The sequence below is a fragment of the Eulemur rufifrons genome, chromosome 29 (assembly GCF_041146395.1).
Source record: "Eulemur rufifrons isolate Redbay chromosome 29, OSU_ERuf_1, whole genome shotgun sequence".
NCBI lineage: Eukaryota > Metazoa > Chordata > Mammalia > Primates > Lemuridae > Eulemur > Eulemur rufifrons.
Genome location: NC_091011.1, coordinates 23,344,671 through 23,488,849, shown reverse-complemented (window position 1 = coordinate 23,488,849; position 144,179 = coordinate 23,344,671). Strand labels below are relative to the sequence as shown.

The window sequence follows — 144,179 nt, the reverse complement described above, 5'->3', positions numbered from 1 at the left end:
TAACGCCCTTCCTATTTTGTGGTGTTAATTGGTTCTTTAATGGCCATCAAATGTACTTGTCATAAAATTCCAAAGTCTGCTTGAAAACACTGAGCCAAAGGACAACCCTGTTGTTGTTTCCTAGATGGTCTGTGACCTGGTTTTGTCAGTCAATGATTAACTTACTTTGGCTAGCAGAGATAATGCTAAGCTTTGGAAATTTACCCAGCTTCTTAAGTGGAAGGACACTAACATTTGCTAAGGGTATTCTCCATGCCAGGAACTGCATTTGGTGCTTCCATGTACATTATTTCATCAAATCCTCTTAGGAACTCTACGCAGTTGGGACTATTATGCCCATTTAAAATAGGAGAACTCTGAAGCTCAGAGAAGAAAAGTCACTTGATCCAGGTCTCCAGCTGTTAACCATTAAAGTCTGAATTTGAACTCAGTTTGTCTGAGCTCAAAGTCCGTAGTCTTCTAACTTCACTAGTTAGCCTGATTCCCAAAATAAAACCTCAAAACAGGCTGGGTGGGGTTCCTCACACCTGTAATCCTAGCACTCTGGGAGGCCTAGGCAGGAGGATTGCTTGAGGCCAGGAATGAGCTCAAGACCAGCTTGAGCAAGAGCAAGATGCTGTCTCTACAAAAAATAGAAAACTAGCCGGGCATGGGGGTATGTGCCCATAGTTCCAGTTACTTGGGAGGCTGAGGCAGGAGGATTGCTTGAGCCCAGGAGTTTGAGGTTGCAGTGAGCAATGGTGATGCCACTGCATTCTAGTTGGGGCGACAGAGCAAGACTCTGTCCTCAAAACAAAGAAACAAATACTTCAAAACACATATTCCAATCTGGGAATATACTCTTAATGTCAACTGAAGGCCATTTGGAGACTGGCATTTTAATCCTGATACCTACAGAAAAAAAAAAAACCTGAAAAGGCTTCAGAGGCACAGGGACTCACTGTCATAGAGACCACCTAATCCACGACACCAGGGCCTCCTTCCTGTCAGGGGGTTTGTGAAGGAGTCTGAAGAGGTGCCAAGGCCAGGGACCAAGTAAGTCCAAGTCTGTGGCCCTGAATGTGTTCCAGAGCTAAGTGTAAAACATGCTGGATTATCTTTTCTATAGTATCATCTATCCTTGATGCTCTCTCTATCCACAGGAATAATCGATGTTGACTGGATTGAATGGCATAGAAACAGACGAATCATTTGTCCTCCAGGGCTGTGACCAGCAACTGGCCTTGTATTCAGTGATTTTCAGGCCAATGTATATTTCTATATCTGATATCTGTTTTATTTGTCATGAAATTCTGCTATCCAAGTGACAAAGACAGGCTAATGTTTTGAATTTCCAAAGCTTCATTGTTAAGAAATCAGTTCAAGGGAAGGCCAAGGCTTTGGGCAGAATGGCCAAAAGCTCCTAAACCCCCGGTCTGCAAACTTTAGTTGAAAAATTAGGTTCCTGCTCCTGCTGGCTAAAGGTTCCCATTCAGTAGGTCTGGTGGGGGTGTCTCGGAATCAAACCAGGGGACTGAATGCAGGCAAAAGAGCCACGGAATGCACACTGGGAAACAGTCCTAAGAAATCCACATTTCACTCAAGAGGCACATCATCATTCACTTGGTAGATGGAGGCTTTTCCTTTATTAATATTTTTCTTTCCAATTGACAGAGATAAAGAATATCCCTTTTTGACCCTACATGCTGAGAGGGAACTGCACAGGCCTCCAAATAATCACTCCTTTTTCTGGGTATGTTTTAATAATAAAAACGGGCCAAAGAGAAGAATCTTTAGCTGTGGAGAATTCCAGAGGGTTGCGGTGGGGGAGGGGTGAGGAACAAGGCGTCCTAATGATTGGAGGGAGGACACCTTTGCACATACCATTCATAAGGACAAGGAATGTGCCCGGGCACCATCAGCACGAAGGCCATAAATCTGGCTGGAGCAGTCACAGTAATTCAGAAGTCCTTTGAGGATTATAGACAGTTCTGTTTTTATCGAATATACAAGTCAGCATATCTTTCAGATGCTGCCTGAAAATGCCAACCCTCTGGCAGCCTGCCATGCTTCTCCAAGGTAATGTGCTCCGTGTACAGGGTTGTCTTCACGGCTGCTCATGGGCGGGCAGGCAGCCATGCTGGTTGATCAACACCTGGGCTGAACCAGTGGCTAAATATACAGGCATAGCTTGTTTGATGTATTTCACTGTATTGTGCTTCCCAGATAGTGCCTGTTCCTTTTTTTTTTTTTTTAGCAAATTGAAGGTTTGTGGCAACCCTGCTTAGAGCAAGCCTGTTGGTGCCATTTTTTCCAACATATGTGCTCGCTTCATGTCTCTGTGTCACATTTTGGTAATTCTCACAAAATTTCCAACTTTTCATTATTATTATATGTGTTATGATGATCTGTGATCAGTGATCTTTGATGTTACTGTTGTAATTGTTTTGGGGGGTGCCATCAATGGTGCCCATGTAAGATGGAGAATTTAAGTGATAGATGTTGCATGTGTTTTGACCGCTCCCCCAACCTGCTGTTCTCTGATCTCTCTCCCTCACCTTGGGCCCCTGTATTTCCTGAGATGCAAAAGTATTGAAATTAGGCCAAATTATAACCCTACAATGGCCTCTGAGTGTTCAAGTGAAAGAAAATGTCACATGTCTCTCACTTTGAATCAAAAACTAGAAATGATTAAGCTTGATGAGGAAGGCATGTTGAAAGCCAAGACACGCCAAAAGCTAGGTCTTTTGTACCAAACAGTTAGCCAGGTTGTGAATGCAAAGAAAAGTTCTCGAAGGAAATTAAAAGTGCTACTCCAGTGAACACACGAATAAGAAAGCAAATCACCCTTATTGCTGATATGGAGAAAGTTTGAGTAGTCGGGATAGATTAAACTAGCAACAATATTCCCTTAAACCAAAGCCTAATCCAGAGCAAGGCCCTAATTCTCTTCAATTCTATGAGACTGAGAGAGGTGAGCAAGCTGCAGAAGGAAAGTTGGAAGCTAACAGAGATGGCTCCTGAAGTTTAAGGAAAGAAGCCATCTCCATTGCATGAAAGTACAAAGTGAAGCAGCAAGTGTTGATGTAGAAGCTACAGTGAGTTGTCCAGAAGATCTAGCTAAGATCATTGATGAAAGTGGCTACACAAAATAACAAATTTTCAATGTAGATGAAACAGCCTTCTATTGGGAAAAAAATGCCATCCAGGAATTTCATAGCTAGAGAACAAAAATCAATGCCTGGCTTCAAAGCTTCAAAGGAAGGGCTGACTCTCTTGTTAGGGACTCAAGCCACTGGTGACTTTAAGTTGAAGCCAGTGCTCATTTATCGTTCTGAAAACCCTAGGACCCTTAAGAATTACACTAAATCTACCCTGTCTGTGCTCTATACACGGAACAATAAAGCCTGGATAATAACACATCTGTTTACAGCATGGTTAACTTAATATTTTAAGCCTACTATTAAGACCTACTGCTCAGAAAAAAGATTCTCTTCAAAGTATTACCGCTCTTTGACAATGCAACTAGTCACCCAAAAGCTCTAATGAAGACATCCGAGGAGATTAATGGGTTTTTATGCTTGCTAACACAACATCCATTCTGCAGCCCACGGGTCAAAGAGTAATTTCAACTTTAAAGTCTTATTATTTAAGAAATACATTTCAGGCCAGGAACAGCAGCTCACACCTGTAATCCTAGCACTCTGGGAGGCTGAGGCAGGAGGATCGCTTAAGGCTGGAAATTCCAGACCAGCCTGAGCAAGAGTGAAACCCATCTCTACAAAAAAAAAAAAAAAAAAAGAAAGAAAGAAAGAAAGAAAATAAATAAATAAATAAATATTAGCTGGGCATGGTGGTACATGCCTATAGCCTGTAGTCCCAGCTACTCGGAAGGCTGAGGCAGGAGGATCACTTGAGCCCAGGAGTTCAAGGTTGCAGTGAGCTGTGATGCAGCCACTGCACTCTAGTCCGGGTAACCAAGTGAGACCTTGTCACAAAAAAAAAAAAAAGAAAAGAAAAAAAGAAAGAAAAGAAAAATGGAAAGGGACATTTCATAAGGCAATATAGCTGCCACAGATACTGAGTCCTCTGATGGATCTGGGCAAAGTAAATTCAAATCTTCTGGAAAGGAATCACCATTCTAGATGCCATTAAGAACGTTCATGATTCATGGGAGGAGGTCAAAATATCAACATTAACAGGAGTTTGGAAGAAGTTGATTCCAATTCTCTTGGATGACTTTGTGGAGGAAGTCACTGCCGAGGTGGTGGAAATAGCAATAGAATTACAGTTAGAAGTGGAGCCTGAAGATGTGGCCAACTTGCTGCAATCTCATTATACAACTTGAATGGCTGAGGAGTTGCTTCTTACGGACGAGTAAAGAAAGTGGTTTCTTGAGATGGGATCTACTCCTGGCGAAGATGCTGTGAACATTGTTGAAATGACAACAAAGGATTTAGAATATTACATCAACTTAGTTGATAAAGCAGTGGCAAAGTTGGACAGAATCGACTCCAATTCTGAAAGAAGTTCTGCTGTGGGTAAAATGCTATCAAACTGCATTGCATGGCACAGAGAAATCTTTCAGGAAAGGAAGAGTCCATTGATGCAGCAAACCTCATTTTTTTTTATTTCAGCTTATTATGGGGGTACAAAAGTTCAGGTTATATATATTGCCCATGCCCCCCCATCCTCCCAAGCCAGAGCTTTAAGCATGTCCATTCCCCAGACAGTGCGCATCGCAGTCATCATCTTATTTTAAGAAGTTGTCACAGCCACCCAAACTTCAGCAACAACAACATCAGTCAGCAGCCACCAACATCGAGGCAAGACCATCCATCAGCAAAAAAGATCAAGACTCACTGAAGGCTTGGATGATTGTTGGCATTTTTTAGCAATAAAGTGTTTTAAAATTAAGGTATGTATATTTTTAGACATAATGCTATTCCATACTTAATATCCTTCAGAATAGTGTAAACATAATTTTTATATAACTGGGAAACCAAAAAAATTGTGTGACTTGCTTTATTTCTGTATTTGCTTTATTGTGGTGGTCTAGAACCAAACCTGCCATATCTCTGAGGTGTACCTGCACTGAATATCACCCCTTATGATGACAGTGCCTCTTGGGCAAGTTTCTCTTTGAGGTTTTTTCGACCATGAAGGGCCACAAAAAGAGAAGGGTCTAGAGGGTGGCTTGAGAAAAGAGAGCTGGAACCTGAGGAGAGGTGGCAGGAGGGAGAACAGAGAATACAGCTAAAAATACTTAGTATGGTGTCCCCAACTAATTGGAGAAACCAGGCCAAGAATGGCAGAATTTCTGTAGGAGTCAAATCTGAAGGATGGGTAACAGCTCCTGGTATTCCTGAGCTGGAATGTTTTCTGAAGTCACAGACAGTATTAGCAGTGACCGGTTACCATGATTGATTACTGATGTCTGCCATGGGCACGTAGGGAGTGTGTATGACATACTTGTTACACCCACTCTGGGGGACACGGGCTACCTTTTGAACTCTTTGGCCTTTCACTGATCTCTCCTTTCAGAATCACACACCAGCTCTTTCTCTCTCCTCATGAATATACATGGCTACCTCTTTGCTGCTCAGATAAGAGATTTATAGTAGCTTAGGCAGGATCTCTCAGAGGTATCTGGGCTAATGAGCAGGAAATGCCACTTCGAGTATGTCTCTAAAAACTATGAACAGGGAAACCCCTGCTACTTGGCTTTCCCTGTGTAGTCACTTTCACTCTCTGCAACAGGTGTTCAACACATGGGCTTCTCCCATGTCTCGGAACCAACGGTCACCCTCCAATCCCCTGAAGTGCATCATGACTGTGGCAGGATCTATGACATCTGTCACTGGGCTTCCCACGGAAGACAGGGTGGAGTGATATGAATTATGACTGTGTGATCACCAGCTCTTCCCATCATAGCTGAGCTCGCTGGAAATATCTGCCCCTCTTGATAGTGCTGGTGTCCCCACCTGTGTCCTGCTGAGTGGCGGGGGAATGACACAGACAGGCCATTCACTGTGTTCCCTTATGGCTCCACTCCTTGGCCCTTTGCTGTTTTCATGAAAGTCAGGTTTTCCTTAAATCTTAAAGACTCTTGTCTGAGACCCTCTGTTACAGTCTGCTTGGGCTGCTGCAACAAAACACCATAACTGGGTGGCTTCAACAACCAGTATTTATATCTTCCAGTTCCGGAGTCTGAGAAGTCCAAGATCAAGGTGCGGGCTGATTCGGTTCCTGGTGAGGACCAACCTCCTGGCCTGTGCACAGCCACCTTCTTTCTGTGTCCTCACATGGCAGAGACAGAGCAAGCTGCTGTCTCTTTCTCTTCTTGCAAGGGAGGACACCAAGGTCATCATGGGGGCCTCACCCTCATGACCTCATCTAAACCTAATTACCTCCCAGAGATTTATCTCCAAATAGCATGACATTGGGGGGTGGGGTTTTAACATATGAATTTGGGTGGGGGGAGCACAAACATTCAGTCATAATCCTCTCCTTTCCAGAAGGTGTGTCTTCAATGGAAAACACCAATCTGTGATAATGCAACCAAACTTTCTAACACTAAAGAGTTTGATTTGCAGTTTGACCTGAAAGTTCTGTGCTTTGGGTTTTAGGGGGATTGGTGTGCTTGTGGTACTGGGTTGAGGGAATAGAGCCTTAAAAATTATTAAGATTTAGAAAATATAATGGTGTTTTTCAGTTTTAAAAAGAGCAACGGGTGACTTGATTGCTATAGCTAATCATGGAAAAAAATGCCATTGTGGAAATGTGTAGAGAAATAGCAGTGGGATAGGGAGGAGGATCGTTTGGAGCCATTTAAACTGTTTCCTATTAAGTGAACTGACAGTTCTGCTTGTCGAGTTGTTCATATAATGTAGAAGTTCAGGAACCACATCTGCTTTCAATTCCTGATTCTACCACTTAGTAACAGCGTGACCTTGGGCTAGATATTTAATCTCTCTAAACCTCAGTTTTGTCACTTCTAAAATGAAAGTAATGATGGTTCCTACTTCAGGGGATTCAGTGAGAATGTATGCAAAGTAACTTAGGACTGTGTCTGGAACATGCTAAGTGCTCCTTAAATGTTAGCTATTATTATTATTTATTAGCAGCATGGTGGGAAAGGTACAATACCAGGAAGCTGGAGCCCTTTCCTCAATTACTTACTTAAATTAATAATTACAACAACAACAACAGTAGCAAACACTTATGTACTGGCCCTTAACATGCATTGACTTATAACTACCCTGTGAGGTAGTACTGTTATTATCATCATCCCTAACTTAAAATTGAGGAAACTGGCACACAGAAAGATTAAGAAACCTGCCCAAAGTCACACAGCTAATGACCAGCAGGGCCAGGACATGAATCGGGTAGTCTGGCTCCAGAGCCAACATGTTGAACCATCGTGATACGTAGCCTTTTTGGTCTACATGGTTAGGGCCTTGGCTGGAGGCAATGTGTGGACCCAGTAATCTACCGGGATCCCTCCATGTCTGAGACCCTTGGAAATGGCCCCAATTTTAGATCCACTGTTATGCTCCACACCAGACAATAGAAAACACAGTACTGAGTCCTTAGTTTGGGGAACTCTCACACATTTCACTCACTGCAGTGAAATGGTACAAAATTCAAAAGTAAAAGGGCACATGGTATAAAGCCTCTTCTTACCCCAATGTCCAGCCTTCCAATTTCTTCGCCCAGAGATAACTAATGTTAGCTAATGGCTCGACTTTGAGCAAACAGTTAACCTAAATCTCACCTCTTTACTATCCAAGACAAGCCCTGCTGCCATACCCCACCTCCCCTCTCCACTCTGACTTCCTGGCTGGAGAGAATTCCCAGTGAGGGAGAGAAGCCTAACTGGCTAGTGCCAGCCTCGCCTTCCCTTCCCCTCTCTCACCCTCACCCTAACTCAACACCAGTCTTTCTTTCCCAACTCAAACTGTCACCACTTTCCAGTACGCTAAAGGTATCCTCGGGAGAAGGTTAGGGGCATCTCTCTTATTTTCTATAACCCTCTTTGCTACCACGACTATTGTTCTGGGGTTATGACCAATTCGCACACCACGCAAGCTGTGAAGTGTAAGAGCTGGTATGTCTGGACCCCTGAGGAAAACTCACTCTCCATAATATTCCTAAACACAGAAAGAAAGAGATAGAATTTTCTTTCTCTAAGTATTTAAGTACTAAACTCTAGCTCTGTGTGTACAGGAATGGACAGATGTCAAGATGTGCTATTGATCTCATTTGCAAAAACCAAAAATAATAGCAACAACAAACTAAGCACACACACATTGGCTAGCACACTAAACTGTTAACAAGTGGGAGTTACATACCAAATATTTTAACTTTTTATGAGAAGCTTGAATTTCATATATATGTATGTCTATATATAGATATGATTTTCAGATCTTTCTCCCTTTTTATTGTGGTAAAATATATATGACATAAACTTTACCATTTTAATTATTTGAAAGTGTACAATTTAATGACATTAAGTACATTCACAATGGTCTACAACAATCACCACCATCCATTTCCTGAACTTTTTTATCATCCCAAACAGAAACTCTGTATCCATTAAATAACAAGTCCGCGTTCCTCCCTCCCCCCAGCTCCTGATAACTTCTCTTCTACTTTCTATCTCTGAATTTGCCTCTTCTAGATACCTCATATAAGTGGCATCGTACAGTGTTTGGCCTTTGTGGTATGGTTTATTTCACTTAGCATGTTTTCAATGCTCATCTATGTTGTGATAAGTATCAGAATCACATACATCCTTTATGTATGTAAAGGAATTTTCATTCCTTTTAAAGGATGATTAATATCCCATTTATACACACACACACACCCCCCACACTTTTTAAAATCTATTCTTCTGGTATTGGACACTTGGGTTGTTTCTGTCTTTTAGCTATTGTGAATAATGCTGCTATGAACATGGGGATAAAAGTATCCGTTTGAATCCCTGCTTTCAATTCTTTGTGGCGAGCACCTAGAAGTGAAACTTCTAGATCATATGGTGATTCTATGTTTAACTTTTTGAGGAAGCACCATACTGTTTTCCACAGCAGCTGCACCATATCCCACCAGCAAGCACCAGGGTCCTAATTTCTCCACATCCTCATCAACACATATTATAATGGTCCCCCCACCTTTTTAAAATAATAGCTATCCTAATGGGTGTGAGTCTCAGATTTTTTTTAAAGGTGTGATGGTTAATTTTATGTGTCAACTTGACCAAGCTATTTGGGTGGCTAACTATTTGGTCAAACATTATATTCTGGGTGTATGTGAGACAACATCTTAAGTTCTGGGCTTCCTCAGAGATAGTTTCTATTAATTACTTTTTCCCTCTGTATCAGCCATACTTTTTTGTTTCTTTGAATGTCTTGTAATTTTTTGTTGAAAGTTGGACACTTAAAATTATATATTGTGGCAACTATGGAAATTAGATCACCCCCTCCCAAGGGTTTGTCATTGTTGCTGTTTGTTGTTGTTTGTTTAGTGACTTTTCTGAAATATTCTGTAAACTCTGTATTCTTGGTCATGTTTGGCCACTGAAGCCTCTGCTCAGTTAGCTTTCGGCCAGGTAATGATTGGAGAAAGATTTCCTTAAAGACTGGGACTCAACAAACCACCTTTGCAAAGGGGCTCTGTGGGCATGTCGGGGCACGCCTTCAGCACTCAGCCAGGCAGTGGACAATTCCACCTCAGCCTTCACTGCCCACGTGCACACAGCTTCAAGGTTTGGTTGCCAGAGGTGAGAACGTAGGGCCTTCTCAGGTCTTTCCTGAACACATGCACAGCCCTGGGCTCATGCACAGCTCTATGTAGGAACAGGTCCTTCCGGCTTCTAAGGAATATGTCAGAGCTTTTCAAAGTCCCTATGGATGTTTAATTCCTCAGCTTTTCCTTTTAAGCTTTTTGGTTAGCCTGTTATTTGCTACCTGTTATCCACTACTTCAGGCAGCCTTGAAATTAAACAATTGCCTCCAAATGTTTTCAACAGATGCCCCCAGGAAAAGGGTTTTCACACTGGGTAACCTCCAAATCATGTCAAATGAAGACTGGCTTTGCAATTGAAATCTTCCGGGGAACTCCCTCCTGGAGAGGGCAAATCCTGACAGTTCTCCAGGAATGAGGTTTTGAAGGAGCTTTAATCCTATTTTGTTCTCTCCAGTGGCTGCCAGGCTGGCTTTCATTGTGATTGTGGGTTGTTGATTTTCAAGGCTACCACAGAGCTGGGGGAGGTAGGGGAGGAGGGCAAGTCAAGCTCACTGTTCTTACTGAGACTCAACCATTTTTCTGGAATAAACACTTTCTGGATCATTGCAAGCCTTGGGTTAATTTACAGAGTGCTGAAAATTTTGATTCTGATAATTTTTGCCAGTTTTTTCATTGCTTTTATGGAAAAGAGAAGTTTTGGACATCTGTACTCTATCATTTTTTTTTTTTTTTTTTTTTTTTTGCTAACATGACCCTAATGAAGTCTTAATGGAGAGAGAATGTGAGTGGTATTCAAGTGATGATAGGGTCCAGGGTAAGGCCAAGAAAATGGCCAGCTGGAGTGGAGTACCGAGGGAAGGTCACTGCTGATGTTGGGGGTGGGCAATGGCTCTTAAGGCCAGGCTGATGAGAGGGTGTCCACAGGGATGCTGAAATCCTCCAGGATGAGGACACCGCTTGGAGGGAGATGGAGACGGAAGCAGGTGCATAAGTCCTCTCTGACTGAAGGAGTTGAGATTGGTGGGTGGTGGCAGTGTCAGTGTTGGGAAATGAAAGTTATCACTTGTCTGGCCAGTGTGGAGAACAATGATAGAGATGGTCTGAAGACTGAAGATGACCAAGACATTTTAAAAGAGAATTATGACAAGTAGATGGATATCTTGTACCAAGATAAGTTATCAGTATAACTTATATGGTCTACTACTGTGGTCCCCAATTCCCAGGTCACAGACCGGTACTGGTCTGTGGCCTGTTAGGAACTGGGCCACACAGCAGGAGGTGAGTGGTGAGCAAGCGAAGCTTCATCTGTATTTACAGCCACTCAGGGCTCCCACTGATTCTGCGTTATGGTGAATTGTATAATTATTCTGATACATATTACTATGTAATAATAATAGAAATAATAAAGTCCACAATAAATGTAATGCCCTTGAATCATCCTGAAACCATCCCCCAACCACCCTGGTCTGTGGAAAAATTGTCTTCCATGAAACTGGTTCCTGGTGCCAAAAAGGTTGGGGACTGCTGGTCTACTAGTAGAAAAATTTCTCTATTTTTCTTCATCTGTTACTATTTTTCTCTCCTCTCTCCATGCATCAGGAGGTGAAGGCATGAACTGCAACCCTTAATAACTGCATATTCTTGGGGGTCACCCTCTCTCTTTATTCTTGAAGGCAGTCTTCTTTTTCTGAGTTTATGTTACCTGTTTTGTCTCTAGGTTTACATCATTTTAGAGCCCAGAAGTCTCTGTTGCTGGAGTTGACCTACCCTGAGACCATGTTGATGACCTGCAACTGTAGACCAAGGTCAGTGAAGGCCTGGAGAATCCCAGAGAGCCACACATTGCCTTTATTTTTGGAAAGTCACACTTTCTGCAGGCTCCGATGGTACTGATTTAGCCATCTTTGGTATTACACACAGTCATGAGTATTCATTATGTAAAATTCTTTTAATCGATCTTTTCACAATCTATAATAGTCATGACCATCAAATCCTAAGTTATAGCAGCTTATGACACTAATGTGCAAAAAGCGTTATGCTTGTGTCTGGATACAAACCAAGACTTCAAGATTTGGGGCTGGAAAACACACTGTCAATATAAGTGCTTAAAGCCACCATCACTCTGGGTCAGCTCTCCTGACTGCAAAAAGCACTTCGGGTTCAGCTCTCAAGACTGAGAAAGTGAGACCCAGGGGACCAGGGGCAGATTCAGCTGCCTTTTCTCTAATTTTCCAACCACATGTTCACACAAGACTAAGCAGTAAACAGCACAGGGAAAATCGAGCCGGGAAACCTCGCCTCCCCATTCACCCGCTCGCTCCCTCTCCTGCCTCTCGCTGTCAGCCCCTGGGCAGAGCTAATTGCTGTCTAGTCCTCGTTTCCCTGCAGTCTGCAGCACGCAGCGGCCTGCCTTCCATCCCACCCCTTGAAAAAGATCAGCAATGATGGGTGCTCTCCTCTCGAGGATGATGTCAGTCTTCATCATTCTCTGCTTGCTGCTGCTTTTGACACCGTTGAATGAATGAATTGATCTTCCTCCCCAGAACTTTCTCCTTCCATCACCTTCTGGGATACCTCTCTCCTATTTTTCCCCCTACCCCTCTGATTCCACCTCTTTCTTCCCTGGTTCCTCCTCTTCCACCAGCTCCTTGCAATTTACTCAAAATCCATCCTGGGTTTCAATCTCTCCCTCTCTCTCTCTCTCTCTCTCTCTCTCTTTTTTAAGCAACTTCCACCTAGTGTCCTAACAACCTAATCTATATCTACCACCCGTATCTGTGAGCTCCATATCTCTAGTTCTAACTGTCTACTGGACACTGACATTGACATTTCGCAAGTATCTCCAATTCAACATGTCTCAAACTGTACAAACTGTTTCTCTCAAACCTGTTTCTCTTCTTGTTTTCCCTAGTCCCCACGGAATCCAGCCTGGGAATGCCGAGTCATCATTAGCTATTCTCTCTCTCTCTCTCTCTCTCTCTCCATGTTCAATCCATCTCATTTCTGACAAAACCATTCCTACCTGTCTCTCCTCTTCAATCCCACTGCCTTCCTAGCTGGCTCCCTGACTGCAGGAACCCCTTCTTTTTTCCAATCCACATTGCTGCCAGAATTCCCTCCACAATACACAAATCTGATCAGTGTCATGCCTTAGAGGTATCCCAAAGCCAGGGTGACTGTATATCCCTGTTGGCCTAGAACAGTGCCCTTTCCTGCCGGGTGTTCTGTAATTCTATCTGGTTAGCACACCGCTCTCAAAAGTGACCCACCTGGATGATAAATTATGTGGTCCTCCCATCATAGCTAACAGGATTAAACACAAACTCTTTTACCTGGCTTAAAATTTGTCCCCAAGCTAACTTTCTCTCTCCATCTTCTTCCACTATGTCCAACTGCCATTCCCCCAACACACCAAGTTCTTCCCCACCCTACTGTCATTGTCCATGCTGTCTTCTCTTCCTGAACGCCTTTCCCCCACTTCCCACTGGTCAATTCCTCTTTAACCTTCACTGCCCAGCCAAGACAGCATCTCTTCTGTGAAACCACCTCCTGCCTGCTCCGTCCCCATCTGTCAGGTGCCTCCTCCCTCCTCCACTCCCTAGTGATCTTGCAGCAATTTGTTCAAACCTCTGCCTTGTATTCCACTTTGAATCAGGTATAACACCCGGCACACTGCAGGTCTTCAAAATGTTTTCAAAAAGAGGCTTTAAAGAAGCATGAAGCCAGGAGTTTTTTCAGCTGCCTCTGATTAGAATTAAAAGCTTTTATTTTCCATATGGGACTTGCTTGAGAAAATCCAACATGTCAGAGCCAAGTCTATTTCTTCTTCATCTGTAGAGTAATAAGGAGAATAATTGCTGCTGCCAAAACCTACCCATGTGAACGCAATAGGGTAATAAAAACAAGTCCTGCTGTTGAAGTATAACGTGTTGAAATGGAGAGTGAGAAGAGCCTCCTATCCCCTGTCATCTATTCCCAGAGTCTATGGCCTGTGTGGGACGGGGGCAGGAGAAGATTCTGAGATCTGGCAGATGGTTAAATAGGGAATGTACCTATGGGAGGGCAGAAGGATTTATCCCAGTACAAATGAAACTAATTTGAGGAATAACCATTTATTAAGCATGTGCATGGATCAAATATTGGGCTAAGAATATTATAGATAGTTTATTTATCAAACTTGTAAGGATATTGATGGATATTATGATTTTCTATTTTACATTTAAGGAAACTGAGGCTCAGAGAGGTTAAGCAACTTATCAAGGGCACAAAGCTAGTAAGTGGTAGAGTTGGGATACATACTAATAATATTAATAATTCACATATATGTACCAGGGTGTCTATGTGATATGATGCTGGGTCCTCACAACCACCCTATGTATTAAATACTGTTATATCTCCTTTATCAGATGCAGGAAACTTTAAATAACTAGCCCAAAGGCACATAGCTAGTAAGAAACTGTGCCAGGTAATTTATCTAGTAATCACATGCTTGGTCACTACCCTCACTGTCTTCCAGGTCTGTGTGATTTTGCTATCTCACCTCTTTCTATGTTGCCAGAGTGTCCATCAGATACTCTTCCCTCACTTCTCAAAGTGTGGTCTGCAGACCACCGGCGTCTGCATCACCTGGAAGAACATTTGATAGACTCTCGCGCCGACGCCAGGCCTCAGGGGACAGGATCTGCACTTTCACAAGATTCCCAGGACCTGATCTAAATCAGTGGTTCTCAATCTTGTCTGCACATTGGGCTCCCTCTGGGGAGCTTTAAAGAATCTGCCGACTGGGCTCCACTCCCGGGGATTCTGCTTTCATTGTTCGGGTGTGGCTCTGGGTATTGGGCTTTCTAAAAGCTTCCCAGGAGATTCTGATGCTAAGCCAGGCCTGAGAACCACTCCCTTACTAAGCAAATACAGCTGTTACTTGCTCCCTTGCTTCCTTCCCTCATTCTTCTTTTATGTGCCACTAACAGCACTCAGGTGCTCCTCACCATAGCTTGCTGGGGAGATGGACAAACAATTACAATACAGTGTGATAATTAGCATGTGAAGCACTGTCCCAAGGGCCAGGGGAGCCTAGGGGAAGGCTGACGCCAAGTCACATTGCTTGGAGGACACCACTCAGGAGCTCAGTGTTGGGGACAAAGAAGAGCTCTTGGATTTGTTGAGGGGAATGTTGAGCTGATGTGGGTGAAGGGAGAGTTCTGTGCTCATTACCAAAGGGAGAGTCATAGAATTTTAAGCTATAACAGATTATAGAGATCATCTAATGAATCTAATGGCTTGCAAACTTTTTTTGACTATAGCCCACATTAAGAGAAACATTCTAGGTCTCAGCTTAGAATATATATATATATATATATATATATACACATATAAAGTTTCATAAATAATATTTACCTTCACCAAATGTGATGCACTTTAATATTTTCTAGTCTTTCAATAGTGTTCTCTTTCACTAGAAAAAAAACATTCTGGTCATGCTTAGCAGACCTGGTTTTCTGCCCCACCAGTGGGTCACAACCTGCAGTTTGAAAGATCTTGACCTTGTCCCTTCAATTTTTCCTTGAGGAAACAATGACCCAGAATAACTAAATGGTTTGGCCTGGAAGAGTAAAGGGAAATGTGTTCAAATTCAAGTGTAAAGGATTTGGGTTAAAGACAAAGAAAACCTGTATGACATTGGTTATTACCTATTTCAGCAGGACTTGTCTTACCTGAAGTCCTACCCATCTTTCTGGGAAGTTAAGGCATAGCCCTGTAGAGAGGGCAAAATGGTGAATTAATAACTGAGATACTTGGGACATTTCTAGCCCCACTACAATACCCTGGATGTATCAATATTACTGAGTAGGAATTCTCAGTTTAGCTAGGTTTGGGGAGGGGGCGATGCCACCTGGGGAGGAGGAGAGGACCCTGTTAGAACCACTTGGGACCTTTGTCCAGTATGTATGACTCCCAGCCCGTCTGATATGCACCCACCCCCGTCAAGAGCCTAAATTCCAACTGAAAACAAGTCTCCCTGACGCTCCAGTTGATGGGAGTATATCCTATCACTGCAGTGTGTTGAGGCAGGCAGGAGAAACAAAGGTGAGAACTACTGATCTCTTAAGCAATGGTGTCCCACATTTTAGATCTCACTGCTCCCATAAAAATTCAAAAAGAGTTTGGGAATCCATATCCAGGTGCCAATTTTTCTTAGTCCCAAATAAGAGAATATTTTTTAAAAAGAGAAGAAAAAAACCCAATCCTCCCCCTCCAAATCTACTGCCATCTACAACTATCATAAGAGTGGGAAGATATAATCTTAGATTAAAGCCAGTTTTGTACATCAAATATTGTCCTAATTTTTCTTATTTCACTATGAACACTTCATTACAGACTGGTGCTGGTCCGTAGACCAGTACCTAGAATCACTCCTCCAATGGATATGAAATAAACTTCTTCCTGAGGCTGTTCACTCTTCTATGAGGAAATTTGGATTCTTTACGTCTTGCCTGACATGGAAGATAATTATTGTAAGTCATAAAAAAAATCCATTAAGTAGTCTGGAGGATTATTCACAAGCCATTAGCTAGATTACACCAAATATGAAAAACAAGATAGTTCTTATTTAGTTTATCAAGTCATCACCATTTCAAATTTGGCTGTGGCTGGCTCTCGTGCTAGTATTGAGCATTGAAGGTAAGAGGCACTTGTTTACTTCCTTTTCTCTTCATGATGACTGAGTTCACAAAAATGCCAGAGGAGGTAGCCTCGTTTTCCAAAATTCTTGTTTCTCTCAAGTCCATATGTGTCAAGCTAAGTAAATTTTCTGCATGGTGGAGCTATTAATTTTTTTTTTAGTTGTATAGCCTAAGTTTGTTTGTGAACTCCAGAAAAAACTTTCTTGCTATTGAAACTCATGAGCTCTTATCAAATAAATATATACTGACATTTAATTCGGTATAAAAATCCTGCTGTATTAAAATGAAACCCTAATTGTAACTGTCATTCTTCTCATTAACGTTGATCTTGAGTGTATTTTTCACTTTTTTACCCAGTCATTGGTAGAGTGTGTGTTTGTGTGTGTGTGTGGGAGGGAGGGGTGGCAATGAAGAAACACAGCAAGATTTACTATTATTATTAAATGGTAGTATGCCATCTGCTAAAAGATATACTGGAGAAACCAGATAGATGTATGCCTAAACATCGTACTGAAATGTTACAGTTTACCAAAGAAGTTCCAGATCCCTTCTAATGCCTGCCTGGAATGTCAATGAACCACTATTTCAATTTATTACAAATTCTTAAAAGTAACAGATCGTCATTTCCAAGCCTTTGAAGTTGTTGTTTGCACAAGTTATGTCTGGAGCACCTTCCTAAAGGTTATTTATCTTTTCCTTTTTTGCTTGCCTCACAGAAGCAACTGAAAACTGGAAATGTTTTTCTCTCTGTCACATATTTCTGACAGTCAAAAGTGAATCAGAGATGCCTCATGGAGTTTTTTGGTTTTTCTTTTTGCCCCCTCTTTGCTAAATCTGTGTGTTTTTGGTGTAGCACATTTTATTTTCCCATCTGTATAATTTGCTTGAAGCTTTTGATATTTACATGTCATAAAAGGAAATGTTCTAAATGTATGAAAGAAACACATTTCCTTGTAAAATCTGATTAAGTTATTTCCTAATGTTTAGGTCTGTTTGTTTCAATGCAGAGGTTGTAGGGGTGTTTTTGGCATTGGTGTTCTGAAGAATTTAATATTTGTTCATCTGCGCATTTTGTCTATAAGAATGATATGAAAATGTATCTGCATCCAGGCATTTGGTCAGTCCTACAGAATCTTCTCCCGTTCGGCCCTCATCATTTTTTTTTAATTGAGGTAAAATATACGTAACACAAAATTTACCATTTTAACCATTTTTAAATGTACAGTTCAGTATCATTAAGTACATTCACATTGTTGTGCAACCCCCTCGTTATTTTTTTACCTGGATTACTGCAACTGCCTTCAAACTCCAGTCTTGCTTTTAATTTTGCCCCCCTTAAGGAAGGAAATAGAAATCTTATGTTTGCTGACTTATTTTCATCTGTGCATAGAAGAAAAATGGAAAGAAGGAAGGGGCATTCTTTGTCATTTCTTCTGAGTTTTAGATTTCAGAGTTGCTGAAAATCAAAGGCAGAAAATACTCTCAGGGCAAGGAAGGGTGGGTACCCGCTGCACCGGTTCTGTCCCCTGATGTAGGTTATTCCCCACTGGGACATCTCAGCCCAAGCAATTGTTTTGAGAACATATAGAAAATAAAAAACTCATTTGGCATTAAAGGATCTGGCCACTAGAAACACAAAAAGGCTTTTAGAAGTAAAACCTTTTGTTTTAAAATGTGCACAAAGGATCATTTCAAAAAATTGAGGCAAAACTCTTAGACAGCCAGACTTTGTACTGGTGCATGCGAACATAGAGAAGCCAGAACTGCCCCAGCTGCCACCAGGGCAGCTGAATCTGGCTGGTCTGCGCTGAGCCTTGAGACACTGGGTGGGCAGTAGGTGCATCACGAATTAGGAGCCCACAGATGCAAACTGCTTCGTTTAGAACCTTCAGCAGCGCAGTTTTGTATCACTAGATGTCAGTGTGGACTTTCCCAAGCACCACCTTTTTGCCTTTGCTGGAGATGTACTAGACATCAGCCAGGGTCCTTCCTCAAGTCCTGGCAATCGCAGGGCTATTTTCAGAACCGTAATTTCACTAAACATTTTGTCTACTTACATATTTTGACTTTTCAGAGTTTTAAAAAACACAAACACAAACAGAAACTCTGAACCAAAGGTGCTTCTTTTTAAAGCCGTGATCTTCTAATCTCAGGGCTTGCATTGGGAAGGCAGCTGCGAGGACGTTAGAAGGCAGGCAATGGAAGATCCCACATGTGGTCTTTTAACAACAGCTTGATAACCCAGACACCTGTAGACCCGGCTTTGGGAAACCGTGGCATCCTCTCTGCTACCATGGCTCAACATTGGGGCAAGAAGCCAAGAAAAGTATATATGATTAGCCACATAAGGATTTAGTGGATTTAAGGATTTAGTGGCTGTTTACCAGATTTCTTTTTTTTTTTTTTTAAGGTAGTTTGTAATCAGGCAGCTTCTGAAACCTTAAAGAATAGTCACTGTATTAGTTTTCCACATTACCACAAACTTAGTGAATTAAAACACTACAAATTTATCTTACAGTTCTGGAGGTCAGAAGTCTGAAATGGGTCCTACTAGGCTGAAATCAAAGAGTCAGCAGGGCTTTGTTCTTTGGAGGCTCTCAGGGAGGATTCATTTCCTTGCCTTTTTAAGCTTCTAGAGGCCTCCTGCATCCCTTGGCTCCTGGCCCCCTCTGTCTTCAAAACCAACAAGCCTACTGAGTCTTTCTTTGCATCACTCTGAGCCTGCCTCTCCTGCCTCTCTCTTTCAGATAATCCAGATTTTATCTCCCTGTCTCAAGATCCTTAATTTATTTATATCTGCCAAGTCCCTCTTGCCTTTGTAAGGTAACATGTTCACAGGTTCTGGGGATGAGGATGTGAACATCTTTGGGTGGGTGGAGGGGGCATTTTCCTGCCTAAAATAATCATTATTTTTAAAGTAACATATGCATCTTTTAGGTGATGAACTTTATAATAGACTAATTCAGTGCCATAAACAACTGCTGTTTGTACAGTAGACTATGTTGGAAAACAACAAGGCCTCAATTTCCTTCACTCATGGAATGATAACAATGTAGAAAAATAGATTTGCCACACCCTGCATTAATATTTGGTTGGCCTCCAACCTGACCAGGCTGTAACTCCGCTGCCTCACGGTGATCCCTATTTTCAAGATGTTGATCCCAGGAATAACACCGAGTTGGCACAGGGTAAGCACACACGGAGAGGAGGAGAGACAGTCCCTGCACAGGGAAGCATCGAGCGAAATGAAATGCAGTGCTCTGAGACACCAGACTGGGGTGACCCATGTGTACCTCCCTTGCAAATGCAACATAGAGTTGGATGCCTAAAGCCAACAGAACCTCACCCCATGCCTTGCTGCAACCTCAAGGCTGGTTTTGTTCTGCCCACATACAGCTGAATTCCGCTCCCCCTTTCTCAAATGTGCTCCTTCCACCGTATTCCTACTTAGTGCTAGCGCCAGCGACCAGAAAGTGTTCCCTGTCATCCTTGACTCTTCCTTCTCTGTCATGTATGACATCTGGTTGGTCTCCAAGCCCTGTGGCAGCTATTCTCTCTAGAGCTTCAGAATCTGCCCTACCATGGCCCTAATTCAGGTTCCCTTCACTTCTTGCCTGGATGACTGTATCAGCCTCGGAACTAGTTTTCCACTTCACTGTGCTTTTCCTCCCTCCCATCAATCCACTCTCCAAAACACCGCCAGAGTTATCTTTCCAAATTGTAAATATGATCATGCTACTTCCCTATTTAGGAAAGTGGTTCTCTTTTGCCTTCTGGATCGATTCCGCCCTCTTAGACCCATTAGACTCTGCCCCAGCCTACTTTTCTAGCCTATTCTCTCCCCTTCTCGCCTGCTGCTCTTCATTCCAGCTGTAATGAACTCTTGAAGTTTTTCAGATGCTCCCTCAGCCTGGAATGCCCATGGCTGTGCCTAGGCCAGCTGTCTGTCAAGATTCAGCTCAGTGTCACTTCTGGGACTACACTTTGCCCTTCACCCAACTCTCTTTCTTTCATTCAGCTCCAGTATGCTTTTCCCACATTGCACTCTGATCCTCTTTTTATTTATATGTAGCCCCCCCCCCCCCCACCGACTGTAAGCTATAAGGTTTTTGAAGGCAGGGTCCCTCCTGTTTGGTTTAACTTTATAGGATCCCCAGTGCCAAGCACAGGGCCTGGTACATTACAGATGCTCAGCCACTCTTTGTTTAAGGAATGAAAACTTCTCCTGCATGGGTCCTAAGGTATCCTGATGTTTCCATGCACTAGGGATGACCCAGCTCAGGGCTATGCTCCAAAACCTACCCAGTTTAGACTTGTATGCCTAGAGTTCAGCCAGAGCCCAGATAGCTTCTGAGGAACAGAGGGTGGGGTAAGTTGACCAGGAGCTCTTTTTGCTCTATTCTCTTTCTTGCTGCCGGGGAAAAATAGTCCCTGCAACTATGACCTTATCCTCTTCAACTTGGGGGCACAGATCATTCAATGGCAACTCAAAGGGAATTGGCCACCTAAGGTACAAACTGCGCTGGTGGAAAAGTGTAGCAGACAGCCAACTTGACACACACAATGTGGTAATGACAGTCTGCTAAGTCAGTAGTAATTCAGGACATGCATTAATCACTGCTGCCGGTCCTAAGCGACCCATAGCAGTTACTCAAAGTCTCCTGCCTGCAGATTGTCCTGGAGCGCTCCAGAAGCAGGCACCATGAGGAGTTAAAAATAAAGCAGAAAGAGTTTCTATACTTGGGAGGCAATCTAGGCCTAAAATGTGTGGCTTGCCTTTATTGGGGCTTCTGGCTACATTTGAGGGAGGAGATGGTAAGAGAAAATGTCTTACAATATTTTTTAATCATTCATGTATAACCATAGTGATTTAAGCAAGTGACAGGAGGCAGTTTGGAGGGTGCATATGCGTTGGAGGAGGGACCACATGCATTATGTAGCAGAGAGCTATTTTTTCTCTGAGCTAGTAGTCACTTCTGCAGGCTTGGAAAATCCCCTCGGTACTGACCCCATGACATGCCTTTCCACTAAATTTTATGCCTTTCCAACAGTATGGCCCCAGTAAAGATCTTGGAATCCTTCCAAAACACTATATATGGAATCTGAGAGGTTTCTTTATAATGGAGGAAAAGCATCATGGGCTGTGGTTGGTTTGTGTTAAGGGTTTTTAAATAAGGGCTTTTAGAGATTAAAGAAAATAGTTTGCAAGACAAAGTGAATTGAGAATGTAACATAAACATTTAAGCTTTTATTAATACTACATACCATTTTGACAAGCAAGAATTAAGTTATTTATTTTTATTAGCAGGTGCTGACATTGTATCTCAAGCTGTTTTTAGAAAGCAAAATGATTCTGGAATCTATGTTAAACATAGCATAGGGCTCTGGTCTTTGATTAACATGAGATGCTTTTGTGACACATTTAAGTCTATTTAGGACCCCAAAGACTCTTTAGTCAAACTGTTAACTACCCTGTAGAATCAAGAGAAATTTTTTTTTTTTAAAAAAAGCTTTAAATATCAGAGATTTCAAATAGTCTCTGGTTTCTTAATGACAATTTCTTTTCTAATTTCATCTGTCTATCTATCTCTATGTAGATATATATGCACGTCTATCCAAGCCATGGTAGAAATATATAGATTTGTCATCAAGACATGTCGTATTATCCTCAATATTATAGCAGTGATATCTATGCTTATTAGTAAACTACTACTAAACAATTATTACCAATAAATCCTTAAGCATCAATAATGCATTAAGAGGCCAGGCATGGTGGCTCACACCTGTAATCCTAGCACTCTGGGAGGCCGAGGCAGGAGGATCACTTGAGGTCAGGAGTTTGAGACCAGCCTGATCAACAGTGAGACCTCGTCTCTACCAAAAATAGAAAAAATTAGCCAGGTGTGGTGATGTACACCCTGTAGTCTGTAGACCCAGCTATTCAAAAGGCTGAGGCAGGAGGATCGCTTGAGCCCAGGAGTTTGAGGTTGCAGTGAGCTATGATGATGCCACTGTACTGTACCCAGGGCAACAGAGCAAGACTCTGTCTCAAAAAACATATAAATAAATAAATAAATAAAACAAGAAAAGTATTAAAACTACACAAAATGGTAAAATCAATTCCAGTGAGTATTAGTATATATTAAACTGGACAATATCACAACCTGCTAGAGATAACCTGCAAATTTTTACAACCCGCTAGGGATAATAACATTGAGATTAAAATTTGTATATCTATTAAATTTCAAAGTACTCTCAAATAGAGACAATCTTTTGAGACTCATAACCACTCTGTGAGACTGGTATATTAAACTGTATGATCATCTGCATTTTACAGAGGAAACAAGTTTAGCCAGGTTAAGTGGCTTGCCCTAAATCCCACAGCCAGTGTTAGACAGAGCTAGGGCCTAACCCCAGCTTGAGCTAACCCACTTCATGGTGTGTGCCTATAATCCTGTCAAGATTGGCTCCCATCCTTTGCTTTTCATTAAAGAACCAATGAAAGTACAGGAAAGGGAGAATGAAAGTTTGTTAAATACAGTTACATAAACTATTGATGTTCTCTGAAGGATTACCCAACAATGTGATTCCTAAATGCTCTAAATTTTAGAATTTAAGATGTAAGTCTGTAGTCACCACTAAAATCTTGAACAGTGTTTTCTGTAGAATATATTAAGATAAACATAATGTTTAGATGGTCCATTTACTTCTTTAAAAAATAAAATATAAATAGGAAAAAAGGCCTATTTAAAGATAGGTAATTGGCCAGGCAAGGTGGCTCACACCTGTAATCCTAGCACTCAGGGAGGCCAAGGTGGGAGGATTGCTTTTGAGGTCAGGAGTTTGAGACCAGCCTGAGCAAGAGCAAGACGTTATCTCTACTAAAAATAGAAAAATTAGCCAGGTGTTGTGATGAGTGCCTGTAGTGCCAGCTACTCAAGAGGCTGAGTCAGGAGAATTGCTTTAGCCCAAGAGTTTGAGGTTGCAGTGAGCTATGACGATGCCACTACACTCTATTCAGGGTCACAGAGTGAGACTCTGTCAAAGAAAGAGAAAAGAAAGAAAAGAAAGAAAGAAAGAAATGAAACAAAGGTAATTATATACATAGTTTCATTTTGGTAAAGAAACCAGGTAGCGTATGAACATTTTTTTTTTAAAGGCAAAACCAGGGCCATCTTTAAGACACTATAATGAGAGGGAAAGCAGGTTGGCAAAGACTTGAGCAAAATGTGTAGGGCTGGTGCTGGCGGCAGAACCCTGGTGGGAGTGTGTGGGCCCCAACTGTGGGAACCAACAGGTGCCACAGGTCTTCTGCCCTATGTAAATCTGCTGTCCCATGTGTCAAAGGTCTGATCCAGCACAGCTTTAAAAGAGGCGGCAAGACAGGAAAGGGGAGCACAAAGGAGAATGAGGGTAGAAGCTCCCCTCAACTCAAATTCAAACTAGACAACAGCAAACGGGTCGGTCACGCATTTTTTATTGAAAGCTCATAAGTAGCTTACCTGTTCCAGCATGGGTTTCTGGCCAATAGTTTTGTCAACGTGAAGTACTTTAACAGAACATTCAAACTAATCTCAAACCTAAGTCTTCGGTCAAAATATCATCATTTAGCCCTGTGAGGAGGAAGAAAAATGTAGTATATTAAAAAGCTTCAAATATGAGGAATTTTAAGGAGCAGGGGCTCTGGTCTCTTGACGAGTCAGTAGGACATTAAAACAACAGTTCTGATTGTGTACAGGGAAACATCATGCAGGGGTGGGGAACCTGTGGCCTTGGGGTCACATGTGGACTTCTGCATCATTGAGTGTGGCCTTACTGAATCCAAATTTTACAGAACAAATCCTTTTAATAAAGAAAGGGATTTGTTCTGTGAAGTTTGGAATCACTTGAGGGGCTGCATTTGGGGATCTGGAGGGTCACATGTCATTTTGAGGCTGCAGGCTTCTGCAAATGTGGTCTGAGGTCTGCTGGCAGCAACACCACTGGCAGCTTGTTAGCATGCAAATTCTCCGGGCCCAACCCTTAGCTATGGAATGAGAATCACTGAGGGTGGGGCACAGTAGTCTGTTTTAACAAGGTCGCCCTATGCACTAAAGTTTGCAAAGTGCTGATTTAGATCATTATTTGTCAAACAGCAGATTACAACCCATTAGTGGGTTATGAAATCAATTCCATGGGCAGTGACCAGCATTTTACAAAAGTGAAATAGAATAGAAATAACACCCATGTCGCATGGGTATTATCTCACAAAACTTGTTTCAGTTCTACATATGTGTACAACCGTGTGTAGTCATTTGGATGAAGTAACACTTTTAATTTTTGAAGAACTGCTAGGGTGTAATAAAGAAGCTACAAATTTTAAATGAAGTCAGAACTGGTTGGTTGACAATAAAACACAATGATAGCTTCATGCGGATTACTGTTTGGAGAGAGATGAGAGGTGTGAGGAGAGAGGGAAGAGGGGCAAGGAAAGAACATAGAAAGCCACAGTTTTATCCCCAACATCTTCGTGGGGAAGGAAGCAGCAAAATGGCCCACTAGAGAAGGGATGGAAGGGGCACCCACCACAAGGGAGATGCTAAGGAGAATAAGAACATGGGAAGTTCATGAGTTACCTTCAAGAGAGAACCATTTTAGTATGACTGGTGAAGATGTATGCATTCACTCATTTATTCATTCATTCACAGAACACTGATTGTACCATCATAGGTGCCAGGCACTGTATTAGATGGCAGAGGCACGAAGTTGATCGTGGAGCCAGTTGTTTACTGACAAGCAAGAAGTCTAATAATGGTAACAATATGATCAGTGCCATGAAGGAGGTATTATACAGCAATGAGTGGGAACACTAAAGTCAGTCTGTGATGATGGGGAGGAGGGTTGTGACAGGGGGCATCTGCAAGGAGATAAAAAAAGATGACCACATTTTAACATGATATTCCATATGGTGGCAATGAGTACCTTCGTTTTTCCATTTATGTGTGTGTATATATACACACACACATATATACACACTGCATATAAATGTCTTTGTATTTATATTCTTCACTCTTTGTTTAAAAACTTGATTCCCATACTTTTTGAAAGTGATGAAAATCATTACATAAGGGACTCATTGCAAATATGGAAAAAAAACCAAAGTATTTATTTCTGTAGTTTGTATAACCACCACTTCCTATTACTTTCAGGTAGGTGGCTCTTTAGACAATGGGAGGGTCAGAGCGGGCTGTTTCCATGTTCTGCCATCAAGATACTGCACTACACCTAGGAACACACTGAGAATTTTATTAATTACATCTTGGACAAATTATAGGATCTTAAAGGTGCAGGTGCCCTAGGATTTAATATAAACATTCCAGGTGAGGAACCTAAAGTCCAAAAAGGTAAAATAATTTGTTTACTACACACAATTTAGTTTGGTGTTGGGCCTAGATCCCAGCTTTCCCCGCACCACAGTGTTTGCCCTACCACTGAGGTCAGGCTGGATTATCCTGAGTTCCTCCAACGCAGCACTTCCTCCCAGGTTGGAGTGTTTCATGGGGTAAGTCTAATTCAGAAAGTTGGCTTTTGAGCTGCTTTTTTCTTTTTTTAAATCAGAGTAACACCAACAAAGAGGGGAACACCCACTGACACCAAATGGCTCTGGACACCTCCCCACCAGGAAAAGCAAAAAAGGGACACACGCTCTTCTCCAGCGTCTGCTAGCCACGTGCGGGAGGAGGGGCCGCCTTCTGGTTGGCGCCCCGAGGGGCTCCGTCCCTCCAATCGGCGTAGGCCCCGCGGTGGGGGCGGGGGCACGCTCCGGGAAAGGGGCGGGGCCGTCGACCTGTCCATCACTGAGTCCGCGGGTGGCAGCACCTACCACCCTGCCGTACCTTGGCGAGGCGGGGCCCGGGCGGGCAGGCCGCGGCCGGGGAGGCGGGGCCAGGTCCGCGCGAGCCAATCCGCCGGGCGGCGCGAGGGGGCGGGGGCGGGGTCGCCGCGCGCGACCCAAACACACGGGCCCAGGCGCACCCTGGAGCCGTGCTGCTCCCCGGCCTTCCGGTGCTAGGGCTGGGGAACCTCCTCTTCTTGCAGGCACCCCCTCCTCCGTCGCCCAGATCCCCCTGCCCCTCCCTCACAGGGACAGCGAGGCGACGGTTGCCGGGAAGCGCGCGCCGCCCCTCCCTCCCCTTGTCCGTCCTCCCCTCACGCGCCACCCGTTTTTCCTCTTTCTCCGTTAATAACAGCTGGGTGGCTGGGGGCGGGGGGAAGGTGGCCCCAGCGGAGTCTGGGCGGGCGCCTCCCACTCACCCGCGAGCCGCCGTGGGAGCTAGAGGATGGCGGCGGTAGCGGCGGCCGCCCGGGAGGAGGCGGTGCCGAGGCCCCGGGCGCACAGCGCGGCGGCAGAGAGCGGCAGCGGCCCGTCGTCGGGCACCAGAACCGAAACCAGCGGCAGCCGCACAGCCACCTGAGCCGCCCCTTGCCGCCGGAGCCAGCGAGCCGCGCCCGCAGCTGGGCCCTCTTTCCTCTCCGCCTCTCCTCGTCTCTCGCGCCCCCGTCAGGCCGCCGGCCTTTCCCGCCGCCCTCGAGAAGAAGAGCGCGCCGGGCGCCGACCGCCCCTCGGGGCGCCTGGCGGCGGCCCTGGACGTACGGGGGCCTTTCTGGGCCGGCCGCGGCGCCTCGGCCCTGCCCTTTCGCTCCTGCGCTCGCTCCCTCCCTCCCCGCGCTCGGAGCGCTGCGCGCGGGCCCGGCCCGGGGCAGGGCGGACATGGGCGCCAAGCAGAGCGGCCCGGCCGCTGCTAACGGCCGCACCCGCGCGTATTCGGGCTCGGATCTACCTTCCAGCAGCAGCGGAGGGGCCAACGGGACCGCAGGCGGCGGTGGCGGGGCTCGGGCCGCGGCCGCTGGGAGGTTTCCGGCTCAGGTGCCCGGCGCGCACCAGCCCGGCGCCTCCGGCGGCGCCGCGGCGGCCTCGGCGGCCCCGGCTGCCCCGCGCAGCCGCTCCCTCGGCGGGGCCGTGGGGAGCGTGGCGTCGGGTGCCCGCGCCGCGCAGTCCTCCTTCAACATCCCTAACAGCAGCAGCGGCCCGTACGGCTCGCAGGACTCGGTGCACAGCAGTCCCGAGGACGGCGGCGGCAGCAGGGACCGGCCGGCGGGCGGGGGCCCCAGCGGGCCGCGCCTGGTGATCGGCTCCTTACCAGCTCACCTCTCGCCGCACATGTTTGGAGGTACGGCCCCCTCCCCGCGCGCTGGGCGCCGGGCCCTCTCGCCTGCCTCCCGTGGTGGCACGTGGGCCGCGGCCGCCGCTTATTTTTACCCTTTCTCCTTTTCTCCTTCAGCTGGGGCGCCGGGGTTTTGCCGCCCGGCCCGTGCCGGGTCCCACTCCTGGGAGGAAAATCTGCACTAAACCCCTGCGGTGCCGCCACGGCTTAGACGTAGAGTTTTTGTTTTTAAACACTGTGAGCACCCTCAGCTCAGTAGCAGCTCCCCAGTATAGAAAGACCCCCTTTTCTCCAATGAGGTGAATGGAGCAAATGTTTTAAAACAAATCTACGAGAAACAGCCCTTGTGGTTGTGGCTTTTAGTACCAGGAAGTCAGGAGGAGACCCGTTGCTAAATGTAGTTCTCTCTGGGAACTCGAGTGGTGAGAGCGATTGTTAAAGGCCAAAAGTCCAAGGGTCTCAGATGAACATTTGAATATTTTAAAAAGGAGGGCATTATCATCTCCTTTGGACTTAGGTTTAATATAAAGGTGTCATCTGTTAAGTCTGCGTCAGTAGTCCCACTTACTACGTACACTTTAATTGGATGAATGTGTTAATGAAAAGTGTGTTTTTAACTCCAGTAAACTATTTTAGATCATAGTTAATGTGAGACGTTAATTTGAACATAGCGTTTAAAAAAATTGAAAACAGTTTCTTGAGAGAAACTAAAAATTATTACACAGTTCTGCCTACAAGGTGCAGTAATTGGCTAGATTCTTTTGAAGAGCAGTGTTGACCAGAGTTCAGGAAAAGTCACTTGTAAAAAAGGGAAATTTTTGATAACAAAATGGTCTGCTTTTATGTAGAAACAGGAAGGGTGTGCTTGTTCTGAGGAAAGTGAATTCTGCCTCTCCAATTAAGTTTTATGCTGATCTACGTTATTGCAAAACACTTAATAGTAAATGAATCAAGACCACCTTCCCCCCTTTAGGAAAAGAAACAAAAGTGTAGAAGATAAACATTCTCATATCATTGCATTATGTATCTGATATTGGAAAAATTGACAGTTGAGCACAGATGTGCAGTGAAAACATCATCCCTTCATTTGTGTGCCCCCTTTATTTGTATATTGATAAATGTAAGAATTTTGAGTAGGGATTTGGTAAAGCGAAATATTTGGTAGTGTAATTTGTTCTGTTCAGTGTTATCAGCATTCATGCTAGCAAAAATTAAAAATAGGAATGTCATGTTTATGTTTTCCCGTTTTTTAAAATAATGCTTTGCACATTCAGGTGTAACAGTTCTTGACTTTTAATGAGTTACCTTATTTTAAAGTAATCTTTGCTACGTGAGTAAAAATATTCTTGCTTCCTAAAATTGGGCCATCTTTTAAAAATCATTTGTTTTTGAGAAAAAGAACTATTGGTGTCCTTACTATGATTTGATCACAACTAACAACATAAAGGTGCTGTAGTCACCATGTGGAGGAATTAAAAAAAGGCAGTTTCTTGAGAATTGGAGATGAGAGCGAGAACAAAGGGTCAACTGGGTTTTAAAAATACCTTTTTAAAGTGAATATTTAAAAAATATATGTTTTGATAACTGCTAAATGCAAATTTAGCAAAGCTTGCTAAAGAAGGGGGAATAGGAAAAGGCTTGACAAGTTAGTATTTAATATACTGATTACTATTTTTATTCATTTTTTTAAGGGATGACAAAAATTATGTTCGTTTGGGTTTATTTTGTTACAGTGAATACCTTCCATTCAGAGTAAGGGACAGACAGTTGACACCTGTGCTATTAATTCATAGTAAATGAGCAAGTGGAAAAGACCTAATTGCTTATTTATCTTTTTCCTTATCTAAGTTCCTAGATTTGTGCACTCAATATAGTTCTTTTAGTGCTCTTAGAGTTAGGATGACTGAGGCCTAGTAGCAGGACAGTGACACTGTCTGGGGGACTTGTAGCCTTTCTCAACCAGGTTTCTGGAGACAATTGAGCTCTCACATCCTAGGTCATCTATCATGTGCAATGAACTTTTATGTCCAGTGCGGAACAGTTCTAGTTATGTTCTAGTTCTTTCCTGGAACATTTGTGAAAACAATCACTCAGATTAATTTTCTGTGTTCCATGATTCAATGAGGGAACCTTATTGAGAAAGGCTGTAAAGGATCAGAGAAATTACCTGTTTTTATTATGTGATCAGATAAAAGTGCCATGACCCTAAATCCTCATTGTGACATGGAGATGGAATACACTTATAAACCCATCTTTCTAGTGCCTTACTGAGATTTTTACCTATAATTCAGTAGATGGCTTCATTAGGAAAATAATAGAAGCATATTTATCATCATGGTGAGGTTTACAGAGCTAGATGATGAATCTTATTTTAAAAATTAGAATTGACTCTACTTCACATTGACTTAATTTTTTAGTATGTATTTTGGCGTTAATGTATTTATTCAGTTACAAATTGTACAAATGTTTGGGCATATATAAAGTCACTCCATCTGAGAACAGGAAAGGATTATTTAGAATTAATGGAAAATTCTTACTGTAATTTTGTAAAACTGTTTTGTTTATATTACGTCTTCTAATATACTGAGATTCAAAATTACTCTCTTGTGAGCTGTCATGTAATTTATAAAAAGTGAAAACTTAAACAGCACCACTTTTCCACTTTTTTTTTTTTTTTTTTACACTTAGGAATCTAGCGAGTCAAAATGTTAGTAGTTCCCTTATAATGAATTGCCAGATTGATAGAGGAGGTTTCTGCATTGATTTTATGTATTGCTCTGTTTTAGATATATATTTAATTCTGTCTAGAAAACTGGAAGAAAGGTGCCTAATGCAGATATTTTAGTTTTCAGAAATTTCCTAGAACTGAGTTGCTGGACATCAAAATATGATTATAATCTATATAGGAGTTTTTAGGTGAAGTAGATCTTTCCTGTTTTTGTTATTTTCATAATGGTGAGTAATGTTAAAGTGAACGGAAGCCTTATCTTGACTACTGTTAATACTGTCTATCACCTTTCTTTAGGGGCATAGTCTAATATTTTAAAAAACCTTGATGGTGCCTTAGGATTTGCTTGGCTTTATTTTATGTCTATGTTTTTTTTCTATCAAGTTGCTAACATTTATAAAAGCAATTAATATGGATGGCAAAAGAGACTTTACTGATGTAGCAAGGGTAGATGAAGTGAATTGGACTATAAAAATATACCAATGGATGGAGATTATTTCTGGAGAAATCATGAGGACTTTTACAATATATCTATGAGTTTGGAAGTGAAAATGTAGAACGATTTAATTTAAGACAACCAGTGGTACTGGGTTGCTTTTGGCCTCTTAACTGTCATGAACTTGTTTAGGTGTGGTTTGCTCATGAGTATTTCAGTAGTCTGATTGTAATTCAACTGCCTCTTGTTACTTATGAAACGTGTTTCCTTTTAGGAAGGAGTTTAGGTTATCTCTAAAAACTGAATATGTTAAATAAGACCTGTATTTACAGGAATAATTATTTCTTTTAATTTTTAAGACAGATAAGAGTTTTTATGGTATTAGATTATCTCTATTAACCATTATTGAATTATTCTCAATCATTACTTTTACCCAGTAACAAGTGCCAAAATGTTTGAATTTGGGATATTGTAATTAATCCTCTTCCTTTTTCCAAATGTTCTTTTGTTCAGTTGAAGACCTTTATCCTTTATGGGGAGTGGCAGAAGAGAAATGTCTGCTATTTTTCTAAGAAAAATGACCCTTCTAATTACCACCCTTGCCACCCCTGAAAAAATAAGAATTTTTCGTTCATGTTTCTCACTTGTAATCCCATATATCTTTATACACTATAGGAGATGCCTTATGTTGTATGCTTTGCTATACTGAAGTATGCCCTCTTTCATCGAAGTTTCTGCTTTGGGAATTTTTGGAAAGTATTCTTGACAGCAAGGTGCAATGTGGGCTGGAGGCAGGAGTGGTATGAGTTGCACAGGGCATCATCTGATCCTCAGAGCAGCATGACCTGAGTACCTGGTACTTTGATGCTGTGCTGGCTGCCATAATGCCTGAGGGAGTAAGAGCTCTGTTGTCCTACTAACAGAAAGGGTCTCCAGCAAGTCCTCTACTCTTCTCTAATTTGATTGCTTTGCCTGGTGACCAATTCTTATTTTTGATTACCAGTATCATTAATTAGATATCAGTGTTTTAATATTTATTCCTTTTGTGTTTGTAAGGAGAATTGCCTTAATGTTATACTCATTACATATACTAGGTCTATGTAAAATTGGTAAATGGCTTAAAAGAGAAGTATAGGAACTGCTTTATGTAGAAAATTACTTTCTAAGTTTTACCTTATGTAAATATTACTAAGAACTATTGTTTATTTGAAATGTTAGTCTGTGTTTTAATTTTGCATGTACTTGACTGGTTCCAGATTTAAATAAAAAGTTTGAGAAATTAGGGGGAACATAGCCCTTTTTGTCAACAAAGGCTTCAGAAATACCTTAGGTTCTGATTGTGTTCATTTTCTATGCTGCTTATTAACAAATTACTACCAGTTTAGCTGCTTAAAGCAACACACATTATCTCACAGTTTCTGTGAGTCAAGAGACTTGGCACAGCTTAGCTGTTAGCTGGGTCCTCTGCAAGATGGCCATCAAGGTGTTGGTTAGGACTGGATTGTTATCTAGAGACTCAAAGGGGGAAGAATTTGTCCCCAGACTTTCTCAGGTTATTGGCAGAATTCATTTCCTCATGGTGGTTAGGTTTATAGCAGCTTGTTTTTAAAGCCAGCAAAGGAGAGAGAGAGACTATCAAGGTGGGCTGGCACTACATTCTTATGTAATCATGATGTAATCACATATAGTCCAATGCCTTTGCTGCATTTCATTGTTAGAAGCAAGTCATAGGTCCAGCTCACATTCAAGAGAAGGAATTATGTAAAGATTTAAACACAAGGAAGTGGGAATCAAGACTAGTCACCACATTGAATCTGTCTGCTACATAGATTGTGAATTTAAAAAATGATTTCAGAATATTACAGGGGTATAAATATTTTGATTACATGTATTGCTTTTGAACAGTTTGAGTCAATGTTATAAGTGTGCCCATAACCCAGATAGTGTGCATTGTACCTGTTAGGTGTGAATTTACCCAACCTCTCCTCCCTCCTAGATTATAGATTTAGATTGACCAGCTAAACATGTAACTTTTAACTTTTTTTAAAACTCATTTTTCGTTCACTTTATAAAAGTTGTAATAATGCATATGGTAAGTGTAGTATTAATAAACATGAACCGAGCTCCTTTTAGGGGCTGGGCGTTGTAGGTGCCAAGGGTACACACTTGGTGCTTCTTCCTGCTCTTGCTCAACTCTGTTGAATTTGAGAGATGGACATATGATTATTATACAGTGTAACAAGTTTCATAATAGAACTATTAACAAAATGCTTAGTGAAGTGTCTTTATCTAGGATAGTTAATGCTTTACAGAGGAAGGTAACGTTTGAACTATGTTTGGAAGGATTTAGAAGTTTTATGAAAGGAGGGCACTACAAACTAAAGAAAAATCCATAGGGCATACTGAAAAGTCAAATATGTCTGGATTGTAGGAATGATGAGAACATGAAGCTACCAAAATAGAAAATTGGCCCAGTTGAAGGATTTTATAGTGCTATAAGTTTGTCTTATCCAACTAACCTTGAAAACAGGGTGATGATATGATCAGGCCACTGGGCACCATTACAATCATAGTTTACATGGATGGTGACCTTGTCTAGTGGTGCGGTGCTCAGCCTTAAAACTATATGCAACAACCCTGATCAGGATTAAATTCTTTAGGAGGGGAGTAGGATAGCAGGAAGATAAGCTAGGACTCTTTTAGCATATAATTGGTGGAGGATGCCTAAATTGAAATCACCGCGTTGGTGAGAAAGAGGAAAAGTTGGATTTGATTGAGCTTTCCAGAGTAGAACTGATAAAATGGAGAACCTGGGCACATAGTGATGTGTTTAACAATATTAAAGATGAAAGGAACAGGTTTTAGGAAATGATAATGAGTTCTTTTAGGCTTGTTAAATTTTGAGTGGCTATAGAATTTCCATGTAGATAGAAGTATCCTTTAAGCAGTTGGAAATATGAGTCTCTAATTTAGGATATTACAAAAAATTGAGAAATCATCAATTTGTAGATTATAAGTGAATTCAAACAGTATAGAAGGTGTCCTAAGGGATGGATATAAATTGAGGAGGAACAAAGATGAAATCCAGGGGAGGAAGGATTTTAAGAGACAGGCAAAGGAAGAAACCAACAATTAGAATTGAACCGTAAGGAAAGAAGTTGTTTAAAACATTTTTTAATTATAAAAATAATACGTGTTCACTAGGGAAAACTAACATACAGAAAAGCATGTATAAGAAATTGCAAGTCACTTATAATCTTATCAGAAATAACCAGAATAAAATGTTGATGCCTGTTTTCATATATATGTATTTGTTTTAGTTATAAAATTTTGGAATATTCATTTTATGTATATAAAACCTTTCTAATTTCCTAGTATAAGATTTTAAAGCTACAGATTTTCCTCCAAGAAATGCTTTAGCTGAATTCCACAGGTTTGAAGTGTTTTTGTTAAAATTCAGTGAAAAAAAAATCTTTTAATTTCCCTTGTGATTTCTTCTTGATCCAAGGTTACATATTCTTTGATAACATGCTCTTTCCACACTTCATCGGTTTCTAACATCACATTAAAATTTTTTATAACATTTTAAATTTCCTAGTATTCCAAAATTCACTCAAGAAATATTAACTCCCTGGTGCTATTCTAGGGATACAACAGTGACAAGCTCCTGCTTTCAGGGGCCTTTTATTATATTTGGGAGAGACAATAAACAAACAAGTAAAATATATAGGGTGTTAAGTGTAATGGAGAAAAATGGAGTGGAAAGGCCAGTAGAGGTGATGCTGTGGAGACTTATCCAAGGTTTCTGTATTAATAATTAGAGTTTTAAGGATGACCTCACTGACAAGGTGGCATTCAAGGAGCGAGTGAGGGAGCAAACCATAAGGATCTCTAGGGAAAAAGCATATTCAGGCACAGGGAACATTAACTGTAAAGGCTCTGAGGTTATGAGTGTAGCTGTGTGCTCTGGAAACAGCTGTCTAACCAGTGTAGTTGGAGTATGGAGGGCATTAGAAGTTGAGAGCAGAGAGTAGTGTGGGGTGGGGTGAGGGTTGGGGGCAGAATCATAAAATACCTGTAACCATTGACCTGTATGTTTTGGCTTTTGTTTTAAAGAGAGTTGTGGAGACATTGGAACATTTTTGAGCAGAGGATTGACATAACCCGACTTGATTTTTAAAGGATTATTCTGATTTTGAAAGGATTACCATGTGAGAGTAAACTCTAGAGGACAAGGGTCAACAAGAAGGCATAAATCCAGGCAAAAGATAAACTTTTGGACTAGGGTGATAGCACTAGAAGTGGTAAGAGGTGTCCAGATTCTGGATATCTAGTTTTTGAAGACAGAGCCAACTGGATTAGATGTGGAGGTGTGAGAAAAAATAAAGAGTCAAGGATTTATTTGGTGGTTCCTTATGGTTGAGCATTTAGTTTGTTTGCATTTTGCTACTCGTGTACATACTATTACTGTCAACACCCTGGTAAGCAATGTTTTACGTTTCTCCAGTTTTAGAAATTTATCAGACATGGGATGGCTAGAACCAAAGTCATGCATTTGTTCAAGGTATTTGATCTTTATTGTCAAATTGCCTATTTAGAAAGGACAGCTTCTTCTAGCAAGTGTATAACTGTGTAACTTTGTAACTATGTAAATCTTTTCCCTCCCCCCCATAAAAATTCAGGTGAAGTTTTTGGTATTTATAAGTACAGATTGGTAAATAGATTATGAGTAATATCATCTATCAGAGTCATTATTTCATTCAGTGCTTTTTTTTTTTTTAGCAATAAAGAAACAGTGTATCAAAATAAGTATATTCAATCATTTGAATTTTGTAAGTTCTGACCATGTGGTATATCCTAATTTTTGCTTGAATTGTGATTAGTCTGTAATAGCTCATTAATTTTTCCCATTTTATACATGTGAGCTGAGAGGAAAAAAGAACGAAAAAACCATGTAGAGATAATATGTGTTATTACATGTAATTTGGTTTGAACAATAAATCTTATTCTCATTGTTGATTTTTATTGTTCTACACTTACCTCTAGTATTTTCTTTCTGATTTTATAAAGTTAATTTTGGTCTTTCTCTTAGTTCATTTATTTTTTCATTTATTATTTTTTAGTGATAAAAATGTTTAAGGTTATGATTACTTCTTAACCTTTAGTACACGTAGTCTAAAACATAGTTTTAGATATTTAGTATTTCTATTGTCATTGAGTACACTTTTTTTCTTTTTAAGTCAGTTCTATGGTGGAATAATCTTGTTAACTACATTTTAGCATTTTCTTTTACTTTAAAGTTAAAGTATAGCTTTAACATTTTTAGGTAGGTTTATTGTTCTTACTACCCTTTTGTTGTTATTTCTGGTGTTAACTAGAAATACTGCATTGTCGTCAAAGAATCTTAAGATTCTTTCAGTTTTAAATGATAGAAATACAACTCAAAATAACATTAAGTTGAAAAACTTTTGTCTCAAATTATTGAAGAGGATCTCAAGGTTACTTATAGAATTGAAGGAATAGGTGCAGGAACCAAGGCCCCTGGAGCTGAAATATAGCAGTTCTGTGTGTGTGTGTGTTTGCGTGTGTGCACATAAATACATAACAGGCAACCTAATCTCCTTTTACTTCCCACTTAGTTTTATCCTCTTCTATGTTGTCAACTGAAAATAATCAAAAAGGTTAGATTCTAGTTTAAAGAGAGTTTGTTCAAGGTTGAGGACTGCAGCCTGGGACACACTTCCAAGTTGTCTTGGGGAATGCTCCAGAGAGGCTCAAGTTTTTAAAGGAAAAAAGAATGACTCAAGACAGGGTGATTACAAAAATTGTTCCTCAGGAATTCTCATTGGTTTACAGAAATAACATTGGTTAGTGATTGGCTATACACTGCTGAACTATAGGTTGTATGGCATTTTATAGTTACTTGGCGTCAGTTAGTCTAAAGCCCTGCGTAGCAAGTGGCTTCAAGAGGTAATTATTTAGCTCAAAGGGGAGTAAGACGTGACTACTGTTACATTTTAAATGCTTTTCTGGGCCTGATAATTTAAAGGAGCTGGCATTCCTCAGATAAAAGGTTTTTCTTTCTCATTTGAATAGCCCTTCTTTAAGCTCATGGCCTACAGGCTTGCCGTACCTCCCAGCACATGTGATTTTACAGGCCTAAGGGGAGTACTTCCTTCTGCCTCCAGCAGAAAGGGCTCTGATGAGCTCAATTCAAGTCCTGTGCTTATCCATAAATCAATCGTAGAAGCAAAGGAGGTGGGATGCTGTCTATGCTGTCAAAATATATTTGATAACTACATTAGTATGTCTATGTTCAGGCTTTATTTTGTTACAGGGAAGAGTTTGTGTCTTCAAGTCAGGCTTCTTGGATTGAGTCCATCTCTGTGTGAACTTAAGCAAGTTATTAACTTAGCACCTCTGTACCTCAGTTTTCTCATTTCTAAAATCAGTATAAAAATAATACTTGCTTTTATGGTATTGTGAGGGTTAAAGTAATCCACATAAGATCCTTCATACCTTCAACATTTGAACTTACTATGAAAGTGAAAACATCAAAGATTCATGCGCACTTCCCATTCTCGCCCTTTTCAAGAAGACCACGTGCTTAACTCTGGTACCACATTAGTTTCTCTTCCCAACTTCTTAGATTTTGCAAAAAATCCAACATTTTAGTTTATGTTACTGTTATTTTTGTATGTGTCTCCTATCTTCAAAATTCTCCCCTGAACGTTTGAATTAAGCTTTATGGCACATTTATTGTGCCAGACACATGGTTAAAAACTGTGTAAATATTGAATATTCTCCAAAATATATTTCGTAACTACATTATTATGTTTTAAAATAAGGTCATTGATTACCAAAATTATTGTATATAAATCATACTTTAAAACTTACTGCTTTAGAAAGAAGCAATATGCTATGTTTTTATTTGCATAAAGTAAATATATGTAAATTGAATTTTTGGACCAAAGAAAATAGGTATAATGTGGATTATACAAATGGGGACAATCATAAAATTGCCTTAGAAATAAAATTATGCTGTGCACATAGCTCTTTTATAAACATGTGAATGTGCTACAAAATATTCTTTATCAGTCTGAATATGTTTTGTGGGTGGTTGGAGCTGATTGGAAGGATGGTTGGTAAGAAGATAAGGCAGGTCAGTCTTTTTGTTAAGTGTGTGTTGCTTTTCTAAGGCAGAATCTGAAAAACTTAGTATTTTTATAGTTGTGTGATTGACTACATCTCAGGCAACCTCGATGACATTGCATTTAATAAAGTAATTTACTACTGGTGCTTTGACACTCTCTGGTCTGAGAGTGCTGAGGTCTTGATTTGGAATTCTCCAGATTTCCTGTCTGTCATAGCACTTCTTCATAAACAGCACATCTGGTCACCTTGAAATCTCAGTTCCTTAATAATTCCTCTTGTCTACTCTTTCTGTAATATCTTGCCATATACAGAGTTCTTCAAAGGATTGCCATTAGTTTCTTTAAAAAAACCCCACTAAACTAAAATTAAGACAATTTAATATTATAGGCCACTGTAAGTGTCTATAAATATTGAACTAGTACTCTTATTAGTAATTTATATGTTAGGACAGTGATTTCATAAGCACTATCTCCTTTGAGTCTCATGTCATAAGAAGTAGGTAGAGTAGATAATTTCCTGAGCTGTTATTTAGTGCTCTCTTCGGCAGCACATATATTAAAACTGAGCTGTTATTTGGAGGTGGGACTAAGAAGTTAGATGAACTACTTGAATTTGTATTTTAAATGTTACTTATTCTGTATTTTGGTTTTAAAGTGTATGGAACTTAATTATGTTTCCTTTAGTAATTCAAAATCCTGTTCACAGTTGGCTGCTTTTCTTTTCCTGCACAATTTTGTTTTCTTTTTTGTGTTTTAAAAATTTTAGATTTTTTTTGTTTTTCAAAACTGTTTAGTTTTTTAAAAAATTTGTTTAGTTTCATAACCCTCCCTCATTTGTATAAATCTCCTCTCAGTTCATACACATAAGGTATTCTCTGAATTTTATTTGCTTGTTAAAGTCTCCTCTGGGGCCCTCTGACTTCCCCATTCTGAATTGGTTATTGAGTGTGCTCTCTCTCTTCCTCATCCTGGAGATTCCATTTGCCTCCATCTTAAGTTCAGTCTCCTATTTCCTTGATGTCATGTCTTGTCTTTCTTGATATCCTCCATTGTTTTTGGTGGGACACAGTCTCCTATGTCCTACTGAGAAAGAATGTGTGTAAAGTAAAAATTTTTTGAGACTTCAGTGTCTTCTAAATGTTTTATTTTTGCCCTTGCTCTGTTTGATACTTTGACTTGATACAGAATTCTAGGTTGGAAATCATTTTACCTCAGAATTTTAGATGTGTTGCTCTGTTGCCTTCTGGCTTCTAGTGTTGCTGTTGAGCACAGGGATATCATTCCAGTTTTTGATCTTTTGTATGAAAATTTCATTAGTACATTTCTTCCGAGGGTCTGTTTCCATTCATTGTGCAGCATATTTGGTAGGCCCTTTTAATCTGCTACTTTCATTTTGGGTGGTCTTTTCAAATTATTTCTGTGATTATTTCTTTTACCATTTTCTCTTTGGTTATTTAAATGTTAGACACCTAGAGTGATCCTTTGCTTTTTCTTTTTTCCTTTTCTGTTTTTTAATCTCTTTGCTTTTTGTTCTTTTGTTGGGGGATTTTTTTTTTTTTTCAATGTTGTCTTAAAACCCTTTGGTTGATTTTTATTTGTGTAATTTTTATTTTTAAATAAATTTTGTATGTTTTTTAATTTCTAAAGTCTTTCTAAAAATTGAGGTTTTTTTTCATACATTCCATTTTTGTGGGTACAGCATCTTTTTCTAAGAAATATTACTGATAGGTATTTATGTATGCATATGTTTGTGTATATATGTTTGTATATGCTGTTTTCTCCTTCTTGATTACTCAGTTTCTTCCCAGTTGCTTTTTCTCTGTTTGTCTTCAGTCTCTTGTTAGGTATTTTCCTCAAATGTTTCGTGATCTTTGGCTGACTATTCACACTTTAAAGTAGAACACTAAAAAGCTGATTGGAAGCTCTGTGCATGTAGTGTCATCTGTCTGGGCTCCTCTCTTAGGAATATTAAATTATTGTCTTTTCTTTTGGGCTAGTCATATTTTCCAGAAATGACTTTTCTTGCCTAGAAGACATAATTTTTTTATGCTGATGTTCTAGGAGCAGAGTGAGAAGAAGGTTGGGAGTCTTAATGCTCAATATGATACTTTGATTTAATCTCGGTATTCTGTATCAATACAGTACCTCTGCCCTCAGCTATTCCTGTTGTCCCCAAGTCCAGAAACTTTTCCCTTTCCAAATAACAAACTTCCAATTTAGTAATGCCAGGGTTGGAGTTGCTTAGCTGCTGGAAGTCAGGGAGAACAACTGGGGAGATCTAACAGCTTCTTTCTTTTTTTAGGCCTGCCTTCACCCCTGCTTCCAGGGGTATCTTGTGCCTGCCAATTCTTGTGCCTGGTGCAAATCAGATTGCTTCTCTGTTTTCCTAGTTCTGCAATGAAAATTATCACTCATTTCTTTTCTTTCCAATGTCTAAAGATAATGCTTTTTTCTTTTTTAATTATTGATCCATTGATAGGCTTATTCCTTTTAAAAAATTGCGTTGTTATCATTTTAGTAGGGTGTTTGGACTGAGCAAAAACTGATAAATGTGTACAACTAGTCATCTTTAGAAGTCCTCTTTTTTAAATTGCAAAAGAAATTGGAATCCATTCCTATAAAATTCAGATGATGCAGATAAAAGTCAGTTTCAGTCCTCTTCTGGTGTGAACATATTCAGCTACTCATCTTTAACTGGAAGTTCCCTTTTTTAAAATTACAGTAGAAATAAGAATCTACTATAAAATTCCAATAATTTAGATGAAATGAAAGTTACTCTGGTGATCCCATTCTCTTCCCTGATGTAACTATTATCATTTTTTTGTATGTATACTTTCTAACTTTTTAATTCATTTACATACTTACAATTACATAGAAAAAAAGTACTTTGACTTTGTACGTGATTTTTCAGTGGAGGCTGTTATTGGTAAGAAGGTGGTTATACTGCATTTTTCTAAAACCTTCTTTTTCTCTTTAGTACATATTTAGGGGATTTTTCTGTGAGAGAACATATAAATGCAACTCTTCTTTCTAAATGCTGTATATTTACTGTTCCATGATACATATGTACCACAGTTTACTTAGCCATTCTTCTATTAGTAAACATTTAGAATGTTTCCACTTTTCTACTTTCCCATTGTTATAGTAAACATCTTTTATGAATATGTCTTTGTACATATGTACAGATTTTTCTAGTGTATTCTGACACTAACAAGTATACAGCAATATAATTCTGGCATTAACCACCTGGAATTAGTATCAGATTGCACAGGTTTAAGGGCACCATCCTAGGAAGGCTGTCTTCATTTCAGATACGAGCCACACTGCAGAGGTCCCCAGGCCACCTGCATTTCTGCCCACCTGATCACAAATTTGGGGGAATCCCAGGACTTTTCAGGTTTTGTAATTCAATAGACTGACTCACAGAAGTCAGGAAAACACTATATTTATGATTACTATTGTTTAGTTTTATTATAAAGGATATAGATCATGACCAGCCAATTGAAGAGACACAGTATGAGGTCCAGGAGGATCCTGAATGCAGAGCTTTCCTGCCCTCTCCCTGTGTAATCAGTCTGTGGCGCCCTCTTGGCACATCTGTGTGTACACATACCAGGAAGCTCCTCCAAGCCTAGGTGTTCAGACTTTTTACTTGGATTTCATTATGTAGGTATGATTGATGGAAAATTGGCCAATTAATTTAACTCAATTTCCAGACGACCTCTCCCGAGAGATTGGGTTGGCTCAAAGCTCCAACCCCCTCTAATCACATGGTTGGTCTTTTTTGGTGACTAATTCCCGTTCTGACTTGTCTCCTTAAAGTTAGGTGTGATCCAAAGGATTCATGAATAATGATGATACCCCTGTCACTTGTGAAATTCCAAGGGGTTTAGGAAGCTCTGTGCCAGGAATGAGACAAATTTTTTTTTTTTTTTTTGAGACAGAGTCTCACTCTGTTGCCCGGGCTAGAGTGCCGTGGCGTGAGCCCAGCTCACAGCAACCTCAAACTCCTGGGCTTAAGCAATCCTCCTGCCCCAGCCTCCCAAGTAGCTGGGACTACAGGCATGCGCCACCATGCCTGGCTAATTTTTTCTATATATTTTTAGTTGTCCAGATCATTTCTTTCTATTTTTTAGTAGATACAGGGTCTTGCTCTTGCTCAGGCTGATCTCGAACTCCTGACCTCTAGTAATCCTCCCGCCTCAACCTCCCAGAGTGCTAGGATTACAGGAGTGAGCCACCTTGCCTGGCCGAAACAAATTCTTTATTATACAACAGATACCTAGAAGTAAAATTTTCTGGGTGAATGGTACACTTTAATTTTTAATAGATATTGAAAACTCCCTTTCCAAAGACATACTAATTTATACTGTACCAACAATACAATTTCCTTGAACTTTGCTGTTACTAAATGTTATTTTTTATTAGATATTATTCTATTCTTTTTTCATTTATTTGCATGAAAAATTTTTATTTACATTTCCTGATTGCTAGTGAAAGTGAGCATTGTCCCATGTGTTTATTATTAGCCACGTATATATCTTTTTTGAATTCTCTATTGATTAGATTTGCCTATTTTATGTTTATCCATTTTGTATTGATTTGCAGTTCATTATATTTTTTACATACTAGTCTTTGGTGTTTATATGTTTTAAATATTTCCTCCTATGCCATTGACTTATAAAATTAAATTTTTATGTATTAGGTTTATTTTGTCAATTCTAATGATAGAGGGCTATAAATTAAAATATTTATAAGTCTATTGCTTCCTATAAATGGAAAAGAAAAGGCCTTCATTGTCAAGATATTTTGTGATTTTTAGCTAGCTCAGATATATTATATTGAATTTCATAGGGATTTAAATTATATAGGCCCCATCTATCTCCTCATTTTTTTTAAAACATTTGAACTCCTTAAGAGTAACAAAGAGTAGGAAGAAGAGAATATTGTGACAGTATAATGGGATAAGTCTAAAGGTAATAACTATTAATAACTTCAAAAAAATTCTGTAGATGGTATTTATCCAGATCATTCCTATTCTGTTTTATTAAAAGTGATTCAGAATTGACCATAATCCAAATGACATAATTCTATAAATATTAAATTCCCTATTATAATAATTTGTTATATATACTATCTGTGTACTTTTTACTTTAAGAAGTTTTTATAAATTGCTATTGGTGTATTCTGTACTTTGTTCTGTATGGAATATAGAAGTATGTAGTAAAAGACTTAGTTTTTTTTGGAGACAGAGTCTCACTTTGTTTCCCGGGCTAGAGTGAGTGCCATGGCGTCAACCTAGCTCACAGCAACCTCCAACTCCTGGGCTTAAGCGATCCTCCTGCCTCAGCCTCCTGAGTAGCTGGGACTACAGGCATGCGCCACCATGCCCAGCTAATTTTTTCTATATATATTTTTAATTGGCCAGATAATTTCTTTCTATTTTTTAGTAGAGACGGGGTCTCGCTCTTGCTCAGGATGGTTTCGAACTCCTGACCTCGAGTGATCCACCCGCCTCGGCCTCCCAGAGTGCTAGGATTACAGGCGTGAGCCACCGTGCCCGGCCAAAGACTTAGTTCTTACCATTTAAAATTTTATCAATTTCTAAGAGATTTTTCTATGCTGGGTTTTTTTTGGCATAAAACTTTCAGAAATATGTATTAAAATTAACTTCAGTAAATATTAATGAAGCTTTGTTACTAGAACTCTTAGTTGTGTTAATATATATTTGAATACATTTTAATATGCCAGCATGAATGTTATCTTGCTTATATTTATCTAATGTATATCACTAGCTCACATCTGTAGATACTTTATAGTTTATAAAAGCATATTGACATACCCTAATTATATCTTCAGTTAACACTTTGCAAGAGGCAAAGAACATGATTTCCCCATTTTACAAATGAGAAAACTGAGGCTCCGAGATATTAAGATATTTGGCATTTAAGTATTAATAATACAACTCATAGTGACTCTCAGTCAATCTAGTGCTTTCTTCATTTCACATGAGTATTAGTTTCTTATTGATGCTGTAACAAATTACCTCAAATGTAGTGGTGGTAATTTATTATCTTATAGTGCTCAAGGTCAGAAGTCCAGAATGAGTCTCACTGGGCTAAAATCAAGGTGTTGGTAGGCTGCTTCTGGAAACTCTAGGAGAGAGCCTGTTTTCTTGCCTTTTCCAGCTTCTGGAGGCTACCCACATTTCTTGGCTTATGGCCCCTTCCTCCATTTTCAAAGTCAGCAACTGCTGTCTGTCTGGTTTTGACTCTTCTGTCAGACTTTTCCACATTTTAAGAACACTTGTGATTACATTGGACCTACCCAGATAATCAGCAATCTTCCCTATTTTAAGAGTAGCTGATTTAGCAAATTTTATTCCATATGCCACCTTAATTCCCCTTTGCCACGTAACCTAACATGGTTCCAGGGATTAGGATATATGAGGTCTGTCCAGAAACTATCTGACCATGTAATATGAAAAATGCAGACATTTATTGAAGAAGATGCAAGACATAAGAAACATTGTACGTAGGACAATAATGCCTCAGTCTGTTTCAAAGTAGGTACCTTGGGACCTCACACAGTTCTCCCAGTGTCTCTTCCACCATTCAAACACTGCCAAATCCTGTGTTCGAATCGCTATGAGCTACCTTGTTGTATTTTCCTGGATCTCGTCAAGGGTCTGAAATCTCTTCCCTTTCAAAGGTGATTTTAGTTTTGGGTAATGCCAGAAGTCTCAGGGCACCAAATCTGGGCAGTAGGGGGAGCTGAGTTACCTGGGTGGTTTGACATTTTACAAAAAACTCTGCATGAGAAGTGATGCATGGGCAGGCTTGTTGTTGTTATGAAGCTGCCAATCACCAGTTGCCCATAGCTGTGGCCATTTTTGTCGCATTGCATCTCTCAACTGACGAAGAACAATGAGCGTGTGTACCGTGTGACCATCGCATTCAAAATGACTGAGTAAATCAACAAATCTGTAGTACCCCTTATTAATTGTTTGGCCTAGAGGAGCATACTTGTGATGGACAACACCTTCCTAATCAAAAACATAGTTAACATGGTCTTGATCTTGCTGCATCTTTGCTGCACCTTCTTCGGGCCAGGAGAACCAGGTGACTTCCATTGGGATGGCTCGGCCTTCATTTCCAGATCATAGCTGTAGACCCATGATTCAACTCCAGTTATGACCTCCTTGAGGAATTCTAATTCATTGGTAGTGTTTTGAAGGAAGTCATTAGCAAATGCAGCACGATGTTCCTTCTGCTGTGGTAGCAGAAGCCGTGGAACTCATTTTGCCACAGCACGTTTCATGCCAAGATGCTGCGTCAAAATCTTGGACACACTAGTTTTAGAATCCTCACATCAGCTTCTAGTTCTTGAACAGTCACTGAACTTTGTTGATTGCAGCCTGTAAACATTCAACATTCTCAGGTGTTCTGCTTGTTGCAGGCCTTCTAGAATGTGGACCACTTTCAACAGATTCTTGACCATCTTTGAAGCATTTATGCCACACTTTTATTTGCGCTGCATTCATTGCATCTTCCCTGAAAGCCTTCTGAATAATCCCGGTAGTTTCCATCGAGGAATCTTCAAGCTTTTAACGCAAAATTTGATGCAGATTTGTTGATTTACTGAGTCATTTTGAATGCGATGGTCACACGGTACACACGCTCACTCAGCAGTATCAAGTACCCTACTGACCAGTACAGTGAAGTCGCCATTGTTCATGCATGTGCATTCCAGTCCACTCTCCTTGGCTGCCAGGTTACACTGATGTGCAGACTGTTCTTGTTATGTTAACAATGGCTGGATACTTTCCAGACAGACCTCATAGACATCTTTGGAAGGCCATTCTGCCTACCATACTGTGATAACTCTGGAATATCCTTATTGTGTAAAGAAAATGCCTTGTTTTTGGTTACATAGTGAATTACCAGGAGAGAGAAAAAAAATGGTTGAGATTAAACTGTAGAAAAAAGATAGTATGAGCAAAATTTAATGAGCCATTAGTTGTTATACCTGAAAGAAAGTTATGAGTTCTTCATCTAAAAGATGGTTAAATGAGTATTTTTTAGATCTTCTGTGAAACATAATATAAATGAGTAGACTTGTGGAATTGGAAAAAAAACAGCAATGATCATCTGATTTAGTTTCTAACTTGAATGATAAAAAGAGTTGTCTGTTATTTTTACTCATTTTGGGTAAAATACTAAAATTGTGTCTAGTTATAGAAAGATTTTTAGGGTATAGTTAGAAGATCCCTGAAGAGTCCACGGGGGAACTTCAGGTGATCTATAAAGATTTTGAAATTGTATACAAAATTTTGTATGTTTTATCTTAATTTTTTTGGAGGAATAATCTATAGTTTTCATCAGATTCTCAAAGTGAATCTATGATCAAATAGATTAAGAACCATAGATCTAATAATTTTTTTCATGTCTAATTAAGTTCTTATTTTGGGGGGTATAGTTCTCTGATGTTTTTGTATAGCTTTTTAATACTTAGACATTTATATAACAAAATATTAAGCTTCTGTTGTATATGCTAGGGGATCATAATAGTGAATATAATAGACATGGAACCTGTCTTCATGGAACTTGGTAATTGTCATGTTCTTATTGTAATTTTTTTTTAACTATTTTAATATTTTTTTCCTGAGCCTTCTCTAATTTTATCTTCATTGGGCACTGACCTCTTTGTGCAAAGGAAACAGCTACTTTTTTCCTTTTTTAAATTAAGGATTAATTTGCATACAGTGGAATGCACAGATCTTAAGTATAGAGTTTGAAGAGTTTTGGCAAATACACGAACTGTATAACCAACATACTATCAAAGTAGAGAATATTTTCATTTCCCCAGAGTTCTCTCATGCTCTTTTCTAGTCATTTCTGCCTCACTTTTACAAAGCTGATTAATATTACCTATTGTGTCACTTTACACTAGTTTTGCCTTTTGTTGAACTTCATATAAACAGTCATACAACATGTACTTTCATGTCAAGAGTTTGGATCATTGTAAAGAGCAGTTAGAAATGGTAGTCATTGGAAAGGTTAATGAAATTCTTTCCTGCCACTCCTCTTCCCCCTGCTTTATCCTGTTCACTCTACTCCCCGCTCCCCATGCCAGTTACTGTACACTAATGCTGTACTGTAATTTGTGGGCCCTAAAACTAAGAATACCCAAAGTGTTTAATGATGGATATACTAGGCTTCAGTATGTAGATATTTCTAATAAAAGGCGACCTTAATTAAAATTCAATGCTTCCTGTTTTGTCTATTCTTTAATTTTAAATTATCTGATTACCCACATTGTTGGATGATATTAAATGTTTTAGATAGGATTCTTCACTATAGCAAAGTGGGATATGGGATATAGTGGTTGATTTGCAAATTTTAAATTCTCAAGAAAAGGACAAAGTTCAGGGAACTATTTTTAGTATCAGTGTTTCCAAGTATGGGAGAAATTTCACTTGTTCAAGGAATGTAGAGAAGTGGTTGAATAAAGATCCGTGAGTTGGGAATTTATTATGTTTTTTGGTTTAGTCTAAATTTTTTAAAAAAATTAGGTAGACAATGGCGAGATACAGGTTTTTTTCTGTCTATATGTTTATTACTTTCATTTATAAGTCCAGGAAATATAAATGAATCAAACATTATGTTACATTTTGTGTACAATTTAACTGTAATCTAAAATAACATTTGGGGCTAAAAGAAACTTCTGCCTTATGCAAGAAGCACAAGAAAAGGGAGTTCTTATGGCTCTTCTGACAGACAGTGTACTGAGTCTTAAATATGAACTCGGTGTTCACCAGAGATGAGGCCAGAGGAAAAGAAGGAACTGCTGCTCTGTTCTTACAGCTTTCCTTATCAAGCTGCCTGATTGAGGAAGATAACTGGGATGGCAGAACCTCAGTCTGGATTCCTTTAGTATCTATGGGGAAGAGAGTGTCTTTTTAAAAACTAGGGAAAAGACTTGGCTAAAATTCCCAGAGCAATCTGGGGCATGGCTGGCCACCTTCACTTTTGTTATATTAAGCATTTTGAGAAAAGGCACTGGGCATGGCAAGAAAAATTTTACTTTGAAGTCAGACTAGCTTTCTGACCTTCATCTTTCATTTTCTTGGGCTTCAGTTTCCAAGATAGACTATAGAATAATGAGGCTTTTTTTTTTTTTTTTTATCTTTAAACCATGTCCATGTCTTAGACTTGAATATACTAGTGCAGGTAAAATCTCTTTGTAACAATCTCTAAAAAGGTAATTAAACATATAATACAAGAAGAAACTATTAGATCAGCAGCCTAGAGAAGTGTCCTCTTGTAGGCTAGTACACTAGAAGGAGTCATGATGATACTTGTAGAAAGGAGCATGCTGCTACTTGTTCAGAGAAGGAGGTAGTTTCACTTTTTTCCCCCCAGAGGGGTGGTGAACTAGTTACGTCAGCTTCACTCCTTGGTTTTCTGAAAGCAGTTTTCATTTGTTTGGGAATCAGGAGCTCTAGAGAAATTTGAGAAATCTGACATGCTTTTACTCCACAGAAAATTGAGGTCTGTTGGGGACCAAATGGGGACCACCTATTGACATTTTTGCTTTTGCTATGTGTCCACATAATGTCAGAAAGACTTTTTATATTTTAAAATTTATATGTAGCAAGGGGTAGAGAAAAATGTTCCTTATTCTGTATATGAATATGTGATAGTGGACTTTTACAAACAAAAGCAGCTCATGGTTTAGATATTCCTTTGTGTTTTAGCTGGCTTTAAAATTTAGTATGGAGAAAACTTGAAATGTTCCCTATTTATCATACATAGTCTTTATATAGGATTTTTCTTTGTTGCTTATTCATTTAGTCAAAAAGTATTCCATGCCTGCTGCAATAGGTTAGGTAGGCTTTCTGGTACTGGGAATGGAAAGGTGAAAAAAGCCTTTTGTTTTTAAGAAATGTATAGTCTAGTGGTTATCTACTGTAGCCTTGGAAACAAATGATTACAGTATAAAAGATAAAAGTGGTATAGGCTTTGTTTTGGTAATTTTATTGCCAAATTAGTGTGTGTATGTGTATGTAAAAAAGAAGGTAATATCCATACAGTAAAAATTGGTTTTCTCTGGCCAGTAGACATACTGCTGTTCTATTTTATTCATGTATTGCTATATATTTTCTTTTTTTTTTTTTTTTTTTTTTTTTGTTGAGACAGAGTCTCACTTTGTTGCCCAGGCTAGAGTGAGTGCCGTGGCGTCAGCTTAGCTCACAGCAACCTCAGACTCCTCGGCTTAAGCGATCCTACTGCCTCAGCCTCCCGAGTAGCTGGGACTACAGGCATGCGCCACTATGCCCGGCTAATTTTTTCTATATAGATTTTTAGTTGTCCATATAATGTCTTTCTATTTTTAGTAGAGACGGGGTCTCGCTCAGGCTGGTCTCGAACTCCTGACCTTGAGCAATCCACCCGCCTTGGCCTCCCAGAGTGCTAGGATTACAGGCGTGAGCCACCGCGCCCGGCAATTTTCTATAGTAATACATGTATCCCTTCTATAAACAGAAATGAACTGGTAGTGATATTATCGTTTTTCCTACTCTTTACTGCTATAATATTACTCCCATGCTACCACTACTGATGCTTTCAGTGCTCAAATTCAGTCTCAGCCTATCTGACTCCAGGTGTGTGCCCTTACCTGCAAGGCCTCAGGGAGCAAATTCTACTCTGGACAACATCATTGAAAGTTCATCCCGTAGAACACTGTCTCATAAAATTCTCCTGGAAGGAAAGGTTCTGTAGTCAAGCAAATTTGTAACCTGTTAAAGTCCTGCAATAAAATCTGGTTAATTCATTTTAATTCAGTATTTTCCCAAATTGATTTTACAGTAACTTGACCCTATTTTTTCCATTAATCTTTTATTGATGTTCTATGGTCCTCAAACTTTGGTAGGCCTGAGAATCACCTAGAGCACTGGACTCCACTCCCAGAGTTTCTGATTCAGTAGATTTGGATGAGGAATGAGAAATTGCATTTCTAACTACTTTCCAGGTATTGCTGATGCTTACTCACCTTGGGCTCCCTTTGTTATGTGCGTCCCAGTTCCATTTTGCCTTCAGGTGTAAGCTCATAGAACTCTTACGACAGACTATAATGTTAGTGTTTTCCTGCTGAAAGAATGTATCTTAAAAATTTGGTATAATTGTGTTTATCATGAAAAGAGTATCCAAGGGGAATTTGGATTAACTACATTACTTAGGGTAGCATAACAGTTGTCCCTCAATATCCAGGGTTCCGATTCACAGATTCAACTAACCAAGGATGGAAAATATTTGGGAAAAAATAACAATAAAATGAAAATAATATAAATAATACAGTGTAACAACTATTTGCATAGCATTTACATTGTATTAGGTATTATAAGTAATGTAGAGATGATTTAAAGTATACTGGAGGATGTGCACAGGTTATATGTAAGTTCTGTGCCATTTTACATAAGGGACTTGAGCATCCAAGGATTTCATTATCTGTGGGGTGGAGGTGGAGTGGGTTGGGGGAGGGGCGTCCTGGAAACAATCTCCCAAAGATACTGAGTGCTGACTGTATTTCCCTTCTGTTATCAGTATTTTTTTTTTTTTTTTTTTGCTATTCTTGTGAGATTCAATTTAGTTGTCTATAGATGGAAATGATTAAACCTACCTACGAAAGGTTATGATAAGGATTAAAAAATATAATATATGCAAAAGTGTCTAGTAAAGAGCGTGACACATTCCAAGTGCTCACAGTTTTACTAATTAAAATATAGACTCTGGACCAATGGTATTATTAGGACCTCATTAGAAATGCAGAATCTCAGGTCCCACCTCAGACTTACTGAAATGTAATCTGCCTTTTTAAAATGCCCAGGTGATTTGTATGCATATTACCACATGAGAAGCACTGATACAGCAATGGAAAATGCTACCTACCCTAGTGCAGTATATAACTTATTCTCCATTTTGTAAACTGACTACCCAGGGCTGGAATATTACCTATTCTAGAGTCCAGAAATACTTTGACAATATCTTCCTTGGTGTTTCCTGACTATAAAATAATATATGTTATTGTTAAATCTGAAATAACACGTGGAAGTATGATGAAAATAAAAATTACCTGAAAATCCACTCCCTATGATAAATACCACTAACATTTTGGTATACTCTTCAGTGCATCTCTTTATACATGTGTATGTGTGCACACACAATTTTTTTGGCTTCTTCTCATTTTTATCCCTCATACTTCCACCTGCCAGGTACACTAAGTTGGTATTTATCCACTGGACCTTTGTGCTATACATGAATATAATAATATGCAAACATACATAGGGATTTTGTGGTCATTGTTCTGCAGAATTAGGATTATGTTATAGATACTTGTCTGTATCTTGCTTTTCTTACTTAAAACATTGTGAAAATTCTTCAAGTAGTAACCTTCACATTCCTTTTAATGGCAAAATGATATTTCATGGTAGAGATGTTGGACCAATTGTTGAACTGTTTTTACTGAAGATCAATTTTTGCTACTACAAACAAATAAAAATCCTTGATTATATATTCTTTGTGGACCAGTGCCATTATCTCTATAGGATAAATTAACCAGAAAGGGATTTCTGGGTTGAAGGGCAGTTTTAAAAATTATTTTTTATTGTGAAATATATTTTATATACAAACTAATACATAAAACATATATATATCTTAAAGACTAATAAAGTGAATCTTCATGTACCACCACCCGTGCTGAGGAATATAACATTTGTGATTTTTTAGAATCTCCTTTTGTGCCCTTTTATTGTATTCTCCTGTATTCTTCCTGCTCCCATGATAACCACTGTTTTCCTTATGTTTCTTTATGGTTTTACCACTCAGTTATGCATACTAAACAGTAAACATCCTCAAGCAATAGGCTTGGTTTTAAATGTTATATAAATGTAGGGATTCTAAATATATGACATTATTTGTACATTTCATTCATGTTATCATCTATTGCTATAGCTTATTCATTTTTGTTATATTACATTGAATGAATATACTACAGTTTACTATTGATGGAATTTGAATTGTTTCCAGTTTTTGCCTTATTATAAACAATGCTGCCAGGAACATTTGTATACTTGACTCCTGGTGCACATGTGACTCTTGGTCCACATGTGCACTATTCACAGTAGTTTGAATTGCTCTTTAAGTATAACTTTTTTTAATCACAAAAATAATTTTTTACAATTACCTCTTTGCACCATTTTAAGTTGACGTGTAACATTTTTTATCATAAAGTTTGAATATTGCAAAGGATGTAATTTCAGGAATATTGAAAATTGAAAATACTGATGCTTTAAAAATAACTCAAAATACCTTTTTTTTTTAAGAGGCAGGGTCTTGCTCTGTTGCCGAGGCTGGAGTACAGTAGTGTGATCATAGCTCACTGCAGCCTTGAACTCCTGGGCACAAGCGATCCTCTTGTCAGCCTCCTGAGTAGCTGGGACTATAGGTGCACACCACCACACCTGGCTAATTTAAAAAAAATTTTTTTTGTAGAGATGGAGTCTTGCTATGTTTCCCAGGCTGGTCTCAAACTCCTTGGCTCAAGCAATGCTCCCACCTTGGCCTCCCAAAGTGCTGGGATTATAGGTGTGAGCCTCAAAATACTTTTAAGTGTACCCAATAGAATATAAAAAAATATATAAATGATATGGATAAAATTTTATATATTTTAAATATCCTTTAATTAAAATTTTTATATTGCCATCAGTCTCTAGGTATTAAACATTTATTACAGCTTTTAATAATATAAAATTGATAAAAAACTGAAATTATTTAAATTTTAGTATATATTTAACATAAAAAGTAGAATTTTATGGGAAATGTATTTCTTAATGAGATGGACTTAGGGATAGGGTGGTATTTTAGGGTGCTTCGATTAAAATAAATGTCAAATACTTCCTTTGGTGCCAGGAGATTTTTATATCGTTGTACAGTGCATGAGAATAAGATTCGGAATGGGTGAGAGGTATGACTTGCTTTTATCAAGTGGGCAAATGTGAAATGGGAGATGGAAAAGGAGAACTTACATCATTTCACTTTAGTATGAGGAAAGATACATATGGAAATTGGGATCTGAAAACTGATACCTTTAAAATTGATGCCTTGGAAAGTCTCTGGGTCTCCTCAATTTTTGAGACAGCTGCCCTAGGTAAGAGAGGAATTGCTGGGTCACATGGTAGACAGATCTTCACTTTATTGAATAGTGCCAAACTGTTTCCTGAAATGATCATACTGATTACATGCCCAGTAGTGAATAAATAGTCCAGTTATTCCATATCCTCATTTCCTTTTATATCTGTAAGACTTTCTGATTTTTCCCAGTTTGGTGGGAAAGAAATGGTATTTCACTATAATAATTTTCTTTTCCATGATACTGATTTATTGTCCATAAATGTTTCTTTTAATCAAGTGTCTATGTCTTTTGCTTATTTTTCTGTTGAATTTGTATTTTTCTTAGTGATTCATAGAAGTGTTTCATATATTCTGTATCTTCCTTTTTTGTTAGCTATGTAATTTTCAAATCTTTTCTGAGTTTAATGCTTATTTTTTTCCACTTACAAGGAAAAATATGCACAAAGATAGAGAAAATAGTATATAAACCCTCATCACCCATATTCAATATTTATCAAGATTTTTTTTCTGTACTTATCTATCTTTATTGCCTCTATTTTTCCAAAACTTTTTTTGATTGTTTTAACTTTCAAAATATTAAGAGAGTACAAATGTTGTTACATGGATACCTTTTTTAATGCTTAAGTCCGGGCTTTTAGTTTGCCCATCACCTGAATAGTGTTCTCTCCTGAAGTATTTTAAAGCAAATCCCAAACATGTTATTTCTAATGGAGACTTTTGATGAATAATCATTTATTTAATGTCGCATTCGTCATTCTTTTCCTATTTTTAAACTCTTCTTTTCTCCAGGGTCTTAAAGTTATTCTTCAGTAACTGTGATGAAAGCAGTGTAGTTTTGTCTTTTGTGTTAAGACTTGACTCCTGCTGGAATTGACTTTTGTATATAATGTTAGGTAGGGGTCTGATTTTTTTTTTTCCATATGGATACTCATTTGTCCCAGCACTATTTTTGAACCTCTGATCTGCAGTGCCACCTTATTATAAAATAAATGTTTGCTTTTTCCAGAAGCCTTGGGTACTCATCATTCTTTATCAGTGGTCCTGGGAAAGTGTGGTCCCAGACCAGCAGTCTGAGCATTACCTGGGAACTGGTTAAATAGATTATTGGACCCAACCAGACCTACTAAAAAGTTGAAGGTAGAGAGGGGCATCAGCAGTGGGTTTTAATACCCTCCAGGTGATTCTGATGCATGCTAAAATGTGGGAGTATCAGTGAAGTAGTTTTGGACCACCTAGGAATTAGGAATTCAGACTGCAAAAGCAGCAGGAACTCTATTTGTGATTCTAAATTGTCAGTTGTAATTTTTCTACCTCTTCTCCTATCCAGTATCAACACTGAATAGACTTTCCTTGAAATTGTCTGGGTGGTGATGGTAAGGGGAGGAGGGTTATTTCTAGTTTTCCCTAACTGTGAAGTCATAATCCTTTGAAGACATCCTAGCTCAAGACAGAGCCTACTTCTATTGTTCACTTTATCTCTCTGGCTTTCCAGGCTGCTCTCATTTTCAGGCCTAAGAATTTATAGCTTTCTTGCCAGCTCATTAATGTTTTTAAGATTTTTTTTTAAATCCTAGATTTTGAGTTGTTTCTGTTAGGAGGGCAGGTCCAGGTACCTATTCCACTGTATTTTTGGAACAGCATATTCCTATTATTCAATAGATTTTGCCAGATTGCTTTCTAGGGAAATGCAAACTAAAGTAGTAATGTGATAGCACTTTATGCCTGTCAGATTGGCAGAAAATAAAGTAATAACTTACCATTGCAAGTGATGCGGGTTGTAAGTGATACTGGTGTAAATGCAAATTGTTCTGGTCTTTTAGGAAACTTAAAAATATGCTTGTCAGGCAAAAACTGTCATGATGTCTAGGAAATAGGTAGAGGAAAGTATATTTCCAGCAAATGCGCCTGTCCATTGCTTTCATTTTTCTGTACTATGACCAGGGAAAAATATGAATGGATGTTACTAGTCTATAATATTTAGGGCCATTGGTTGGGTATTGCTTGACTGAACAGCAAGGACTTAGAGGACATTTCACATAGGCTTAGGAGAAATCATTGAGAGAGCTGATTGATGAAAATGTTATGACTTGCTTCCTTGCTAATCCACCAAAAAGTTACAGGAAAATGAGGGAAATGAACAAAAGACTGGGGTAAGTTAAAAAGGGAACTATGTGCCAGTGGTGTGCTGGAACCAGCTCTTCCCAGTGTTGATAAATTTTCAGAATTTTGACAAGCCAGTTGTTAAATATAACCATCATTAAAATTAAATTATACTAATATAAACTTACATTTAAAAACAAAGAACAAATACTGAAAATCATCACATCCCAGTTATTTTATTACATTTTACTATTATCTGTGTTCTTGAGGTTATTGACGTCTAGTGTATCTGTGTGGTAGAAATACTATATATCAATGCACTATTGCACATCTCTTCCCTGTTCTGTGTCCAGTGGTGACTCTTTGAAATTGGACATGGAGATTATTTATAACATGGAAATCAGTAAATACTATAAATCAGCATTTTTCTCCTCTTGGAGAACAGTTGTTTAAAACATCTTCTAGAATACCACTGGGTATAACATTTTGCTGTTTTAGATACTGATTGTCTTTTATCACTGTAAATATACTTGTTTTCTGAAGTTTTTGGGCAGTCCAGTCTTATATAAAGCTTTAATTGTTCTTAGGAAAATGGGTAACTATACTAGTTTGCTCAGATGTTTTTAAAATTATCTTAAGCTTAAAGGAAAGATGTGCCTGTTTTTATTTAGCTTTTACTTGTATGTAGAAAGTATTTTTGCAGATTTGTTCTCCTAGTCTTTTAAAACTTTATCATTTAAAGGTATACTTGAAAAATCTTTCTTTATAACAAAAAACCACCCACAGTTTATCTTTCTTGTAAGCCATTAAAGTTTCATTTCTTGAATTCATTGTAGCAAGGAGGAATGTATTTTGTCGTCCTTTTTAACATGGACATGTTTTTGTGTGTCAGTGATTTAATTCTTACAGCAGTGTCATAGATGAGATTGACCAGTTGTGCCGAGAAACTTTTTTTGTGAGATCCAAGTATTGTGTAATTGTGTCCTATTTGTATGTTAGTTTATGTTCTGGTACTTTAGAAAATCAGTGAATTGGAAAATTTTCCTTAAGATTTGTGATTGTTGTTAACGTTTATCTGTCATATGTATTTCCAGCACTTGACAGCAATGAAAATAAGATTGAAAGATGGAAAATAATATTCTAACTTTCTTATTTGTTACTATTTGTATAATAGAGTGATTTAGATTTTTGGATCTGTACCACCAAATATTGGGCCTTTGTGACTTTGGCCCAATCATTTAAACTCTGTAAGCTTCTTTTCCCACTATATTCAAGTGATAATAATAATAATAGTTACCTACCCCATATAGTGTTTTTAAAGACTAGGTGAGATAACAGCATTTAGCAAAGTGTTTCACTTATAGTAAAGTGCTCTTTGTAAAGAACGAGCTAACATTCTTATCATCAAAATAATAAATTCTCCTATCTAGTAGTTGCCTTACATGGTGAGCATGAAAGCTAGTAGTAAGTAAAGGATTATGTAAAATACTTAAAGCTATTGAAACCAAGTCAGGAGAAATAAAATTCAGTCTTTTATGGCATATTAAATGTATGTGAGTAAACTGGATTAAGTAGTGCTACCTTTCATTTGCTCAGGATAATTTTTAGGTATCAACCATACCAGCAAATAATAAAACCATTTATTTTGTTCACTGAAATGCTGAACAGCTACTTTAGTTGTACGCATGCACACACACACACACACACACACACACTCACACGCATACATACATACACATTATGGATAAACATAGATGATTTTCCTGAAATACTGGGTAATCCAATTGCTATAGAATAGAACTTAGTTAATTAAAGGATTCTTGATTCCTTTGGTAATTTAAGTTGCACATTGACCTACCTGTTGGCCATTTTTAAAATTACAAATTTTACCTTCCCAAGTCTGCTCTTTGGAATAGCTGTTAAGTAGCTCTATGTCCCAATAATAAGCAAAACAGGAATGAGAGACAGAAACGAGCATTGCTAATCCACCTCTCAAGACTACTAGAAAGTTGGCTGCCTACCCTCATATTTTGTATTTATTTGCTATTTTATTCTGGGTGCTTAGATTTGATATTGTGTTGCCACTTTGTATCCTTAGTATTGATTGGGTTTTCCCTCTTTTTTCTACTCTGCTACCTCTATTCCTTCTGGAACCAGTAGTTTAATGGTAAGTATTTAAATAAGATTTACAAAGTTTTTCACCTAGTGAGGATTTTTTTTACCCTCACTTTATCTTGGCGAAAACTTTGTAGATTCCAGATGGTCTTTGTGGTTTCCCAGGTTTTCATTGTTGCCTTGTGTGTAGACTGATAAGACATTAGTTTTGAGGTACTCCTGTCCTTGCATGCTGTGTCAGATGGCATCCACTGTTTGTGTGTGTTTCATAGTAATGTTTTTCTTGGAGCTTGCACTCTCCTTTCTCTCTTCTTTCTGCCTTTTTTATTTTATTTTATTGTATTTGGAGGGGGAATTGGGATGTGAAGGAGAAAAGTCTTCTTTCTTACATCTGCTCTGCTTTTATTTTTCCTGCAGCATTTGGAATCTTTCCAGATTTTGCCATCTAGATCTCTGTAAGATGTTTGTTCTGTGTACATTAAAAGCATAATTACCAGTATCTTTGAGCAGAATTATAGATTGAGTTGAAGTCCATTAAATGATACTATTTTTATCCATCGACTTTTAACTCTGCTAAATTTTCTATCACGTTCTGTGTTATTTCTTGTTTCAAATTTTAAGATATTTGAGCCTTTTAAGTGTTTTAAAAGGTAGAAATATGGTTTTAGGATTTTCATAGCAATATCTGTTATGCAGTTGCTGCAAGACTATTTAATTTAATGAAATTTGTATGTACTACTGAGCCTGATATTTCATTGTTTAAACTTAGATTACAAAATGTAATTTAATTGATTAAAGCAATGAAGTTAGGGCTGGGTGTGGTGGCTCATACCTGTACTCCTAGCACTTTGGGAGGCTGAGGTGGGAGGATCACTTAAAGTCAGGAGTTTGAGAACAACCTGAACAAGAGGGAGACTCCGTCTTTACAAAAAATGGAAAAATTAGCCAGGCGTGGTGGCTCATGCCTGTAGTCCCAGCTACTTGGGAGGCAGAGACAGGAGGATTGTTTGAGCCCAGAAGTTCAAGGTTTCAGTGAGCTATGAGGAGTGCACTGCACTCCAGCACTGCACAGAGTGAGAACCTATCTTAAAAGAAAAAAAAAGAATGAGGCTAGATTTAGAGTAATTAAAACTTAAATAGTAAACTTTGGGAAGCCAGTTTCATAAAATTCTACCACCAAAGAAAATGTCTTAAATTTTTTTGTGTAGACATAAGAAAAATGTGTAAAACAGAAGAGTACAGTTACAAAATGAACTCAATGCAGCTATCACTTATGTAGAAAAGTATAATGTTGTCAACACTCCAGAAACCTTCCTCTATGTCTTCCCGATTATAAACCCTTTTTTCCTCTTAGAGGAATCATAATCTTTACTTTTATGATAATTATGTCATTGCTATCCTTTGTTCATCATTTATATATGCATTTCTAAAGAACTTGTTTAATTTTGCCAGCTTGATATAAGTGGAATCATACTCTTATTTTGGGTCTTGCTTCTTTCCCCCCAGTGTTACGTATGTTAGATTCATTTGTGTGTAGCTATGGTTAATTTTCATCACTCTGTAGTACATAGTATTCCATTTTGTGCATATACCAGAATTTATTTAACCATTCCATTGTGGGTATTTGTTTCTGTTTTGCTATTATGAACACTGCTGCTATGAATATTTTGTTAACATGTGTTCTGGTGCACATGTGCATAGGTTTCTTTAGGACAGTATTATTTAAAGTGTGGTCCTTGGACCAGCACCATTAGTGTTGTCACCGGTGTGAGCTTGTTAGAGATGCAAATTGATGGGCCTCACTCCCAGTCAGAATATCAGGGGATGGGGTCCAGGAAACTGAAACAAGGTCAGCAGATGAATCTTAAGTACATTAAAATTTGAGAACCACTGCTCTGGGATATATACCTAGAAGAGGAATGCCTTCAGCTTAATAGTGTTAGACAGTTTTGTGCTGTGGTTATATCAGTTTTACTTACACTGGTGGTGTCTGGGAGTTCATATTTCTCTACCTCCTCTGTAAAAATTAGTATTGTCAAAATTTTAATTTTTTAAATTAGAATTTGAGTAATTTTTGAATTCGCTTTTAACTATAATTGAATTTTCAGATTTACTGAGATAATTGACTTCTTAAATTTCCTAAGGACTTTATGGAAATAGTAGAAAAATTTCCAATGTACTCAGAAGTGGAGAGAAATAGTACAGTGAACTAAAAAACTTTATATCTCTATCATCCACATTCAGTAATTCATTACATTTTTCCGTATTTGCTTCATCTATCTCTTCTCTCTGAATTAAGACAAGTCCCTGATATCATGTCCTTTCACCCCTATATACTTAAATGTGCATATCTAAAATATGTACCATTTTCTTTACGTGACGGCAATGTCTTTATTACTGACTTTTTATTTTAAGAAATTAGAACAGCATCATATTAAAAAATTCTAAAATAATTCAAGACAATATGCAAGGTGTTATTTGGATATTATGAGTGGGAGGTTTTGAATTATAGTCTTTAAACATTCTCTGAACTCTTCTAATATATTCAGTTAAATAATCATATTGAATATTTTCTGTTTCACCAATAGAATCAGAAATTTAGGTTTCTTAAAATGGTTGTTTAACCCAGGATTTGCTTTTAGGGATAAGAAAATGTTTAGGGTGCTTAGAAATTTATCACTTCTCTGATAAAACTCAGCATGTATGATGATGATGTCCTAGTTAATGACTAGAGCAGACAGCTGAAAGATGTTCTCACTTTTTATTCTTAGGAGAAACTCTTTGGAAGTCCAGATACATAATCTTTCACATCTGCCATTGGCTTGCTGTTGAGTTGTGCTGAGTTCAGTACCCTGAATCAGCACATCCCCATGTAAACTTCCAGTAGAATTAAGAACACAGTCAATGTTTTTTAATGAATTAAGCAATATTTTTTGAGTGGGTCTACTATGTGGGTCATTGTTGGATAAAACCTAAAGTATAGGAAACTTTCAGGGTAGATGGGAAGACAAAAATTAAACACTAATATTGTGTTATTAAGCAGTACAGAAAGGTGCTCAGTAATTTTTGGTTGTTTTTACATTATATTGATCAATTAAGTCATGCTGATCAGGGAACTACAGATATGTAGTATGTAATATATAAAATTTTTTATGTAACATCAAAAATTATAAAAAATAAATGGATTAGGGGTTGGAAGAGAAATGAGGCTGGAGTTGTAAAGGGAACAGATAATACGAGGCTTTGTATAATAAATAAAAAGTGGGTGTGTGTATGTATTTTAAATGGGAGCGATAAGATCAGATTTGCGTTTTGAAGATAACCTATAAGAACAGTTTAGGGGATGGGGAGAGCAAGAGCAGATACGTATAGAGGCTACTACAGTAGTCTGGGAAAAAATAATAAGAGCTAGATTTAGGAAGGTGGTGGATGTCTAGAGAAGTGGTTGAATTTGACAGCTACTCACTCAGCAGGTAAAATCTACCAGGTTGGTAATGGCTTTGAGAACAAACAGGTGTGGTTGTAGGGAAGCAGTGATAATACTGGCTTAACTGGAACATCATCTTTATACCTTAACCCTTTTGTAGGCTAAACTTTTTTTTTTTTTTTTTTTGTTGAGACAGAGTCTCACTTTGTTGCCCAGGCTAGAGTGAGTGCCGTGGCGTCAGCTTAGCTCACAGCAACCTCAAACTCCTGGGCTTAAGCGATCCTACTGCCTCAGCCTCCCGAGTAGCTGGGACTACAGGCATGCGCCACTATGCCCGGCTAATTTTTTCTATATAGATTTTTAGGTGTCCATATAATGTCTTTCTATTTTTAGTAGAGACGGGGTCTCGCTCAGGCTGGTCTCGAACTCCTGACCTTGAGCAATCCACCCGCCTCGGCCTCCCAGAGTGCTAGGATTACAGGCGTGAGCCACCGCGCCCGGCCGAGGCTAAACTTTTTGATCAAGTTTATTGATAGCTTACAAATAGAGTTTTTGTCATAACCAAACTTTTTAAAAGGGGTTCTCCTAGTTTCCCCTTACGAAAAAAATATTCAGACATTTCGAACAATTTTTAATGACTTACTCCAGTAGTCAGCAAACTTCCAGTAAAGGGCCAGATAGTAAGTATTTTATTTGGCCTTTGCAGACCTTCTGATCTCTGTCTTCTTTTTTTGTAGTCGTAGACAACATATAAATGAATGTGCATGGCTGTGTTCCAATAAAACTTGTATCAGTGGGTACTGAAATTTGAATTTTCTATAATTTTCATGTACCACAAAATTTTCTTTTAAAATTGTTTTCAGCCATTAAAAAATGTAAAAAAAAAAAAAAAGCCATGACTGGAAGGCTGTACAGAAACAGGTGGTAGGCCACATTTGGCCTGTAGACCCACAGTTTACCAACCGTAGAATTACCCCAGTGTAATTTCTTTACAAGAAACTTTTCAGATAAATAGTAAACCATCTGTGAGATGTTAATTCCTTTCATTCCTAAAGAGTCATAAATACTTAAGCATAAATACTTATGCTGTATTTGATTCTTCCATTTGTGAGTTTGGAGGACCAAAGAGGCAAGAATACACTTAAAAACAAGGACTACCAGCAAACCCAATATAGCTAGGGGAATATTTAATGCAGAATGAATTCCCTAAAGAACAGTATCTTTGGAAGGTAATTAACACATACCAGTGAAAGTAGTTTCCATAGGTCAGCCACTAGGGAAAGAAAGTTAGTAACTTTTGTCAGACTAAATACAAATGTGTTAAGAAAGTAGAGTTTGGTTCTAGTGTAGAAGTAGTGAGCTTGACTCATACTTGGGAGCTGGCATGCCTTCAGCTAAACTTCAAAACCCTTGTAGAACCAGCCCTTCAATTCTAAATCAATTTTTGACATGATAACTCATAAGGATTAAATTATGCATTGTTTCAGGAAATACTGGCAACATTCAGTTGGATTATTTGAGTATAAACAGTAGTGGGTAAAATTTTGTCTATGTAAATAATAATGGTTACAGTTAGTTACCCAACTGCTTCAATTAAAATTTGATTTTAATTGTGATACTAAGCTAATATATTTTTAGCTTTCATGGTTATCTGTTTGTCATGGTGACTAAAAAAATCAAATATTGACAGTAACAAAAAATACTTTTAGCCAAATATATTTAAGATTTTAAAGTCCTAATTGCCAAAAGTGCACTTAAAAAAATCCTATAAAATTTTGTTAGGTACGTTTGCATTTGATTAGGTATCTAAAAACAGTTATTTGCTAAAGAACGTAGTGTTTATGAGAAATAGATTATCTAAACATACACACATTGGTGAATTTTATTGTTAAGAAATCTTCATCTACAACATCAAAACCAAATTACTTTTAATGGAAAACAACAGAATTTAAATAGCATTTTAAAAAATGCTATTCTGGTTATTATGTAAATTATAATTTCTTGTTTTATTCATTAGTTACTTTTGTCCTCTTTTCTTGCACTTCAAGTTAGTACATTGATAATGTGGGAGAGAGTAGGCTTACTCATATAAGTGTAAAATACAACTAGAATGGCATCAATATATTTTAAATTTAATTCTAAAAACTTACAAAATGTAAATGCTTTGCATAATGTGTGCCTGTGCCTATGTATTACCTGTGGCCCAATATTTTTTCTTTCAACCTTCTTTAAAAATTTTAAAATATTTCTTCTTTTTCTTTTTTGGACAGTATAGAGTACAGCGAGGAGGGAAATGCAATTGTAGAAAAAGGGATGTATTAGATTAGTAAGCATGGAATGTCCGATTTCCTTAAGAACTAAGTTTGACAGTTGATGTCTCTGACATTTCACGTTGAAACTTCTTTTTTTAAATTTTTTATTGTGAGGGTATATCCTCATTCTTTCAAATGCACGTTTTGGCTTATGATTCTCTTTTTTTTTTAATTTTTTTATTTTATTTTATTTTTATTTATTTATTTATTTATTTTTTGAGACAGAGTCTCGCTTTGTTGCCCGGGCTAGAGTGAGTGCCGTGGCGTCAGCCTAACTCACAGCAACCTCAAACTCCTGGGCTTAAGCAATCCTACTGCCTCAGCCTCCCGAGTAGCTGGGACTACAGGCATGCGCCACCATGCCCGGCTAATTTTTTTCTACATATAGTTTAGTTGGCCAGATAATTTCTTTCTATTTTTTTTTTTAGTAGAGACGGGGGTCTCGCTCTTGCTCAGGCTGGTCTCGAGCTCCTGACCTTGAGCGATCCACCCGCCTCGGCCTCCCAGAGTGCTAGGATTACAGGTGTGAGCCACCGCGCCCGGCCTGATTCTCTTTCAAATTTATTTTTACAGCAATTTTTGTGACACCATGGATAAGTCAAAAATTCCTGTTATTTTTGAATATGAATTCCATTGTGGAACCAGTGCAGTGCAGATAGCTCAAAATAATCAGCAAAGTATTTAGGAAGGATGTGGCTAATGATCGCCCAATATGTCAGTGGTTTGAGAAGTTACATTCTGGTGATTTTAATCTTGAAAATAAGCCACATGGGTAACCTGAGACCAAGGTAGATAATGATGAGCTGAAAGCTGTAGTGGAAGTGAATCCATCTCAACTTATGTGTGAATTAGAAGCAAGGTTCGACATTACTATTCCAACAATATTGGACCATTTGAAACAATTGGGCAAGGTAAAGAAGTTGGGCAGATGGGTACCTCATGAATTAAACAAGCATCAGGAGAGAAATTGTCCGAAGCTTGCCTTTCTTTGCTGTCACGACATAAAGGCGAGCCATTTCTATACCATGTTGTTATGTGTGATGAAAAATGGATTCTTTTTGACAATCTCAAGCATTCAACACAATGGTTGGATAAAGAGAAAGTGCTGAAACACAGTCCAAGCATTCGGCACAATGGTTGAATAAAGATAAAGTGCCGAAACCAAATATTCATCAAACAAGGCTAATGGTGTCTGTTTGGCGGTCCAGTGCTGGTATCATCCACTACAACTTTATGAAACCTGGTCAGTTGATTACGGCAGATGTCTGTTGCAGCCAGTTGGATGAAATGATGAGGATACTTACAATTAAACAGCCAAGATTTGTCAATAGAGACAGGCCAATCCTTTTGCAAGATGATATGTTGCAAAAAAACATGCTGTTCAAACTATATAAGCTGGACTTGGAAACTCTCTGACATCCACTGTATTCACCAAACCTTGCCCCAACTGACTACCACTTCTTCCAGGCTTTGGACCACTTCTTGCAAGGAAAAATATTCAATTCTCAACAAGCTGTAGAAAATGCCTTTCACAATTTCATCTCCACTCGCTCTCCAGGCTTCCTCACTGCTGGCATAATAGCAAGCTACGGTTAAGATGGCAAGGCTGCTTGTATAGTTTAGGCACATAGTTTGATTAATTGTACTGCTTCTTGTTTGAGATTCAATAAACTAAACTTTTGATTTGAAAATAGACATTTCATATTTAATGACCTATATATTATCTGTATTCTTACCTGTGTCTTCCTATTTTTTCATCCATCTTCTAATAGCTTTGCTTTAGCCAGTGGATCAGCCCCTTGTACTTCCTCTTGCTCTTTAAGCCTTCCCAGTTGGATCTTAACTTTTGGATGATTTTGCTTCTTTAAGTAGCTATGCTTGGGGAATCTTTATCTCTAATTCCATGTGATTGAATGGAATCATTAAAGATTTTAAAATTTACTTGATCAGGATGAGTGATAAAAGATTATCTGCTTTAGAAACAGTATACACTAAAAATTTTAGCATTTTATTAAAAAGACCTCTAAGAATGTAATGTGCAGGTTCCCATATCATTCCATGCTCTTTATAAAAGCATATATTTTAGTTGGGGAGCATGTATACTATGATTATTTATCAGAAGAGTGTGTGCCCCATTTTGTTGCCTTCTCAGACCTCCTGTTCTCCTAAGTGGAACAGTAAACCATTTAAATGTATGTTTTATCTGAAATAGCAACAGAAAGGCACCAGGTATTTTACCAAGTTACTTACTAGTCCAGATTAAGTAAGTAACAAAGCTTGGAATTTCTGTCTCTTCAACCCTATGGTCTCCTCTCCCACCTTCTCCTACTTGCTGGAATTTTTTTTTGTGCGCCTTTGATTTAGGTTACATACCGGTAGTTGATAGCATAGTAAATTTCTTTTGTGTGTGCATGTTCATGTGTGTGTGAAAGAGAAAGAGAAACATAGTGAGCCATGCTATAAAAATGTCATTTAAAGCCCTGGGCTACAGACAGGTACTGGGCTGTGGCCTATTAGGAACTGGGCCACAGCAGGAGGTGAGCGGGAGAGTGAGGGAAGCTTCATCTGTATTTACAGCTGCTCCTCATCACTCACATAGCCGCCTGACTCCCCTGCCCCTGCCTCGGTCCATGGAAAAATTGTCTTCCATGAAACCAGTCCCTGGTGCCAAAAAGGGTGGGGACCACTGATGAGACCCTATGTTCTCACTTACAAGTGGGAGCTAAGCAACGGAGGTATGCATAGTCATACAGAGTGACTTAATGGACATTGGAGACTCGGAGGGGGGTATGGGATGAAAAATAACTTACTGTATACAATGTACACTATTCAAGTGTAGGGATATTAAAAGCCTAGACTTCTCTATTGTGCAATTCATCCATGTAACAAAAAAACCACTTGTATCTCCTGTTAACTAAAATAATAAGTGACTGAAAATGAGAGAGTCACATTCAGTTGAGGTTTATTAAGCCAAGACTTTAAGGATGTACCTGGGAAAAGCACAGCCCAGAAAGTATTTGTTGTGGACTGGACTCCCTGTAGAAGAGGTTGTAGATTTCGAATTTAAAGGAAAAAAGGGGGTGCATAGGAAAAAGGGAGGGGTGGAGGAGATGAGCAGTGAGCCAGTTGATGGTATTCTTGTGAATTTCTGTTTGGTGCCCAGTAAATCTGCGTAAGATGAACATTCAAAATGAGTAAGAACAAAGAACAAGGACAAGTGGTTTGAGGAAAAGGAAAGAGAAGTTTATTAATTTGGCAGCAAATGTGGAGGGCGGAGGACTAGTGTCTCAAAAGAACACCATCCTGACTTTAAGCAGAAATACAGGTTTTTTTAAGGGGGTAGGGGGGAATTTTGGTGGTTGGGCTCAGGTCTGTGTGACCAGTATCACATGTCCTGGCTTCAGGCTGTTGTTCAACTACAGTAGGTGGTTTAGGTGGACCTTATCTCTCCAGTGAAGACTGTCTCATGATCTCATGACCTTTGTCTGGATAATTCTGTAAAGCTATCTCCTATGTTTAAGATGCTAGAAAACAAGCATCAAAGAACATTTTCTTGCCCCTTTGGTTACTGGCCTCCAGCAAGTATGTAAGTTTTAATTCCCAAAAAGGGTGGAGGTTTTAAAGAGACAAATCATAAAAACATTTTGTGCTTTTTTCATATCTTTACCTCTGTTATAGGCTGGGGCATGGTGGCTCATGCATGTAATCCTAGCACTTTGGGAGTCCACTTTGTGTTTTCTATACAAAAAAAATAGAAAAATTAGCCAGGGATGGTAGTGGATGCCTGTAGTCCCAGCTACTCAGGAGGAGCGCTTGAGCCCAGGAGTTTGAGGCTACATTGAGCTGTGATGACACCACTGCACTCTATCCTGGGCAACATAGTGAGACCCTGTCTCAAAAACAGAACAAAGCCACCCCCCCCCCCCCAAGGGGGTAGAGGAAGAGGTCAATGTTGTGATTTTATTGGGATGCGTAGAGGAGTGATCATATCTCTTCCTTGATTTGCATCTGTGGAGATAAACTTGTAATGGACATTTAAGAGTTCATTCAGGCTGCAGTCCTAGGGTTTTAATTGACATGCTCTTATTTACAGGGGCTGTATATTTTGAAGGTTTTTTTTCTTTTAAGGGCTGAGGGAAATAAATATTTTAACTCAAATACATTTCTTTGTCATATTTTGAGATGGCTGTGGACAAACAGGAGTGTGCTGTAAGGCTGTCTAGGTGGGGGAGGCTAGAGTAGAGATTTGCATTTGTAGAAAATCTCAGTTAAATGCTGCCAGGCCTTGCCTATTTGATCTGGGACAAGTCTGCAGAGAGTCTGGCACCCTTAAAGGTCTGAATAAAAATATTTTCCTGAGGGCTCTTCTGGTTCTGAAGTTTATCTGCATGACAAGACCACCTTGCCAGTCAGGCTTTCTTTCTCTTTCCCATATCCAGTCCAAAGAGAAAAATCCTGTTAATAGCCATTTTCTAAGCTTCTTTGTTTATTAAAAGAGGATCCCCGTACCTCATTGGAGAGAGGATGGCAGTGCCAGTGTGACTCAGTTCTCAGGCTCGGTTCTTTCTTTTAGCATAATGAATTTTGGGGTCCTGAGACTTTTATTTTTCATTTACATCCCCAAATCTATTTAAATAAAAAAAAAGTCATTTAGCTGTTCAGAGCTATCTTTGTTCATTTGAGCACTAGAAGAAAATTGTGAAGAGAGTAATAAACCACACTTTATCTTCAAATTTGGTCAAGAAGAATATATTAGAGGTAGGACATTGTTCATTCAATAAATATTTATTGAGTACTCCACTTTGACATAGTTCTGTAAAGTAAATAGGTACCTTGATGTGAAACATGAAGAATATATGTTTTTAAATCGTTCTTTGTTTTTTAGTTCAGTAAAATTATTTAAAATATTTTGTCTTTATTTGAAAGTCCTAAAGCTGTTTGATTGATAGTTTCATTAAGGCTATAACTGCACCTGTAGCTCTTGAATAAATTTTAAGTCTAATGAATTTGTTACCTGGTTACTACACATAAAAAGCAGTGATTTTGTTTTCACTTGTATTTTAAAAAGACAAGAATTTCAGTAAAATTCATGCGAACCTTTAGCAAATAGTTTTTAGAATAGCTAAAACATGGTAAAGTGACAAATACAAATATGATAGGAATAATATGATTGAAATTATATGTATACCTTACAAAAAGAACCAAAAATGAAGCACTTGGTAAACAATTATAAGCCATGTGGGCTATACCCAAATTGATACTCTGGTTCTGGAGCTCATTATTATTAATCTTTTGTTATGTATTTTCTGCAACTGAAGGTAATTGGGGATGTGTATGTTTAGAAGCAAATATTCTTGGACATTGAGCTTAAGTGAGAATTTTATCTGTGTTGGTACAGATTTTTCCTAGTGTTTTGCTTTAAGCCAGTAAGTGTAAACGGTAACTATAGTGGTTACAATTCGTTGCAATGGTTATTCTGGAATCCATAGTTGATTATTTTTTTTTTTTTTATCTTCAGAAGACCTCTACAATATAATCTTAAGACCATGGCAAAACTAACATATGGCTCGTACATTATGGTCCCACAGACTAGTGGACATTATACATTTGAGTAGTATCTTGGATGAGAAGCTGTGGCTCAAAGGTGCCTTTCTCATCTAGTTTGTGAATTCCCAGAGCAAATGCCATTACTCCACCCTTCCCCCTTCTCCACCCCCCAACTGAAAGAAAATTTCCAGTGCAGAGTCTATTGTCCTATTTATGAAAATAAACAAATAGACTCTAACTACTGTTGAAGCTCATGCTCAGTTCCAGAAGTGCCTTGCATATGTAGGCAAGTTCTAAAATTGCCCCAAAGAATGCAGAGACTAAGTTACCCTTGGCACCGAAGCATCTTCCTCCTGTTCTGTAGTGAGTTTGTTTCACGTTAGTGAAGAGTGAAAACTACTTAACCTCCCTGTGTCTATCTTTTAGTCATTCTGTACTCTCATCTAGTACCCTCCTTGGTCAGTGGTGATATGTGGCCATTTTGAGGTTCCCTAGGGACAGAAGATGTTCAGTATATTAGATTTTACAAAGCCCACTGATCCCTAGGTCCTTGTTTTATTATTGGCATACTCTCTCATGTTATAAATTAAGGACACTTTGTATTGCCACATGGATTTTATTTTGTTTTCTGTGGGAGCTGACTACCATAGTTGAAGTTGGCTTTTCTAACATTCTAAATAGCGATTTGATTCTTCAGTTCTCCTTCTGCAGCTGTTTGGTAAGAGCAGTCACATTGTATCTTATTTGACATTCTTCTGTAAGATTGATTTAATTTCTTAATTCATTCAAACAAATTCAAAGGAGAAATTCTTACTTGTTTTCCCAGGGAAATACCCATGTTGCTCAAGATGACCTTTATAGTCAAGCTGTAATTTTCATTATCAGAATTATTTTCTATACATTTTATGGGGCTCATGCAAATTAAAGTGACAGGGAAGCATTTTCTGTCAGTTGTGGCCCACCATTAAAATCTTTTTTAGTTATTCTAGTCTATTAGATTTGCAGGTTATATATATTTAAAATAATCTTGACAATAAAAAAGCCAAATTATAGGATGAGAAATAAAGCTAAAGGGATATTTTTGGGAGTAGGGTAAGGGAGGTTAAAAAAGTTGACAGAAAATTGATTGATAGGCTAGAAGACAATAAAAATAATATGAATAATAAATAAGAAAAGCAAAAAGGGGGCATCTTTGCAGTGTTATTTGTAAGATTGTGAATATGCCAAAGACAGAAATGTATGCATGCTTTTCTTGCATTTTATGACTTAAGCAGTGCTGTAAAATTTTTCAGTGGAGGGAGAATTATTGGATCTCAAATATTTAATCTCTCTGAGTTTTTGAATAGCTTTCCAAATATGGGAAGTACATTTGTTAAGATGTCCAGAATTTGATCGCAGTATGGATTTAGATTTATTCGTGGTACCTGGTATTATTAATCCTGGCCATTCATTTGTTGATTTTTGCCACTATTCATAAGGATTATCTCTTGAAAACTATCTCAAAATATACCCCTCCCTCTGATGGTTGCAATGTTATAACATTTTTATGTATAAGGTATTGTAAATTGTTAGTTTAATTGGTTATAAATGCATATGAGAGGTCTAGTAAAGAGATGAATGGTCTGCAAAGTGTAAAGAAAAGAATCCTAGTTCCGGCCCTACTGCTGACTAGTTTTATGACTTGGCAAGCATTTTTACGTCACTGGGTTTTCTTATCTGTGAAAGAAGATTAGAGTAGCTGCTGCCTTAGGGGTCCATTCACATTCTCAAAAAGCTGAGTCTAAATGTTGTGGGAGTAAATACAGTGAACATGGAGAAGTAGCTCTTTTTGGACAACACTGAGGGCATCATTAGGTGCGTAATATAAAACATTTAAAAATGTCTGATCTCATAGGTTGGTTTTGTTTTTTTTTTTTGTTTTTTTGTTTTTTTTTTTTTGGTCAGGGGCAAAGGGAAAAGAAATTACATGTTTTCAACTATAAAGACACTTTCAGGGCATATTTAAAGAAACTTTGTTAAGACATTTAATGAGTCATTTCAGCAGGCCAATATCTATTAATAACATTAGAGAAACCCCACTTCTTTGGATAGCCTTTCATTCATTCAAATATTTGAGTGACTACTGTGTGTCATAATAGGCAGACTATTGGTTTGGGACTGCAAAAAATAAATTAGATCATAATTTTCACTTAAAATTACTTTATTTCCTTTTACCATTCTCATCAGCAATAGTAGTTCTAAAAAGAAAATATATGAAAAAAGAATAAAGTAAAAGAATTGTCTCAAATGCATAAATAGTAAAAAATAATGATTTTCTCTAGTGGACTGAAAATATGGTTCTGACATAAACTAATCTTTTCAAGAATGTCTGTTATGCAAATTGATGTATACCGATGTTAGTTTTGTAGGTTCGTCAAGGATTGCTTTGGATGATTGATTAGAAAATTAGGTATTTAGGCATTTAGTCCGGTAAAGTACTTACTGAACAGAGTTAAAATGTATTCTGCTATATTGTGTTGTTGGAACATTTGCTATTCTGCCATTTTAATTTTGTTAGGGATATTTCTGTCCCTTGTTAAGTAGCAGTCATTTTTAAACAGTATAGATTTCACTTAGGTATTTCCCCTTTGGCCTCTTGAGCATCTTTTCCCATATAGGAGAAAATAACTGCAGCTGATCCTAACTATAGTAACCTACATCTGATCTTACCTGTAATTATAGGTTAGTTAACTTGCATTTTCTGGCGAAGTTTTTTGTAACAGATAATTCTGTATTTGCCAAACTCTGGAATAGATTCTACTGGCCTATAAATAAGTCTTCTCTTTTTAGGCTCCAGACCTTTTGCTGTGCATTATGTATTATATAGTGTAAAACATCTCTGCTTATAGAAGTTGATTTATTACCTCTCTTTTTATTGGCATATTTAAAACAATTATACCTTTAAACTGAACTTTTAAAAAAAACGCAGTGCCTTTTTTCAAGCAATGTTTAGAGCTTTACTAATTGCAGTTATAATCACCAGTAATTAGAATTCCCTACTCTGCTTTTAATTGTGCCAGTCTTGCTCTATAGAACTCAGGCCAACTATGTAATTCATTTATGTATCCATTTAAATACTGTGTTGAATATAAGTCTAGCTGAATGCTTGGAGAGAGTGTTTGAGTAGAATATGTAGCAGAATAATATACAATTTCTGCCCCACAGATATTATCAAATTTAGGATATAAAATCTACACAGAAATATTGTAGATGAGATATTAAATGAGTATTATTAATAAAAAGAATATAGTAGGACAGAAGACATTCTGGCTTTCAGTTCTCTTAGAAGATTTCATTGAGATAGTGAAACTAGATCTGGGCTTAAAGGGATGGGAGTAGATTTTTAATAAAATAAGAAAAACAAAACATTGGTTTAATTGGGAGCGAAGGCATAGAGGTGTAATGGGTATGTTCTATTCAAGGACAATAATTATTAATAAACGGCTATACCAAATTTAGGATAATAGTGGGAAAAGCCTAGTCAGGGAATGATGGGTTGTGTGTGTGCGTGCACGTGGGCACACAGTAATATAAAAGTGTCAAAAGCCAAGTTGCTGTGACAGAAAGCTGGAAAGCTTAGGAATCAGAAGAGCTGAGTTCTGGCAATTTTGATTTCTTTTCGCTTAGATCTATATTCTCTTCAAGCGAGCAGTGTAAACCAAGAGAGTCTGTAGGCTCCTTATGCTTAATATTTTTTAGTTCCATTATTGCAGGTAAGAAATGACGGCTACTGTTTTGAATTACCTGTTGTAGCAGATGGCGGTTACTTGCTATAACTTCTATCATTGATTCATTCCATTGATTGTCATATACAGTGCATGTTTACGTAGGGAAGATTTAGCATATTGATCATTTCATTCTAGAAATTATTTAAATTAGCCAATAAAATTACCTAATTGAGATCAGATGGAATAGAGCTTTGTTTTAGAGACAGTGTAAGGAATAGTTTTGATTTGGGGGAAATTTGTTGGGCTCCCAGCTTTGGGTAGAGAGAACATTGATGACCAGTGAGGATAATAGGAGGTTGATGACATCTGGAGGAGGGGTAGAAAATTTGGATTGTCAAAAAGGTTAAAATAGAAGAGTCCAAAAGTCTGACTTCTATTCTCTCCCCACAGCACGCAGTATAATGTAGTTACTGGTTGTCTGTCTTTTCTTTCTCTGTGGACTCGCTAGTGGTTGAGAGGATAGCTTCTCCAGTGTGACTTTTTCTGGTGTCTTTGTTTCTAGCTATCAGGAGCTCTCATAACTAAGCAAGTTGCATTTAGATGACTTGTTTGCAGTTGTAGATTGATATGTAAATTTCATAATAGGGCCTGGTACTTTCATCTTCTATCATCCCAACAGATTCTGACTGATTGGAGCAATTTTTCCACCACCAAAAAAACCAAAAAAACTCATCTTTATTTTTCCTGTTAATAGCTATATTCACCAGACTCAGGTTTAGGATCAATCCCTTTTTGTTTGTAGTTGGTTGCTAGGAAGAAACAATGTACAAATACTGAATAAAAGTAGGGTTGGGCCACTGGAAATATAAAGAAGAATCTTTTTGCCTTAGTCATCAACAGTGGAAAATCACTTGGTATTCACATTTACAGGTGCTGATGGTATTTATTTTACTACGTAAAGTAACTTTGACATAGCAGTATGTGTCATTGAGTCAAAGAATGTCATTTTAAAACTACTGTTGTGAGAGTTTACAAAGAATAAGTAACTTGTCTGAAAATTGAAAAGGGGAAAATTTTCATAAATGGTAGCCACTGTTTACTGATACCTACTATGCTGCAGGTACTTTATATGCATTGTAATATTTAATCCTCACCGGATTGCTGATGTATAAGTAGTATTATCAATATTTTACAGGGAAAAGGTCAGGCCTAGAGGACATAAATGCCTTCCCCAGGTCACATAGCCTATATGTAGTAGAATTGGGATTAGTACCCAGGTCTTTTGGACTTCAAATTCCATATTTTCATTACACTATTAAGGCTAATAAGGAGATAGACATATAAATAAGTACAGTGCTACGCTGTGTTACAGTATTGGAAGTATTGTCAAAGTACAGAAGAGATACAAAGGGATGATCAATGTTTAAATTTGCTTTGGGGTGGAGCATTTAGAGAAAGAGTCTTGGAGACGCTTAGCAGGATTTTGACGACAATCTAAAGTTCCCTAGGGTAGAAGTGTAAATATGTAGAAGAGAGGGAGTAACGGCATTGTTTCATTATCTCTGTACATGTTTTTTCCTCTGTTTAAAAAGAGCAGGGTGATCTGGCTCATCTCTAATGTTCATTTTCTTTCTCATAGTCTCACTTGGCCTTTTATACACCACCATGAGCCTGCTGTTCCCTTCCCAGCTTTTGTTAGTTCAATCATTTTCACAATGTTGGCATTTATAATATTTATATACTATATTGTAGAGATAATTCCTACAGTTCTTTACATTTATTTCTGCAATTAAATAGAATCATGCATGTGCGCACTACCGTGTGTATTTATTTATATATTGTTTTTAATCACAGCTTGTCCATTACTGAATTATTTGTTTTGATTCATCTCTTGGTTGTGTCCTGAGTCTTTGAATGTTTGAGGATATCAATTTCTTGAGTCCCAACATATTTTCCCTCTAAGAGTTCTGAAGACTTCCCCCCAATGTCTCCCAAGTAATAACCTGTATGTTATGTGTGTATATATAGATCTAGCTCTCTAGAGAGGGAGAAGGAAAAAAATTGGGACTTCCTCTAACCTCTCTCCTGTGAGGGATATGTCCCTTATTTTAGTGGACTTCTTGCTGTGGAAGTCTCTTGAGAGAGCGCATAGAAGGAAGATAGTTTTTGATGCCTTGCCTATCTGCAAAAAATGTATTTATCAAACAAGTGTGAATATGTGGTCGTTAAGGTACATAGTCTAAAAGTAAGTTTTCTTTCAGAATTTTGAACTTACTGCTTTATTTGTCCTCTAGCTTCATGTGTTGCTGTTGAGAAGATTGGTGCCATTCTGATTCTGAAACAGTTGAACCTAGACTCTCCAAAAATATTAGATCATGGAAGACAAAAAAATAAAATCTGGGATATTATTCTAGATATTTTGCTCTGATTTTTTTCTGTTTGAAAACTTTTAGATTTTCTTTTTTATCTCTAATCTCTGTTATTTCATGTAATGTACCTTGGTATGGTTATTTGTTTTCATTTGTTTCATTTATATTCTTTCAGTCCATATACTCATGAACTTCAGTTTGGGAAAATATGTTATGTCTTTGAAAGTTTCTTCCTCTTTCCTCAATTCTGTGTTTATGGCTGGTTGGATGTTAGACACCTAGATTGATCTGATTTTATTATCCGCCTCCGATCTGACGTTGCTTCTGCTTTCTGAGAGCTTGAAAAGGCTGTGTAGAGTAATGGTTAAGGACGTAAGCTCTGGAGCCAGAAGGCCTGTTTGAATTCTGGTGTTGCCAGTTTCTAGCTGTGTGACCTTACACCAGTTACCCTTTCTGTTTTCATCTGTAAAATATTAGTACCTATATCAAAGGATATAGGGATAAATGAGTTAATTCAACCAAAATGCTTAGATACTTTTCTGGTACATAGTAAAATTTAATTGTTGTTATTATCATTTGGTATCTTTATTACCTCAAGTTAATATTCCAACTGTCTATTTGAATTTTTCTATCAAATTTTTAATTTTCAAGAGCTTTCTTTTGGTTCTTACTATTTTATAGCCCCTTTTTCTTATTTTATGGATGTGATATCATCTGGAATTATTGGGATAATTGAGGAAATTTGGAAAAAGCCTGTAACATAAAAGAGGAAAACCAAAACAAATAAGTAGAAACAAAATAAATAAATATATATTTAAAACCTCAAATAAATAGAAATCTTAATAATTATAAGAATGGGGGGTAGGAATTGGCAATGTTGAAGTTTTCTTCTGTTAACCTACATTGACTTTAATCATCGTTCATGTAGTCTATTATTTGTTTTGATGTCTGTCTTATATATTAGAGGCTTTTCCCCCCAAATTTCTGTATAATTAGGTAACATGTTCTCAGTGCATCACATCAGGGAGTATATGATGTCAGTTTGCCCTTTTGTTGGTGATATTAAGTTTGAACTTCGGTTTAAGGTGGTCAGCCTTAAAAACCAGCCTTTTCCATTCTAAAAGTACCTTTTTCTCTTAATTAGGTGATCTTGGGTTAATACTTTCAGAATGTGTAATTATACATACGTACTTTGCATTCTTTTTAAATTTAATATATCATAATTTACTATGTCATTCTTTATTTTGATTCTCAGTGCAAATTTGGCAAGGAGGAGATCTTTCAAGCGGGCTTCAGTGCCTTTTTATATGTCCATATTAGTTTTTGAGCACTTATTTAGTCTGGCAGCGGGGTGGAAAACCTTTTCATGTTGGAAGTCTGCATTAATTTAGCTGTAATCAAATAAGGCTGCATTCAATAAACTTCAGTTAGATAACCTTAAAAATGTACATTATTTTGTAAAAATCTGACTACTATCTACTTAATAATTTCAAAAAATGAAAAATATTTGTTAATTTTAGAGTTAACCTTTTAATGAGTTTGTTGTGTCTGCTTTTTGTTGGAAAGCATTTGAATATTTGGTTGCAGCTTGGAGATCCACAATTTCAGTTGATCTTCTAGATGGATATCAAGACCTTAAGGGGTCTTGATTTGGGTTAGGTAGGAGAATGTAGAGTCACAGCAGTAAGTTGTGTTGAAAAGAAAGCATTTTAGGAGTATGTTGCCATAGGTGTGGGTATTCTGCATTTTTCCATATTTCAATTGGATCTTTCTTAGCATCAAACAATGATTTTAAAATGTCATCTACTAAGAGCTTAGTCAATTCCATCTGTAGTTCTTTAGGTGCCTTGGTGATACCAACTAGGTGAGGCTGAAATGCTAATTTGAGTGATGTCCTGATTCTCAAAGTTAGTGAAACTTTCATTGTATTCTCCAATTAATAGGTCTATAATAGCTATGTATTCTTCAAATGATCCGAACACATTGTCTTGTTCATCAGTGACCTTTGCTAACTGGGGAAAATGTTCATCCAGAATTTTCTTTTGAAGAAGAAGTGTTTTGAAAAAAGATAGCTTTTTCCGAAATGCATGGAGTTTTTGCCACATACCATATGAAGACTTAGTTTTACATTGCAAAGAAATATTGTTTTGATTTGACATGGTATCACACAGAAATGCTGAATTCCTGTAGAAATCTTCTTTCAATAATTCACATTGCTAATTCTGTTGTTTATAAAATTTAACTAACTGTTCTCACAGAGATAAAATTTTGGCTAACACCTGTACTTGGATAGCCAATGTGCTTTAGAATGATACAGCAAATCCGCACTGAATACCCCATTGTTCAGCTTTAGCATGTTATGAAACTAAAGATGCCTTGTTGCATTTGCAGGAATATGGTTAACAATACTTATAACTTGTTGCAAAATGTCACTTAAAACAGTAGCTTTAGCACAAAGATTTTGCTGATGGAAAATACATCAGCATCTGTATCTGTTAATATAATACCTTTTTTATCTGTGCAATAAACCCTTCATGGTTTCCTGTCATGGAAGGTGTACCATCTGTACATACACTCACTAAATTTACCAAATTCAGTCCAACTTGATGACATTTATCTTGAAAGTTGTTGAAGATATCTATTGCCCTTGTTCTTCTGTTCACAAGAGTGCCCAAAGTAAGCAACTCTTCATAGCAAAGATAATCTTCTGTCATGACCCAAATGAAGTATAAAACTTACACCAAGTCTGTAGTATCAGTTGATTCATCCAGAGAGATTCAATAATATATATTTTGCTTTTGAAGTATTGCATGAAGTTCTGTTATGTTGAAGGCTAATTCATGCTCCCAGTCAGTTACGGTTCTCCTTGAAAGAGGCAGGTGTTTGTACTTTGAAATGTTATTAGGGTCTAAGCATCCTACAACTTCACCAGTGCATTCTTTCACAATTTCTATATCACTGAATGGCTTCCCCTTTCCCCCCCAAGTATATAAGCTACTTTATAACTCGCTTCACTGGCATTATTTCCGGGTCTTATCGCTGCTTGAAAGAATTGTCTTTGCTTTTGCTTTCCATCTTTTAATTTGTGCAATACAACCTTTCATGCCTCTCCCTCTAATTTAAATATTTGTGGTCCTTATGAATGTTATAATGCTGATGAGCTTTGAATTTCTTTAATGTTGATGTTGCAGTATCACAAAGCAAGCAAATGATCTTTAGCAGAAACAAGATAATATTGCAATTCCCAATCCTCATTAAAAAACTGTTTTTTTTCCTTCAGCATTCTCTTGGTCTTCTTTGACATGATGGACTGTTAAGCAGACAGAATTAAAAAATACTGTTGAGCTGTGCAACTATTCACAAATTCTACTTCCGACAGAAACACAGTACACCGTTGTCAAAAGCTGCTAACAGACTGGTGTACTCGATCCCCATAAACTCTCGCCAACCAGCCTCATGCGGCAGTGGTGCCAGTCAGGCAGGGGAAGTTAGAACTAAATCATGAGTGTATCATCTGTCAGTTTAGCCCCTGTGGCTTATTAATGTTCTCATTGTGTCAGTCTGGGAGGATTATTTCATTGAAACATTTTATTTTTTGGTATTCTAAATATGTTCATTTTCAAAATAAAAATATAAAAGACAAAAATATATTAATAAAAATAAAAGGATTCGTTCTGTAAAATTTGGATTCAGTCAAAAGGCTGCACTTAAGGACCTAGAAGGCCACATGTGGCCTTAAGGCCTCAGGTTTCCCACCCCTGGTCTGGCGCAAAAAGGTATTCTAGGCTCATTTTGTACTTTCCCTGTCCCAGACCTAGAACCAGCCATTTCTGCAAGGAGCTCTGGTTTGTTTTGGGGGAGGAATAATACTTAGAAACCTAAGATCTGGGAGCTGGGTCTGCCTCTGGCTCCTGGGATGTCATTGCTTCTAGGTCTTTTCAGTGGACAGAGCTAAGAAGTATGTGTGTATTTTTCTTTGTGATTACCTATTTGATACGTAATTAGGTTCATTTGTTTCTATTTAAATTGAGGTAGAGATTTTCCACTAATCCTTGGTTTGTTTTTATTTTTGAATATGTAAATCGTTAACACTGTTTAAAAGTTAAATCGTTTATTAAAAGGTACATGCATGAGTGCCATCTTCTGTGTGTCTTTCACCACATTCTCACCACCTGTAGATAACGTGTGTAAACCCTAGTTTGAAGTTTATCCTTCCTGTTTTTCTTTGTGCAGATACACACATACACATGCATTCTTATTTACTCTTCTTTGCACAGTAGCTAGCATAGCATATGCATTCCTTTGAACCTTGCTTTTTTCCACTTAATATATACTGGAAATCACTCAATGTCTGTTCATAGAGATCTTCCTCCTGTCTTTTTTACAGCTGCGTAGTACATCCATCATGTGGATGCACCATGGTTTATTTGCCAAATCTCTGTGATCACTTAAATTGTTTTGAATTCAAACAATTCAAATAGTGCCATAATAAATTAATGTACATGTGTATTTTGTATTGTTGGGGACATACCTTCAGTGTACATTCCCAGAACTGGATCAGAAGAGATAAGTACATATGTAGTCTGGATAGATATTGACAAATTACCCTTTCATAGAGATTGTACAATTTTGCAGTCCTACCATCAGTATATGAAAGTATGTCTGTCCACAGCCTCATCAACAGAGTGTGTGGTCAAGCTTTTTTTTTTTTTTTTTTGAGACAGAGTCTCACTCTGTTGCCCCGGCTAGAGTGCTGAGGCGTCAGCCTAGCTCACAGCAACCTTAAACTCTTGGGCCTAAGTGATCCTCTTTCCTCAGCCTCCCAAGTAGCTGGGACTACAGGCACGAGCCACCATACCCAGCTAATTTTTTGTTTCTATTTTTACTTGCTTGGCTAATTTTTTCTATTTTTAGTAGAGAAGGTCTCGCTCTTGCTGGGATCTCGCTCTTGCTCAAGCTGGTCTCGAACTCCTGAGCTCAAGCAATCCTGCCTCAGCTTTCCAGAGGGCTAGGATTATAGGGAAGAACCACCATGCCCAGCCTGTTGTCAAGCTTTGAGTTTTTGCCGATCTAGGATGAGAAATGGTATCTCAGTGTAAAGACAAAGCCTGAGGAGAGAGGAGCCTGAGGAGAGAACAGTCTGTATAAGAACCACCAGGATTTAATTACATACAGTGAATTAAAGATGTATTTCTCTTTCCTCCGTCTTATACCTACTAAAATCAGAGTAAGGAAATGTAAAGAACTTGAGAAGAAAGTGATTCTTTTATTCAAACACAGCAGTTTTTTATTTATTTAAGGGGCATATGCATCTTTTTTTTTCCTGGTGAAATGTCTGTTTAGAACTTTTGTCCGTTTTTCTTACAGTATTTGACTTTATTTCCCTCAATTTTGAGAGTTCTTTATACAGATAGTCCAGGACTTACGGTGGTTTGACTTATGGTTTTCCAACTTTATGATAGTGCAAAAACAATATGAAAGTAGAAACTATACTTCGAATTTTGAACTTTGATCTTTTCCTGATCTAACAATGTATAGCACGATAATCTCATGGTGCAGGGGCAAATCATCTAACACAAAGCCTATTTTATAACAAAGTGTTGAATATCTCATGTAATTTATTGAATACTGTATTGAAAGTGTTCTGAGCATGTTTAAGGTAGGCTAGGCTAAGCTATGATGTTCCATAGGTTAGATATAATAAATGCATTTTCAATTTAGCGTATTTTCAACTTAATGTCGTAAGTTGAGGAACATCTATATATTAAGGATATTTTCCTTTTGTTTTTGACATATATTGCAAATATTTTAAATTATCATTTGTCTTTTGAATTTGCTTCTGGAGTGTTTTACCATAACTAATTTTTTCTTTTATTGCATGATGCTTAAGAGAGGCCCTAAAAAGCTGATTGGAAGCTTATGGGCAAGGCCAGGGCATATTAATAGGCAAGGATTTTGATGTTTCATTCTGTGGAACCTTTTGATTTAAGAGAAGAATCTACCAATTTCTGAATGGGTATAGACGAAGGGCCTTTTTCAGTATATAGATCTTTACGTATTTCTGTGCCTGGTGTCCTCAATTCTGAATATTCTTTGGTTCTTTTCTTTTTTCCACAGTAAACCTCCATTCTGCTCTCGTAGGAGTATGGTAGGTGCTTGGCTGTATGTCATAGATTGGGGACCTGGGGATCTGGTTTTTTTTTTTTTTTTTTGCCCTTTTACAGACATAGTCTTGCTCTGTTACCCAGGCTGGAGTGCAGTGGCACAATTATAGCTCACTGTAACCTCAGTCCTGGGCTCAGGTGATCTTCCTACCTCAGCTTCAGGCACCTGCCTCAGGCACTACAGGCACCTGTGACCACACCCAGCTAATTTTTTTTTTTTGGTAGAGACAGAATCTCGCTATGTTGCCCAGGCTGGTCTCAAATTCATAGCTTCAAGTGCTCCTCTCACTCCAGCCTCTCAAAGTGCTGGGATTATAGGTGTGAACCACTGTGCCAGGCTGGATCTGTTTTTTATTCAGTCTTTCAATCAATCTAGATTTTAGCCTCATGCATCACCGTTGTCTTAGGAAGTAATGGAGCTACAGATTCCTGAGTCCTTTGGGAATTATGTAATAAGACTTGGCTTACTTCTGCAGGCACTTAAGGATGTCTGTTTTCTCAGTCCTATTAATTCCTTCATCTGTATTTTTATGTCTCATTTGCTGCTGATTCTTCTCATGTTCTTCTTTAAACCATTTTTATTTACTTTTATTTATTTTCATTTCAGTAGGTTTTGGGAGGGGAGGGAGACACATTTTAATTCACTATATTTAACTAGAAATCCAGGTGGTTCTTTGTACATGATGTTTATCTCCTTAGACTCTATTTTGTGGGTGGTTGGATAGCTCTCAGTGAGGCTTTTTAGGTTCACAATGTTGCACTTTTGTTTGTTGATTTAGGATTTGTTTGCCAGTGCTCAGATGATTCTGATCAGTAGCTGCAAAATTGGTTGCCTCTTGCCCTTTTATGCCTTGTTTAACTTCAAGGAAGCAAGTTTTTAAAGTTTCAAGCAAAGGATTTGTTAGTTGGTCCTTGAAATCTGAATGCTGCTTTAATTTAAGGTCCCTGTCTTCTCACTAGTCAGTTTCACTGTATTTGATGCAGTTTTGTGTTTGGTTATTACATGTTTTTATAGTTTTATTTTAGATGAATCCTCTTTGCTTTTTTTTTTTTCTTTTTATTTCAGTGGTTTTCGAGAAGTTGAAGTAAACATACCTTCATCCCTTTCTTTTAAAATACATATATTAATAATACAGCTTGAAAAACAGTGTTCAAAATCATCTATTTCATTTAGGAAATTGAATACCTAATTGAATTGAGTAGCCATGCCAACACCTTTTTCCCAATCCTGTGCATGAGGTATGATTCTAGTCTGACTCATTTTGTTGCAGTGAGTTTCATGTCATGGTAAAGGGAGGACAGTTCCTATAAGAACACACACACACACACACATGTGCTAGAACTACAGATCTGCCAGAATGTTTTTTTCACCATCTGTCTCATTGTCTCTCACAACGCTGCTGCTTCTGTCTACACTTCTGCTCCAGGACCTCCATGTGGCCCACTTTCCTGTGCTTGCCTATGGTTTCTGTTCTCTCATAAGTTCAGCTTACACCTGAGCCGTCTTGGACGCTCCAGTCTCTCTCTCTCTTACCTACATTTGATCATTCTGCTTCAGCTCTTTCCTGCTTGCCAATGTAGTCTCTCACTATTTCTTAATCATATTTCCAAGAAGAAAAAGGATAGGCCCAGCCCATCTTTTGATCCACTTCTGATTTGTCCCTGGCCAAACAATAAATTGGCTGTCTGGGATCAGGTGTCCAGACAGCTTAGGGATGTGGTGGGGGATGGGGAGGGACCAGTGGAGCAGCAGGGAAACATAGTATTCATGTATATAATGACTGTATAATGACTGCCTAAGCAGCAGGGAACCAGGGGTGGGACAGTTCACCTTGGTAAGTGAGGGAGGGCAGAGTAGAGCTGAATACATAAAATATTCTCTTCTTCAGTATGCCAGTTTATTTTTAATGAGTACTTTAGGCAAATACTTAGGAGTGCAGATTGAAAATTGTAGGAAACTAGCAGATTTTTAAGTGTCAAAATTGACTGCAAATGCCTGCCCTGATTCAATGCTATTTTCTGTTTGCATCATTATGACTTTAGTAGTATGGTGTGACAGGAAGACCATTAAACTAGAAGTCAAGACTCTTAGATTCTAGTCCTGTTTTTGCTGTTCTGAAAGGCTTCACATTCCTCATCAGATAAATTTTTAAAAGATTGATGGCGTAGAATAGTTTCTAAGGTACCGTCTAGTTGTAAAACCTTGTGACTCAAAGTGTACTGTACCAAGCTGGGAAAGGTAATTTCCACAAGCATGGTCAAGTTACAAAACTGTAACATAAAATCATAAGTATAGGTTAATATAAAAAATTAGAGAGAAACAAGAGAATAACTGGACCACATTAGAAGGAAATGCAGGAGTTTTGTAGTAGGCCACACTGTCCTCATTTGAACTTGTTTTATTTGACGATGAATGATTGTCATAAACTGATGTAAGTCAGATATTATAGTCAGAAACTCTTTTCCCAACTTGAGTTGCACATAAATAGTGCAGTGCATTACTGTAAGTGTAATACTGAAGTTTGAAATGTTTTTGATTGTTCATGCTTTTTAAAAACCACAGTGGGGTATTCAGAATAGTTAAGTAACTTGGGTTTCTTTTACTTTTTAGGATTTAAGTGCCCAGTATGCTCAAAATTTGTACCCTCAGATGAAATGGATTTGCATCTTGTGATGTGTTTAACAAAGCCAAGAATAACCTATAATGGTAAGTCCAATGCTTTAAAATAATATTTAAAATTAGATTTACCTTACATTTTATGAATCTCATGTTTCAAGTAAAATCTAAAAGGCAGGGAAGGACCTTGTTTTCTCTCTTTACCAAAGCAGTGGTTCTCAAAGTTTTTGGTTTGTGGAACTCTTTTCAGTTTTAAAAAATTATTGAGGACTTCAAAGAGTTTTTGTTTACGTAGGTTATATCTGTCAATATTTATTAGAAATTAAAACTGAGATTTAATTTATTTTTAATTTATTAATCCATTTAAACAATAAATATAATAATTATGTTGACATAATTTTTAAATGAAAAAGTAAATTTTCTAAGACAATATTTAGTGACGAGTAACATGGCCTATATTTTTGTAAACTCTTTAATATCTGGCTTGATGACAAAGAATTCTCACATCTGCTTCTGCCTTCAATTTGTTGTGATATGGCACATCATATGTCCACTGGAAAACTCTATCGTTACTCTGGAGAGAATGGGAGTGAAAAAGGCAATGTCCTAGTGTTGTTATGAAAATCATTTTTACCTTGTTAAACTAAAGGGATCTCAAAGACTCCCCCACTTTCCCTACTCTACAAGATTCTTTGGACCACACCTTGAGAACTGCTGCATTGAAATAAAATCTTTCAGGTCAGGCTTAAGTAAAAAGTAATGTTCATCATGGCCATTTTCAAAAGTAAGCATGCATGGTTGTAACTGCAACTTTTCTTTTTGTTTAAGAGTATTTGGTAAATAAAAGGTACATATTTAGGAGAAGAAAAGATAAAAATTTATTTAATAAGTATAGTAAGTAGATGGCTAATGAGAGAAAAGAAAGGCATGAAGAGAGACCAAAACTCCACCTATGCTACGCATATCTGTCTCTGTCTTTCCTTCCATAGACAAATAAAAAATTTCAATCTGTAAGCCCTGAAGCTAACTGGTATTTTAGTTTGTTCTGGTGCTTTAGGCTGTGCCATTCTTTCCTGATCAAAATCTGTGTATAACATGTTCAAGAACATAGGAGAGATTTTCAATGTAGTCTTGGCAAACTTTGGAATAGACTTGGGGGAAAAAAAAATCAAATAGTTCTGTCCTAACTAATAAATAGAATAAAATAAAGGAAAAATGAGAACTTTTTTTCAAAATATTACAAATAGTAAAGGAAACTTCCCAAATTTAAGAGAAATTTCAGATTTTTTAGTTGTATATTTTGTTTGAAATAAAGTGAATAGGAAAAGTACCAGTTACCAGTAAACAGTGTAGCCATTGAAAGATTGGCTTATTGCAACAAATATCTTTTGAGCACCTGTTATATATTAGGCACTATGTTAGGGACCAGGAGTATAGCAATAATAAACAGAGATACAGCTTATAGCCTACTAATAGTCACTGAGCTAAGATTTATTGATTGAATAAAGGTATTGCATGAAAAACATAGTAAATGTAGTAGCACTTTGTTAACTTAATCTGAAATTTCTCCTCTGTTAACAATTGTTAGGAGGGGTAGAATTCAACACTGAAATGAGCATGTTACTTTGGATAGCTTTTTGTAAATTCATCTAGAAACTAATCTCTCCCTCTCTTTCTCTCTAAGAAGGTAATGTTTCAGCCACACTATTACAGTAATGACAATAGAGCATTTTTTCCCCATTCATTTGCCAATGAATATGTGAAAGTGGCTTTTAGCAATTACTTTGAATGGTAAATGTACCTGTTGATTATATCCTAACCTTTCTGCATTATGAAATTGAATTGGCTATTTTGCATAATCTAGTTAAAGTTCAGTTACTTAAGAAATAAAAAGTGGTCTTATTCCGATTCAAAATTTAAGGCTAAAAGTGTTTGGGCTTGTTTCTCATACTTGCTTCATTATCTTATCATTACACTCCACAGTTATTTATGTTTAATACAAGTGTCTTTAAAATAAGTATCCTTAAATGTTAAGCCTCTGGCCCTGAATTTAAAAAGCACAAATATATTTCCTTCGACCATATAATAATATATTTATATGCAATGATGAATGTTGGCATTCTGTACATTTATTTTTTGTGTAATATATCTAGAATACAGTCTTACTGTATATTGTAATATTTGACAGTTTTTAATTTCCTGATTTAAACTTTTCAAGTCATTAAACTTTTCTACTAGATCACTTGTTCAGTGTCTTAAAGAATCAATATATAACCTTTTGCTTGGGGATACTGTAAACTAAAGATTCAAGTTTTAAATATTTGACTGTATTCCAATTCAGAAATTAGTAAGCTTCATGGAAAAAGTAAATAAAGTTGCAGCCATTCTTTAAGCAGCTGACCTGAATCTTTAAAAATTTTCAAATATATATCAACTGTGTAAGACATTCATAGCAAGAAGCAAAAACATCATCTTCATAAAAATTATATATGGTTTTTGAAGTTTTAAAACTAGCCTTAGGACAGTGGCCAGATATGGGTAAACAAAGAATAAAGGAGCTTTGACTAGACTGATTTGGAGGGTTACAGAGAGGGGGCAGATTGGCAGTGTGTTTTCATATTATAGGCTAGGGGAATTCTAACAGACAGAACTCCCCAAAACATCTATCACAGGTGATGAGTTTGTATGAAAATTGACCTCTTTAATGTCTAAATTATTATGAAATTTAGAACAAGGTGAATGAAGTTAGAGAATCTCTGAATCTTTTTAGTCCCCTGGACTCCTCACAATTTTATATATGAATTCCTAAATGTTGATTCCATAAAGAGAGACACATCAGACAGATTGGGCCTTAAATGGTGTTAATGCTCAGGCAAGAAAAATTTTTTTAGCATAGAGCTTATTGGCTTAACACCTTTTTGTAGTCTTTCCCAAAGTAGCTAGATCTGAGATTTTAAAATGTATTTGTTAAGTGAGTATTAATTTATCTGTAAACATTCACAGGTAGCAAGGAGAATAACTGGGCTTGTTTTTCAGGCTGGATAGATTTATAGATAAACTCTCCAATAGGATAAGTTCCAGGAATAAATTGGTAATTTGGAGTTTCAAATTCATTCTCACAGAGATGATATTTTAAATGTTGATTTGGTTTTCAGACTAGCCCACAACAATTTTCTTATCTTTTTTTTTTTTTAATCCATAATATATCTGAACACCCAAATTCTAATAACTGAAGAAGAAAATTGGCTGGCTCGGTAGAAGATCTCAGGGCTTAGGCAGCTGGCTCAGCAAAGGTTCAGGTAGAAGGCCCAAGGAAGTCATGGCAGGGAAGAATTCCTGGTAACATGGGTGGTGTTACCTATTGCAGATGTATTTTGGCAGAATGGAAAAATTTCATAATGCCACAGTGAGTGTTCGTCAACATAGAATTGCCTTTAAGTCAAGGACTGCCTGTTTCATATACTTTTTCCTCTTTCATGGGCTTCACTGTTTAGTTTGTGGACCTAGTAATTCCTTGTATAGTGCATGAACCTAATATACATTTTATGAGTATAGAGTCTCTCTACATTTCCTTGTTCTTCATCTTCTAAAATGTTTCAGAACAGACCAAAAAAATGAATTAAATATTATTAGCAAATCCTTAGTCTTTTTATTTTTAATTTTTGTATTAAAATGTATTATAAATATAAATTATAAATATTATATATACATTATCATACATATTTATGGGGTACATGTGAACATACAATGTGTAATGATCAAATCAGGGCAATTGGGATATCCATCACCTCAAGTATTTATCATTTCTTTGTGTTAGGAACATTCCAGTCCCACTCTTCTAGTTATTTTGAAATATACAATAAATTATTTTTAACTATAGTCACCCTATTGTATTGTTGAATACTAGATCTTATTCTAACTGTATTTTTGTACCCATTGGCCAACCTCTCCTCATTCCCCTCTCCCCACTACCCTTCTCAGCTTCTGGTAACCATCATGCTCTCTAGCTCCATGAGATCAGCTTTTTTTTTTTTTTAGCACCCACATATAAATAAGCACATGCAATATTTGTCTTTCTGTGCCTGGCTTATTTCACTTAATATAATATCCTCTAGTTACATCCATGTTGTTGCAAATGATAGGATTTCATTCTTTTTTATGCCTGAATAATGTTCCATTGTGTATATGTACCACATTTTCTTCATTCATTCATTGATGGACACTTAGGTTTATTCCATTTTTGGCTATTGCAAATACTGCTGCAGTAAACGAGAGTGCAAATATCTCTTAGATATACTGATTTCCTTTCATTTTTATATATACCCAGCAGCGGTATTTCTGGATCATATGGTAGTTCTGTTTTTAGTTTTTTGAGGAACTGCCATACGTTCTCCATAGTGGCTTTACTAATTTACACTCTCAGGGGTTCCCCTTTCTCCACATACTGGCCAGCATCTGTTGTTGCCTGTCTTTTAACTGGGGTGAAATGATATCTCATTGTAGCTTCGATTTAGCAAATTCTTAGTCTCGATTGTATTGATCTTTAAACTACACTGGATCATAGTATGTTTTGATATCATGTAAAGTTTGGTTTTTACTTTAGACTTCTGTGATTAAAGGCAGTAAGATTTATTTATGTTTAAGAAATCTTTGTTTTATTTGTAGTTGGTACTGTGTGTGTGCTTGTGTACCTAGAAGATGTGCAACTTGAAATAAAGTTGTCTTCTGAGTATTAAATTATATGCTCATGTAGTACAAAGCAGAGCTGTTCAAAATCATCTGAAAGAAAAGACCAACTCTATGGACAGAGCGAGATGTGACTATTACTCTGTTAAACATATTTAAAGAAAGCTTGAGTCAATTGGAGGGCAACTTGTTCTGCAATAAAAGTGAGGAAAAAGGATCCCAATTTCTATGCTGTCCATTGGAGAATTTATCTTGTCAAGGTCACCCAAATATTGCACATGTGATTATATCTGGCAGTTAGCACACCTTGTTTCCAGTGTGCATATGCAGCCTTCTAATGATCTGGATTCCCATATAGCATATCTGCCAGAGAGAGCATATTTTTTCCCTCTGTAGATACAATACAGCCTTCCAGGCAGTTGAGGTTACTCATTTTAAGTTATAATCTTGCTTTCTGCCTTATATACTGCATTTTCCTAGTTTTAAGATTTCTCCACACACATTTATTTTAGTCTTTCTGAAATTGGCATGTCTCTTATAATTGAAGTATAAAAAGAGAGAGAAAGAAAACTTGCCAACCTCCAAGCAGAATTTTAAATAAGAAGATATAAGTTATTGCCTGAGTATGTGTGAAATTTGCCTTCTATGGCAAGTTTCTGTGGTTGAGTTTTAACTTAAATGTGAATTCCTAATGGTAGTTTTAAGTGACTTCATAAAGATTACATTATGAGGTAGCATTGAAGTGAAGAGTTATTTTTTACACTACAAATTGTCATCCATGTTGTGAAATTAAAGGCAATAGAAAGTGTTAAATCCCTGGTACTATATTATAGAAGTCTCACAGCAGATGATATCCCAGAAGAGCTTAGCAGAAACAAAAGAAAAACTATTTCTAAACCCACATGGGATTCCAGTAGAAAAATGCAGTCTTTATTAAAGGTGGACTTGTGATGAAAAATGACAAATATGTAAGCAGTGAGAGTACATATGATTAGAATTATTACCCCAAGAACTTTAAACATGACTATAAATATGTTTATTTTCAAATCATTAAAATTATAACAGGATGAACAGGGAACAAGGAAAAAATAGGACACTGTGAATAAAGAACAGGAAGGTTTGAAAAAGATTCAAACTCTATAGACATAAGTCATTGAAATTCCTGATGAATAGGTAGGTTAAGCAGCAGATTAGGTAGAGCTGCAAAGAGAATTAGTGAAAATAAGTCTGAGGGAATTATGCAGAATGTAACAGAGACAGAAGGGGGGAAAATAAGAGAGAGAGGTACATGGCACAGAGCCTGGAAACAGAGCATCCACCATACATATAGTAATCTCAGAAAAAGAGATGGAACTGGGGAAAGACAATATTTGAAGGGAAATGGCAGAGAACCTTCTAGAATTGCAGAAAGCTAGAATTTTGAGATTCAAGGAGCACAATGATCCTGACTGACATAAATAAAAGTAAATCCATACCTAATCCATAAACCATAAATCCATAAACCAAATACCAAACAAAAAGAGAAAAATGTTAATGTAACCCCAAAAGTAATAATTTACCCTGTTCTATTATGTTAACATTTCTAAAATGCTTTTTTTTTTTTTGTGGAGTAATTTGAAATTTAGCAGATGTTTATAAAGATAATGGATCAGAAATGATCATATAAGAAACTTTATCCTAGTTACAGTGTCATCCAGTTACCAAAATTGTAAGCCCGTTTTACATGGCACTAAATTAAATTTGACTGCCCTTTTGTAAACACATAACTACCCAAAAGTAGCATCAATTTGTGTTTAAGATGTTAGGAAGTATGGCAGTACTTGTTACAAAATACAAACTTGGAATTTAGCTTGTTGAGTTAAGATCCCAATTCTGTCACTTAATACCAGTGTAATTTTGGTCTTGGTTTTTTTCTCCTATAAAAAATGGGCCTAGAAATAGTACCTATCTTCATAGAGTTATTGTGAGAATCAAATGAGAAATCACATGTAGTTCTTCACAGGTAGTGAATGCTAAGTAAACAAGACCTATTGTTATTACTAATAAGTATTACCTTTAACTTTGAGAGGTAAACATATAGTAAGTACCTTATTATCTAACATGTTAACAAATCTAAAATTCTTCTTTTGAAATTTTATTTTAAAATCCCATGGTGGTTTAAACTCAGATTAGAAGTCTAAAAGTCTTGCATGACATTACTAGTTTTATAGTATATAAGGGTGTAGAGGGTAGGAAGATAATTAGAAAACTACTTGCTATCACGCAACAACTGTATTCCTACTTTTTTTTTTTTTTTTGAGACAGAGTCTCACTCTGTTGCCCAGGCTAGAGTGAGTGCCGTGGCGTCAGCCTAGCTCACAGCAACCTCAAACTCCTGAGCTCAAGCGATCCTATCTCAGCCTCCCAAGTAGCTGGCACTATAGGCATGCACCACCATGCCCGGCTAATTTTTTCTATATATATTTTTTAGCTGTCCATATAATTTCTTTCTATTTTTAGTAGAGATGGAGTCTCGCTCTTGCTCAGGCTGGTCTCGAACTCCTGAGCTCAAACGATCCGCCCACCTCGGCCTCCCAGAGTGCTAGGATTACAGGCGTGAGCCACCGCGCCCGGCCTGTATTCCTACTTTTTATAAGCAACATGGTGGCCTACATAAATCTATAATCTAAATTTTAAATTTGATGACAGACAGATGACTTACTAGATATTCTAGCAGAAATTAATCTTTGAGGAAGCATAGACCCTTTCATATTCTGTATAGAAATACAAATGCTGTAAAAGTACATGGATAAATGTGTTTAGGTTGAGGTAAATTCTTTCTTTATGGCTTATTTAAAAGAAAATACATAGGAGAGAAATTAAAATAAAAATATTTAGTTCAGTGAGGAAGTTCTGATAGATCTCTAAGGCATGAAGCAGGTTTCAGATTCCATTTCTGATTTCATTAATAACATTTGAGAAGGAGGATGATTTCTGTTTCCTATATTTACTGATTCTTAATTTGTCTCATCATTTCATAGATCTTTTTAAAAACCCTGCCATTTTTGGCGGTTCTCCTTTCCCTTCTATCACTTTCATAAGGTTGATTTTGTATCACTCCAACATTCCAAGAAAGAAAAAACAAAACACAGAGTACAAGAGACTAAGTAAAACATAGCTGTCCTTAAATAGGAAAAGCTTTTTTCCCCTGGTCACAGTTGTTATTTTGGTTAAGGTGGTATATTGATAAAATCTCATTTTAAAGGAATTCTAGTACAAACATTAATAAAATGCATTTCCACATTTATTTCATTTTTGTGTTTCCTCTGTTAAGGATCAAAGGTAGGACTCAGCCCACATCTGTCATCAGTTTTACCCTTTCACAAAATTAGTTTGTATATATGTATGCAGTAAAGATAAATTAATCTTTATTTAGACATTTAACTTAGACCTAAAAGGATGAGGAAGATTCGGAGAGAAAGGGAGGGCATGTTTAAAAGTAATTAGGCAGGTATAATTGGGCGTAACAATGATAAAAAAGGACTGAAGGTGAAAAGCTAAACTAGGGCTGTATAATGAAGTTCCTTTATAAATTATTTGGAACTTGGAAAATTAATCTTGCATTAATATGCCGAAATTTTTGTAAGGAAAAGAATTTCTTTGGAAGGTGGTTCAATATTTTACATGTGCAGGGTCTGGGTGATGTATTGGGAGGAGAAAGAGACAAATGTCAGGCATTATAAAGAAAGGGTGAGCTGTGTTTACTGATTGCTGCAAGTGACTTGAGGGTGGGCAGTGGACTCAATCCAGCGATAAAGAGATTATAAGAGAGTACCTGTCTGCTCTAAACAATATGCTAGGGATGTTGGTCTTTGCAAAATGTGAACATTATAAAATGTGATTTTTTTTTTAGGATTTTTCCAAAAGGGGGGAGGAAAGATACTACAAAGGATCACTGAATGTTTTATTGAGTTCAAGAAAGATTTTAGAGAGGATTATTAAAGAAATGGCTGGTGAATATTTTTTCAGCAACCATTTATTACTTGCATAACACTTTTCAAGGTGCCCTCCCACCCCCTTGAGTCACCTTTGCCCTGAAAATCTGTAGTACTGGCCCTGGATTTGCCTCAGAGGTGGCCTTGAGACAGATCTTCCCAGCCACTAAGTGGTTTGGTTTCAGGGAGGGCAATATTAACACAGTGGCTTTGCTTTTCTGGGGAACTGTTTTTAACTCTCAACATTTTAAGTGTATTAAGGTAACATAATAAAAATAATAAAGGAAAGATATTCTATCTAGTCCCATTTTTTGCCATCTAAATATTTACACTATATTTATGATTTGCTTGATTTCCTCTATTTTCCAGTAGACTGATTTTGGGATTTCCAGACTTCTTGACCTCTCAACGCCTTCTAGATTATTGTTACTGTGTCTCCTTTTATCTTAATTCCTTTTAACTCTACTCAGCATTCTCCTCAATTCCTAGGCTTTTCTTTGTAATGCTTTTTGATATGAGGCGTCTTTATATAACTGAAAAATCTTTGACATCAATACCCAAGTCCCGGTTTCTAAATATCATTCTCTTGTTAAAGGAATCAGGCTCCTTGGAGAAATGGCTGATTCTAGGACTGGGGCAGAGAAAATCAAGATGAGCCTGGAGTACCTTGTAGTGTCTGAAAGCAAGGAAATGCTCAAAAAACCAAACCATGCGGCCATGTCAAAGGGACACACAGGAGCCACCCTGAAAGAGCTCCCAGTGGCCAAAGCTGGAACAATTTGAGCAACAAAATTAATATAGCATGATATTGGATTACAACCCAAAGTATAAAATAAATATATCCAAGTCCATACTAAAAAAAATTACTGAATGAATGAATAAATAAAGAAATAAAATCTACAAAGAAGAGTAAAAGTTTAACCTGGACACTTACTCCTAAGAGGCAAACCATACATTTCTTTGCATTTTTTTTTTTAATTATAACATTCTCATTTGTTGGGACATAAAAGAATTTTCTCCCTAAATTTTCTAATGTGCCACATGTGCTCTCTGATTTTAAGTAGCCCCAGGACACACTAAAACATACTGTGTGTGGTACATGTATAATTTAAAACACATAATCTTAGTTTATTATTAACATTGAAATAGTGGATGAAAAGGATTTGGGGAAATGAGAGTTCCTATTGTTAGCACCAGAAACAAAAGATTTAATATTCTCTTCTGCAGGTTTTAGAGGGAAAATGTGAGTGAGTTAATTTTATTAGGCTTTATATTGTGGAATTCTCATAGCAAGGACTTACGAAATCTTAGTTTGTAATTTCAGATATTTTATGTTTATTAATATACAGAGTATGCATGAGTGAATATAAAGTATAGCTTATTATTCATTAACATGAGGCTCAACTGGACTATGCGTTTTACCCTTTATTAAATCCAGGAAAGATGTAGGCTGTATGTTTTGCTCAGTACTGTTGTTTTAGATTTTCAGTCTTCCTGTGAAGGAACATGATTTGTCTCTACTTGTGTTTGAGCAGAGATAGAGAGAACCTATATCTTTAGTGTTAAGTTTATTTCTAGTATTCTATGGTTTTGTTACTTTTAAGAATGGCATTTGTTTTTACTATGAGAACTTCAAACCAGTTTTGCTGATATGAAAGAGAAGCTATTGGTTTTAGGTGAGACCTTGAATTTTCTGGATACATAACTGTCATCTGCAAATGAAGATAATATTTTTAAGTGTTTATGCATGTTTTGTTTCTTTGTCTTTCTGCATTAGTTTGAAGCTTACAAACAGTATAGAGTAGTAGTGGTACCAGTGGGCATGTCTGCTTGTTCATGTGTGGTTAGTGTTTTGCTGTTTAATAGATGGTTGCTTTGAATTTTAGTAAATCATCATTATTGTGTATATGTCATTTTCTCATCTTCCTGTTTTATTTAAAGTAAAGCTGCTGAATTTTATTAAATGCTTTTTCCCCCTTTTAACTTGTTGATTGATATTTCTAATGTTTTAGTTGAATTGTATCGATTTCTAAGGTTGCTGGATTTAACTCTGATCATGGGGTATTATTCTTTTAAAACATTACAGCCAAGGTTATGCATAGCTAAAGGTTATGCTAATAAAATGAATTGTAAAGCTTCCCATCTTTTCTCTGACATGATTTGAATAACTCAGAAAGTACTGTTCTTTTCATAGTAGATACAACTCAACTATAAAACCATCTACCTTTTTAAAGGTAGACCCTTGACAGTCTTTCATTAGTGTATTTTGTTTTACTACTTCCTAAGTCAATTTTGGAAATTTGTATTTTGCTAGAAAATAATCCCTTTCCTCTAAATTTCCTAATTAATTGCTATAGCATTGCACATAACATTTTCTTACAAAACGTTAATCTTCTAAATATCTTTGGTTGTATTTTTTTTTCATTCTAATGGTGTGTATTTTTGTTTTTGTAATTTTGTACCTTAGGCTAGCTAAAATATTTAATTGATATTTTCAAATAAGCTACTTTAAAATTCTACTAAAATTTATTAGTACCAAGTACTAACTAAAGCTATTTAGTTTATTTCTTTTCAGTCTCTCAATTTTAAAAATTAAAGTATTTTAGAAATAGAAATGTTTTTCTTATAATAGCTTTAGTTTATCTAAGGTTTTAATATGAAATGTTCTTTTGTTAATTTCTAAATAATTTCTCATTTAATTTTTAATTTCCTCTTTGGGTCAGAGATTAATTAGAAAACATGTTTCATAATTGCAAAGAGATGTATAATGGGAAGTCATTTTGATCTTGATATTAGAGAAAGCTGCCCATACTTCTCAGTTTTCGAAATATTTTGGTGTTTCTTTGTGGCCAAGTGCATCATTGAGTTTTGTAAATTATGAATATAAGAGAAGCATATATGTTTTCTGTAGAGTGAAAAATCTTACTTTTTAAAAAAGACATGTATATGCATGTATGTATATATGTATGTATTAGAAAAATACAGTGTGTATGTGTGTGTGTGTGTATACATATGTACTTCCAACCAATTGAGTTTAGTTGTATTATTGAAATATTCTGTATTATTGCTTGTGTTTGGTCTACATAGTCTGACAAATTTAGGAAGAAATTTGTTACAGTGTCTTCACTGTGACTGTGGTGGTTTTCATTTTTCTCATGTTTAAAGTCTCTTAGGTTGTTTCAGTGATGTTTCCCTTGCAGTAATTTTTTTCTGGTTTTATGTATTTCATAGCTATGTTATTTGCACGAATATTTGTGATTTATTTTCTTTTTGGATTGAATCTTTTTATGTTATAAAGTATTCGTCTCTATTCCATGTAAGGCTTTTAAGGCTTTTAGCCTTATCTTCTGTTTTACTGAATATGGTTTTGACTTACACTTGTTAAAAACTGAATGGTCTGAGATTTTACCCTACTTGCAAGCTAACAAGTTAGCCTGCCACAGTTTCATGGATTCCAGGAGAAGACACCTTGCATCAGAATCAAAGAACTTTTTTTATTGATAGCAATAGCAATAGCCAGAATATCAGTATTTTTTTGTGTCAGTCCCTTAAGCCCCAATTCCCACATGATGCTGTGAAGAGGGCCAGGTGACATTGGCCCACTCAGCGAGTTATATGACAGAAGAGGAACCCTGAGCTTAGGGAAACTGAATCGTTTATCTTGGGAAGTAGGCATGTCTCCCCTTTTGCTCTGGGGTTGTCTCTGTCTCTGTCTCTGTCTCTGTCTTCCAAGGCTGTTCTCTATACAGACATCCTTGAAAAGGTAGTCCAGAATTTGCAGAAACATGAGAGAGACCCAGAGAGAATTGTCTCCCCAGAGACAGTTCTTTTTATTTACATTTGTCTATCTTTGCTCCTTTCTTTTTTTTATTAATTTTAATTTTATTTTTGAACAGGTAGTTTGCATAGTTCCAAAGCAAAGAGATACAAAGGATATCTAGTGAAGTCTCCCTGTTACCTCAGTCACCCTTTCCAGAGGTAGCCAATACTACCAGTTTCTTGTGACACTTCCAGAGACATTTAATGCATATGCAAACAAAGATACATATGTTCTTCTCACACATACGTTACACAGTGATACCATGCTGTACACAATTCTGAACCTTGAGTTTTTTCCATAATACATACTGGCAGTTATTCTAAATGAGCCTCATCATTCTTTACAATTGCCTTATATTTCATAGGTGGATAAATGACAGATGGATGAACCATAGGTAGATAAATCTACCTTGTATGTGGATGGATTTTTAAATTGTTCCTGATATTTTGTATGTGTATGAGTATGCCTGTGGGTTTTAATCCTTTTGAAGCCTTGGTTGGTCAGGATTATGTACATTTGTATTTTTGATAATTATTTGCCAGATTCCTATCCAAAGATGCTGTGCCCATTTTAATTCCCACCTGCAATATGAGAGTGGTGGTTCATATCCTAACCAACAAAATGCATTATCACATTTTTTGATCTTTGCAAATCTGATTAATAAAAAGGTATATTTATATAATTTTGGTGTTAATTTTTTTGTTTTCATCAGAATGGAAATTTTTCATGTGTTCTCCTTATTTGAAATACAGTCTTAATCATACATCATTTTCTCATAGGTGTGCGAGTCTATTTTGGGGCTGTGCTTTTTCTCTTCCATTGATCTGATCGTTTAGTCCTATTTCAGTGTCAGACTATTCTAGTTAAGGTAGCTTTTATACTGTGTCCCAATATCCAGGCATCTGCTCTTCCCTCAGTTTTCTGGCCATTGATGCTTGATTATTTTCTCTGTGAACTTTAGAATTATCTTGTCTAATTTTAAAATAAAAATATCATGGTTTTTAAATAAAGGTCACATTCAGTTTATAGGCTACGGGTGGGAAATTAACATATTTGGTATTGGGTCTTCCTATCTAAGAATATGGTTTACCTTTCCAATTGTGAAATTTTTCTTTTGTTTCTAACCTTACTAGGGTCTTAAGGTTTCTTTTAGAGCATTAGACACCTCTTAGGTAGTTTATTACCAGATATTTTATCCTTTTTATGGTTCTTCTAACAGATTATTTATGTGTTTGAGGGCCTTTGATTTCTCTTATTAATAATGTGCCTAACCTCTCATTTGGTAATAGCTTTTTATTGTCTTTGGTTTTCCAAATATACAATTATATCATCTACAAATAGCAATCATTTCGGCTCCTATTTTCCACTTTTTATACCGTGAATTTCTTTTACTTGATGGTTTCTAGAACAGTGTTAAATTAAGGTGATAGTAGTTGACCTTCTTGGCTCATTTTTCACTTCATTGGGAACACTCCTAGTGTTTTTTACCATTAGTACAATGCTGGAATGTATTAGGATTTTTGAAAAATGGAGCTGGATGAGTTTTGAGGATAATCTTTTTTGTTTTAGAATCAATGTTATTGTTTTAGAAAAGATAATTTAGAGACTTCCCTTTTTTAAGTTCTGGAGCTATATAAATAATGTTGAAGTCATTTAGTATGGTTTTCTGGAAGTGTCTGGGCCTCATGCGTTTTTGAAGGATTGCTCTTAGATGGGCCTCATGCTTTTTTTGAAGGATCACTCTTAGACAGCTATCTCTTCTGTGGAAATTTATTAATATCTCTTTGAAAGATTTCTGTCTTCAGTCTGTTTTGCTTATCAATATTTCTTAGAAAATTACCTATTTCATTGCCGCATACTGTTGAGCAAAGTAGTGTCTAATGGATTCTTTATTTTCTGCCATAATGTGATTATTTCCTCAATTTGTTCTTAATTTATGTATTTGTGTTGGCACTCCCCCCATACCCTTTTTATTGTTAGCTAATGATCTATTTTGATTGTTGTTTTTCTTTTCTTAGCTTCCTTTGGGTGTATCATTTTTCTGTTTCCTAATTCACTGAATTAAGCTTTTGTTTATATTATTTATTTCTTCTCTTTTCCTTAGGTATGCTTTTTCTGAGTTTATTGTGTTGGGGGTATTCATTTATTCTCTTATTTTTCAGCATGAGTATGCAAGGTATAAGTTTTTCTCTGAAGATGCTTTAGCTCTGTCCCATAGGTTCTGATAAGTAGTGTTTTTATTATTGTTACTTTTCTTTAGATGTAGTAGTTTGTATTTTGGGGATATCTTTAACTCAAAAGTTATTTGAGAGTGTCTTCAAATATCCAGATGTTAGAGACTTTTCCCCCTGGTTTTGCTAGTTGTTTTCTAGTTTTATACATTGTGATCAGAGGATGTTGTCTGTACTATTTCTGTATTCTTAAAATTTATTATGATTTTCTTTGTGGTTTAATACAAGTTTATTTTTGGTGAATGTTTCATATTCATGTTCAATTTAAAAGGTCTTTAATATTCATTATTATTGGTTTGCTTGATCTCTTGCGCTAAGGAGAATTAAAGTCTACTACTACTACTGTTTCTCTTTTTCTCTGTTTTGTATATACTTTTTTGCTTTATGAATGTTGATGCTGTTATTTGTGTATAAATATTCATAACTAGTATAACTTAGGTGCAGATTGCATTTTTTAGTGTTATAAAAGCTCCTCTGTCTCCTTTCATGCCTTTTGCCCCGTGCTCAACCTTATCTGATATTAAGATTGTACTTCATTCCTTTTTTTAATTTGTATTTGCCTGATAAATGTTTTCTCTTCTTTTTATTTTCATTCTCTGAATCTTTTTCTTTCAGATATGCTTTCTGTAAATAGCACAGGGTTAGATTTCATTTGGAATCCAGTCCCATCTTTATTTCTTTTCTTTTACTCTGTTGGTTTAGCCTATTTACATTTCTTAGTATGGTTAGTTTTAATTGTCATTATATTAATACTTTCTGGTTTTATAGATTTTTTTTTAAAAAAGATTTCATTAAGTGGCCAGCTTTTCCTTGTTTTGTTCCTTTTAATTATAAACAACTGGGTTTTTTTTGTGATTACCTTTTTTATAACTTTATACAGTGCTCTTAATCCTCTTATTTTTAGACACTGTTCTTTCTTTCCATGAGCAATGATGAAATTGGTGTATTTCCTATTTCTCCCTTTCCTTTCTCTGTACCCTAATTTTAATTATTGCATTGTTTTAATCTTTACTTTTATAATCTTAATTTTTTATACTTCTATTTCATTTGTCAGCTTTAAGTGATACTTTTGACAACCAATTATTGAAGACAAGAAAACAGCTAAACTTACATCACTTTCTGCTGTATCTACCCTCACCTTTTTAAACTTTTGTTAGATAGATACTTTACACATTATCTAATCAGAGTTTCCACTTTTGTTTTAATCTTAAAGTTAAATAGATTCAGTTCTCACTGTCATTCCTTTTGCTTTAGTTTTTCCAGGCATTTCTTGGTTAGCTGAAGTTTATCCTCATATAAATCCTTTGAGAGAGGCTCATGGGAAATAGTTCCCTAGACTTCTTGGGTGTTTAACATAGACTACTTGTCCATGTTTTGTTGTTATTGTTGTTTTCATTGTTTTTGAATAACGCTTTGGGTATTAAATCTTTGGGTTATACTTTTTTAACTTGAGGATATCATAAGCATTCTTCCAGTCTCGTAAGTGTAAAATGTTACTGTGGAGTAAGTAGTATGAGACCAGTCTGATTTCTCCTCCTTTTAAAATTGACTTAATCTTTTTTGCCAGGGTGCCCAAAGAACTCTATTTTTTATGAACAGTATCTACTAGGATGTATTTGAAATAGTGTTGATTTTTCTGGGTCATTGTTTTCTGGCACTCAGTGTACCCCTTTAAATATATAGATCTAGATCTACTTTTATTTCTGTAATATTTTCTTGAATTTTATTTTTGACTACAGATAGGTATTGTTGGATTTCCTTTTCTTGTATGCTGTGAATAACATTTTTTTCTAACTCTTAGTTCCCAGTTTATTTTTCTTGTTTTTCTCATTTCCATCCCACCATGTCCCTATGATTTCAGTAATATTTTTTCTTTCTTGTGCTCCTTCTAGTTTCACCTTCATTTTTGTAATAGTTTTTCTTTCACTTCAAGTTTCATCCTTATAGCTGAACTCTTACATCTTTGCATCTACTTTTAGACCATTACTTCCCTATTTTTTTTAGTATTCATGGGAAATAAGTTGATTTATTGAGGCTGCATAGTGAATATATGTGTTACACCTTCCAACATGTACACATTTATAACTGGTAAATTTGGTGTTGTTCCTTCTCTTATTTTTTCACTTTAATACTTTACTTTGTTCTTCCCAGCCTTTTCTAAATTGAGCAAGTTGTTTTCCCTTTCCTCCAGGTGAATTCACAACTTCTCCTGTGCATCTTTTTGTTCTTTTGCTGGTTACCTTACTTTAATATATATCTTTAAACATATATTTCTCTTTCATTCTATCAAAATGAGGGATTTTCTCTTGCCTCTTCCACTTGGTATACTTGTTCACTTCCCTCTTCTCCACTCCCCACAGCTTCTCTTTCTAAGTCTTAGATAATATGAGATAATTTAGACTTTACATTCTACATTAAGTTCCTGTTAACAGAATATTAATTTTGTTTTAGAAACCCCTGTGACAGTTCCAGACACAGTATTATCTATTTAGATTTAAATTTCACTTATGAATGTTTCCTTGCTCATTGCTGTTTTTTATACTCTTTATTTTTCTCTTTCTGTATATTGAGATCTTCATTCTTATTTTAATTTTCTTTTGTTAGGAATATGCCTATGGGTAATTTCCTTAGAAAGCCTTCATGGGCGGTATACTTTCTGAGCTATTAGATGCCCAAAATATTTTTCATTTGCTTTCACGTGTGAATACTATCTTAGTTGAATATAGAATTTGTTAATTTCAGTGTGTTTTTTCCTTTAAATCTAAAATTGTTCTACTTTCTAATTCCCAGTATTATATAGATGAGAAATCTGGCTTAGTCTCATTATTTTTTCATTTTAATTACCTGGTCTTTCCAGTTGGAAGTTTGTGGCATGATTTCTATTTTTGAACATCAGAAATTTTTCTGTTTTCCTCCAGGGTTCATCTATTTAAGTGTTTTTCCACCCTACTCCCATTTCTAATTAATCCTGCTTAAGAGTCCATGAGCCCTTTCAGTCTAAAACTCAAATCTTACTCAGTGTAGGGCCTATTTTCTAATATTTCTTTGATTATTATTTCTTTCTGTTCCTTTTTCTCTTCCTATGACTGTATAATTTCAGTATTAGAGATTTGTACTCTGTGTTGTGTTTTTATTCATGAATTGTCTTTTCTTAGAGTTACTTACATGATACTTACTCTATGCCACTAATTTAATTTTTTTCAATGACCCTTCATTTTTCCTTCCTCTCAAATAATAAATTGAAAAATTGTGTTTTTTAGTTCTAGTATCTTTTACTGTTGAAGTATTGTTGTCATTTTTGTCCCCTTTGCTCCTTCCTGTCTTCCTTACTTCATTTATTCTGCCTTATAGGAGGTGCCTATTTAAATTTTTTGGCATGATGTGCCCCCTCATCAACATTACTGTGTGTACTTAGCTGGCTAATGATCTTTCTCGATTACATAATGTTAGGAGTTGTAGAATCTCTCAACACTTATGCAGGTCATACTGTTGTCTTTTTTCTCAGTAGAAAAAAAGAGAATGCAAGATATTACTCTCTTGTGAGCCTAGTGGTCAGTAGCTTGGCACACTAAGATTTTTTTATTTGAGACTGTTCTTAGATGCAGGGAGAGTTCTTATCCTCAGCCCAACTCTGTGGCTTCTTTCCAGTCCTTTCAGTGTCAGGAAGAGCAGCCTTTTTCCCCTGTTCTAGTGGATTTACTCAGGTACTGCTCACTGCCTGGGTAGTTAAGAATTAGTTGACTTTGACCAAGACCAGTGAAGAAAAATAAACCTCTTTCCAAATCAATGTGTTTTTCACTCTCTCCTTGGAACAATTACAAAGGAAAAAATAATTTCATACTTGCACTCTCTTGATTTTTCACATGGTAACATTACCTGAGGTTTCAGAGGATTCTAGATTTAGATTCTCCAGGATCCAGCAATTAGTCACAGTTATTTTAGTAGTTTAGTAGCCAGGCAAAAGGATCAAGAAAACTCAGTTGTTCATGTTACATAACTGCTAATGTTAGAGCTACTGGTTCTTGGCTTCTTGTTTTTTCCCAGACACATTTGAATTTCACACTTTGACTTATTATCTTGAGTGAACATTTTTGTTATCTTTCCTATGCATACATATTTTTAATACTTTACCCATACATACTAATAAACATAAAAGCATTTATTGGCAAACTTGGCATATATTCAATGCTTTTTGGTTGATTGGCTGATACGAACTTCCTGGATAAAGAAATCAATGTACTTAAAAATTAAAAAAAAAAAAAATAGATCTGACCTCAGCTGAGTCACCAAGGCTACAAATAGTCAAAGTGCCCACCCAAGTCATTGGCAACACCACCACCAAGGCTTTTGGGTATTTTCTCTGTCCATTGGCTGTTTACTCATTGTTTGGTGTTTTCCCTAGTCTTCTGAGATCTGGTGCTTCATTAGCTGTTCAAGAAATATTTATCAGGCACTTACTGTGTGCAAAACACTATGCTAACATGTTGGGATAAGCAAAACCTACAGGGTCTCCTGCCCACATAGAATTTACCTTGTTTCTTTAATACTGAGGTTGCAAACATTGGCTGCATCTGACTCACAGGCATGCTTTATTTGGCTTACATAGTATCAAATGTTTTTTGAGTCACTATTTGGGATAAATTTTCAGCTGCTTTAAATGTGTAATCTGAACCCAATGGGACTTCATTTCCACGTAGCATTTTGCTCTAGTAGCAACTGCCCCTTTAGATAGGACATGTACCAGTTTGCCTCCATTCCCTGAAAATCCCTAAAACCAAGGCCAAATTCAATGGGCATTTACTGTTACAATTGTGCTCTTTTTTCTTACAAAATAGTTAAGAAGATGAACTTTAGGCATCTTTAGGCATTTGAGTTTGTATCCCTTGTGAAATATTTATCAGTAATCCTGTTAATTATCTCACAGCCTCTAGAAGAAAAAGAGCCTGTACTTGAGCTTCAAGAAAGACAGTAGACAGGACGTGCACATTGTAATACTCCTTTTCAAATTCATTTTAACAAAATGATGTATGAAATCCTAGTTTATAAATCTGATGATAGTTCTGATGTAACATATACTATGTATTGCATGCTATAATACTGTTTGAATTGACATTTTTCAGTTTTCTTCAATACTACTGTAGTAAAATTTTGTTTATATCCAATAATATTTAGTTAATGCCTTTTAAGTATTTTCACATTTATTAGCTTTATTTTTAATCATCAGTGTTAAAACCATGTGAGATGTAAGTATTATGACTTGCCGTTTATTTAAAGAAAATGAGGCTCAAAGAGGTTTGTGACTTGTCCAATGTTCAAGCCTGTTCTTTTTCCATGAGACTGCCTTCATTTGCATTATCTTATTAGATCTTCACCACAATCCAAAGAGTCAGCTCAAGCAGGTTTTGTCATTATTACCACTTCAGATTGCAGAAAACAAACTCAAAGAATACTTTTCTTGCCAATAATCACATGGGTAGATTCAGAACATATCTGCTCTGTGCCAGGTATAATACTAGACATTTTAGAGGGATTATTTAATTCTTAACACTATCCTATGAGAGTAGGCACTGTTATCCCTATTATATTCCTAAATAAATTGTAAGAGTTGGAATTTGAACCTAGAACTGTCTGTAAGTTACACTTGTGGGGTTTTTTTATTTGCTACAACATATTACCCAGATTTTATGACTCCTTTTTTATCGCTGTTAATTAGCCTACATACATTGTGATTCAATACATTCATCTGATTTTAAATACATATAATAATAAAATTAAGCTTGAAAATCAGATGGGTTTTTTTGTTGTTTTTTCGGGACTATTGTTTTTTTTCTTTGTAGTGATTCAAGACAAATGAACTTAAAATTTTAGTTCTAAATATAGTTTATTCTTGTATGTATTCAGCAGTTTCAAAATATTTTTTTTCCTCAATTCATGTGGACAACTAATTTAGGAAAATATTTGTTTAGGGTTTAGCAAATCAGTGTAATTGTTTTCGGATTTTAGTGTTGTTTTGTGACAGGGAGGGTTCATAGGAAAATTATCTTACAGTTTGATTTGATGATTGGGAAATAATACGGTAATCTAATAATTTCATAGGTGACTTGTATGACTACTTGCAGCTTTTAGGTTCTTAATTTTATAAAATACTTAATCCTGAATTAGCTTTTTTAAGGCAAGATAGGAGCAAAAAGGCCCAAGAAAGCTGAGTCTAACTTGAAGTTAATGTGTCATTCATATATTGTAGCTTTTAGAGTTTATAGGTTGGGTTCCATGTTATTTTAGCTACATTCTCTAGAGAATGTGCCAAATGCCAATTTCCAGAATATTCCCAAGTGTACAAACGTTTTTTAAAAAGTCATTGGAAGAGTAATAAATTCTATCTCCTTTGGAGAATTAGTCTTAATTTTACATTAATTTTCTAACAATGCAGATAAAGGATAGCTATGTATTTAATAATCAATTCTTAGTTATACTTAAACTAGAGAAGAATTGATAAAGTAATTGTCAGTGGCATTTAAGCAGAGAAGTCAATAATTTCTAGTTGAATCAGAAAGATACGGTTCTAAAAAGGGTAAAAGCTGACTAGGAACTTGCAAGTTTTAGACAGATTAATAAATGTTATTCCCATGTTTTTATTAATATATTTATCGTACATTGAAAATGGCAACTTTCCTTTGTTAAACATCATTTCTAAACCCCCTTATATTTGAGTATAGTAATAACTCATGGGTCTGTCATCTAAAATATTAATGTTCACCTCTTTTAAACCCATTAGAGATAACTTAATATGTGCAAGTATTTATTATTAAACCTGGTGAGCCCCAACTTTTTATTCTTTGAGTAATTGCTTTTTACTAATGTTGTAAATTTTTTTAATTCTTGATTTTTCTAGGGATTATTTCACATTTCAGCTGCTTTTGTTTTCTACTGCTATCATTGAGGGTTCAAGAACAAAAAATAAATCTTCAGGTAAAATGCCTGATCCATAATAGTGCTTGGCATTGTATTTTGCTGAAAATATCACATACCTGTTTGGATGCTTGATCTGAAAATAAAGTTGTGATGATTATGAAATTTTCGCATGGAGTTTTTTTGGCTGCCTCTAACAAATTCAGTCTTATTTGTTGGTTTGGTGTTTTGGTGTTTTTTTTTGTTTTTTTGTTTTTTAATTTTGGCTGTTTGCTTTTTTTTTTCATGTTGTCTTGATCTGCAATAACTATATGGATATGTGCTTGGACCTGCTAAATATTTTGATTTTGCATATTTGGCTGCTTGAATTTTAAGTAATTTCTTTGGACAACGCAAATTTTAAGAGCTTGAGAGGCTATAAGTGAAATACCAATTAACAGAAGTTTGTAACTAGTTTATAAATGTATATTCATTATCTGCTATATATTTTAAGGTTTCGTATTTTACCAACATTAAATTAAAAATTCAGTTTCTCGGTTGCATTGGCCACATTTTAAGTGCTGTTTTCAGGCCATATATGACTAGTGGTTACCGTTGTGGACAGCACAGATAAAAGACCTTCTTTCATCACAGAAAGTTCTGTTAGACAAGGCTGTTTTAAACTGTGTTAGCAGTACAGTGTAAACTCATTTCTGATACCAGTTTTTATAATGGTTTAATAACTCCAAAAGAGAAAATTTGTGACTAGTACTAAGAATACTGCCTCTAAATATGTAGCCATCCCCAGCTTGAGTATTTAAAACTTAAAGTTGTCTAAAACGGTTCATTTGCTTTGGGACTTACGCTACTTTAAAGTGAAATTGTTTCTCGTAGCAAAATTCACGAAGTAGGAAAAAGGCCAAGGACTTAGCCTAAATTTGAATCCTGACCCCAGGACTTACTAGTTTAATAAATTCTGGTAAGTTACTTTACTTCTTTGAGCCTCAGTTTCCATTTCCTTATGTGTAAGATGAAGGTAACAATAGTTAACCTCATAGGATTAATGTATGACTTAAATATGTCTAAAAGCACATAACAAAGGGGACATTTGTAATGCTTTTAAAATATGAAATGAAGCCAAAACGTTTGTAAATTAATTAGGCAGTGTCGTTTGCATGGAGTTGTTCCAAGCCTGGCAGTTATAATAGGTGCCCAAAAATGGCTAGATCAGGAGTATCCCGTAGAAGTTCCTGGTTGTCTTGGGGTTATTTGATGGCATTATATAAGTTTGAAACAACTAGAATGCAAGGGTGGGGAGAAAAAGAAATTGGAAGATGACCACTTTTGTTTTGGGAGAGGTGCATACAATATTTCCTGATTAGAAAAACTAATATTTTGTATAGTGTTTTTATAACACGCGAAGTTTTTTCCACATAATTCTTTAAAATTTCATCTCTATAATATTCTGAGTACCTTTAGTGTACTAATATTAAAGAAGAGTAAAAGGAAACTCGAGGTTGACTAACATTTTTCAGGTTATGTAGCTAATAGAATGGGGATTCGTGTGAAGTTTCAACTTTAAATCTTGGCTTTCTTCTTCAGCATTTCTTTGATAGCAGTTGTATTTCTGAGACAGGTGTATATTTCAGAATCTCTAGGAATAGAACTCAGGTAAATACACCTTTTTTTCCTGTGTTGAGAATGCACCTCCATAAGTGATTCTGTCTGTTGTCCACCTCTGGTTAAAAATCATTGCTGTTTTCTAGTCTTTTAACTGTTCTTTTCCTGTATCAGTATATCTAAATTAATGCCTGGATCATATGAGTAAAACAAAGAGACTGGTAAGCAATGCACTGATTTAACTTTTACTACTCCAGATGTTTAGATAGGAGATCAGCAACATGTATTAAAAAGCAACACAACTTTAGTTCCCTATTTGCAATCTCATACATCTCCATTGATCATCACTGGTGAAAGAGGATTCCAGACTAGCCAACTATGGTAGTTAAATCTGTTAGTGTTCCCTTCTCTGCTTCTCTAATACCAGTTTTGGCTAGTTAGTATTCTGCCCCAAGGTATTCCACACCTTAAGTGTTAACTTCTTAGTGCCTGTGGATAGTATCTTCATAAATATTGTCAATTGGTTGACTAAAGATTTTTAATAATCTTTTCCCAACTGTCTTGAAGATGTTTCAGTGTCCTGGATTTAGTAGTGTTTCCAGGCTCTATTTAACTATGACTGTATCACATTACTAACAATTCTTTCACATTTATAAAACTTAGTTCCCCTTGTGAAGCAAAAGCTCAAAAGTTTTCTTTGAATGAAAGTATCATAATAGGGCTGGGAGAGAGGAATATTCTAGCAAATCCCCAGGTAAGCAAAAATTAATCACATTGCACAGTGAATTCAAAATTTTCAAAACTGAAAATGTTTTCCAACATTCAAAGACAGGTTCTATTGGAAACAAGACTTTAAAATTTGAAAATTAAGCATTTGCTAGTTGAAGCAGTAGCCATGAGGTTTTACAGTAAGAGTAAACTGCCTTCTGACTCAAGATTTGGTTATCAAAATGCAGTTGAGCAGTGGCTACAATATGTTAACATTAGCTTTTAATTTTCTGAGCAGAGATAATTTTATTATAAACTGTTTACAGTGGATATCGGGCTGCTTCTGCATCGAAATCAATGTATTTGGGATGTTTTTGTACATAGGTGTACCTTTCTTGATATAGGAAATACAGTTTTGAAGGGTAGCTCTGATTTTTTTTCATTACTAGGTTTTAAGGGAGTTTATGATTAAAGTGACTAACTTTCTTTTCTTTTCTTTTCTTTTCTTTTCTTTTCTTTTCTTTCTTTCGAGACAGAGTCTCACTCTTTGCCCAGGCTAGAGGACCATGGCGTCAGCCTGGCTCACAGCAACCTCAAACGCCTGGGCTCAAACAATCCTCCTGCCTCAGCCTCCAGAATAGCTGGGACTACAGGCATGTGTCACCATGCCTGGCTAATTTTTTTTTTCTATATATATTTTTAGTTGTCCATATAATTTCTTTCTATTTTTTAGTAGAGACGGGGGGGGGTGGGTCTCGCTCTTGCTCAGGCTGGTCTCGAACTCCTGGCCTCAAGTGATCTACCCGCCTTGGCCTCCCAAAGTGCTAGGATTACAGGTGTGAGCCACCATGCCCGGCCAAAGTGACTGACTTTAATACAGCATTCTGAATTAAACTAAAAAGATTTTTTAAACTTAGTACCTGCAAAGTATATGAGGGATAATTCTTGCCCCTGTCAATTTTAAAATAGCATTATATTCTTAAAATATATATCATTCTGTTAATTATGGGCAGATTGGATTTGTCTTTGTTGTATTATAAATTTTCTTATAAATAAGGTAAAACTGAGACCTTTTAAAATATTAAAATTATTTTCGTCTCAAAGACTTTATTTTTTAAATTTTCTCTCTTTCTCTTTTTAATCTAAGTTAGAGACCTCTATATAATAGAACAGTGGCAGGTTTTTTCATGTTTTTTTTTCCCCCTCAAAGACTTTAAAAAATCTGTTGCAATAAAGAAATGAGACCTAACATGGGTTAATGTAAAAGTGTTGCAAGACAGTTATTTTTTCTGTCAACAATGTATTCAGCAGCCTGTACCGAGCGGATTTCTATTTATTTCCATTTGGTGTTGGGAATCATGGACTTATATGGCAGAAATGTTTCTTTAGGTTAAAAGCTGTTTTATCTCATTTTCTTAATTTATGATAAATGATATTTGACGGTTCATTTTTACTTAAATCTAGATGCATTACTAATATATTCCAAAAGATGGAAAATGTGATACCCTAGTCCATCATATACTTCTTTGTTGAATGTTACAGCTCTGAAAATGAGATGTGCTTTAGATTGATATTATGTCATGGTTTAATGGAGGCATTTTTTTTCTTACTAGGTGGTATATAAAGCTAATGGTGCATCATTGATGGTCCTAGGTTTGAAAAAAAAGTGGTAGTTGATTTTTTTTGAAGTTTGTTTGTGGTACTTATATTCACATAATTCTTTTTTAAAATGTTGATATATCTGTGGTAGAAAAGAAAAATCTAAGTGGTAAGAATATACGATATTATTTGGAATTATAGTCCTTTACTAAGATTTTTTTTTTTTTCAGTGTTTTTTTTCAGATCCTTTTCTTTTTGTTCTCACTGCTATCATCCTAGCTAGGTGCTTTGCATTAACTGGTTCCCTATTCTGAATCTTCTCTTGAAAGATACCAAAAACAATAAGAGAAAAATGGAAATCAAAAGGAAAAAAGGCTTTGGGGTATGGGGTGGGGTGGGGTTGGGGTAGTGGGTGGGACCTCCAGGTTCAAGAGAAAAATAATGAGGAAAGGAAACTTGAGGGAAGTGGTAATAAACAATACTTTCTGTTTATCCAGCTTTGCTTGTCCAGAAATCTTTTCCTGCTTAGGCCTCTGATTGTAATATATTAGCTTGTGAGCTACCCAGGAGTTAGCTAGAATCACTCCTGACACATTTTCTAGACTCAGCCAGTATAAACCCTTCTTGTTGAGACCTTTCCTCATTCTGCAGAAATTGCCCTGTAATCTCCTCCAGCCTTCTGAGTAAATCATCTGCTGGTACCTTCTCTTTTGTAGACCATATAGCTCCCCATTTCCTCTTAATGCGCTGTCTCAAAATTAATAATTAAAGTGAGGAGCCACTTCTCATAGAATGAATTTTTCTATAAGGAACTATAACACATATGTGCACAATTTATTGGTTTTTACAGGAGGTGTGGGCGTATAAAAAATTTTTTTTTTTTTGAGACTGTCTCACTCTGTTACCCAGGCTGGAGTGCAGTGGCATCATCAGAGCTCACTGCAGCCTCAAACTCCTGGGCTCAAGCGATCCTCCTGTCTCAGCCTCCCGAGTAGCTGGGATTACAGGCGATGGCCACTATGCCTGGCTAATTTTTTTCTGTTTTTAATAGAGATAGGGGTCTCACTTTTGCTCAGGCTGGTCTCAAGTTCCTGACCTCAAGTAATCCTCCAGCCTTGGCCTCCCAGAGTGCTGGGATTACAGGCATGAACCACCATGCCCGGCCTTAAATTAACCTTGCAACATAAAACATTAATTGAGAGAAGCTTTTTTATTTTTTCAAAAGGAACTTTTGCTTTATAAAGGGGTTTACCCCTGGAATATTTTAACACCGCCAATATTTAACACCATAGAGTTTTTAAAATACCCTGCAGGTCCCTCTGGAAGCCACTCTAATTGCTGCCTAGAGTAGGCTTGGCATTGTCATGGAAAAAGATTATGAAGAATTGCTACATCCGTGTCTGAAATTCTCAAGTTTCTAAAAGTCTCTTTCAGAATCTACACAAAAGTTTTGATCTTCCTTTGTATTTTCTTGAGTTAAGCAGCCATTTAAAAGTCCCATATGCAGGATGATTTCTTGAACTATCCAATTTTGTTATTTTAGAATTTTAAAAATTATGGTAGTATTTTATTTTCCTATCTTTTTCTGCCACATTATACTCTAAACTTTTTTTTAACTATCTTGGGCACCAAACTAATATAGATTAATAGGAGAAGGAAAATGAATTCCACATAATAAATAACTGACTTACTGATAAGTTCTAGAGCAAAATCCTTTGCCGTTTGGGGAATTCTGTACTGTTTTTGCTTATTGTAATGCCTGAGTAATGTAGACATGGAAATGCAAGACACTGTAAGAAAGGGTAAACATTATTCACTTGTTTATGAATAGTATTTCAAACACAGATGCTGAGTTTTATGTATTTCTGATAAAACAAGATATGCTACTCTTTATATATTAACATTCACATAATTCTTTTTCAATTTAATGGATAATTTTATTGTCTTGAATTGATTTTCTCTTTCTTCAGAGGATGTACTGAGTAAAGATGCTGGGGAATGTGCAATATGCCTTGAAGAATTGCAACAGGGAGATACCATAGCACGACTGCCTTGTCTATGCATATACCATAAAGGGTAAGTTTAGTTTTATGTTAACCAAGTTGATGTTAGAGTTTCAAACATTTCAAACATTGTAGTTGGGACTGAAAAGGTTTCTTCTTAGTTGAAACAACCCCCCGCCCCACCATACACACACAAACACACCACACACTCTCTCTTAACAAAATAATGACCTTTTTTCCCTGTTAGAACTAAGACTTGAAACCACATCTATTTGTATCCACAAGCCTACCATTTTTTAAACATTTACTATAACCCAGGTATTGTCCGTAGCTTCTTAAAATAGGTTGCCTCATATAAGCCTTGTAACAAGCTCATTTTACAATTAAGGAATAAGCTAAGGGACGGTAGGGAATATTCCAAGGTTACATGGCTAGTAAATAGCAGAGCTGAGATTACAGTAGATTTGAAATCTGCATGACTCCAAAGCCTGTCTGGTTTCTTGTAAGGTCATCTTGTTTTCAGAGCAATACTGTAAAAATTTTAGGTAAAAGAAAAACTACTTAAGGTAACTACAAAAAACCCCCAGAAAACTATGACTTTCAAACCAATGAAAATGACGGGGAATTGTACTAGGTGGAGGAAAACAGAGTAAATAACATAAAATGAGGTAAAAAATAAATCCAAATATATCAATAATTATGATAAATCTACATGAAATATACTCACCAGTTGAAAAACAGAATGAAAGATTGGGATATGTTATTGATGAGCAACACACTTAAACATAAGGATATAGAGCAATATGAAAGTAAAAGGATAGAAAACTACATCCAGGCAAATACTAACAAAAAGAAAACTGACAAAGCTAAACTATAATAGTGTTAGACAAAGTAAACTTTACAGCAAAAAGCATTATTAGGGATAAATAGAGTCACTATATAAGATTAAAAAGTATATAAAATTCTATTTTTTGTATATCTAATAACAATCTCAAAATAAACTATTTTTAACACTGTCAGAAGAAATTGACAAATCTGTCATAATAATGGGAAATTTCAACACAACCTCTCATTGAGTCAAGCTGTACACACAAAAAATGAATCAAAATCTGGAAAATGAGCAATACAGGTAATAAATTTGATCTAATGGATATGTATTTGTTTGCAATTAGGGGATACATGTTTTTTTCAAGCACACATGGGGTATTATAGAAATTGATCATGTCCTAGACCATAAAGCAAGTTTCAGCAAACTACAAAGAATTGGTACCATACGAAAGGCTGTCCTCTGACTACTACTAGATGTGAATAATAAAAAGATAAATAATCCTCACATATACTTCTAAGTAAATCCTAGATCAAAAAGAATAATAATGAAACTTAGAAAATACTCATAACTAAATAATAATGAAAAACTTTTGACATGTACTTAGTGATTTTTGGAAAGTTTGTGTTAGAATAAAAAGAAAGGCTCGAAATCAATAAGCCAAGTTTCTAACTTAAATTAGAAAAGTAACAGCAAAGGCCAGGTGCAGTGGCTCATGCCTGTATCCTAGCTCTCTGGGAGGCCAAGGTGGGAGGATCACTTGAGGTCAGGAGTTCGAGACCAGCCTGAGCAAGAGCAAGACCCTATAGGATTGAAAAAAAAAAAAAAAAAATATATATATATAGTGTGTATGTGTGTGTGTATATATATATACTTACTACATTAATAAATCAAAGGAGAAAGACCATTAAATTAACTCAATAAATGTGAGAAAGCTTCCAGTAAAATTCTATACTAACATATTGATTTTAAAGCAAAAGCTAAAATAAACGTTAGGTAAATTATTAAAATTAATGAGTTCAGCAAGATTGCCAGATATAAGGTAAACATATGGAAATCAGTTGCATTCGTATCCCAAAATGTGAATAAGCAAAAAGAAAATACAACTTTTTAAAAAATAGTAACATAATGACAACAGAAACTACAAGGGCTAGAGGTATATTAGGAATAAATTCTACAAAAGATATGCAAGACATTCAGAGAAAATTTTAAAATTTTATTGAAAGATATCATAGCTGATCTAAAGTAAATGTGGAAGTATACCACATTGTAGATAGGAAGACTCAATGTCATAAAGATGTAATTTTACCCCAAATTAATCTAGATAGTTAATACTAGCCCAATCAAATCTCAACTAGTTTTTTCCCATAACTTGACAAGTTGATTCTAAAAATATATATGGACCAGAGAGCAAAGGGCCAAGAACAGTCAAAACACTCATGAAGAAGAGCATTATATTGGCAGGACTTGTCGTTTACAAATTTATTATAAGACCATATTAATTAAGACAGTGTGGAAATGAGACAGGTAAGCCAATGGAACAGAATAGAGTTCATAAACATTCATGCCTATATGGAGAAATGGCATCGCATGGAGGTTAAAAGCATGGACGCTGGAATCTGGACTCCCAAGATTTGAATCTCAGGCCCTCCACTAATTCGCTGTATGGATCTTGGCCAAGTTACTTAGTTTCTCTCTCTCCTTCAATCTGCAAGATGAGATGATAATACCAATTTTATAGAGTTATGAGGGTTTAAATGAGTTTAATTTTGGAAAGTGATGACATATAATAGAGGCTATATAAATGTTTGTTGGATAGAATGAATGAAAATTATTGATTTGCTAGAAATGGCCTTACAGTGTAGTAGACAAAGAATGAACTGTTCAATAAATGGTACTGGGATCAATTGGTTATTGATATAGAAAAACATTTGAACCCCTATCCTATATTTGAAGTAAACATCAATTCTGGGTCAACTGAATACCTGCCTATGAAAATCAAAATCTAAAGTGGTAAGGAAAGAATATAAGGAAATATTTTTGACCTTTTGGGGAGGAATTATTTTTGTCTAAGCTAAACCATCCTCCCCAATGAAAAACTTAAAGATTGATAAATTTGGCCATATATTAAATTGAAAACTTATTTGTATCATGACACTGCAAAAAAAGCCAAAAACAAAACCTTAGATGGAGATTATTTTTCATGACAATAAAGGTTTGGTATCTGAAATAGTAGTCTCCTTCATTGATTGGCTATAATACAGTTAACTCATTGCATTTGGTAAATGAGAGAGTGAAGACAGTATCAGTAACATGATCTGACTAGTTCATACATAATATTTCCCAGCACATTAGTGTTTTGCTCCCTTGAGTTAACAAGATGAAAGCATGTGTGCTAACACAGCAAGCTGTGTAAGAATACAGTACTATAAGGATACCCATATCTCCATGTTCTTTCTCTTAGTTTAATTAGACCATGGCCTTTTTTTGTAGGTGCTTATTTCACAGTTCTCGTGTTTTGTGCATTCATTGGCTTTTGTTTTCATAACCCAGCAGTCTCAATCCTTCTTTAATCCTTTCTGTGAAGCTAACTTCACCATTTTTAAAAAGCATATTTATAGTAGTATTTATTAGGAATAAACATGTCTTTGTTCTGATTATAAAATTGTGTTATTTGAGTGGTCTGCCTTTAAACTGATTTTTCCCCATAATCCCTGTTACTTTTAGTTTACAATTTTGTGGAAAGTAAAGTTTATCAAGAACGTGTATATTGTATTATAGCTGAAATACCTAGATAATAGCTTCCTGCAAATTTATAAGGAAAAAGCAAATCAAAATAGAAAATTTGGCAAAAATTGTTAACAGTCAATTCAGAAAAAAAAAAAAAGAACCCCAGATGGCCAAAAAATATACAAATATAGGTTGGTATACTTGGTGGATAACTGTGTAATAGCTGTGTGTAGTACATATCCTACAACTCAGTAATTTCACCTTTAGGTGAAACTCACCCCTAGAGAAATTTCACTTCTAGAGAAATTGTTGATCTTTTGCTCTAGGACGGTGTTCCCACCCAAATTGCAGGTCCAGAAGGACATAAGGAGCTTGTGACAGAATATAAATTAGCACAATGCTTTATTCATTGAGAAAATCTTACTATGATTTAAATAAATAAATAGTCAATTGAAATGGTGTGATTAGTGACAAAATTAATTTATGTTCTGGGTCTGGGTGAGGTGGCCTGACACCTATAATCCGAGCACTTTGGAAGGCTGAGATGGAAGGATTGCTTGAGGCCAAGGAGTTTGAGACCTGCCTGGGCAACATAGTGAGACCCCCGTCTCTGCAAAAAACAAAACCAAAAAAATTTATATTCTGGTGCAAGCCCCTTATCTCAAAGAGTGTTCATAGCATCATTGAAATTTTCCATCAGTAAAAAAATGAATACATAAATTGGGGTATACTTATATAATGGAGTCCTATATACAATGAAAATGTCAGAATGAGAGTTACTCACAATTGCAAATTTCAAACAAATTGAATGACAAAAGCAAGTTAGAAAAAGCATAATGCTATTTTATGGTAGCATTTATATAAAAATTTAAACATGGGAACAGTACTATATGTAGTTTTAGAACACAGACATACATAGTTATAGAGTAAGAAAATACCTAAGAATGAAAAGCACCAAATTCAAGATAGTGATTTCCTGCTGGAGCTGGTGGAAGGAACTATAATATTTTAAATAACTAATGAAAATAGTTTAGAATGGAACATAAATGGATTGATAGCAGATTATATGTAATGGGCCTGGGGTTTTAAATGATTACTTCTCATGACGAGCCAGATTTATATGGTTTTAAATTAAGAAGTACCCATTTTATCAATAGATCACACCCAGGTACTATTCAGATACACTGTGAATTAACACATCTGGAGTATTTTGTTTAGTTCTTAGTACTTCATTTTAAGAGGTATTCTGGTAGACCAGAGGACTCTAAAGCTAAGTGGGAGAGAGCAGGCTGAAAACAATGTTATAAGCCTAATTGGGAATGTATTTAGAGAACAAAAGTCTTCAGAAATTTAGATATTGAAAGAACATGTTGATGAGGTACTTTACCTTTTTTCTTTTTAATTTCATCAGTCATTTTCACCTACCAAACCAACTTGTCAGGATATAAGAATGATAAATATTAATTTTGCCTTTCAGCATATCAGCCAAACCTTGTGGCTTTGTGGCATATGTCGCCAATGAAAATGTTGAACAGTTTGAATCCTGAACTTATTAACTGTTAGGCAAGTTACTTAACCTTTCAAGACCTTGATTTTATCATCTATCACAGCACTGTGACATAGAACTTTCTGCTGTGATGGAAATGTCCTATATCTGTACTGTCCAATAAAGAAGCCTGAGCCATGTCACTGTTGAACACTTGAAATATGGCTGGTGTGACTGAGAAAGTGTATTGCAGGGTGAGATACAGTGAAAATAAATATTCAGTAATCACACATAAATATGGTCTTTTAAAACGTGATGAACTGGCTTGGTTTCCTGGGGGGTGGACTCAGCCTACTCCACCTCCTCACAGCCGAGCCTAGAGTAGAGGGGCCTGGCATCCTCTTCCGGTGAGAGGCGTTTACGTAAGGAGCCTCGCCTGGGCTGTCCTGGCCTCACATTTACTTGGCCATGATAACCTGGCAAGTGGAGCTGGTGAAAAGGATGAAGAGCTAACTGATGGGAATTTAAAATTAAAAATAAAAAAAAATAATAAAATGTGATGAAATTTTGGCAAGGATTAAAATTTAAAAACTTTTTTATTACATTGATGGGTAACACAAACAGGTTGATATATGCATAAATGAATAACTGTTTTAAAAAGAGAAATATCTATCTAAATTTGTCATTTAATTTTGAATATTGGTAAAGTGATAGTTCTATAGATGGTCTTTGGGGAATAGTTCTGTTTGAACTTTAAAGTACTTCACAGCATAATTTTGCAAAGATTTTTTTTCCTTAATGGCTTAGAATCATCAGAACAGGATAAACATATCCTTATCTTTTATTTTATTTGCCACATGTAATCATTAAAAATATCGATTTTTTTGCTGCAAAGGTATATTAAAGTCAAGAAGTAAGCATTTTTATTGTGGCTGTCATAACAAAAATAATTAAATGTAAGTATTTTAATTTTTCTGATTTTTTTCTTGTCTAGCTGCATAGATGAATGGTTTGAAGTAAATAGATCCTGCCCTGAGCACCCTTCAGATTAAGCATCAGATTCCTGTTTTATAGGTAATTCTCCCTTTTGGTTGTTTCAATTATTTGTTAAACTGTTATCCTTAATTACACATTCTTAACCATTATTTTTATTCATTGCAGCATGTGCATGTATGTATAATGTATGTTTCAGACACTTTATTAGGCTACTGCATAGAAAACTCACATTTAAAAATACATTAACAACAGTATGTTAAGTGCTACATTCTTGATACTGAAAATACTTTTGTTTATTTAATTTTAGTTTACTACTAAACAAAAGCCATGAAATACATATTATGACTTTATTTTCCCAGTGAGAAACCTGAGGGTCAGAGTAGTTAAGTTTCATGACTTTTAGAAGCAAGTTGTACCAAACTCATCAAGTTGTATATTTATATGTACAGCTTTTTGTATGTCAGTCATACCTCAATAAAAAGGTTTAAGGAGAAAAAAAAAAACCTCCGCAAGTTACATCAAGAGTCCAAGGTCATGCAGTTAACCCATAGAATCAAATTATATATTCTTGTCCATAACTTCCCAGGTGCGTTCTTAGATAATATAATTCTCATCATTTAGCATTATTATGTGCCAGATATTGCTCTAACATTTTACATCTATTAGCAACTCATCTAATTGTTACAACAATCCTTTGAGTGCAGTACTATTACTATTCCTATTATACAGATGAAGAAATTAAGTATAGAAAGTTTACAAAACTTGATTTGTCAAGGTCAAATAGCTAGTTTGTTGGTGGAGGTAAAATTTGAACCCAGGCATTCTGGCTCCAAGGACTGTTCTTAGCAATTTTGCTATCATTAGGTGGGAGCATTTTCTGTAAAGTTACATCATGGATTCGTTCATTCAGTTTAATCATTCACTTTTGTATCCTTGGCGTGTAATAAAGTGCCTGTCTATGTAATAGGCAAAAAATAAAATCGAATTGAGTTTTAAGATTGAATAAAGAATTAGTTTTGCTCCACTGATTTAGCTTATTCATGTTTTTTTTTACATTATCCGAAAATGTTTAGTGAATTAAATGATACTTGGGTATTGCTTTTTTTTCCGTATTTCATGAAGTATTATAAATTAAACGGCATCATTTAGCTTTAAAAAAATAAAGGTTAACTTAATTGCTGTCTTCAAATATATGAAAAGCTTTTATGAAAAGACTTGCAGAAATGATGTAAGGTTGGATTGTCCCATCAAGGCAGAACATTTTAGCTAATCCTGGAATTGTTTCAGAAGGAGTTAGAGCCTCTATGTTCAGAGACTCAACACAGACAATGTGAAAGGCTGAGACTGAAGACAGGGAACTAGAGCAGATGATGTCCTAAGATCTAGTCCTGTACTGTCTCCCAATTTCCTTTTATTTCAATAACTTCTGCTCTTAAACTTGAGACTGCTCTTAAACTTGAGAATGTAAGTGTTGAGGTAATAAACATACTCAAGGAATTCTGTTGCTTTATTGACGAGGATAATTTAAGAGTAGCAGATGAGAATATTGAGAGATTTGAGGTAACTTAAAGCAGCCATAGCAACTGAAATGATAACTGCAATTGAGTGAAACCTCTGTCATGTTAATAGTAGGGCTGTTCATGTGAAATGTGAAAGCCTTGGTAAACTGTAGTAAAGTAAAGTAAAAGACCATCAGCTTTTGAACCTTTTACAGTGAACTTATCATACCTTAACACATTTAAAGTATGGGCCGGGCGCGGTGGCTCACGCCTGTAATCCTAGCACTCTGGGAGGCCGAGGTGGGCGGATCGTTTGAGCTCAGGAGTTCGAGACCAGCCTGAGCAAGAGCGAGACCCCATCTCTACTAAAAATAGAAAGAAATTATATGGACAGCTAAAAATATATATATAGAAAAAATTAGCCGGGCATGGTGGTGCATGCCTGTAGTCCCAGCTACTCGGGAGGCTGAGACAGGAGGATCGCTTGAGCTCAGGAGTTTGAGGTTGCTGTGAGCTAGGCTAACGCCACGGCACTCACTCTAGCCTGGGCAACAGAGTGAGACTCTTGTCTCAAAAAAAAAAAAAAAAAAAAAAAAAAAAAAAAAAAAAAAAAAAAAAAAATTATAAAGTATGAATTGAGGTAAGATTGCTGGGGAGAGAAGTATACTGATGAAGTGGTATTTTGAGATATGTGCACAAATGTGTTTATTTCACTATGGAAAGGTTTTCTTGAAAAGGAGAATACTTTGGAAGATCTTTAGTGTCACCTTATATCTGAGCCAATAAAGTGAAACTATAGTTAAAATTATAGAAGGCATTTTAAGAGAAGTACTAAAAATCAATGCTAATAAAATGAAATTTTAATCACAGTATTTTACCTGCCAAAGCAATATGTCTCCTTCATCTATAGGTAAAATTTGTCTCTTTAGAGTCTCTCTTAGTGAATTTGGGCTGCTATAACAAAATACCTTAGACAGTTAATTTATAAATGACATAAATTTATTGCTCACAGTTCTGGAGGCTGGAAAGTCCAAGATCAAGGTGCCATTATATTCGGTGTCATTCCTCATTTATGGCGCCTTATGTGTATGCTCACATGGCAGAAGGGACAACAAACTTCCTTAAGCGTCTTTTATAGGAACTCTAATCCCATTTATGAGGGCAGAGTCCTCATGACCGTATCACCTCCCAGAGGTTCCACCTTTTAATACTCTTGCACTGGAGATTAGGTTTCAACACACGAATTGTGAAGGGAATACACATTCAGACCACAGTAGAGTCAGTAACCTTTTTATATGGTATAAGTTTTTTTCTTTTATCATCTGATCAGCTAAATTTTTCCTGTAGTGTCACAGTGAGCTTATGAGATATGTGGAACATGCATCTTATCTCATAGTCAGAATACCTATGTCTGTTGGTCTTAAATAGCATTTTCATTTCCCTATGTTACACATACGAATGTTCTCTGTCTATATAAGTATGTGTGTATGTGTGTGTATGCTGAGTTTGAAACTAGTTTACTATATGGGGCAGGTTGAACTGTCCTAGCTACCCACAGAAATTTGAACCGATGGGATCTATCTGTATGGGCCTTGAAGAGTCATTTTTAAGAATTTATAGACATGGAATATCTTGACTCTTTCACAGTTTTGCTTCTGTCCTGACTGCTCTTATTTGTCAAATGATAAATTCTTTGTATACCTTAAGCAGTCTTGGATTAAAAGCATATGGGTTTGAGGAGGATTCAGTGTTGTTAAAACATTAAAAAAAAAAAAAAAAGGCAATATGTAGCAACAAAGCCCAACATTTCTGATGTCTTTCAACATAAGAATTTAATAATCAGCTCCAAACACAGATACATGAATATTTGAGGTTCTGATTAGTTAGGAAATAGTTCATTATTTTTATTTTGGAGTTTTTAGTTATTTGGGGGAGATATTAAAAAATTAAGCATCTATGCATTCTTAACTTTGCTATAGTCTTTGTTGTGGAAGGGGAATGACTTTGTGTTACGTATTTGATATTTTTTTGTGACTATTTTGAGCTTTAATTGGTCCTTCTGTGTTTTGATCTGTTCTGCAACATACTGGTTTTATGAGTTTTTGGAATAGTAAGTAAGGGAATGAAAATTTACAGTTACTAAAGCAGTATTCATGGCAAAATGGATGTTATGTTTTGATTTGTTACTATTATGGGCCACTGCTGAAACTTAATTTATCTATTATTACACAGGTTTTCTTGTCTTTTCAAGATGCTTGAAAAACTGAGAGGATATGAAGACATGTCTCTGGAGAAACAAAAACGTGGGCATACTCAGCCAGAAATCTGAGTTTTGTGAGACTTGGTAATACAGAGATGGACAATCATACAGGAAGAAAGGCCTGCTGCGGAGAGGACAGTTACCACAGAACTCAGTGTACCAAACATGCATATCAAGGACACACAGGGATTTTGAAAATGCTGCACATCCCTTATTAGTCATCTACATAGGTAATACTGATAAACGTTTTGTATTCAGACGCCAAAGTTAACTGATTTAAAAGTTGATTTACTTTTTATTAAGTTCTCTAGAGCTGTGCAACTAGTTCTGTTTTGATTTGTTTTGTCTTTCAGTTTGGGGTCTCTTTATTTTCCCCAACATAATGTTTCTGCATTCATCTATTCTTAAATTGAAAAACCACATAATTTACTTCTTACAAACTAAAGTCTTAAATGTGAAACCAAGAAATGTAATCAAGCAGTAAAAACATTCTCTGAATGTAGACCATGATCTCAAGTTCTTCCATTTTTTTCTCCTAAGAGTGGAAAATAGACTTCTACATAGGAAAGCTAAAATATGTTAATATTTTAAATTAAAGATTTAATATTATCAGAATGCAGTCCAAAGAATAAATCAAGTTACTTAATTATATTTTAATTAATTAAATGTAGAATTGTCTACTGAATTGCAATTTATTAAATATATTGTTTCTTCTTGAATAAAACTGCTCAACATTTAATCAGCAGTGAATCATCTTGCAGCTATGCAACTTTTGAAAAAATACAAATTACCAATTTTAAGTGTTGCCAGCTACAATAACTTTGTTTTAACGGGTATTTTTGTTCTTTTCACATAATTATTTTGTCGTGCTTTGCATCTCCAGACAGTTTTCCCACATTTGGGTAGAATGTTTAGCAAGTTGTAAACTTAATAACTTTAGAAAAGGGTAAAATAAAATTTTTTGGAGTGGAACTTGGAATAATTTGAGGGAGATTTTATATACTTTTAAAAATCAGAATTTAATTGGGATGCCAGATTTATAGCAATTTGCATCTTTAATTTTCCAGAAAAGCTGGAGGTTAGCATTTGATAAATGATTTTTTTCAAAGCAAATATGAAGATTTTGTTAATTTATAATTTATTAATGTGTTATTACTGTAATTGAAAATGTTATATAGAGAGTTTTAAATTCAGTTTTGTGTAGAAAGAAATGTATTAAGCAAAATTATGTGAATAAATATTCCCACAAAATACATCTGAATGGTTAAAAATACTGGAAGAGAGCTGTGAGGGCTACAATAGTGAATGTCTTTTTTTTTTTTAAATATCAAAAAATACTGATAAGTAGATTTTGTCTTTTCAACATAGGGAAAATGTTATCAGTGAATATTTAGGTAGTGCACTTTACTTGGTATAATTGAAAGTTGCACAATACTGTTTCCTTTTTTGAAGCTTTCTTTAATGTATTTAAAATTTTTGCTTTTTTATTTAATGCTGCTACTGTTACTCTTCTCTAAATTTTTTTCCCTACTCTATTGCTTCTGTTTCATATTTTTTAAAAGGGCAAGTACAGGAGCAACTGCTGCTACCCAGAAAAATTTGTGTATTATAAATAATTAAAAGAGTTTTTAATTGCTTTCTGTGTGATTCTAGATCAGATAACATTTTCTCTAAAGTTATGCTGTGAAATGCCTTTTGTTATGCTGCAATTTCTAAAAGAATCCAAAATCTCTATTGTGACAGCTGACAGCACAGTTTCATAGGTGCTTTTTAACCAGTTATGGAAAATATTCTTCCCTCAAGGGAAATATTAGAAAAAATTTTTCTATTAATATGAAATCTTAATTTGAATTTATTTTATTTCACATTTTCAATTTTGTAAGCTTTCATTCCCTCCTGCCCAACCCCCCTCAAGTAAAACCTCTTAGAATGTGAATAATTGATTTGTTTTCTATTATTGGTATATTGTGATAAGATTATTTTGTTGTCTTCCATTCTTAAAGGAAGAGATTTATTACAGGTGTGGTAATTAACTGTATTCCTCTGGAAGTTTGTTTTCAATATAGTTTGCTTGTTAATTTTACTTTTTAAACTATATTGGCTTATGTTCACCTTTTCTTCTTCATCCCGTACCATGCTCTCACAGCCCTGATAATTTCGCCCCTGTTTGTGTAAGGTTCTGTGCTGCAGCTGCTACAATAGAAGCTCCCGTGATTTTAAAGAAAGTTCAGTGTTTGGCAGTGTCAAGTGCTATTTGATTATTCTATTTGTCTAGAACAGTATTTACTTAAATCTCTTTATAGAAATCCCTTTTTTGTTAAAATTTACAAAAGTTAGCATTTTTACTTTAAATTCAATGACTCCATCAATGACTTCCTGAAAAGAACAATTTAGAAATTGAAAAAACAAAGTGTTTTTAAAGCCCAAATGCTCCAGTTTCTATTCAAAGTCGAGGTCATTATTCTGGAAAATATTATAAGTAATATTTTATATAATGTCACTTATAATATTTGTGACTCTATATGCAAACACTGAATAGTGTAAGTAGGACGTAAAATCACATTAGATATTTAAACATTTAGCTGAAACTACTGATAACGAAATATTATGGGGGCATGATGAAGATCAAAAGCCTAGGTTATCAAGTTGGTTATAGCTTTCTAGAATCTTTGTAAATATTCATCTTCAGATAAGATCACAGTGCGTATATAGAGAGCAATATGTTCTGAAATTTCACTTTAGTGCCACTCTTTGTCCATGATGGATTTATTGCCAATTTTGATTCCTCATTTTACTTTGATCTGGCTTTTTTTTTTTCCATGCCAGAATGATTAAGAGAAAGTAAAATTTTTCCGTTTTACTTTCTGCCAGAGAAATAGACTAAGCATAGTCTTAATATATGTTTTTCAGATCTGGTTACAAATCAGATTATAGGTTGTATTTTAAGAACAATGTTGTGATTGAAATAATGGTTTCTATAACTGATTTTTTGTGATAGCTAAACAACATTAAAAGGTCATGTTACATAACATATAGGTTTTGATTTCTTAGTGCAAGTCTTATATTTCTTTTATTAAATAAATGTTACACAATTACTTTAATTTTCACCCACGAGACATTTTACTATTACAGAACGTAGCCCCAAAATGACTGAGGAGATACCCTCAGTATATCTGCAGTATGTATTTAAAAGATTTTAGTTTGAATGAGTTAATAAAAAAGGCAGATTCCTTTTCAAAACTTGTTTGACTCAGCTGTATTTTTAACTTTGGCTATAGTGAAGTTTAAGAGCAATCATTTAAATTAATTTCTTATAGCAAGGTATAGGGGTATTCCTTTAAATGAAAAAGACTGTAAATCCAATGTAAATATTACCTTACTTTATGTACTAACTTGGAGAGTAGAAGAGGGGAATTTTCCCAATAATAAGCTACATTTGAAAACAGGATGAAACTCTGGGTTTTTTTTAAATTCAAGAATAATTGAATTTATCATCTAGTTGACTTCTGCACTATGCATTGATAACAATATCCAAATCATCTTATTCTTTCACGAAGTTTCCATATAAATCAGATTGTTGGGAACTATGTAAAACTCTATTAGAGGTAAATGATGCTTATTAAATATGAGTAAGTTTGTTAGATGCTAGAAGTCTCCTAGTTCATCTGGGCCGTTTTCTTGCAATTTGATTTATCCTGAGGCGAACTCAGTATATATTGACAATGAGTGGTTAAATGTGAAGTACCCTTATTCAGTGTCCCTTGTTCTTCTACAGATACTTGTACAGATACTTTCTTAGTTTAAAAAAAAAATTCTAGCATGGCGATATTTTGTCTTTGGCCCATCCCCTTTTTTCCTGAAGTATATAACTTCTGATTTTTTTCTTGGTTATGTTGTGAATAACAGTACTTAAATTATCTGTTTTACTGTCTAATTGTTTTTCTACCCAGATCTTTTCATTCTGTAACTAAATTGCTGCTTGGTTTTCTTTAGAGGAAATTGCTACTTGGTATACCCCTGGTAGTGACTCATATTCAGGAACAGCTGGTAAAACTTTTTTGGTAGTAATTTATTCAAACAATACTTTGAGTACCATATTCTGTGAATGCTGCGCTTAGCTGAGAAACTGAATAGTCTTTTTCAATCACAGAATTCCTTTATTAAATGGGAAATATGGTCTCCTAAGTCAGCTGATTCTCTGTGGAAAGTAAAAGGCATTGAAGAAAACCAGATATGTTATAATAATATTTAGTTTTAGTTGAAAATGCAATATTACTGTATTTAGGAGAGTTGGTTTATTTTCAGATATGTAAGCTATCATTAATTTTAGATCAATGGCTAACAATAAGATAGATTTTGGTTGCTTGTTTATAAAGAAGCAAAGAACAGTATGGTGTAAACTAACATCCCAGAAATAAATGAAAAAATTTTAAGTGAAACTGCAGTATCTGTTAACCAATATTGTGTTTCTTAGTTCTGCCCTGGACAGCGAGGCATCTGTCAGGACCCCTAGTCTTGGCACCAGAAACGACTGTTCTCCTATCACTAAATTCGTATGCCTTCCTGCTGATTTGGTAGGTTGAAATTGATAGGTACTGATGATTTATGTTTGATAAACTTAACACTTCTGCCTATATCCTGTTATCAGTAAACCTGGTGCCAGAATCTCAAAAAAGTTTCGTTATTAGTCCACAGCATTTTGAGTACCTGTGTGCATTTAATACAGTTAGCAGACCCTATAGGGAAATAAAAAGATTTTGGAATTTGATGATGATCTTGATCTTTATTACACTAGTTCATTACATTTTATTTCTTTGTGATAACATTTATGTGGGTTTCATTGAAAATCATGGTAACAATAGATATTTACCTCTGTTGCTTTTATTCATGGTCTCTACAACTCTTTCTGTAATACCTCTTAATTTCTTCTATTAGAAAGTATTTTCCTGTTAAATAAGGTATCAAAAGCATCAATCACAAGAAATAGAGAAAACCTAGTAGGAATAACTTGTATTAGTATATTCTAAACTAAAATGGAACAATCATTATTGATATTTTAATAAATAAATCTTCTAAATGATATTGCTAAATTATCCCGTCATTTAGAAATGGGGGAAATAAAGTAGAATGCTTTCAAGGAAATTTGTCATATCTTCCCTTATGTCTAGAAATTGACAATATATTACAATAAAACTGAGAAATATTTGAATGCTGAAAAGTTACATGGATTAATTAATGTTATGGCTTCTTTATTTTTATATATCCATTCCCACAAAATTGAATCCAGAATTATTAGTTAAAATTCTGTAATAACTTAAGAAATGACTGTCTGTAGTAGTAGTGGACAAAGAGGTCTTTCTTCATTACCTTGACTGTAAGTAAAGATGGACTCTGACATTTCTAATGTAAAACCTATATGTAAATTTTGTAGTTGAAATATGATTGGAGAGCTGTTAAGTTTTGGGGAGGGATCTGCTAGTGTGTAATCAATAACTTTTTAAATTTAGGTTGTATTTAGTAACATTCCATTATGTTTCTAAAAGAAGAGTAATAAATTTTTTGAAGCACAGTTTTCATAATGTAAAAAGTATTGAGTTTTGTAGGGTAGTGGTTAGGAACATGGGTTCTGGAGACAGTCTTACCATCTCTGGACGTTGGGCAAGATAAAGGCCTCACCTTTGTAAAAAGAGGTAATACTACTTTCTACAACAGGGTTGGTGTGAGGATTAAATGGTAAAGTACATGTATGCAAACACCAGGCACTAGTAAGCACGTAATGTTAGTGACCAATATAAACAATAAAGATATTTGTGCCCATTTATGAATAATTTTTGTTATTTCTAGACATGAGGTATAATAATATCTAAGACCTTAACTAATTTTTTTTAAAGCAACCTAGGTGTAGTAGAGAAGATTGTGGGTTCTGATTTTCATTCTCACTAAAATCTAGTGACTTTACTATTTTAGCAACTATACATTAAGCACCACTTGATTCAGTAGATTGTTAGGCACCAAGAATATAGAAATGAAAGATAGCTGACTTCTAGGAACTTAATTTTTAGTGGGTAAAGCAAATAAGTAAACAAGCATATAATAGAGATTAATAATAAAGGCTGTGAGACACATGCACAAGGTGTTGTGGAGGCACAAAGGAGACTTATTAAACTCAGACTAGGCTAGAGAATGGTTAAACTAAGTCTTTCAGCGCAAACAGATTGTAGCTCTAGGTGATATGAATGAAGAAACATGTGAAGTGGGAAGTTTAGGAAGGGTATTCCCAAGCAGAAAGCTTATAAAGATATGACAAAAGCATGGCACTCTTAGAGAGTTGCTATGTCTAGAGAGGTAAACAGATCACAAATGTTGTGGAGATGTATGTGCCAAACTATAATTGAAGGATTTTAAGCAGGAAAAAGATAATCACATTTATACTTAAGATTGGAGAGGGATGAGATTGGAGGCAGAGAGAACTGTTAGAAAATTTGTACGAATTCAGGCAAGGTGATGAGGGGCAGAACTTAGGTAATGGCAATAGGGAAAGCAAGGATGGAAGAACTTAAAGATTTAGAGAGTAGAATTGACTCATCGTGGTAGTCATTAAGATATAAGGGATGAGAGAGAAGACAAGGACAACTTCTAGTTGTACTTTTTCCACATATTAAAGGGTTGAGTCTCTGCCTGGGGAAAGCTGATTATTGACAGAAGTATCTGCTGGAGAAATAGACGTAAAGAACACCAATTCTAAAATGAAGGAATTGGATCTTAAATGAGAGGCAGAGCCACACAGGAATAGTTAGCAAGTTGTGAGAATTCAGGGAGAGAGAGAGTGTGCATGTGTGTGTATTTGTCTGTCTGTCTTAGTTCATTTTCTGTTGCTATAATTGAATACTTCAGACTGGGTAATTTATAAAGAAAATGTATTTCTTACAGTTCTAGAGGCTGAGAAGTCCAGGGTCTAGGGGCTGCATCTGGTGAGGGCCTTCTTGCTGGTGGGGACTCTGCAGAGTTCCGAGACCGTGCAAAGCATCACATGTTGAGGGGGCTCACGAGAGATGGACAGACTGGCCTTTGTAACAGACCCCCTTTTATGATATCTAACTGGATCCTGTGATAACCCACTAATCCATTCATGAAAGCTTAGTCCTCATGGCCTAGTCACCTCTTAAAGGCTGCCCTTCTTAATACTGCTACATTGGGGATTAAGTTTCAACATGAGTTTTAGAGGGGATAGATATTCAAACCATAGCAGTGCCTATTAGGGTTTATGAGGCACCTAGACCCAAACATTGTGAACACTGTTCAGTGAGTCAGTATGTACATGCTAAGTGGAGTACACTGAGCTAGTTTAACGTGTAGCTTGGTTGAGTTGGACCCCTCCTAGCATCTCCCTCCTCCTTTAGCTCTAGCTGTGTATTGGAATGGAGCTATGCTTTCCCAGGTTTATTTAGTGAAATGCTGAGATGCATTCAGAAGCGTTCTTGAGGTTTTCTCTTCAGTTCATTTGTCCCATGCTCATTGCATCATATGAGTCTTCTCAGATCTTCAGAGCAAAAGTAAAGTTGCTGTTGGAATCAGAGTCTTGTTGAAGCAGACATACGGGAAAGATGGAGCCTGCTGTCCTGATGAATGCTGCTGAGATAGGTTGGGTTGGGCTAGGTGAGGAGGACCAGAAGAGATTTATTATTGCTTAGAAGGCTATGGTTTGCCACTGGCCCCATCGTGACCTTTTTTGTTTAGCAAAGGATAGGAAATGGGGACGGGTAAACTTATATTTAATTTGTGGAGGAGCAGCAGAAACCTTGGGATATCCTCGTGGGTCAAGGAGACAGTTCTCCACATGGATTCTATAAATTATTGTAACATATCCATGGGAACACCCATTCAAGTTGTAACAGGTTTCTCCAGATTGGTTCAAAGGTTCTTTAGATAACTTGAGACTTCCTAGACCAAGAATTCCTACAAAGCAAAGCTTGTGCAAATAGTAGAAACATAACACCTGAAAGGGATGTATCCTAAGATGTCAAAACCCCTGTATTTACAAATATCACCATGTGGTTTGAGAGTTGATTTCCAACATAAAGTGTGTAAAAATAATAATTTTTCTGCAGTACCTTAATGATGCTATAATTATAAAACAGGGTTTTTAAATCCTGCCATTTAGTGCCTTATTCCTGTGGTAACATTTTCCATGAACTTTTGAATTCAATGTTTATTATTTTAAGAGATTTAAAGATTATGTAACCAAAAAGCATCTTTCCAACTAAGTCAATTTGAGATTTTAATGCTTTCTCATTGGCTTGGATCATTTTGTGGCCAGCTAACTAGTTAGGTAACTGAACATAGACTGTACAGTGTTAGCAGTATAAATTTATATTTCAGAAAAATATCAAATAACTATATCATGAAGCTTTCAAGGTAATGTGTTAATACTTGAATTGAAATGTCGTTAAATCTGTAAATACTAAAGCTATTCATTATCCACATATTCAGATGTTATCCATCAAAAAAGCCAAATGGTATACAGTTCATCCATTGTTGGAATTCAAACATTACAAAGGCCAAAGGTATTTAAATATCCAAACTGATACCATCTTAGCATATTATCAATATAAAAAATTTTTAAGTGATATGTTACATTCTTGTTTTCAGTCTTTGAAATCTGGCATGTATTCTATACTTACAGCATGTCTCTGTTCAGAACTGGCCACATTTTAAGTGCTCAAGAGTCATATGTGACCAGTAGCTGCTGTGCAGGTCAGGTCCAGATGACTGGGAGATTTTTCCACTGCTCTCTATCCTTACCTGACTATTTCTGAAGGCCTTGTAGTTCCATTTCTTAAAGACTCTTGGGGCTCTTTCAAAGTTGATTTAACTGTTAATACTACGCATGAGCAGCACTTGTCCTATATTGTTACTAAATTGAGGCAATTTTTAAATGTTTTTTAATGAAAAGAGCCAGAAGTAAAAGGTTGAGAATCTAGTGAGTCCTCTTCATGTGCATTTACAGATAGCACCGGCTTTTATTGTCATTATAGTTTTTTGGTGAGGACACCCAGGCTTTGAATAACTGCTCGGTTTTGAAGTTAGGAGTTGGTCTGTTTGTGAGGTTTTTAGCCACACGATTAATTGGAATTGTGAGCAGTGCTGATGAATAGCTATAGTCAGATTTGTCCCCTGTGTTGAGTTCTGTGGAGGCATTTTCATGAGTTTTAGGCCTTCCGGCTGTAGTTGACTTCCCACCACATCCATGCTTAAACCGCTAACGTTGTCCACCACACTCTTATCCAGAAAACTGAGACTCTTCAAAATCTAGCATGAGAGGCACCAGTAGTCAAGTCTAAGCCATCTTCAGAAAGATGTTCCCTAGTTTGCCTAGAGATTCTGTGCTCAGTGCCATGCTGGATGGAGTCAGCGGGTAGAGGTTGGCAGGGAGTTCGTCTATAAAGTTGGCTACACGCTGGGAAGGTAGACGTTACCTCCTTCTGCTTTGGGATCCTCATGAGTCAGTGGCTCTTAACACTTAGCTAAACATTAGATCAATTCAGGAAGGAGGAAGAGAATACAGAGGCAGCTTGTTAAATATATTAGGGCCATGACCTCACCCAGAGATTCTGAGTTTATTGTTCTGTGTGATTCTGTTGTATAGGCAGTGTACAACCTATCTAGGGTTTTCTCCAAATTAGAGTGTCCAAATTAGAGTGTCAACCCATGAAGAAGAAAGGGTGCCGAGGATGTCTCAGACCTGCCACTAAGCTCTAGCTGCATTACCTTTGGTTCTCTTTTCTGCTTGATCAAACTGTTGACTCTTTTTGGATGAGAAAACTGCTCTGACATCTTTATGCATTCTCCCAGTTTCGTGGTTTATAGAATAAACTGCCTAATTCATCCAGGCTCTGATCCTTGATTTTCACAGTAAAGTTTGTGAATTCCTAAAAGCTCTGTCTGCCTGCAGAACTTGGCTCTGACAAATCAAAAGCCCTTTGACTTTCAGACTCTTTTCTTTTTCTTTGGATTTAAAAAAAAATCAACTTGAACATTCATGACTGAGCAATAATGTCTTTGTTTTATCCTCATCATCTCTCTGTCCTGAAGCAGCGGCCACCAATGAGTCACTTACTTGCCATAAGCAACCAGGAACACACGAAATTAAGTACCAGGAATGAAAAATGTAGCAGTTACTAATTCAGAAATAGTATTCTGTTATACTCATATCAATCACTAGAAAGCTACTGAGGCCTAAATATGTAACTGTAGTCTAATTTTCATTTTTACAGTTATGTTGATAATCTTCAGAAGTCTTCTCACCCTGAAAAAGAATGTGTAGGAGTTGTTTGAACTATAAATACAGAGTGAATGGAAGTGTTGGTTCATTCATTTAGCACATATTTATTGAACAGTTGATAGCTGTAAGATACTATTTGAGACACTGCATATACATTGATGAGGAAAAAAGATAGTTCCTGCCCTTATGGAGCTTATGGTTCAGTATTCCTAGCAGAAAGTTAGTAGTCAGTTATATATAGTACAACAAATATATAGATAACATGATGTTTGAAACCCAGTTCTCGGGTAAGCACTTGTGTCAGATCTTACAAGGTGTAAGGTTATTGAAGTCATGGGAAAACCCTTTATTTGAATGTGCGTCTGGTAATGGTTTTATACCTTCTGCCAGACCCTAATGTGTCAGTGCTGCTAACACAAAGGTGAAAGCAGATGAAGGTGAGTGCAAGCACTAGCATTGTGGTAGAGCCAGCCAGACTCAGATTTAACTTCTTTCCATTTTTAGAGGCCTGTTTCCTCAGTAAGAACGGTATTATATTTCTAATAAAATTTTTTCTTCACTGCTTTTTAAAAGCATCTTTATTGTTATAATTTACATGCAACAAATAAATACCCATTATGAGTGTACAATCTGATGAATTTGGACAGACATACGTATGTGTAACTATCACCACAACCAAAATAGAAAACATTTTCATCACCTCTCAAAAGTTACCTCAAGTCCCTTTACAGTCAGTTCCCATCTACCTTCAGCCCTACGCAGCCATCGATCCACTTTGTGTCACTGTAAATTAGATGAAATCATTTAGTATGTACTTACTTGCTTAAGTCTCGTTTCACTAAACATAGTATCTGTGAGAAGCATCAGTGTTGCTTGAATCAGTAGCAGTATTTCATTATATGAATATACTATAGTTTATCATTTTCCTGTCGGTGGCCACCCGGGTTATCTCCAGTTTGGGGCTATTATGAATAAAGTGGCTATGAACATTTGTATATAAATCTTTGTGTGAACATGTGATTTCATTTCTCTTCAATAAACATTTAGGGGTGAAATTGCTGAGTTGTATGGTATTTGTTTATAAGATACCGCCAGACTGTTGTTCAAAGTGACTGTGCCATTTTACATTCCCACCAGCAATGTATGAGGGTTGCATTGCAATTCACCACATTATTGCCAACACTTGGTATTGTCAGTCTTTTTAATTTTGGCCATCTAGTGGATATGTAGTGGTATCTCCTTGTGGTTTTAGTTTGAATTTAATCACTAATGACATTAAACATCTTTTTATGTATTCATTTGCCATTCCTGTATCTTCTTTGGTAAAAGGTCTGTTCAGTTCTTTATCCCATTATTTTTAACAGCTTTATTGAGGTATGATTTACATACCATAAAATACACCCATGAAAAGTTTACAATTCAGTCATTTTTAGTATATTTACAGAGTTATGCAGTCTTCAGCATAATCTAATTTGGGGATATTTTCATCAACCTAAAGAAACCTCATACTCATTATCAATTACCCCCCATTTCTCCCTCCTCCACCCCCAGGCAACCACTAATTTTTTTGTCTCCATAGATTTGCCTTTATTGAATATTTCATATAAATGAAATCATACAGAATATAGCTTTTTGCGTTTGGCTTCTTTCACCTAACATAACATTTCTGAAGACCACTCATGTTAAGCATGTATTAGTAATTCTTTCCTTATTTTTGCTGAATATTACTCTATTGTATAGATACACCACATTTGTTTATCCATTCACGAGTTGATGGAAATTTGGATTGTCTCCATTTTTTTGGCTTTTACAAATAATGCTTTTATTATTTTATTAATTATTTTCTGCATAATGAGCACTTGCTTTCAGGTCTTGGTGTGGACATATGTTTCATTTGTCTTGGGTAAGTACCTACACATGGAATTGCTGGGTCATATGCATGTAGCTTTGTGCACCCTCCCCACTCCTCATTGCTCTCTCCCTTCCCCAGTTCTCTGTATTAAATTTCTGGTTATTCTGCCCATCTTTTGCTTGCTATAACCAGTATCTCAACCTACCTACAATGTTGGCCTTCCCTTTTTGTTTGAAATTGATATTGTTTCCAGCAGTACCCTTGCTGTGTGAGTTTTTCCCACATTCTGCTCCAAATCAATTGAGCGGCCTCTAGCAGGAGACCACAGGCCTTCACCACCTGCCCTGCCCTGGTAGAACTACGGTGTACAGAACTTGGGGCACTGGGAGAAGGGGAGATGGAAGCAGCCTCAGACTATAAATCCACTGTTCTTACCAAGGTTCAGTAGGCTTTCTTAAGTACGTTTCTCAATTTGTGGCATGCCTTTAGTCAATTTCCAAAGCTCTGAAATGATCATTTGGACAGTTCTGCTGAGTTTTATCATTGCATTTAGGGGAGAAAATTTGCCAGACTCCTTACCCAGATATTTGTAAAGGCTCACTGGGCTGCTCATTTTTAAATTAGATTGTGTATCTTATTATTGAGTTTTAAGAGTTCTTTATTTGTTTTTCATACAGATCTTTTACTGTATATGTGATTTGCAAATACTTTCTCTGAGTCTATGACTTGCCTTTTCATTTTCCTAATAGTACCTTTGAAAAAGCAAGTTTGAAATTGGGATGAAGTCAAATTTTTTAGTTTGTTTTCTTCCTATTTTCCTACCTTTTTTGGTCCTAAGAAATTCTTGCCTAATACAAGGTCACAAAGGCTTTCTACAATTCGAGTTAATTATTGTCTGTGGTGAGGATAAGGGTTGAGTTTCATGTTTATCCATATTGTTCTCCAGTTTGTTCCAGATCATTTGTTCAAATGAATACCTTTTGCCTATAGAATTAACTTGACATCTTTGTTGAAAATCAAATAACTTTTTATATGTGGGCCTGCTTCTGGACTCTATTCTGTTCCACTGATCTATATGTCTATACTTACGCTAATGTCATACACTGTATCTAAAGTTTGCTATCATTCTTTTTTTTGGTAATTTTTAACTGAGACATAATTCACATACCATAAAACTCACCATTTTGAGGTGTACAATTCAGTGTTTTTTTTAGCATATTCACAAGGTTGTACAACCACCACCACTATCTAATTCCAGAACATATACATCACTTTAAAAAGAAACCCTATCCGCTTTAGCAGTCACTCCCCATTTCTCCCTTCCTTGTCCCAGCAACCATGAACCTGCTTTCTGTCCCTATGGGTCTGTCTATTCTGGACATTTTATTAATAGAATAATACAACACATAGCCTTTGCGTCTGATTTCTTTCGTTTGTTTTCAAGGTTCATCCATGTATTATACACATATCAGTACTTCATTTCTTTTTATGGTTGAATAATCCATTGTATGGATAAACCACATTTTGTTTATGGACATTTGGGTTGTTTCCATTCTTTGACTCTTATGAATAATGCTACCATGAGGTCTTTTTGTGAACACGTTTTTAATTCCATCAGGTATATACCTAGGAGTAGAATTGCTGGATCATATGGTAACTCTGTCTTTAACTTTCTGAAAACTGCCAAACTTTTTGGCTGCACCATTTTACATTCCCACCAGCAATGTATGAGGCTTCCAATTTCTCCATATCATGTCTGTCTTTTTTAACCAGGCTTATTGGCTGTGAGGTGTGTATCTCCTTTGATTTGCATTTCCATGATGATTAATTATTTGCATCTTTTCATATGCTTATTGGCCATTTATATATCTCTTTGTATAAATGTCTATCCAAATACTTTGTCCATTTTAAAATTATTTGTTTTTCTGTTACAGAGTTTTAAGTCTTCTTTTTATGTTCTAGATACTAGACTCTTAGTAGATATGTGATTTGCAAATATTTTCTGTCATCCTGTGGGTTGTCTTTTCACTTTTTTAATAGTGACCTTTGTAGCACAGAAGCTCTAATTTTAATGAAGTCAAATTATCTGATTTTTTTCTTTGGCTTCTTATGCTTTAGGTCTCATCTAAGAAACCATTGCATAATCCATGGTCATGAAGATTATGCCTATATTTTCTTCTAAGAATTTTATTCTTAGCATTCTTTTGTTTTGAGATGGGGTCTCCCTCTGTCTCTCAGACTGGAGTGCAGTGGCGTCATCATAGGTCCCTGTAGCCTCAAACTTCTGGGCTCAAGCAATCCTTCTGCCTCAGCCTCCCAAGTAGGTGGGACTACAGGTGAAGTCCACTGTCCTTGGCTAATTTTTAAATTTTTTATAGAGACAGAGTCTCGCTATATTGCCCAGGCTGGTCTCGAACTGCTGGCCTTAAGCAGTCTTGCTGCCTCAGCATCCCAAAGTGCAGAGATTACAGGCATGAGCCACCACACCTGGCCCTATTCTTAGAATTCTTCTATAGGCTTTTATTAATAAAAAGAATTTATATCTTAATATTTAAGTCTTTGATACATCTAGAGTTAATTTTTGTATATGGTATGAGGCGTAAGGGTCTAACTTTATTCTTTTGCATGAAGATACCCAGTTTTTCCAGCACCATTTGTTGAAAAAAGACTATACTTTCCCCATGAACTGTCTTGCCTCTCTTGTTGAAAATCAATTCACTATAATTGTGTAGATTTATATCTGGACTGTTCTTTTTATTCCATTGATCTATGTCTATCCTTATACCAGTATGACACAGTCTTGATAACTATATCTTTGTAATATGTTTTGAGATTGGAAAGTGTTCTTGGCTTAAAAATACAAGTTTTCCATGGCATTTGACCTAAAGATTAGGTAATTCCGGTTTGTAAGTATTAATGTATGTCTTAGTCTGTTTTGTGTTGCTATAAAGGAATACCTGAGGCTAGGTAATTTATAAAGAAAAGAGGTTTATCTGGTTCAGCGTTCTGCAGGCTGTACAAGAGGCACCAGCATCTGCTTCCCGCGAGGGCCTCAGGCTGCTTCCACTCCTGGCAGAAGGCGAAGGGGAGCCCACGTGTGCAGAGGTCACATGGTGAGAGAGGAAGCAAGAGAAAGGGGGGAAGGTGCCACACTCTTTCTAACAAACAACCCTCCCAGGAACTGGGAATTCACCCACCTCAGAAACAGGGCATTAATCTATTTAGGAGGTGTCCACCTTTATGGTCCAAACACCTCCCATTGGGGTCTTCACCTCCAACATTGGGATCACATTTCAACATGAGGTTTGGGGGAACAAATGAGCAAAACCATAGCGATGTAGCTTTACATTTTTGCATATGGTAAATAATGGTAATAAAATAATAACAGGTAAGACCTCAGTGGGACATTCTTTAGTAGGATTTGATCACGATCGTGGCTTTATAAAATTTTCATAAATACTGTACTGTGCTTTCCCTTGTCTGGCAGAGAGAGAACTCAAACCATGTTGATATTTGCTGGTAAGTATTTAAATTGTTAGCTGACAGGTCAGTGCAGCTTAAAAAAAAGACTTTCTTTGGGACAATTATAAAGGTAAATATGTAAGTAACTACAAACTCAAAAATAATACTATGTCATATCCCACTGTATATGAATAACCACTGTTAATATTTGGTGAATGTACTTTCACTTAATCTGTACAAACATGATTTTACGTAAATGCTATCATACCATACATACTGTCTTTCATCCTGCACCCTCAAGAGAACATCGTAAGTATCTTTATCATTAAATGAGAATCTACTTCATTATTTGGATGATAGTATCATACCACTTTTGAACTGTACTATAATTTCATTAATAGTCTTTTATTATTGAAATTTTAACTCGTTTCCAGTTTATGTTTTTATCAAAAGGACATGTAAGTTCAAGTTCCCCTGTACTTTAGGCAAAATTGAGTTTTGTTACTGTGTTTCTGTCTGCTGTTCTGATAAGCAAAAATCAGTTTTCATGCATTTCTTTTATTATGACTGTAGTTGAACATCTTTTCATTAGCATCCTGGTCATTTGTATTTCTTTGTGGATTACATGTTTATGAATATTGCCTGGGGTTTTCTTAGAGGTTTAATTTTAAATATTTTTAAATGTTAAGACTATTAATCTTTAATATATGTTGCAAATGTGTTTTTCAATTTGTCATTTGTCTTTGAATCTTACTTATGACAGTGTTTTTTCTTGGTATTTTTGGTTTTTGTTTTGTTTTTGCTGTCCAAAATTTTTACCCTCTTATAAAAATAATCCCAATCTTTGCCTTTATGTTTTTATCTTTGTGGTCATGCTTAGAAGGATTTTACTTATCTCAAATTTACATACATTTTCACTTGTATTTTCTCCTAGTACTTTTTACATATGGTTAATTTTTTAAACATATTTAAATATTTAATCCATCTATTATAACTTTCAAAAACTACAGAACTTTTTACTCTGCATGATGTATTCAGAAATAAGTGTCTTAGCAAATGGATTTTTGCTTTATTTTTGGAAAATCAACTACTTAAGCTTCATAAGTCCCATTGACTAATACTGGAATAAGAATTAATAGTGAGACATAATTTTATTTTATTTTATTTTATTTTTTTTTGAGACAGAGTCTCACTCTGTTGCCCAGACTCAAGTGTCATGGCATCAGCCTAGCTCACAGCAACCTCAAAGTCCTGGGCTCAAGCAATCCTTCTGCCTCAGCCTCCTGAGTAGCTGGGACTACAGGCATGTGCCACCATGCCTGGCTATTTTTTTCTATATATTTTTAGTTGTCCTGCTAATTTCTTTCTGTTTTTAGTAGAGATGGGATCTCGCTCTTGCTCAGGCTGGTCTCGAACTCCTGAGCTCAAACGATCTGCCCACCTTGGCATCCCAGAGTGCTAGGATTACAGGCGTGAGCCACTGCACGAGGCCGAGATACAATTTTTTTATATATAATATTTATGCTTTTCTTCCAAATCTTCATTTGGCTACTTATTTCTCTATTCATATCTCTGTATAAATGTCACTTCTTCAGTAAGGCCTTCTCTGCACCCAGAACCAGCATACGTGCCAAGGGCCCGGAGCTCTAGCCTAAGCCTAATGTTGTAAAATGGAGGACTTTAAGGAATCTTGGGAGGGGTGAATCATGTGAATAATTTCTGGCCATAAGGTAAACCGTGCTGATTTTAAATCATGCCCACAAATTCTTCGATATTTCTCCCATCATGAGGTAAAATCTCAATTTCACTCCTCTTGAGTATGGAGTGAAATTGAGTATGGGTTGGCCCTAGTAACTTGTTTCTAACTAGTAGAATACATCAGAAGCGATGCTGTGTGCCTGCCAAGGCTTAGACAAGACAATACAGCTTCTACCTGGCTCTCTCTCAGGAAACTTCACGGAGCCAAGCTTCCGTGCTATGAGAAAGCCCAGGCCGTGTCCACTGCCAAACACGTGAGTGAGAAAGCGCTCGAGACAGCTCCGGCCCCAGCCACGGTCTGGCTACAGCCAGATGAGAGACCCTGAGCAAGAACCGCCTTGCTGAGTCCAGTCAACCCCCACAAGTGTGAGAGATTATAATACAGGATTATTGTTGTCATCCACTGGGTTTGGGCTGGTTTGTTACACAGCGCTTGACAACTAGAACAGAGACCTTTCCTAGAAACACTGGAGAACGCTACCGGGATGGTCCTGGGCCATCTCTGTGTTTGGCTGCTCACTTCTAACTACTGCCCATTCCGTGTGTGTTCTCCAAATCCCGTCGACCACGAGTTCTCACCTACTAAAAGTTTCTTGTCTTTAGAGAATCCTTAAAGTTAAATACATAGATTTACTGTCAAAAAGTAGACAAGCAAAGTTATGTAACTGTTACAATGTTCAAGTAAGAGGGAAAATTGTACAAATTGAAACAGTACCTCAAGGCAGGTAACCCTGTTCTCTTCAAGCCCTTACTGAATGTCAGTGGTTCTTTCTAGAGACTTGTTAGCCACATACACGTCACTTAGTTCATATTCAGTCTTGATTATCATCATAGGAGCTGAAGTGGGCTGCATATAATTGTTCTGAGCTTAAGATAAGCAAAGAAAAAGGCTATTTTAATTTGTAGTTTTAATAATTCATCCTTTGGATGTTTTAGAATAAAATTTTTCCTACTGCAAAATAATGGATATTTGTTGCAGGAACTTTTGAAATTAAAGAACAAAGGGGAAAACATCCTTCTTATTTTTCCTTTTCCTGTTTCTCTAGAGATTTTATTCTCTCAATTTATTGGTATATCTTTCCAGACTCTTTTCTATGCATACATTAAATATATTCATGGGATAACATTATATCTGGTGTTCTAGAACCACTTTTCTTACATTCCGTTTATCATTTTTTGCATTTGCATAGTATTCCATTTCATAGTTGTGCCATAATATCTTTAATGCCTGTGGTTGAATATTTCCTACAATATTTTACTATTATAAATAATGCTTTAATGAACATTCTTGTCTGAATCTGATGGATCAAGGAATAGTGGTCAAGTTATAAGCTAACAAGTGTAATATCAAATCATGCTGCTACTCTGCTAAAAATCCCCCATGGCTTTCATCTTACTCAGAGGCAAAGCTAAGGTCTTCACCATGACCTCAAAGACCCTGCAACATCTGAGCGTGCATGTCACTCCCACCTGTCTAGCTCATCTTCTCCCGCTCTCTCCCTTGTTCCCCTGAAGCTATTTCTAGAATATGCCAGGCAAGCTAGCCCCTGCATCAGGGCCTGGACACTTGTTCTTCCCTCTGCCTGTGACAATTCCTCCACATATCCACAGGATTCCTCTTTCACTAGCTTTGTGGCTTTGGCCGTTCCTTAACCATCCAATACAAAATAAGAACACCTTACCAGTCCATCAGTCTGCCCTCACCCCTGCATTCCCTGTTTCTCCTGCCGTGCTGTACTCTTTGTCTGTAACACTGACCTGACAAATTTTATGTTTGTTTGTTGTCTCTCTTCTTCCAGAATATAAGTACTGTGAAGTCAGAAACTTCGTTAGTTTTGATTCCTGTTGTATCCATGGGATCTAAAACACTGCTGGGCACATAGTTGGCACTCAGTAAGCTAATTAATAATAAGACTAACATAATGGGATTGTGGCAAGGAAGTAAGAACAGTATATAAGATACTATCTTTTTTAGATGGGAGATGTTGGACGTTAGATTCTTTGAACCAAGAAGCAGATATGTAAAGTTATTGTTTGGAGATATGGAGGTTATAACTATCAGAAGAACTGAAGACAGATCATTGAGGATTATGAGTACCAGGAAGTAGAATTGGGTAGAACTAGAGTGGGATATAAGGAAGTCCCTGGCCACTTTTTAGATAAAAGTCCATAACCAGGGATGGAATATTGGAACAAAAAGCTACCTATGCTGAGATGGCAGTTGCTGATACTGCAAACTCTTGTCTGCTATTTCTATGGCCTTGCTAAGCCAAAAGACATGTCAAAGCACAGAGTCCACCTAAGACAGGATGTTTGCAAGAGACCCTACCAACATGCAACTGGGTTAAAAAGGTGTAACATTCGGAAGGTAAGGAGGAATGAGATCTAGACTAAGCTCCCTCTTCCCAAACGTGATGAGCTGTGGCTGGCTACCTTGGTGCTGCTCTTAGAAGAGACAATTTCCCTGAAAGGTCTGTGCAGATCTGCTTTCCTGAAGATGAGCTTCTCAAGTATACATAGCTGGATGGGCCAAGGATTCTCAAAACCTGAATTTGGCAGAAGCACAGCAAGATCTCTCTCGAGGAGGGCTCATCCCAAGCTTTAGGAGACCTCCATTAAATACTTTTTCAAGGAAAATATGCAGCAAGCAATAAAGATTACAAATTGTACAAACAACCTGAATATGAATGAGAATCAGAAATTCCAGAAGCCCAGCTTCTTTCATTTAACATAATCATTTGAGATTCATTCATGTTGTATGTATCAGTAATTTGATCCTTTTAATTACTGAGTGGTAATCCATTGTATGAATGTACTATGGTTTGTTCATCTGTTTACTAGTTGAAGGGGATTTGGGTTGGTTCCAGTTTTTAGTGATGATGATGAAAGCTGCTATTAACATTCACCTAGAGGTTTTTATGTGAATGGAAGATTTTGTTTCTCTTGAGTACATTTCTAGGAATGGGATTGCTGGTTGTTATGCAAGAAACTGTCAAGCAGTTTTTCAAAGTGGCTGTACCACTTTGCATTCCCACCAACGATGTATGAAAATTGCAGGTGATTCACATCCTCGCCAGAATTTGGTATTGTCTGGGGTTTTGATGTTTTTGCTGTTTTGTTTTGACTGGATATACAATGTATTTCATTGTGTTTTTCATTTCCGTTTTCCCAATGACAAATGATACTGAATATTTTTTCATATTGTCCTTTGCCATCCGTATATATTCTTTAGTGAAGTGTCTGTTTAACTCTTGCACATTTTTTGAAAACTGGGTTATATGGTTTCTTATTGAGTCTTGAGAATTCTTTATATATTCTTGGTACAAATCCTTTATCAAAAATATGATTTGCAAATATTTTCTCCTACTCTGTGTCTTGTCATTTCATTTTCTTAACAATGTCTTTCAAAGAGAAGATGTTTTAAATTTTGATGGAAGTCCATTTTATCATTTTTTTCTTTTTTTGGGTCATGCTTTTGTGTCAAATCTAAGAAATCTTTGGCTAACCCAAAATTACAGAGATCTTCTCTCTTCTAGAGGAAAGGTGAGCAAACTTGTTCTGTAAAGGGCCAGATAGTAAATATTTTAGGTTTTGCAGATCACAGGGTCTGTTTTAGCGTGAAAGCAGCCATCAACATTGGCTAGGACCTTAAGTATGATATGATATATATATGATATGAATAGCTGTATTGAACACCGAGAATCTTGCTTGGTCTTGAACTTAAAAGGAAAGCATTTGGTCTTTCACTGTTAAGTTTATGTTAGTTGTAGGATTTTTATAGGTGACCATGAGAAAATTTAGGAAGTTCCTTTGACTACTATTTGCTGAAAGGATTTATCATGAATGGATGTTGAATTTGATCAAGTGCTTTTCTTCCATCAATTCAAATGATCATATGATTTTTCTTCTCTAATAAGCTGTTAGAATGAATTTCATTGATTTTTTGACTGTTGATCCAATCTTTTATGTATTTCTGGATTCAATTTGCTATTATTTGGTTAAATATATTTTACATATATGTCCATGAGGGACATGGTCTGTAGTTTTCTTGCAGTATCTTTGGTTTTGGTTTCTGGGTGGTAGAGGGCTCATTAAAAAGAGGTGGGAAGTGTTCCCTCTGCTTTTATTTTTTGCAAGTATTTGTATAGCATGCTATAAATTTTCCTCTATCTACTGCTTTAGCTGCATTCCACAAACTGATTGGAAAGAAGCAGTGCAGAGATGTTGGGCAGACTGTACTGGGAGTATAAGTAATATGTATCACAGTAGTATGATCCAACTACTTGTCCCTTGAGGTAGGCAGATTTCCAGAGGGAAGGTAAATAGTTCTTACAAATTAGGCTAGAGAATCTGAAGAGAACCAGCTGACCACTGCTAAAAGGACAGATTCAGTATTTGTTCCCACTCCTAGTAAGCTGTGCTGTAAAGATTTCAGCAGAAGTATTTTGTTGACTTGAGGTCAGGTTCCAAGTTTTAAAAGGCTGATGGTTGGGGCTAACAAATGTGAAGAAACTTCAAATATGAGAAGGGACTTATAGAAGAAAATCAGCTGTCTGAGGTATTTAAAGTAACAACTGTTAAATTTTTATCAATGAGGTGGTCAGGTGGGTGAAAATAATTAGCAATCCATTAGATTTAGAGCAGGAGCTATGAAATGAGAAAACAAATGAGGATTTGCCTTTTCTTACATGACAGAGAAAGATGATGGGAGAATGAAAACATAACAGCAAGAAAATGTGAAAGGATTCTGTGAAGCCTTTAGGCGATTGCTAGGGGGCACCAAAGTACAATAACAAATAGAGATTAGCAGTAAGGCGAGAAAATAAGAAAAGCAGAGATATCAGAAAATTAATCTTTTCCTGCCATGTTGCGAAGAGACTGTCTAGTTTGGGCTACCATCTCTTCAGTCTGAGGGTCTTGGGTTAGCAGTCTTCACCTGAAGATTATCTCATCTTAGATTTTTAAGACTCAAAAGCTTAGGATCTCCCGAGAAGGTCCATTTTATCGAGATTCAAGGTTTTTTTCTATTATTAAATCATGTTTTAAAATTTCTCTGATGATTTCTCAGATTTTGTTATTGTAACCTCTACATTTGGAAAATGAAAAAGAGCTTTTTAAAATAGTTTTAAGTTAGTTAAAAATTGGAAATACCAAACAAAACTAATTATTTCTGTTCTCCCTTTTTTGTAAGATGAAGGAGCAAATCACAGGATTATCCTGTAGCCATTCTAGGATACGCAAAGAACCTTTAGTTGTAAAAGACACATTGGCAGTTTTATTATTTGCAAGTTGGAAAAGGCAAAATGAAGAAGAGTTGACAGGGAGACAAAATATGAACATAAGTCTTGGATTTGGTTTTGATCAAGTCTAAGTTATTGATATTTTTCTTTTATGGATCATGATCTTGGCATTGTGTAAGAACTCTGCCTAACCCTAGGTCATAAAGATTCTCTCCAATATTGTCTTTTAAAAGATTTATGGTTTCACTCTTCACATGTGGTTCTGTGGTCCATTTTGAATTAATTTTTGTATACGGTATGAAGTTTAAGTCAAGGTTCATTTTTATGTCCAAGAATGTACAGTACTTTAACACTATTTGTTGAAAAAAAACACCCTTTTTCCTTTGAGTTGGTTTTGCCCTTTGTCAAAATCTGTTTGTGGTACTAATGTGGGTCTATTTCTGGACAGTTTTCTACTGCACTGACCTGTATATCTGTCCCTCCACCAATACTGCATTGCCTTGATTCCTGTAACTATATAGGATTAGAAAATTGAATGGTTTGATTCTACCAATTTTTCTTTCTTTCCTCTTTTTTTCTTTTGCATTTCCATGTAAATGTTGAAAATAGTTTCTCTACATCTGTAAAAAATCCTTCTGAGATTTTGATTAAAATTGCATTGAGTCTGTGGATCAATTTGGAGAGAATTGACATCTTCAATATGTTGAATCATCTTTCAATCAATCCATAAACACAGTTTGTTTCTCTATTTATTTAGGTCTTTCAAAAATTTTTTGATC

General features: G+C 36.5%; 1 protein-coding gene and 1 non-coding gene across 2 annotated transcripts; both read left to right on the top strand.

The window, feature by feature from the left end:
* The first annotated feature begins 26,401 nt into the window (after positions 1-26,401).
* On the top strand, positions 26,402-123,678 carry ZNRF2 (zinc and ring finger 2). Its single transcript, XM_069461970.1, has 5 exons — positions 26,402-27,619; positions 83,475-83,570; positions 110,977-111,082; positions 117,046-117,125; positions 120,779-123,678. The coding sequence occupies exons 1-4, from the start codon at positions 27,160-27,162 to the stop codon at positions 117,101-117,103; spliced, it is 720 nt and encodes a 239-aa protein (XP_069318071.1). The 5' UTR covers positions 26,402-27,159; the 3' UTR covers positions 117,104-117,125; positions 120,779-123,678.
* Positions 116,373-116,511, top strand: LOC138377735 (small Cajal body-specific RNA 21). The gene has a single exon (XR_011231889.1). It is a non-coding gene; the product is annotated as a small Cajal body-specific RNA 21 (non-coding RNA).
* Positions 123,679-144,179: the final 20,501 nt, after the last annotated feature.

Excerpts from the sequence above, each read along its gene's own strand:
- ZNRF2 (XM_069461970.1), top strand. The coding sequence starts at position 27,160 with ATGGGCGCCAAGCAGAGCGGCCCGGCCGCTGCTAACGGCCGCACCCGC. Across the intron at positions 27,620-83,474 it reads CTCGCCGCACATGTTTGGAG|GATTTAAGTGCCCAGTATGC; the intron begins GTACGGCCCCCT and ends TTTACTTTTTAG. Across the intron at positions 83,571-110,976 it reads GCCAAGAATAACCTATAATG|AGGATGTACTGAGTAAAGAT; the intron begins GTAAGTCCAATG and ends CTCTTTCTTCAG.